Source organism: Ambystoma mexicanum, chromosome 14, assembly GCF_040938575.1.
Source record: "Ambystoma mexicanum isolate Mex_15411 chromosome 14, UKY_AmexF1_1, whole genome shotgun sequence".
Classification (NCBI taxonomy): Eukaryota; Metazoa; Chordata; class Amphibia; order Caudata; family Ambystomatidae; genus Ambystoma; species Ambystoma mexicanum.
Window position 1 is genome coordinate 669,544,529 of NC_090940.1, and position 144,179 is coordinate 669,688,707.

Consider the following 144,179-nt stretch of genomic DNA (forward strand, 5'->3'; position numbering starts at 1 on the left):
TCTATCTAAATGTGACGCATGGCTAGTCTTCACAAATCTACTATCTAGAACTGATGCATGGCTATTCTACACAAATCTATCTAAATGTGACGCATGGCTAGTCTTCACAAATCTACTATCTAGAACTGATGCATGGCTATTCTACACAAATCTATCTAAGTGTGACGCATGGCTAGTCTTCACAAATCCATCTAGATGTGATGTATGGCTAGTCTTTACAAATTAATCTAAATTTGAGGCATAGCTAGTCTTCAAAAATCTGCTATCTAGATGTGACGCATTTCTATTCTTCACAAATCTATCTAAATGTGACGCATGACTAGTCTTCACAAATCTACTATCTAGATGTGATGCATGGCTAGTCTTCACAAATCTACTATCTAGATGTGACGCATGGCTAGTCTTCACAAATGTATCTAAATGTGACATGACTAGTCTTCACAAATCTACTATCTAGATGTGACACAAGGCTAGTCTTCACAAATCTACTATGTAGATGTGATGCTTGGCTATTCTTCACAAATCTATCTAAATGTGAGGCATGGCTAGTCTTTACAAATCTACTATCTAGATGTGATGCATGGCTATTCTACACAAATCTATCTAAATGTGACGCATGGCTAGTCTTCACAAATGTATCTAAATGTGACACATGACTAGTCTTCACAAATCTACTATCTAGATGTGACGCATGGCTAGTCTTCACAAATCTACTATGTAGATGTGATGCATGGCTATTCTTCACAAATCTATCTACATGTGACACATGGCTAGTCTTCACAAATCTACTATCTAGCTATGATGCATGGCTATTCTTCACAAATCTACTATCTAGATGTGACGCATGACTAGTCTTCACAAATCTACTATCTAGATGTGATGTATGGCTAGTCTTTACAAATTAATCTAAATTTGAGGCATAGCTAGTCTTCACAAATCTACTATCTAGGTGTGACGCATGGCTAGTCTTCACAAATGTATCAAAATGTGACGCATGTACAGAAATGTCACTCGTAACGCATCCTGAATGTGACACAAATACTTTACCTTAACCTTTTCGTGCTAAAAACCTGAAAATATGATTACCTTAGATAAAGGCAATCAGCATTAAACTGTGTAGCCATTTTGTACCTGATTTGTATTGCATGGGGGGTGTGCATAGACCTTGATCTAGAGGATTACATATCCAGAAGTTAATGTATTTCTACTACACGCAACCATTTCTCCATCTATACCCGGACACTGTGCTTAGCAGCGAACGGCTATAAATACACACGCACACATGGCTAATATGTGAATACATTCACTGTACAAACACAACAAACTCCAGTTTATTTATTCAGGTGGCGCGGAGCTTTAACCCACTATGATGAAAACACAGAAAAGCTATGTGCAAAAATTGGGATTATTAAAACCATAATGGAAATAGCAGAGTGTGGTAAAGTCTCTTTAAAGACACAGCGGGGTGATGTAACCCTGCAGGGGTAAATAAATGGGGCGTCACACTGAGGGACAGTAGTGCACGAGCGGGTTCCGAACTGTGAATACGTCTCTGTGTCAGCTCCTTTCAGGCACTCTGGTTTCTGCTCCGTGTAGGCCGTGGAGCCTCAGAACAATGGCGACGAGGAAGTCACTGTGATGCACGATGGCCGTCTCGTATCCAGGAAACTGTGACGCCTCCTACATGCGTCTAGAAGACCGGGGCACGCAGCAGTGATTACTTTTGAGTAATCATACATGGGTGCACTCCGTACATCAGCGCAGGGGGCAATTTTTGGATGTGAGGCACATCCTGGACTGCCCCATTCAGGTTGTGGCTCCATTTTGGAGATCACGTGCGCCTCCACAATAATTGAAAAGGAATAAAAAGAAAAAAAGAAGAGACATAAAACCAAAGGACAATCATTCACATTGCCCTTTTAGACTAAAGAGACAAACTGGTAGAATTTGATGTCTCACATCCACTGCAACAAGGCACGACGAAGGCCCATAGCTGTGGGACACACATGGAGGGTCCCACATTTCTGAGTTGCGGCTCTCAATGGGAGTGCTCATGAACTCAGGGGGCACCGTGTGCTGTGTGTGTGACGGACGACGGAAAGCATCCGTAGCATGAATGCCAACGTAGGAGCTGCCCCAGTGGCGGCCCCACTGGTTGCCCAGACACAGCTAACGGTTTCACTTGCCCCTTTGGCAGAATTTGATGTGGCAGGGGGCCCCGTCCAGCCTAGGCTCGAGATGTAATCTATGGATGGAGAGATTGGAAATGTACTTTGATGCATGGGGTGAAGTTGATAATAATGCTATAGCTTTTATACTCTGCCGAGCCAGCAGTGCACAAGATTTTCAAGACATTGTGGCCTGCTGACAACTCCTAAGGGACCGCAAGTCCCGCCCTCAAGGAAAACTTTACACTAATGATAAATCTAAATTATGAACGGTTTGTAATGTGCTCAGCGAAACAGAAGGATGATAAATCTTTGAACGCATTTCACTGCACATTGAGAAATCTAGCAACATCATGTGGCTGGAATAATGAAGAGGAAGTAGCTCCTCAAAAACGTATTCAAGGTTGCTCCTCAGGTAAAATGAGGAGACAAATCTTGAAAGAACCGGGGATCACGTTGGCCCGTATCCTCGAACTGGGTCGATCTCATGAGTTGGCTGACACACGGGCATCGAAAAAGGACGCTGACATGAATACTTTAAAGTTTGAGGATGTTTGTGCCGTGGAAAGAAAAACCAGCGTTCAGACTGGTCCGGAAGGCCGCGTGGCCGAGGAAGGAAAAGGGGCGTTGAGGCAGCAACACCAAGTGTGTCAAGTATCATTCATGAGGGCAAGACAATCAGAGTGAGATTCTTAGTCACCAAAGTCAGCGAGGACACTTTGTTGAGTTGTGCCACAGCTGAAGCTCTGGAAATTGTAAGCTTTGTGTATGGAGTGTATTTGGAGGATGTCCATTCACTAATCACAAAATTCGCAGATGTATTCACCGGAATTGGAAAATTCAAAGGGGTACCTAAACGGCCATACATCAACGTGTCAATACAACCAGTGGGGTTAAAACACAGAAGGATCCGTTTCCATCTGAGGGAACAGGTGGAGAAAGAACTGGATTACCTTGTCCAATTGGACATCATAGAGCCGGTGGATGGACCCACCCCATGGGTGTCCCCAAACGTGGTGGTTCGTAAACCAAAGCAACCAGACTCAGTTTGCATATATGTTGACATGTGCCTCCCCAACAAGGCCATCAGAAGGGAGGGGCATATTACCCCAACCATAGACAACATCATTGCAGACCTACATAGTGCTGTATTTTTCTCAAAGCTGAACCTGAGAGCAGGCTACCATCAGCATATCCTGCATTCTGGGTCCAGGTATATTGCAACCTTTATGACGGACCAAGCACTCTACCGCTATAAGAGGGTCCGTTTGGGGGCCTCTTCGGCAGTGGAGGCGTTTCACAACACCTTAAGGGGTGTGTTGGCTGCCATCCCAGGGGCTATGAATGTCAGCAATGATATTTTGGTGTTCACAAATTCGGAGATAGAATATTTAAAGAGACTTGAACGTGTACTGGAGTGAATCTGCTCGCTGGGACTCACGCTGTACAAGAAGAAGTGCACGTTTCTGCAGAGGAAGATTGAGTTCTTTGGCTTTGTATTCCAGGAGGGTAGAATATCGGCTGAACCGGGACAAGGTGAAAGACATTAAAGAGGCGAAATCCCCTGAAAACATCTCAGACGTACGTTGTTTTTTAGGAATGATAACATACTGTGGGCATTTCATAAAACATCTCACCCCGATTTCAGAAACAGTATGCAATTTGACCAAGAAGGACTGCCTGTGGTGATGGACCGCACTAGAACAATCTGTGTTGGATGAGATTAAAGAAGCTCTTACTGCGGAGAGCACAATGGCGTTGTTCGATCCAGTGAGGGCATCCGAAGTGGTGGTAGGCGCAAGTCCGTTTGGATTGGGAGCTGTACTCACCCAGGTTGACTGTAATGAGACAGTAAGGCCAGTGGCATTTGCGAGCAGAGCATTGTCAGCGACAGAACAACAATATTTCCAGATAGAGCGGAAGGCGTTTGCCTTTCTATGGGGCTGCAGGTTTTTTCACCTGTACATCTATGGGCAACCAGCAATTGTGGTCACGGATCATAAACCCCTGATCCCGATCACGGCGGGATCCTCACCCAAACCACTGGCGAGGAATGAAAAAGGGATGCTGGCACTATTAGAATATGAAATTGTCCTGACTTATCGCCCTGGCACAGACAATGCTGCAGACTATCTGTCCAGAACACCCCAACCCCCATCAGAATCCACATTCACCTTACAAGAGGTTGATACAGAGGAATGTGTCCATCTCCTTACGGAGGCTGACATGCCTAATTCCATGTCGGTGCAGGAACTGTCACAAGCCTCAGGAATAGATGAGTGTTTCAAGCTACTGCAGGATGCAATGACGAAAGGTGACTGGAAATGGGCATTGACTGGTATCGATAAGCGCACATAGGAAGCCTGCATGCAGCTTGAGCAGCTTTGGAGTCAGGAGTGAGGTCACATTTACTGATGGCGGATTGCTACTGAGGGGATCAAAGGTCGTGATCCCTTCCTCATTTCGCAAGTGATCGCGCTGGCATACCAGGATCACCAAGTCTCAGCAAAGACAAAATCATGACTACGATTGAAGCTGTGGTTCCCATGGTTGGAAGACAGGGTGGATGATTTTGTAAAGAAATGCATCTGGTGCCAGGCTTCCGCCCTGCTGCAACGTGAATCGCAAATTGAATCTATGCCTCGAAGCTGTAGTCCGTGGGAAAAGGTTTGCATGGACTTTGGATCCACGAGCCGAGACAGGCACTTTCTGGTACTAGTGGACCAATTGTCAAGGTATCCGGAGGTCGAGTTTGTGGCCTCGACAGCTTTGGTGGACAGTTTTGGAAAAGATATTTGCATTGCATGGCTTCTCAGAGGAAGTGTGCTCTGACAGTGGGCCGCCCGTGCAAGGGGAGGGATTTGCAAGTTTCATGCAGGAATGCGGGATCAAGCACAGGAAAATATCTCCAGTCTGGCCAAGAGCGAATGGCGAGGGTGAGACGTTTATGAGAACATTGAATAAGGTTTTGTAGGTTTGCCAATGGAAAAGGTCAGTGCTTGAAACAGTTTTTGCAAGAGTATCGTACCACAGCCCAATGTTCGACGGGAGTGCCCCCTGCAGAGACTTTATAAAGAAGATGCCCGACAGGGGCTCCTGTCAGATGTGAGCCCACGTAGTCTGGACCAGATCGGTGCTCGAAGACAGCAGGGAGAGGAATGAGACGGAAGATATCAGGGAAGGCTTGCGTGATTGTGAGCTGTCCCTCAGGGATGCAATACTGGTGAGATCATGTCATCCCGAACGCAAGTTGGCACCAGCATATGAGCCCCGGCCAATGGAAGTGGCTGACGTCAAAGGGTCCATGATCATGGCATCGGATGGCTGTGACACGGTCACCAGTCCTTTCAAGAAACTGGATGCCTGTGGCCCCATGCAGGAAGAGGATACTTCCCACTAATCTCGGATGGGGCATGGTGAGGTGGCAATTAGTCAAGAGTTCCCTGAAAATGAAGCTGGGTGGTGTCCATATGCACCCGAGGACAGCGTCCCAGACCAGGTGGTAGCGAGAAGGTACCCCCAAATAGAATCAAGAAGCCGGTCACAAGACTGCAGGACTATTCAATGGATGGGTGAATTGGTATTTTACTCCTTTTAATAAATGAGGGGGTTGGTAACTGTTTGAAATGTTTATAGTTCAAAAATGTTGTTTCACCTTTATGAAAAAGGAGGAGTGTGGTGAGGACGCAGCAGGGGGACGTAAGCCTGCAGGGTTATTAAATGGGGCGTCACGCGGATGCATAGTAGTGAACGAGTGGGGCCCGAACGGTGAACACGTCTCTGTGTCAGCTCCTTTTGGGTGCTCTAGATTCCCGCTCCGTGGAGGCAACGCAGCCTCAGAACACAGAGGACACTTGGAGCAGTCATTTGCTAGCTTGTGTGTGCTCCGAAGCAAACACTATCCACTGAGATATATTTCAATGAAAATGGTATTATGCCGATAGATAAAGGGCAAACTATGAGCCCATCACCTAAATGCCAATTTATAATGCGCCTCAGTAAATTGGGACAACCATGTTGACAGACACTTGTTGGGAATGAAACAGTCACGTTTCACACTTTTCCGCTTGGCAATCATTTTATAGAGTGTATAATACTGGCCTACCGAGCAAAGACTGTAGTCAGTGACAACAGGGACTGGAGTTTGGGGTTTTACAGACGCTGCTTCATTGTCTGAACTGACTGAGAACACTTATCTTAGAAAATTGCTAAAACTTCCCCAGTCATCGTCTGTCTTTTTATTAAATGAGGAAGTGGCACTGAAGTGTACAGAAGATTATCTAAAAACAAAACCACTGCTCCTCTAGTGCTCACTTTGGTCTAATCCTTCCGCTATGCAGACTAGCAATACCTTATTAGATTTATTGCACAGCGATGACTAGCGTACAATTTCTCACATTTCAAGCACCCCTTCCTCTGAACCAAAAGTAGTTTCCTCCCATAACCTTTAGCAGGTCACTCGTAGCACTGTCTGGAGATTCAAGACGGCCCCCTTCCCTCATCCGCCAACTCGTAGATGCCTGTTTTTGTTCCTCATGGGATACAATGTCACTTCAAAGCCATAACAGCAGTAAAGCGCAATACATACATCAAGTAACATAAGACTCACATTCACAAGAAACTGGATAAGGGAGCATCACTGTATTGCAAACTAGATGTGGGATCTGGGGAGCATCACTGCAGCACAACCAGGATGAGGGATCCCAGGGTATCATCTTATGACCTGGACAGGGGATCTGGGGGGATAATTGCCACATTGGAAACTGCAGGAGGGATCCGAGGGGGGGGGATCACCATCATACTTCAAACTGGATGTGGGATCTGGGGGATTACCACCACCATACAAACTGGGGGAGGGATCTGGGGGGGATCACCTTCACACTGCAAACTGGATGTGGAATCTGGGGGACAATCATTGCAGTACAACTAGGATGAGAGATCCCAGGCATCATCTTATGACCTGGACAGGGGATTTGGGGGGATCATCACCACATTGCAACCGGGGGAAGGATCTGGGGATCACCAACACACTGACTACTGGATGGAGGAAATCACTGCCACATTGCTAACTTGATGAGGGATCTGGGAGTGATCCCCATCACACTGAAAACTGGATGTTGGATCTGGGGGCTCTTCACTGCAGTACAACCAGGATTAGGGATCCCAGGTATCATCCTATTAACTGGAGGGGGGATCTGGGGTGAATCAACGCCACATTGCAAACTGGAGGAGGGATCTGGGGGATCACCATCAGACTGCAAACTGGAGGAGGGATCTGGGGGCTCTTCACTGCAGTACACCAGAATAACGTATCCCAGGCTATCATCTTTTTAACTGGACAGGGTTCTGGGGGGATCATCGCCACATTGCAAACTGGAGGAAGGATCTGGGGGTTCACCATTACACTGCAAACTGGAGGAGGGGTCTGGGGGATCACCATCAGACTTCAAACAGGGTGTGTGTGTTCTGTGGGACCATCACTGCAGTACAACCAGGAGGAGGGATCTCATGTTATCTTATTAACTGGACAGGGGATTATCACCACATTTCAAACTGGGGGAGGGATCTGGAGGTGATCAACATCACACTGCAAACTGAATGTGGGATCTGGGGTATTACCACCACGTTGCTAACTTGATGAGGGATCTGGTGATCATAACTGCATTGCTAACTGGATGAGGGATCTCAGGCTATGATCACAGTAACTGGATGAATGATCTCAGGCGATCATAATATGAACTACGAGCATGGTGTCTCACGGCAACAATGTTTTTGACAATTACTAAAGCTACAAGGCCTTGGACGGGCCAAAATCAATCGGGCTATTATAATACTTTCTCGATTAATGATCTCGGGCTATCATCATACTAACTGGATGAATGATCTTGGGCTATCATCATACTGAATGGATGAACGATCTCTGGCTATCATCATACTGAGTGGATGAGGGGTCTCAGGCTATGATCACAGTTACTGGATGCACAATCTCGGGCCATCATCATACTAACTGGATGAATGATCTCAGGCTATCATCATACTAACGATGAGGGATCTCGGGCTATCATCATACTGAGTGGATGAACAATCTCAGGCTATCATCATACTAACTGGATGAACGATCTCAAGCTATCATCATACTAACGATGAGGGATCCCGAGCAATCATACTGAGTGGATGAGGGATCTCAGGCTATCATTATACTAAATGGACGAGGGGTCTCAGCGTATCCTCATACAAACTGGATGAGGGATCTCAGGCTATCATACTAACTGATTGAGGGATCTCAGGCTATCATCATACTAACTGGATGAGGGATCTCAGGCTATCATCATACTAACTGGATGAGGGATCTCAGGCTATCATCATACTAACTGGATGAGGGATCTCGGGCTATCATCATACTAACTGGATAAGGGGTCTCAGGCTATCATCATACTAACTGGATGAGGGATCTCGGGCTATCATAGTAACTGGATGAGGGGTCTCAGGCTATGATCATAGTAACTGGATGAGGGATCTGAGGCTATCATCATACTAAATGGATGAGGGATCTCGGGCTATCATCATACTAACTGGATAAGGGGTCTCAGGCTATCATCATACTAACTGGATGAGGGATCTCGGGCTATCATCATAGTAACAGGATGAACGATCTCGGGCTATCATCATACTAACTGGATGAGGGATCTCGGGCTATCATCATACTAAATGGATGAGGGATCTCGGGCAATCATACCGAGTGGATGAGGGATCTCAGGCTATCATCATACTAACTGGATAAGGGGTCTCAGGCTATCATCATACTAACTGGATGAGGGATCTTAGGCTATCATTATACTAAATGGATGAGGGATCTCGGGCTATCATCATACTAACTGGATGAGGGATCTCAGGCTATCATCATACTAAATGGATGAGGGATCTCGGGCTATCATCATACTAACTGGATGAGGGGTCTCAGGCTATCATCATACTAAATGGATGAGGGATCTCGGGCTATCATCATACTAAATGGATGTGGGATCTCAGGCTATCATACTAAATGGATGAGGGATCTCGGGCTATCATCATACTAACTAGATGAGGGATCTCAGGCTATCATCATACTAACTGGATGAGGGATCTCAGGCTATCATCATAGTAGCTGGATGAGGGATCTCAGGCTATCATCATAGTAGCTGGATGAGGGATCTCGGGCTATCATCATAGTAACAGGATGAACGATCTCGGGCCATCATCATACTAACTGGATGAGGGATCTCGGGCTATCATCATAGGAACTGGATGATGGATCTCGGGCTATCATCATACTAACTGGATGAGGGGTCTGGGGGATCATCACCACATTGCAAACTGGATACAGTGTACCATCACTACATAGGAAAAGTTGCCTGAATCAAGTCCATCACTGGGTGCAAATTATTCAGTTAGGTCTCCATGATCATAAAACTAAAGACCTCCTCATGGGCACAGTGGAGCCCTGTCTGCTAAAGTCCCCCTGGCATAATCCCTTAGTCCTGCCTTCAGTGCCCTACTAGTATGTTGGCCATCTGAAAGTGATATTGGACAATGATGTTTCATTTTCTCCTAAAGTTTGTATGATTGTCATGAATCAATTCTAACAGTTACACCTTCCCAAAAGGAGTCCTTCACAGTCTACATCTTCCTCGGTAAGTAACACACCCTCTGAGTGGTCACCTTGCTATTAAACTACTGCAGCTCCGAACTCCCAATATTATGCCTCTCATCCCATACTAGAACTGCAATGTCACGACCACTTCAGACAAGCACTGTTGACCCTGCACTAGCTCATATCAGGGGAAAGGGCTCTCTTCAAGACCCTTGTCGCAGTACACATAACCCACCATTACTGCATTCCACATTCCCTCTCTAGGACTTCCCAAGCCTGTGTCTACCACTGACACAGCTAAGATCTGACAACTGGTACTCACTCAGATACAAAAGAATTGGTGGCAGAAGTCTCTCAGCTCAGGGCTCTTCTGTCTGCAGCACCCATCCGCCACGCCTCTGTGCGAGAGGACTTATAATGACAGGTTTTTATGGAGCTCGTCATGCCAGATTCATCCCACTTTTAAGCGCTGTAAAAATAGCTACTATAAATTGCTGATTGTTTGCCGGGCACAAGTGATCCAAGTAAAAAGCATTTGGGAATGTGTGTTGAATTTTGGATTGGCTTCTAACGAACTCCTTTTGGGAAAGACGTATAGCAGGACATGAGAGACGTCTTTCTATTAAGTCTTTAAGATTCTTCGAATTTCGGGTTTTATCATTTTTTAAAGAAAGGTGATAAGTGTATGTTCTTAGATTCATTTTTTATATTTTATTGGATTACTTAATCGGAAGATGATTGTTCTATTGTTTTCCTTTTGCTTTTCGTCTTTTTCCTTTTTGTCAAAAGTTGTTGAATTGACTAAATCACAATACCATTTTTTTTTAAATAGCTATTACCCAATTTAATGGTACTCAATTTATCGACCTGGGACAAAGGGCTGAGTTGACTTTTCTGGGATTTAAATCTGTGACAGCACGGCTGGCCGCAGCCAGTAGAGCGTACTTAATGCAATTGCTTTCTTCCCAGTGGTGCAGCGCAGGCACTGGCAGGAACTTTACAAGAACTATCGGAATGCAGTCTAGGATGGGTATGCATAAGCAGCTCTATGTTGCCTCACCGTCTCTTTCTAATACATTCCACGTGTGCCCAGGTAAATGCCATCTGCCTATTGTTAAACGATTTGCCCCATTTCTACTCGAATTTGCACTAGTCCTGCCTGCTTCTGCACACCGTTTCTCACTCTCTTCCTGTCCAGCTTCTCTCCCTCTTCATTGTTTTTCCTTTTCATGTATCAAATCTGTTCATCTAGGGCACCCAAGTCACTAGTCCTAGATTTCCTTGATGGATTTGTTTTTTTTTAAATGATAAGTTATCAGTCCTTTGAACAATGGTCATCTTGGGAGATTCATATATCTTAATATATATATAAAAGTAGCAGTGATACTTTATGCATAGCGTTATCAACCCAAGACATACATTTTGCAAGATTGTCATAAAAACGACATACCTGGTTTTACCCTTATTAGAGATGATCAGTGCAGTATAATCCTGACAGCCTTGTGGTTGGATGTATAAAAAACACCCATTAAGTTGAGATGGGTTTAAAAAGGCTTGAGAAAAAAACCTTTCACCTGAAATGTGAAAGCAGGATAGTCCATTTGAGCCAAGTCACACATTTCACACCACCACCTAGTAGCCATCGCTTGAAGTTCACCTCCGGTTCTGAGCCACACCAGCTGATCCCTAATAAGAGTGAAGCCAGGTATGTAGTTGTCCTGACACCCTTGCAAAATGTCTGTCTTGGGTTGATTAAGCTATGTATAAAGCAGTACTGCCTTCCAAGATAAAGACAATTTCCTGGGGAAAAAGGCTTGCGTTTGGGCTAATTTGCATACCCAGAATGCTTTGCTGATGTGGCTCAGAACTTGAGGTGAAATTCCAGTGATGGCTACTAGGTGGCGCAGTGGAATGTGTGACTTGGTTCGAATGGACTATCCTGCTTTCACATTTCAGGTGAAACTTTGTTTCCCAGCCTTTTCAAGTACACCATAACTTTATTGGTATTTTGTATACATGCCCCAATTCTCCAACCACAAATCTGTCGGGGCTATATTGCACTGATGATCCCTAATAAGGGGGAAAGGAGGTATGTAGTTGTCCTGACAGCCTTGCAAAATGACTGTCTTGGATTGACTGAGCTATGTATGAAGTAGCACTGCACTCAAAGACAATTTCCTGATGACAACAGCTTGCATTTGGGCTTGTCTGCATACCCACAATGCCTTGCTGATATGGCTCAGAGGAATATATACTCCTTGCTCTTTTATGATTATTGAATGACTACTTTCCACTTATTTTGGGGGTCCGATTGGTGCTATGCTACCTTTTGCTGAAACCCCAAGAGTAACTCTGTCCAAGAGCATCAGGAGAGATAATTATTTTCTTTGCCAACATATGATAGCCATTTTCTAACATTATACCAGTTTTCTTTCTTAACAGCATGGTGAGACATGGCCCATACCACCTCTCACTTTTAAGTACCCACCCATCCTTATTTTACGCACCTCTGTTAGCTGCATGTCTCTCGCAGAGAGTCCGTTTTTCCCTAAGTGGACAATCCAGTAATAGCTGGCTTTAATTTGTGCAGTTTATTTAGCACTTTCATCTACATGAGACTTTCATGCAAGCACACAAATAAAAACATTTACAAACAGAGAATTACATTAAACAAATATACATATGAACTAAAGAATAAAGTTAAAAAGTTCCTCTGACTTAATTAATGAAGGCCCCTAATAAAACACCTGTTTGATAAGGATTTAGGGTCTCTGTGAAGCTTGGAATTTTCGTGGTCCTTATTGTTCCACTTAGCAGTAAACCATATGGTAGAATCACACGTCACACTTAATGGATCTATTCCTTTTGGTTCTGCTTTATCAAGTGCCATGTATGCTTGTATCGTTTGATATCCTGGGCTCTGCACATTCTAGCCTTTCATCTTATTGAAGTGCTAACAGCATGTCTGACATTGCGCTTCTGTTTCTTCTGACTTTGGAATACAAAGCACTACCCCAATCATTTTTGGCCCACTTGCCTTACGTGCACTGGAGCCAGGTTGTTTGGTTGATTTGTGTTCTTGGTTCTTCTTTCTTTCTTTGTTGTTGATGCCATCTGTTAAATCCTCTACGGTTATCCCTCTGATCACTGATCCATCAGTCCTGGTATTTTTAGTGTTGTTGTATTATATACTAAGGCTTTCATTACCTTCCCTGCTTGTTCGTGTATTTTCTTGATAGTGGTTGATTTTCAGCATGTTTTCTTTGATGAAGCTTTAAACTTTCTTTCCAAGTAAAGCTTTTGCCACATTCAGTACATTTATAGGGCCGCTCTCCGGTATGCATTCTCATGTGTCTTTTCAGATTGTCTTTCCTATTGAATCTTTTATGACAAAAAGTGCACGTACATGGTTTTTCACCTGTATGTGTAACATAATGCTTGATAAGATTTGCCTTATAAATGAAGCTTTTCTCACAATCAGTACATGCATAGGGCCTCTGTTTGGAATGTTCTCCAGAAAGCTCTCCCTGAAGAGCATAGTGTTCATCAAATTCAGGACAATCATATGTTTGGTACGGCTGTGTTTCCGAAAGACCATTAGAAAACATGGGATCTTCTGGATTACTCTCATAATTGTCATATTTCTGTGACATTCCTTCTCTGGGCCTTCCTTGGTATGACCCAAAAAGGTCAGAATTGCTCAAAACGTTTTCACATTGAAAAGAGTCTTCGGCCCTCTCTTGCCAGAAACATTCGGACTGCAGCTGGCTTCTCAAAGGAATTCCCACTTGAGAGATCTGAAGCTTCTTAGTGATCGCTTTCTTTGATGATGGTTTAAAGGGTGCTGCTGTTTTCTTACAATGTATATACTCAGTATGTTCTTTTTCTCTTCTCGTGTTTTCATTACCTGTTGGATTGAAATTATAGTTATTCGTTTTCTACTACTCAAGACATTTTCCATGAAAAAGCAGTTGTTTTATAAAATGTTCTATGTTCATATATATGTAAAAATGTAATATATTACCACCTATAAAAACAACTATGGTTGGTCTACAAAAATAACCTCCAATATAGTTCTGTTTTATCAAGGTATTGCAGATCACAGGTGTGTGTGTGTGGGTTGAAGGTGTTCATTCAAAATGTTGAAACCTTCTCTTGATAACAGCCATACTCCTAAAATAAAAGTATATTTAGAAAGAGGAGATAATTCACTACGTATACGCCATCAAACGGGCTACTGTAGGACTGGTAGAAGCTATTTCCAAGGCAATTGGCAATTTGGTTTTCCAAACATTAGTATTATGGCTCTGAACACAATGAACTGATGGCAGTAAACGTCCAATAAGTAACCCTCTTTTCTATTGTACATGACTTGCTATGTTAAATAAGTGATACTTCTTCCCAAACCTATACCTATGTATTGTACCCCTTGCAATGGCAGAATGACATGTGTCCATTGAGTTATTTTGCTTAAATATTTGAATTTATCTGCATTGAACAATAGGGATGACATTTCTAACAGTCATAGACACTCGTAGGGAACGATACAGAGAACAGAGGCAGTCCCCAATCACTGCAGCGCTCACTGGCTGGGCTTTCTACTCATCAGACAAACAACTGGACCTCAAATCCAGGAGGAAGACTGGTGGTTTCTAACAGGATCAATAAAATAGCTATGGCCAATTATTCTCATGACAATAATAGTATACAATTACTATAGTTATCCTTACTAAGCCTTAACTAATGACTTCAGAAAATCAGAAAGAACACAAAGTCAGAAGACAGAGAAAGCTTCTGACATGAGGAAACTCTGTGTGTTTCCTGTATGAGATGATGGTGTGCTCATACTAAGAAGCGAGAAAAATGAGCAAAGATGTTCCTACATTCAGGGCATATTTGATAGTACAAACCGAGTTAATTGACAATAAAACGCACTATGCAGAGGAGTGTGCATGAATGTACAAAAGAAACACCACGCATGTTACCATTGGGTTTTGAAGTGTATTCATGCAAACACGAGAATAGTGATTGCAAGAAGCTGCAAACTATTTGCTCACCGGTGGGTTTGCGGGGGCCTTCTACATCCGCGCCATCCTGGTCATCGATGCAATAGACCTCTTTTTCATCTTTTATGCAGATAGAAATGATCTCATGGCCTGTTACAAAAATAGAAACATACACATATATCCACAATTTCACTGTCACACCATATAGAGGTGCACATTCCTGAACATGAAACAGTTTCTGGTGCAAACATGTTTTGGGGTAGGGAATTGCTCTTTATAGATAGGCACTGAGGGGATGTCCGGGGATATGAGGGGACCTGTACCCGGGCAGAAGAGAGCTTTTCCTATCAGACCACCTTGACTGGCAGTCGAGCAGATAACTTCACCAGGCGATCACAGAGCTTTTCATGAGCTTACAGGCACTGGAAGAATTCAAGTCTACCCGCCTGCCTTGAATGATCTTCTCTCTCCACTGGTGAGGGACTGAGAGAGAAGTTAGTTTAGTAAGTGGTGGAGCCTTTAGTCCTGGACTATATTTGCAGTACTTAGGCCTCATTAGAGAATGCTTTTTAGACAATGCCTGCTGCCCATGGGTCCAGAGACTAAACTGGAGAGCAGGCCTCGCCTTGCCAGGTGCTCACATGCGTCGAGTACCCCTGTGCCTGCCTGTTGGATCACCTCCCACAGGAGAAGCGGAGGTATTCCGCTCCTCAGCCCCTGAAGTAAAAGCTACTCGGTGGGGATATATGCTCATATCGCCTCTCCGCAGGTGCTAGAAACTGAAGACACACTTGTATTCAGACATCTAGAATATATTGACTCTATGTATCGCTCACGCGTCCCTGGATTGGCCTACTCTCTTTGTGTCCTAGTTAAACAGCAGTGCACACTATGGCTCTGGATTTCTACTCATAATACATACTGCTGTACCACTGGTTACACAGAGAAGTGCAGGGCCGTCATCTCAAGGCAATGATGTCGTGCTTTTACACTATTCACCCTCACGTAACCCTTCCCTTTCATGCCACGGTGCACATGGGTGAGGTGCTCACTGGCATGAGAAGCAGGAGTGGGCAGTGTCCTGTGCATGTTTTATATTCTCGCATCACAGCCATGATTGATCCCTATAATGTTAATTATATATGTAATTGGTCCTGGTATGCCATAGTAGAGAGTGTCTCCTAATGTCCTTACCAACACACACTTTGGTTGGTGAGTGTTAGTGTATTTTAAGTATGTTAGTTTGGTGTTGGTTATTTTATTTTCTCTCAGTGCTGCACCATTACTTCATAGATATATAGTACAGGTAGCCAGTCGGCCACCGTCCAGACTCCCACCATCTCCAGCCAGTCTAGGTAATGGTAACATATCATGGGAGTTGCAGGTTAAACATCAGGAGGGTAAACGTGTGGCTACTGTAATGAATCTGATGGAGTCATCACGGATCCCCTGGCGGTGACCTCCTGCCATATGGCCAAGGGACGGCAGCCTCTACCTGATCCTGATCTTTGAGGCGGCTGTATGAGGGAGGATCACATGGGGGGAGAAAACCTCAGGGGAGATGTCATGCTTTCATTGGATGAGACGTGGTATCACCCATTTGCCCATGAGAAAGACTCCCTTGTAGCCAAAACTCTCATGGCCTATTGCCATGCGACTGTTCCCCCACCCACTTTAGGAAACATTAAAAAAAATCTTTTCCCAATACCCCTTGGGCCAAACTCCCATTAATTGTCTGAAAAGTAAAAGGTCCCAGAAAACCTTTTGCAGTTCTAATTTCCGTACATATAGAACTGATCCCTCATATGGAATCATTGAGAGAGGTTCTCCAAGTACTGTGCATAAGTTGATATCAGTGGACTCCAATTCCCACAACCACCGAAGTACTGGGACGAGGAGGATGAAGGAAATGATGCTGAGCAGCAGGAGCCTCAAGCTCAATGAGCCTGCTAGTTGTTTTGAGAAAGCACTGGTACGCGGGACATTTAAAAATGGAAAACAAACAGTGAGAAGAGGCTCAGGAGAAGATGTTGCATCTCCCTTGGAGGTGTGCGGAAGCTGGAGGCATGAGTCGGTGTGGCGGAGCCAAGGGGCTCGCCAGCAAAGAGGGGAAGAATCGGTGCAAGAGCAAGCAGGGCCGCGGAAACGCCAGGAATCACGAGACGATTTCTACAGCTGGATGCAACAGGATAAGGGGCCAGGGCATTCCTCCATTTAGGTTACATTTTATAGAACACATTGGATTGATTTGAAATATATGTCACTATGCAGAGGACATGGATGATACAAAAGACGCACAATGTGTGCTTCTATCGGGAATTGAAGTGTGATCATAGAAACATGTGGCACCTGATCCCACGCAGCTCTTTAACTACTGACTTACCTGTGGTGCTGTTGAGGTTTTCTGCTCGCGCGCTGTCCTGGTCATCAATGCAATAGATCTTTTTTTCATCTTTAATGTGGAATGAAATAATTTCATGCCCTGGTACCGAAATAAAACAAATATGTGTCTGTCATGTTGACATGGAGGCATGCACATTTCTTAAAATGAAATATTTTCAATGGAGAGGAAGTTATACTTTGCGGAAGTTTCAGAGTACCAAATAACAGACAGAGGTCAGGTGACGTGTAGCTGGTTATCAAAGGAACTCGCAAGGAGCTGGCAGGTGCTGAAGGATTTTATTCAATGCAGAGAACTTTCAAATTGACTTAGGGGAGAAAGGGTTACTGGCATCTGAGAGCCTTAACAGAAGCTGGCACGGATTGTAGTACTTTCTACCAACAAGGGAACCTTCTGGCTGACTCAGGGTGGAGGGGTGACTGGGGGCTGGAGGGGGGCAGGGTTACGTGTACCTGGCTGCCTGAGAGCCTTATCAGAAGCAGGCAGGCATTAGTGGCCCTATGATAAAGTTGCGATTAGGTTGGGAAATCCACAATAATGGTGCAGAAATGCATTGAAGGGACTTTTCAGGTGATGCAAAAATGGAAGCAATAGCTTGTTACTGTCTGAATTGTATCAGGGAACCCTATAAACTAACTAGTCAAGTTAATCTCCTGCGGCAAGGCCCACATGCAACTGGAAGCCATTACAAAGAGGTTGCTTCATTGACCCGCATATAAAAAAAGAGGTTAAAATCAACCAACAGCCAGCAGTGAAACAGCTCAAGACCAGAGCACTAGCCTCCCGGGTCTGAACCCTCTCTACCCAAAACCCGAGCCATGCAGATGCAGGGACTTCCCAGACTCTGTGTCCTCCACTAATGAGAGGCCTTTTATTATTAAACTACTTCTTAATGCAATAATGGTAGACCATCTGTTCTTAAAATTACCAACGATTAAATAAGCACAGACACATAAAAGCACAACAGTACATAGTGGGGAAAGGAGTTAGGATGTCATGTGTAGCCATTAAGACTATTAGTAACACACCTGGGCTTGAGGCCGTTTTGCTTTCACTAAATTCTTGACCAGGATGAGCGATGAAAACTGAATCTGGTTCTTCAAGCCGCAGCAAACAAAACAAATTATGCACAAGTTAATACCGCTACTGGTTTTACAAAGAAAACAAATTGTTCTAACCATTTCAAAAATGCAACACAACTAATCAATATTGTTCCCAATCGAAGGGGAAGGTGTGAAACCATTTGTGCGATGATGCATTCAATTCAGATTCAACCCTTTCAGGGTCACAGTTTTGGAACAGGTCAGAAGAGCCTTTCTGGACCACCAGGAGGATGCACAGCTGCACTGTACCAATGTTAGCCCTCTCACACCTTCCTATTTTGGTCTAAGACCCCACCTGTCCAAACAAGAAAATAGCATTGGTATTTAGTTTAATGTTCAGGACCTTGCAGGCACTTGTGGTGAAGTGGAAATAGAGCCCATTAGTTAGAGCATCATTAGGCTGTGTGGGTCTGAAGAGAAGCATCACCGCCACAGCTAAAGCCATTGTGGTGGTTGTTTGGACTGACGTGGCTGCAACATGACTTTCTGAAAGATGTGGACATATGGTTACAGAGCACATCTGTTTCACGGTAACAAGGGATAAAAGAAAGTTAAATACTTTGTATCTTGAGTGGAAAGACTTATTTTTAGATGTGAATTTGTGATGCAGCAGGAGATGAGCGTTCTTCACCTGTAATAAGACAATCATCCATGTCCTCCTCTTCTGTGTCCTGGGGGTTATTCAGATGCATGTGTGCCCCTCTCTTCATGCGAACTTGGCGATCAGGATGAGGAACCATTTCACCTGTCGTGGAAAGACAAACATCAGTGATGGTCACTTGCTGGCCAGGATTTCCCTTCTAATGTCCAGCTGATGTTTCACTGGTGCCACCACATCCTTCCTTTGGGATTATCCCGCCTTTTATTCTACCCAAGGGCGACCCCCACGCCCCAAAACATTATAGCAGTGAAACGCCTCAGGCATGCAATTACAAATCTATGCATTGGTTATGAGCAATTGGTGGATTGGGGCAAGTATGATGGGATGACAACATTTACACATGGAAATGCGGTTAGTTAGGCGGTGGTCATAAGCTTTTTGAGAGGGGGTTGCTTTACCTGCTCATATGGGGGAAGGTATGTGGCTCCATCCATCTGTTATTAAGATTGGGCACTAGGTTTGTCGGAGCCGGGGCTCCGAGATGTTGGCTCTAGTTCCTTTCTCACCCTGGTCACCAACTCTTAAATCTGATTACTGTGCTTTACGGAGGTTCCTGCATTCTATAAGCACCAGCACTGTCCTCTCACATGATGACTAACCTTAGTACTGGGGTTATTGTCCAGAGCCCTCACTTGGAGAGTGCAGAGAGGGAGAATTCTGGGGTTATTGTTCAGTTCCCTCACTTGGGGTTATTGTCCAGAGCCCTCACTTAGAGAGTGTGGCAAGGGGGAGTTCTGCGGTTAGTGTATGGACATTTCACTTGGAGAGTGTGGCCAGGAGGAGTTCAGGGGTTATTGTCCAGAGCCCTCACTTAGAGAATGTAGCGAGGGGGAGTACTGGGGTCATTGTCCGACCTCCTCACTTGGAGTGTGCTGCAAGGGGGAGTTCTAAGGTTATTGTCTGAACCCCTCACTTTGAGTGTGACACAAAGGGGGAGTTCTGGGGTTATTGTCCAGACCACTCACTTGGAGAGTGTGGATAGAGGTTTTACTCTCTCCCATGAGTCAAGTGAATTATTGCCCATCTCAACCCATGGATTTCTCAAACCCTTCAGTCTCTACTTCTTTAGTGTACGCTGAACCCCCACCTATAGCTCCTACCACAAGGATGTTGGGCTGCGAGGGTGCAGATGTAATCGTTCCTCTAGCCTGAAAGTGTCATCTTGAAACATAGCAGAATTGGTAAATAAAATATCCAGCTGTGCGTTTGCTTCTGAGACAGCCAAGTTATGTTTCGGGAGACATAGGCCACTTTTTATTTGCCATTGAGGCTTTTGTATGCTTCTCTGTGTGAATAAATCGTAGATCTAAGTGCAGGGGATGTGGGTGACGTTACGAGCAATAGGAAGAACGTAAGGTGGGAGATTTTACATAAGGATCTAAGTGTACATACTTATTCTATCACTTGAGGACATTGGAAACTCTTTAGATCCAAACACGTCCAAGATTTAGAAGTTTAAGGATCATGAGAACATTGTGGCCAACGGCAAGAGGTTTGTCACAGCAGCAGGCCACAATTTAAATCCCGTTCCTGGGGGCCGGTTCTATAAACATGCGACATGCGCTCCTGGTCGCTTTGAAAATATCCTGTAGGAATCCGTTATTGCCTCATGAAGGAGTAAATATTCCAATTGCTGTGTCACCTGGAAAGAAGCTGCTCAAGAAGACGGGGTTCCATGTATTAATATCCCCACAAAAATATCGCCATACAAAATATCGCCATATTTTTGCGATGATATTAAGCTATGAACCTGCGGGGGACACGCCCAAAACCCCCATATTTTCTAAAAGGGAGCGGGGGACAGCCCCCGCAACCCCCAGTCCCATTTAGCCCATAATTTATCCCCAGCAATAATATCACCTATGGCCTTACCCCCACGACCATATATATGACAATATTATTGGTGGGGATAATATTACCTGACACCGAAGACGGAGTGGGAGGAATTCCAACAAGCTTCTTGCTCACGGGATGATTTTAATTTCTGGAGAGTGTGGTGTGGCAGATCAGAAGGAGAACGCAGACGCTCTAAAGACATTTTTACCATATAGTTTATATAAAGTAAAATAAGGTCTACCTTTCCCAATGTCTATGGGGTGTTCCCTACATATTTTACTAACTACGGTGCTCATCAGTCAGCGTGGACATCGAAAACAAGTCTGTCCACTGTCCAAATCTAGCCTAGCTGACCCTGCCACTAGTATCACTAAGGCCAGCAAAATGACTCCCTTCTCCTGGCTGGTGTGTTTCTTCGCAGTGTTTTACTCAATAGACCATATATAAATAGTCTCTGCTTACGCGTTCAGCCAGGCCCGGCAGTTCTCGTAGGGAGCTGGTTGCAGCTCTTCCTGAGGTGCTCTTTCATGTATGGCATTTATCTTCCTCACCTCACGGGTCTTGACTCCCCAAATGTGTACTTTGGTTTCTGTTCTTTCTTATCTTCGGGATGTGCCTTGACCTTTCCATTTTCCCAAGGCAATAAGATTCCAACTCCACTCTTTTTCTCTTCTCTTCTGTGGGTTTCCTGTTCCTCTTTATCCCATTAGCACAGTTCTGAGGTATTACGCGTTCAATCCTATTTTTGTCCCATTCTGTGGGGTTTGGGTTTCTCTTCATCTCATTACACAGTTCAGGTGAAACAGGATTCCAATTCTATTTCTCTTCCCTTCTGTGGTTTTCCTGTTTCTCTTTATCTCATTATTACAGTCATGATTCATCTGCTTGTTTCCAAGTCTTTTCACATCAGTACTGGGATGAGTTTTGTTTAACTGATATTGAGTCCCTTTTAACTTTCAAGTATTCCTGTTCCCCGTTTACCTTCTGTCTTCAGGGGTAACTTTGCTGGCACCCGTAGGACTTTGGGCTCTCTCTCGGCTTCTTGTAGCTCCACGTTTACTGTCCGCAACATCCGTTTGATATGCGTCCCGCTCTCACCTTGTGGACAAAACTGTTGCCTGGATTTCCTTTGAGGGTTGCTCACTCCCGCTGGTGGTGTCAACATCGATGTGTGGGCCGACTGCCCACCACGATTGCTGCGTGGTCACACCACCACCAAACTCTTGGTTCCAACTTGTTTGCAATTCCTCTGTTCTCGCATGCCAGTCTTCCAGCGTTTCTCGTTCCAAGCTGGTGCCGCTCTGGCTTACACAGGCTCTGCATTCTGCGACAGCTCTGCCTCCTTTTGCTCTCTTACGTACATTGGCTACCCCTGGTATTCTCAGCTGTCCACCATCTCTCACTGGTTCTTTGGCTTTTCATCCCTTTTCATCATCCTTGGCACAGTCCATTGGAGACTCTTATTAAAAGGGATATCCTCAGTTTCTTGATGTTGATAATGCTGGTTCACTTGATCTTAATGAAACCGATAACGTTCTGGTGTATTAAGTAAGTCCATATAAGCCATCACTTGGAGGGCATCAGGGAGTTCCTCACTGGAACGGGAGTCCTTGTCTCCAAAAGAGGAGTCTTTCCTGGTGAGGTCCCACTTGCCTCGACCCCTAGGGAGGGTGTTGCAGAGCGAGCTCACCACCCTAGACTCACGGGGTCGCCCTGGTGAAAAGGGAGGAATTCCCTTGATTCATCACACAGTGGCTTCTTTTACGCCCTTTTTTAGCTCCATCTCGCTTGACTTGTTGCATTACTGTGGTGACTTGGATTGAACATTTCAATAAGGTTTATAACTCTGATAATAAAACAGTTCTTCCTCAAACGAAGGTTCCCACGCCTTTGGAAAAAAGAATCAGTGTTGGACTCTGGCACTGAAGCGTGCATGGTTCTTACACTCAAGGAAATATAGGCTGTTCTGATAAGTTTGGCGTCTCCTAAATCTCCTGGACTTGCCTTCGTCCTGCTAAAAATGATTTAAATAGGGATCATAACATGGGCATTATTGGTCACATCTCTTTTAAATATTGTGTTTACTTTGAAACATTGCCTGCTTAACAGAAATTTCCATTAATTCTTCAAGGTTTTGGGAAAGGCAACCAGACATGGGCCAAATGTTACCCGATAGACGATGCAAGAGTAGCCCATCATACACATCTGGCCTGAATGCAGCAGCGTGATGCCCTTAATGATGCCCAGTATCGTCTTGTGGAAGATCCTGGGGCAGCTGAACAGATATTAAAAGTTACTTCAATTTCATGCAGAAAAGTCTGTTCCTAGTCATCAATCCCCACCAAGCGTTATGGATCTCTCGATTCAGTGACTCGGTCTGAGCTTTGTGACATGCTTGTTTCAGCCCTGGTATGCATAGGGCTCGTCAGGCCAGGGGTAGGAATGGGCCTGGAGAAGTCCATCATGAGTTTCCATTAAACAAGGAGTTAGGCATGACTCGTATGGGTGCCCCTGACTTTCCACCTTTGTCAACGCGTTATCTCCAGCTTTTAATAAACTCGCAGCTAATAAAGGGAGAGTGGAAGACAGGAACACCTCTATAGTGGCTTATACATATGAACATGTTATTTTGGCGTCTGCTCAGTGAGTCTTACAAAATCTAAATTTGCAGTTGCACTGATTACATAGCCAAAAGCCATCTAAGTTTAAACATGGGGAAATCCCTCTAACCTGGACTACACATATGAATATCCGAGCATGCAAACTTGAACAGATCAACAGTGCTTTGGCTTGATAAAAGAAAAAACTGTGGGTTTGCCCATAGACTCCACCCTACAGAATTATATTACTGAGCCAAATGTGTTCTAAGAACTTGTTCTGGGTCTGGCACAGCATGTCTCATTGGTCCCTCACCCCTTTGGAGCTGAGAGAATATTTTGTTGCCTGTTCTCTCTTCCCCACTATGTGGCCTGAGATACGGCATGAACTCTTAATTTATCTGCCAATTTGTTTATTTTTCTAAATTTTTCGTTTATTGTCAAATATATTCTGAACGCATTTTTTCAGTTATAAATCCAAAACAGATTAAAACCAATCATTACAATTCATGATATTTAACAAGACTTCATAAGAACACTGATAAATACATAATTTCACAGTATGAATACAAAAGAAAAAACACTCAGACACAGTTGGGCGCCCATTCCGTAAACAATCTTTCAAGAAACTTAAAGCTGCCAGTCCCCAATGATTATTTTTGGATGTCATGATTTGTTGCCATACAACCCCACTTGATAAACTTTTAAAATCTTGAAAAAGGTGCTCAAAGTTCAAAATACAACAATCATGTAAAGACTCACATTACAGTAACACATGAATAATGGTTTCAATGGTACTCTCCGACTTACAGAACCTGCAGGTTCTTAGGTTGCGCTCAACCCCCTCTTGTGCCCCAGAACGTCTCTCGACGGGAGCAGGTTGAGCTGCAAGCACAAAAATTGGGATCTCCAGTGAGAACACAGAAATCTGAGCATTTAGTTTGGTAAAATGCCCAAAGATCTCACGTTGAGGAGCACTCAACAAAAGGACTTAAAGCCACAAACTTCCTGAATAGTAAACATCTAGTCCCACTCCCACATTTTCTTCTTAACATGGAGGGGAGTAGCCTGCAATGTTGACAAGTTTACTTCTCATTTAGTCATGATGTCATTACAATTCAGGATCCATTTATTAAAAGAGGCACGCACTTTCTCTCATTAACCAGTATCAATTCCAACCACAACGAGGGCATTTCACCAGACATGATTTTAGACATATGGCATAGTGGTTTCCAAGCAACATGGGCAGCAATTGACAAGAGCCGCAGCCCGCATCGTAGCACTGCTGCTGGAACTCGCGGTAGCAAAGTTAAATCTCTTCTCCAAAAGCGGCCCTCTAGTTTGCCACAGTAGGTCATTGGTTAGAAGAGTAGCGTTTCAGCCCCATATGTATTTACTGGGAGTAGTTTATTATTGTAAAACTCCACCAACTGGTACTATTGAAAAATACCCACATTTCTTATTGATGAGGCAAGCCTTAGCTGCCAAGTATGTAATCTTAAACTTTTGTTGGGAAGAGGATTAATTGTGGCTGTGACCTTCAAACAGATAAAATCCCAGATAAACAAACTTCGGTACTTGCTCAATCATAGAGTTTCCCAAGAACCACCAGTAATTACTATAATGTCTTCTCTTACCAGCCCTGAATTGAAAGACATTAATCATTCATTTATTACACCTCGTATATTCTGCCAAGCCTGTAAGTTGTCTTTGTAGGCCGATCGGGTGAGATCCAACAAGACTAGGTCATCAGCATACAGAAGATAATTTGTCCTACTGTCTGCTAAATAGGGCGGGAAGCATTGTCTCTCTGTGAAGGCACCTGCAGTATCAGAGATAAAGAGATTAAATAGGAGGGGAGCTAGGACGCAGCCTTGCTTGAGGCCGTGCCTACTTTGAATCATACTGACAAAGCTCCCCTTCAATTTAGTCTCACCCTAACAGATGTGTTAGAATGCAAGGCAATGATCATACTCAAGAGTCCCTTTGGGCAAACCCAATTCAAAAGCTTTTGCCACAACACACCCCAGTCGACACTATCAAATGCCATTGAAAAGTCAATGAACGAAATAAACACAAGTGACGGCTTCAAATTTTAGGAGACTCAAGACAAGCCTGTTTGCATTTGTCCCCATTCCTTTTCATAAAGCACGTTTGATGGGGATAGAGCCTCCCTGCCCCCTTAACCAATGCGAGCAAATGACGAAGCAATATGGAAGCAAATGATTTTAATGGAACATCTAAAAGTGGGATGGTGCGGTAGTTAGCAGTGTTAGACCGGGACCACTTTTTTTAAAAATCGGGACCAAGATAGAGTTCAACCATGAGTCAGGCAACTTATGGTTAGTAAAGACCCTCCTAAAGATTTTAATAAGAGGTCTGCCCAGAAAATCGGATTACCTTTCAATACCATCATGGACATCCCCTCAGGGCCTGGCGCCCTTGAGTTGGAGCTACCAGTGATCAAACCAGTCAGGGTTTCCAGGTCCATGTTCAACCTCCAGGGCGCGTCCAAGGCGGTCTCCTGAGGGGCTTTGTCTTCGCTCACACCACCATAGATGTTAGAAAAGTGCCTCACCCATTTTGACTCATGTATAGGGTTTACCTGGAACTTAGATTGGCATTAAAGATCTGAATTTAGGAGGCTCCAGAAAGAACGAGTATCTTTGGAGACCATTACCTGGAGCATTCTCAGAGTACTGTAGCAGCTGGGTGGGCCCATAGTTTTGAATACAGTTCCTATGCACAGTTTTGAGACATCTACGGTGGATCAGATTTGTTGAAGGAATATCACGCAGCCTTCTAAGCAAATCCTTTATACTGACTTGAAGCACGGGCTTGAATATGTGCTTATAAATAACCAAGGCTTTGTTGCGAGGCCGCATTCTACTGAAGACAGTATTGAGCAATACTACATAGGACACTTTACTCAACAGTTCATAGATGAAATGAAATGAAATATTTTATTTATATCGCGCTCGTACACAAGTGTTTTAGAGCGCGACCAGGCAAAAAGGGAGGGAAACAAGGGAGAGAAAAAACAGAAAAAACAGCGATCTTACTAGGCCCAGTGACATTTAAGAAAGCGCAAGTGCATGGGAAAGGAAAATGGGGGAAAAGTGCAAGGAGGGGGGCGGGGGGAGTGGAAAGTGCGAAGCAGAGGAGAGAAAACATAAATAAATATTAAATAGAATACATAATAAATAAGGGCTTTAAACCATGGTAATGCAGCCAGCAAGTGGCAGGTGAAAGTTAGTCAGAAAGGTATATCTGATAAGTGCAGATGAAACGTGGGAGGGGGACTGTATGGATACAGATGCAGAACCCTAGTGCAGATGGTGGCCTGGAGGCAGTGCAGGAGGGTGGCATGGTGAGCAGATACCTGGGCCCGAAAGAACAGAGGGTGTCCAGGTGCACAATGCCATGAGAAGAAACGGATCAACAGGGGAGAAGGGGGGCAAAGGCAAAGGCAAAGAGGAAGGTCTTGAAAAGTTTCCGGAACCGAAGATGTTTATCCTCAAGTTTCAAGGTGACCGGAAGGCTGTTCCAAAGGGAGGCACCAGCCGAAGACAGGGATCTACCCCCAGCTCGTTTTTTGCTAAACTACTAACCCTGAGGGAGTTAGATGTAGAGGAGCGAAGGGCTCGAAAGGGGAGGTATTTACGGAGGGATAGTTGAAGGTACATTGGACCCAGGCCCCAGAAAGCCTTGTGGACAATGCAGAGGTTTTTAAATGTAATCCTTGCATCCACTGGGAGCCAATGAAGGGCTTTCAAGGCTGGAGAGATACGATCCCAGGGCTTGAGGCCAAGGACAAGTCTCGCAGTCCTGTTCTGCATTAGTTGTAGAGGGCGGAGAGTGGAGGCAGGTAGATTAAGGAAGAGGCTGTTACAGTAATCCAGTCTGGAAAGAACCAGAGCTTGGGAGACAGTGAGCTTTTGAGGGAAGGAGAGGAAAGGTAGAGTACCTCTAAGGAGTTGAAGTAAAAAGTTAGATTTTTTGGAGACATCAGAGATGTGTGCGGAGAAGGAAAGTGTAGAGTCAAAGATAACCCCGAGGTTCTTAGCCGCGCAAGTGGGGGTGGGAGGAGGGCCAAGGGAGGCCGGCCAGAGAGTGAGAGGAAAGGATGGAGATGGTGTACCAATAAGGAGGATCTCAGTCTTGTTGGCATTTAGACATAGATCATTGGCGGCACACCAATTTTGATTGGCGATTAGACAATCAGAGATGAGGGAAGGAGAGGAGGAGGCTGAAGGAAGCCTGAAAATGAGTTGGGTGTCGTCAGCATAGCACTGGACAGTTGAGCAGAACATTGAGATGCACTAAGCGAGAGTTGCCAGGTATTGGTTGAAAAGCCAGGGCGAGAGGATAGACCCCTGGGGAACACCACATGTGGAGAGGGAGATAGAAAATAGGAAGGACCCAAGTTGTACCTGGGACCTGGGAGGGTCGATCAGAGAGAAAAGAGGTCAGCCAGGCCAGAGCCTGATCAGTGATACCGAGGTTGTCACGAAGACAATTGAGCAGGGTGGTATGGTTGACCGTGTCAAACGCAGAGGAGAGGTCAAGTAGGATGAGGACAGAGGGAATGTTAGAATCGAGGTTGGAGAGCAGGTTTTCACAGATGTTCAGGAGAGCAGTTTCCGTACTTCTGGCAGCTCTGAAGCCAGATTGGTGGTCATGGAGGGAGCCAACAGAGTCAGAATGGAGATTAAGCTGAGAGATGGCCAGCTTTTCCAGGAGCTTGCCCAAAAAGGGAGTAATGGAAATTGGGCGGTAGTTTGACGGACATGACGGATCAGCAGTGGATTTCTTGAGGAGAGGATGCACAAGGGAGAGTTTAAGAGGGGTGGGGAAAGAGCCAGAGGCAAATGAGCGGTTGCATAAATCATCAAGGGCGGGCGCACGGGTGTCAATGTGGTCCTTAATGGTTTTAGAGGAACAGGGATGGACCTGTTTTGATGAGGTTTTCATAGATCGGACTTGTCTAGATATCTCATCAGGGGAGAAAAGAGGAAAGGAGGAGAAAGGGGTATTAGGGGTAGCTGAAGGAGGGTCAGCAGGCTGAGAAGGAGAGGGAGGAGGAGGGGGAGCAGAGGAGAGGGTGGACAGGATGTCATGGGGTTTAGAGATAAAGTGAGCGGCAAGGGCATTGCAAAGATCCTGGGAGGAGAGAGGAGGGGCGGAGACTGCGTCAGGGTTGGCCAGCTCCTTGCAGATTTCGAAAAGTTCGGCCGAGTTGTTAGATGCCGCAGACTTGTATGTGGACTCTCTTCTTAGTGTGGACAGCAAGTCGGTATTGCCTTTGGAGCAGGCGGCAGGCCAGTTTGTCAGAGGATGAACAAGAAGCTCTCCATTTCCTTTCTGCCGCCCTACACTTCCGTTTAAGTGTAGCAAGGTCAGAGTCATACCAAGAATTGCACTTGGCTTTGGACTTCAAACGGATCCTCATGACGGGGGTAACAGTATCAAGAGTAGCAGAAATAGAGGAGTAGAGAAGAGAGAGGGCTGTGTCAGGGTGTGAGTCAGCCTGGGGTGGAGGAGGGGGGGAGAAGGTTGCAGCAAAGGCCTCGACTGACACACGCTTCGTGGGCCGGATATCTGAGAAGGTGGGTGGCAATCTAGGAGTGGACTTGGCTTGGGGGGAGGAGATGGAGAGATGAGAGGAAAGGAGGCAATGATCACTCCAGGAGAGAGGAGTGGTAAGGGGGGTAGAGAGGGCAAGGCCAGATGAGATGAAGACATCAAGTGTGTGGCCAGCCAAGTGAGTCAGGCCAGAGGGAAGGATGGAGAGGGAGAGTGTATCGCAGAGGTAGCGAAAGAGTGAAGATGAGGGACAGGTAGAATCAAGATGAATGTTGAGGTCACCAAGGAGGAGAAGATGAGTGGTGGAGGCCAAGAGAGAAGAGGAGAGGTCAGCCCACTCAGAGAGAAAAGAGGTGTTTTGACCAGGGGGCCAGAAGAGAGTAGCAACAGTAAGAGAGTGGCTAGGAGAGAGAGAGAGCCTGCAGACTAGGCATTCAAATGAGGAGTAAGCTTGAGTGGGAATGAGAGAGGCAGGGATCCACTCAGGGATGATAAGGGCTACATCACCTCCAGGCCGATTGGATCTGGGAGCTGAGAGGATCTTGTAGCCGTCGGGGAGTAGAGTGTCAAAACTCGTGATAGAGCAGGCTGTGAACCATGTCTCGGTGAGACCGAGGACATCAAGGTCGAGTTCTTCTAGGAGGTGACAGATGTTAGACGAGTGTTTAACGGCTGAGCGAGAATTTAGTGTGGCGAGATGGAGAAGGTTGCCAGACTTAAAGACCTTCCGGGGCGGGGTACAGATCGTAGGTACGCCCTGCGGAGGTGTGGAATGAGTTTGAGATTCGGCAAAGGAGGAGGCGGAAGTGGGCAAGGTAGCCAAAGGAAGAGAGTAGGGGACAGCTGGAGATGAGAGGAAGTTGATGAGGCGAGGTAACTGCCTATCAAAGAGGAGGAGGTTAGCCTAAGGGCCTTGCACCATGACAGTACCATTTAGATAGATGTTAATAAAGACTCTAGAGGAGTCAAAGAGATCCATATGTACTTCCCAGCGGGTGCCACCATTAATGGAAGAGGAGGAGACAGGACAGAGCACAGAGCATATGAAGGGTCCAGAGATCTTGTGAAGGAACAAAAAAGAGGATGTCAGTGAGGGTTTGCCTGGCAGAGGCGCTGGAATAGGTATCAGCGATGGGGAGACTAGGGTTAGAAACCAAGATCTCCTTTTTGAATTTCTTCTTACCAGACTTAGTGAGAAGGGACGGAAAGTTGATAGAGAAACAGTTGCAATAAATAGGAGAAACAGATAATGCCATGGGCAGGTAGAGAGATTAGGCAGTAGGGGAAATATACAAGATCAGAGGTAAGGAGCGATCACTGGGCTAGCAGGTAGCAATGTAGGTGAACAAAACACACCCAAAATTGACTTTCCCAAGACATGGATGTCTTTGCCTTTAAGTAGAGCCTCCAGGATGTTATTAAATATCTTTTTATTATAATAGTTCCACGCCAGACGGTTACCCCCAGGATTTACCTGTAAAACCAACAGCAACGCGCCAGGTGCAGATCCTGTGTCTTGGATTTGCCAATGCTAATAGAGGGGGAGATGGTCACTTAGTTTTATTGGCTTAACCATAAAGGATGTAACTGGCGTGAAAATCCCTTCAGAAATGAAGAAGTAATCCAGCACATTGCTCAGGGCATCTCTTTCCCATGTGTGGTGGGGAGGGTCATCAAATGAGACGCAGCCATTCACAATACAGAGGCCCCATGCATCCATCAGGGAAAGAAATGCCACCCCCCTCTTAACTACAGCATGATCGATTTTTCAGTCACAACCTCTATAAGGAGGTTGAACGCATAATGTGTTCAGATCACCGCAAATGAGAATCATATTTGAATTTCTAAGGGTTAGCCAACTAAACATAACCTCTTCGATGGCTTCAAATAATTCTTTCTGACTTATTTTAATCAGATTCCAATAGATATTCAACACCAAAGTGTAGCTGAGTTCCGAATAGACCTGGGGATCCCACTCCAAATCAACAGCCTGGGGAAATTCATTAGGTTGAGCAAAAAGTGTAGGGACAACAGACATATACGCTCTGATTCTGCAAAGTAAACCGGAGGTGGGCTGACCTTTAACCCCCCTTGTAAACTGGGTTTAAAAAAAGTACAAACCCATCCACAACAGGGGGTTCCAGGAGCCACGTATCCTGTAAACAAAAGACGTCCACTGCCACAAGGTCCATACTACCATCATGAAACAAGTGAGCGGATCCCCTAGTATTCCAAGATATAGTTTTAAAGTCTCTGCTAAACATACACTTCTTTTGCTATACCGTTAGGCTTGGATGTGGGACCAGAGAGGCCACCAATCTGCTCCAATCGGTGTTATCAATAGGATTAGCCAAACCGACAACCGAGGCAGAGATTGCCCTCCTTCGATCGTTACCCTTGAAGCACTTAATTTGAAAAACAGGCTGAGCAGCTAGGTTAAATCCTTCACTTGCATCTCTGGGAGCATATGTTTTAGGTAAAGGCAGAGGTTTGGGTTCAAAGATACTGATTTCATACCCCCATGTTCTAATATAATGAGAAGCAGCCGTGATCTGGTTTAAAGTGAAGGATTACCTTATCCAAACTCTGGGCATTCCAAAACTCAAACTGGGTAATATCCCTTGAGCTAATGTGGGATAGAGATGGAACACTCCTCAATTGCCTCAAAACATTAGCTCTGTTGAGGACCGTAGTGTCCTGGTCCACAATGAATTTTTCCAGTAGAACCTGGTTTGTAATTTGTTTATTGATAGACAGTCCCACTCCATCGACCAGGTTGGCATGAGTTTGGCAAGACAGAACGTACGTCTCCTCCCCTCCAGAGTTCTGAAGGCTGGAGTCACAGAGTCGGTCTGAGACCGAGCTGGTTCACAAAGCAAACCAGGTTCATATGGTGCCCTCCCCTCCCCCGGCACATCCTGGCTAGCCCTTAGCATTACCATTCTAGATCCCAAGCCCACTTGATCCAAAGGGGCCGGTCTGAAAGGCACTGCAATAGGACAAAGGCCGACAGATCTCTCAAAAGTGGAGGCAGCACACAAACAGAAATAGGTATGACATCCGTGTCAGCAGTCGTTTCCTATCTTAACCCCATTTCATCCTGTACGCTTTCTAATAGGACAGTCTACCGACCCTAAAACCAGGTTGGTCAGAGGTGCAGGACTGATGTGCTCCACTCTACTCTCTTACTTGATTTGTTTGAGTCGCATCGTGAGCCAACAATGGCACATTTGGAGGGGTGGGCATGGCAGCGGGAGCCCGGGGAGTAATACATTTCGCAAATATTTCCGGGACCCCCTTGAGCTGTTGGTCTTTACCATCTTTTTGTTTTTCGATTTTGTATTCTCAAGAACAACTTCACACTTGTAGCTCCTTTTCTTGTTTTTCTTCCTCTGAAAAATTGGGAAGGCCCCCCTTTCATCACTCTCCTGGGCCACCCCCTCCCACAGCAACATCTAGAGCAGCAACAACCTTCACCTTCCCTCCACCAACATGTTCTCAGTCTCCTGCATCACATTTCACTTAAGGAGGAAGCAATTGATCACTGAAAAACACAGTGAAAAACCTCTGGTCAACCTGTGGTAATAAACCCAACATAGATAGATCCTCCGCATTCTAACCTCGATTATTTCAGAAGAGGGAGAAATACCATTGTTCTCACAAATGGGCCCCACACTGAGTCACACCCAACATAACACTCATGTAGTGGCTGAGCTTGATCACGTCCCTTAAGAAACCCTTCATATAGGCAAATCTATCAGACCGGTTGTTCAGTAGAAACACTTGTTCAGTCAATGCACATCCAACATTTTCCTGCGAAACAGTTAAGGCCTTTAGAGCCAAAGTTAAATTAGCATCCAGAGTTGGAATTAGGGACATCATGAAGTCAACCTGGACGGCAAAGCCATGCTTGCTGGCTAATGGCAAGGACACCACCGGTGGTGCTGAAGGGGCCTCTTCAAACCGTAGGGAGGACAGAGAGAATTAGCTTGACCCTCTATCAGGCGAGGTCTCCAGCCAGGAGCTGCCCCTGCATGTTAAGACAGTAGACTGCCCCTTGTTGATTGCCAGTGTAGTAGGACGCAAAGGACCTCTCTTGGCCACCTCCAAGGCCTGACAAGAGGCAGCACGATCACATGAAACAAGTGAGCCCGCTACGAGGGAATCTAAAAGAACAGCCCCAGCCCAGACTGGCTCTGCAACCAGAGACCATGTATTAGGACAGTCTAGTTGCTTTGTGGGTGATGAAACCGGGCACAGTGGTGGAACAAGCATAGTCAAGTTAGCTGGAGATTTGGCACGAATAGCTGATGTTTTCAAATCACCAAAGCCGAAGACAGAGGCCAGGGGGTAGATGCATTGAATCGTACCAATTTGTGGGTAGCAAGCACGCGGGAGTAGGCCGAGTATTTGAGGCTGCCGCTGCGACTAAATCACCCGCAGCCTCATACCATGAAACCACACCTGAAAGTGGTAAAGGAGGGTGCTTGCATGTATCCTTAGTTTTAAAAACACTGCGCGATGCAGAGGCCTCGCACACATCAGCCGCAGACGTGACATTCTCCCCTGGCATCTTAATTTGGGTGATGGACAAGGTGCTTATCTTACCTTGGGGGCCACTCCTCAGATTGTAGATAGAGGAGGGCATCCTGGGTCCCATTCACTGGTTACCCTGGGGTTCAGGCGAGAAGCTCTGTCTGTGGCACGTGTAAATCCTTTTACGTTCTCTGTCACCAAGGGTGCAGTACAGCGCGAGGTACATGGAATAAGGCACCTCACATATCGAACTGCTAAAAACAACTACTCACACTGCGCACGCTCCATGCTGTTCAGAAGGTTTTAGGGTGGAGCCAGTTAGAGCAGTCAATAACACTGTAGTAAGACTCACTTCGTCCACAGGCAGGAATATGCAGCCTCTCCGGCCAAACTGGCAATCACACTGCTCACACCACCCAAATTAGGTACTCCTGTTGGTGCATGTATGGAAAATGTCCATCTTAGCACAATTACAGTCCCAAGAGGAATATAAAAAGTAGGCAAAAAACAGGGAAGTGTGGGAGTTAGGAGACTGTTAGTGAGAGGGGAATGTGTAGGAGAGTGCAGGGAAAGGACAAAGTGGTGCAAGGGTGAAAGAGGAGAGGACGGGAAGGAGGAACATCAGAAAAGGGAGGAAGGCAAGGAGGGAAGAAAACAGGTCTATAGAGAGAGGAAAGAGATGAGGAGAAACATGTAGTGTGAAAGGTAGAAGAGGGAACCAGCAAGGGTGGAGAGTCAGAAGAGGAGGCAGGACATCACTGTTCATAGAAGGCGAAGGATGGAGCTGGGAAAAGGAAACCAAGAGAAGAAACAATACTAGACGTACTATAAGAGGGTAAGAGGTCAAAGAGGAGGAAAGAGATTATAGAGGGAAAGGTGGGCTATTTAAACAGTTGGGCCAGAGCTGGAATAGCAGGTGGTTGCCCAGGGATCTGAGGACATGGTACCCCAGGATTAGCTGTTCATACTACTTGCGAGTGAAGCGACCTATGCCAGTCGGCCCAACGAAAGTAACAGAAGTGAACACTGCCCCAGGCTTGAGTGTAAGAAGCAACACCTTGAGGAGGGAGAATACTAAAGTACCCCGAGGTTTGACTTTTCCAGGAGGTCTGATGGCTGACCCCTGTGAGAAACCTGAGGGTATTCTCCCAGTAAAGCCTCCGGAATCCCTTATTCAGGTGGCCAGGACACGGCCATCGCTGTTTGATCCGAGTTCCTAGCGTTGGACCAGTGGGGGAGGATCACCTGGTTAGGGGAACTCAGGGTTATGCTTGGGGGAATGCCCCAGGTGAGACGCGGTATTATGACAGAGAAGGGCAAGGAATCTGAGGCTATCATAGGCTGTATTGCATCAGCCTCCCTTCCTCCTGTTAGACCTCTCCGGCACAGATCCAACAGCCCCTCCGTAAGTAATCAATCCTCTAAGGCCGCAAACACAAAAAGCATAACTCCCAGAATCCTTGTTTCACTGGTCTTCATTTGAATACTCCCTATCCTTCTTTCCGTTCCTCTGATTATCATTTTCTGCTTTCCCAACCTACTATGAAAGAACACTATTGTTCCCACTATCCCCTATGTTCTATTCTTCATCCCGGTCATTCTCGTCCATTTGACAAACTTCACACACTTTGTCCTTTTCGGTCTATCAACCGACTCCCATCTGATAATCACATCACTTCGCCATCATTGCCGATCCTGTTTAACATCTATATTCTCCCCCTTCTCCTTCTCATTATGTCACACGGATTTTGCTTTTACTCCTACGCGGACGACAAGCAGATCCTGGTTCGCCTGGATCTCTCTCGCCCTGATACTACGTCCCGGGTCAGGAGCTGTCTTGAGGATCTTGGTGCCTGGATGGTGCAAAAACTCAGTGAAACTTAATGGGATTAAAACTGAGGTCCTTGTAGTTGCACGACCTGTCCTCACTCTTTCTGGACTCCAGATTTCTGGCCTGTCTCTCTTGGCCCTTTCCCTGCTCCGTCCCCCTCGGTGAGAAACCTGGGGGTGAGGTTTTCATCCTCTCTTTCTATGGCGTTTGGTGCCGTTTGTAAATCCGGTCATTTTAAACTGCGCACTCTCCGCAAGGTTCTTCCCTTCATACCCTGTCACTTCCATGCCCCTGTGGTAGCAGGCATTGTACTTAGTACAGCCGATTATTGTAACTCGCTGTACTATGGCCAACCTCGCTATCTGATTCACTGCATTCAATTGCTCCAGAATGCAGCTGCCAGAGCAGTTCTGCGCCCCCCGGCACGAACACATATCTCACCACTCTTGGAACAGCTGCACTGGCTCCTGATTGAAACACGGGTTCGGTTTAAATCATTGTGCCTGGTACACCAAGCCTTTTACAAGGGAGGAGCAGAATATCTTCAGGAAAGATTTTCTCACTATGTTCCTGCTCGCCCCCTCCATTCCCAGACTGCCCTCCGACTATCTGTACCCCGTATTAGACGGGCACGGACTGGATGTAGGGCTTTTTCGGTGGTAGCCGCTAAGGCGTGGAATCAGCTACCTTTGGCACTTTGTGTGACCTCCAACCATTTGGCCTTTCGGCGGTCTCTAAAGACTTTCCCTCTTTTAAATGCGGGTCTGCTCTAGTATTCCTCTTTCTACTGCTCAGAGCCAAGATGCCTTTAGGCGTATGGACACTTTATAAATTCACATAACATCATATCCCAACATAAACACTGTTTTCCGAACTTGCAATAAAATTGTTTACATGACATGTCCCGACACGAAGGTAAGGCAAAGTCATGCAATTAATTTGAACCACACACACCGGACGGCCCTTCCTTTTCCCGAAAGAGATAAAAGGTAGAGCAAGAATGCGCAGTACGAGCAAGGCAAGTACAGCAGACAGCACGGCGGGGCGGCTACCACGCAGCAGTTCAAAAGAAGGAGAAAGGTGGCAGGAATCGAGAGGATGGCGAGGAGAGAAGTGACCTTGCCCTTTTCGTCCCAGTCCCGCAGAACCTTAATAAAGGTAAGCCTAAGACCGCGAACAATAGCACAAGTGTCCTGCAGCAGATGTCAATGGTACATGGGGCAAGCTTATGCTGATAAGCAGGAGCAAGGGAAGCTCCCACCAGCCCGTGGTAACAGCCTTGACTCCAGAGAAGCCAAAAGCCAAGCGGTTCATCACAACCGGTGAGTCGAGGGGAAAACTGATAAGAATCGCAGGAGTGGCAAGCTTGAAACCAAAGCTATTGAACTTTGAATGAACTGTTAAAAGTGTGAAGGAGAGACCAGCGGCAGAGGGGAAGCTGCAGCACGTGGGTGGTAATTTGAGAGACTCTGCTCGAGCACCATGTGAGAGAAAAAACACATACCAGAGGGCTGTGGGAAGGCTAGCGAAATTGGCCAAAGTGGTCATACAGAGGGTCAAGCAAAATCCCTGTACAATCGAAAGACTTTGATCTACAAGCACTTTCAAAGAAAGGGAAGTGAATCCTGAAACCTTTGAACTGTATAAAAGATAAAAGAAGTTGAACATTGAAAGTACAGAGGGGCGAGCCACTATCATCCTGAACGAGAGCCACAGTAAATCCGGTGAAGGGAGGCTAAGAATCGAGAGGGGCCAGAGCACGGCAGAGGGGGATCCAAGGGAGAAAGGTTGTCACCCTGAGAAGAGAAGTAGAAGTTAAAGAAACGGCAAGGGTGAACCCGAAGGAGGGATGCCGGAGATGAAGTTGTCGCCCACGTACTAGCAGTCAAGAGGGGTCCGAGCCCGGCAGAGGGAGATCCAGGGGTGAAGCCATCACCCAAGCTTCAAGAGGAAACTGAAATATACATTTGTAGATAAAAATTGAAAGGGGTCAGCCCGGAAGAGGGGTACCCAGGGGTGAAACCATCTCCCTATCTGAATTTTGGAATACAATTGAGAAGGGTCAGCACCCAGAAGAGGGGGACCCAGGGGTGAATTGTCACCCAGTGAACATTGGAAAAGAGCTTTCATTTGTCAAAGAAACTTTTGCTTTTGTTGTTTGAACATGTCAGGTCCTTGAAGGCAAGAGACTTTAAAGTGAAATGAGACTTGGCCATCGATGGCCAGGATTACGAAAAGCTTGAGGGTTAAAGCTGAACTGTCATCTCGTGCTAGATAAACCCGAGAGTATGTTGCAAGAGCTGTCATTGGAACTGTCGTCTCGTACTGGATGGGCCCGAGACTGTACTGTGCTCCAAGCTCCCATCTTACCCCGTGTCCAAAACGTGGGGAAGGGAGACCCCAAGCTCCCCCATCCTGACATGTTATTTCAGAACACTTCTTTCTTCTCTTGAGAACCATCCCACAGCCCTTTTTATATTAGTTGAGAGGTTTGGCAATAGGTGTCTTAGTATAGGCCCCTTTTGATTTGACACAACATTACTAGGACTGCCTTATTTTTCATTTGATGGTTGGCGCTTGCTTCCATCTTAGATTTAGTTTTAATTCAGCATTTTTCTAACCTGCATACAGCATTCATTATTTAATAAACACCCTTGAACTGTGATCACTTGTGTCTTTCTTACTTGTTGTTACCGTGGATTTCTCACACCCCATCAGATGATCTAACGGTACCAGTGGTAGTAGTTGTACCCAAGAAGCAAGTCCAGAAGGAGCAACAAGATACTCCGACTAATCTGGCAGCAGCCAAGAAAGACCCCTGACCCAGAAAGAAGTGCTTGGGATCTCAGGGACTGAGAGTGACTGTTTAGACTATGCAGGTTGATGGTCCTTATTTAGAAATTGAGGGAAGGACTGTGGACCATAGCCTTCAAGAGCCATGTGTGTGAAACTAAAGGGTGTCTCACTTACTAGTCCCCAGGGATCTCTCTCTCAGGTGACCAGGGCACAGCCATCGCTTTTGGATCCAGACCCTGGGGGTGGACTAGTGCAGGGGGATCACTTTGGAGAGGGTTCTTCAGGGAGTGGGGTGAGGTAACCAATGGTGAGACGCAGTATCCCCACCCCATTTCCCATGCCCATACCCCATCCTATTTTATAGGATTCACTGACGTTCCAACTCCCCCCCACCCTTTCTACACAAACACTGGGTCGAAGAAGAGTAGGACTCAGAGTAAAAAGGCCAACACTTGCATATCTCATTGGACAAGTCCTGTTAATAAGATCAGGTAAAGTCAGGCCGTTGACCTTAATCACATGGATCTGATACCCATTAGCTCCCCCACATGGATAAGTCAGAACATTGAGAGACACTCTGAGCAAGGTGAGACACGAAAAGCAGCAGATGTTTTCCGGGCGAAGGTGAACCCACTGGAGCAGGACTACCGATCGAGGGACCAGAACAAGGGATAGAGAAACCCTGAAGATACCTGCAGGAGGTCGTTGTCTCCGGGAAACCGTGAGCGATATGCGTAGAAAGCCAAATCCCAGCCAAGAAGGAGCCTGTGTTATGTTTCAAGGATGCCAGCGACCCTCCCGGGTGAACGGCAGAGTTGGGGAGGCGAGGCCAAGCCTGTGGTATTAACCTTGACTCGTGAATCAAAGCTGCATAGAAAAAAAAGGAATGCACAAAACCGGTGAGTTAGCGAAAGATATGAGGTGCCGGTTTGTGTCCAGGAAAGATTGAAGCTGCAAGAGTGTATCTTAAAATTGAAGGTTGTGCACCTGCTGATGAGAAGTGAAAGAAAGCAAATCAGTAGTGAACTTTAAAGTTACCGATAACTGTGAAGCCAGTGATACAGAGTAGCGGAGTGGTTCGGCAAAAGGAATGCAGCCCACTTGAAAGTCTCAGCGAAATGTTTGATGTCTTATTAAAAGCGAAAAAGTGAAAAAACTCTGAAATGCGCAATGGTCAAAATTAATCCAGTTGAAAGAGGAAGATAAAAGGGGATTGCTCTAAGAGAAAGATTTCTTTAAACGTTGCTATTTGTGTTGTGCAACTACCAAGACCAACAAACACTGGGGCAAATACCATAAGGGAGAGAGAAAGTGAAAGTCGAAGTGGTCCTCCGGAGGTCTATGGAAAAAGCCTTGCACACTCGAAAGTCTTCAACATCAGTGAAAGGTCTGAGCCCAACCGAGGGGGACCTGGAATGTGAAGTAAGTTAGGGTAAGGGAACCCTAACAAACATGAATAAAGCTCAGGCAAGGGAACCCCTGCAAGTGCTATCATTATGAGGTCTGAGCCAGACTGAGACCTACGAGACATTGAATCAGGTACTTTTTGTTAAGAGGCCCGAGTCTGACAGAGGGAGACCTATGCAAACTTTTGTTGAACTGTGAAATAAATGTTGTTGAACTGTGAAAGAACATTTGGTGAACTGAAAACACGTGACTTTAACGTGGAAGGCCAAGTGGGCCTTGACCCACATTTGGAACTGCCTTTTTTTTGATAACCTGAGCCACAATGTGTCATCCTGTCTACGGGGGCCACCTTACTCCGTGCTGTCCAACGTGGGGAGGAGAGCAGACCCAGCCACTTTCATCCTTTATGTTATAACACTGACTGTCCTTTGCATACACATTCCCCTTTACACACTTTCTTTATAAGAGATAGGGCAGGCCTTAGGTTTTGTTAGTATAGGCCATCTTTGATTTGACAGACTCGACTAGGACTGTGTTTTCTTTCATATTTGATGGTAGAGACTACTCCCATCATAGCTATAGGGCAAAGTAGGAGTTTTTCCAAACCCCAAGAATTTAATAAAGCTTTTGAAACTTGTAGCTGTAGTGTCAGTGTCATACTTGTGATACCATGCCTCCTTACACATGTTAGATTATCACACTACTTGTTGTTTGAGCCAAAACCCTACCATCATTTGTTGAGTTAACCCCAACACTCTCATATAACCAGAATCAAGGTTATTGTAGAGCCTAACCAAGCTTTGAGTTGCCTGTGGATATCACTTTCATTTCACTGGACAGGGCTGTCTTTCTTGTTCCTACTCTCCGCCCACCTCAGGTTCTCACACTCTTTCTCTGCATTTCATCCACTTTTTTTATTTACTATCGCTCCTTTTGTATAAATGATTAGATGGAAATACATCTTGTGAGAAGATGAGCCACCGTTGACAGGTGCAATGAATGCACTGCCCACTTACCTGCGGAATAATGATTGCTTTGCCTTCTCTCGGGCCCCCGGGGGTCCATGATCCTACCCAGATCCTTCTGGTCTTTAGCTCTTAATGAAAAGACAGTGGTGGCAATCAGAGGACCTGGTAATAAAACAAAACACATGTGAATATTTCTTGTACAGGGCATTGTGTACTTGGGAGAATTTCAAAAGAAGCCTTGAATAAAAGCCTTCATCAATAGTATGTCGATTAATAGCAACATTTCTATAGACCTCTGTGGTAAAAACTCCCCTTTCAAAGCCCATCAAACAAGCAGCACCTCAAATGGTCAAATAATGCAGATCTCCCATCAGCATCCAAAAGCATTCTGTCAGTTGCACAAGTAAAATATCAGCCATGCCCTGAGGCTCTGCCACTTCCCTGCAAAATCCTGTGCAGCAGTGAACATATGTTAAATGCTCTAGAAGCCGATGAGCCGGGATTAGCAGACATTGAATTACTCTCCACACCAGGGGTACCAAAGAGTTCTGCGGAGGCCACCAGCACGACAGACCCACATAAGAAAAGATCTGCAGAAGCAAAGGTGCAGTGAGGAAGGGCTGCAGAACCATTCCTGTGACTGAGGGATAGCTTGTTCGACTCCTGGCGAGCTTACGTGAGAGACAGCTGAAGAGGTGGGATGAGGAAGGCTGTAAAGTCGGGCCCGTGAATAAGGTCCATCGTTAGTGCACACCTTTGGTTGCATACATGATATGATATATGTCATTTATAACACCCCTGTACACAAGTGTTTCTAGGTGCACCAAGACAAGGGGGGACAGAGGGAGGACAAGACAAACAATCTTACTAGGCCTTGTGTCACTCAGATCATGCAAGGGTGAAAAGTGCAAAAGTGAAGGGTGAAGGGGGAATGGAGAGGGGGAAGTGCCAGGGAGAGGGGAAGGAGAAGTGCAAGCAGGGGCGGCCATGCTCTGAGTGAGTGCAACCAGGGTAGCATGGCTCTGGGTAAGTGCAAGGAGGCAGGGGGCTGTAGAGGTTTGCAGTTAAAGCCCCCAAGTGCGTGGAAGGAGCGGAGGCAGTGAAGGGGAGACTGCTCATTGAGGAGCCTGGTACCCAGTGTGAATCTGGCAGTAGCCAAGTAACAGTTAGCGCAAGTTTGAGAGGGTCAGGGAGGCCATTCCAGAGGGGGGGCACCTGCGGAGGAGAGAGAGGTCTACCCTCCACTCTCTGCCTGGAGAAGCGTCTGACCCTCAGAGTGTTGGCGATAGCTGAGTGAAGGGCTTGAGAAGAAAGCCTTGTAAACGATGCAGAAGGGTTTGAACTTGATCCTTCCAGCCACTCGGATCCAGTCGACAGATTTCAGGGCTGGGAGATACAGTGCCTGGGCTTGAGACTAAGGATAAGTCTTGCAGTTCTGTTCTGGATTAGTTGCAGAGGGCAGAGAGCAGAGGAAGGCAGATGAGAAAAAGGCAGTTGCAGCAGTCCAGCCGAGAGAGAACCAGGGCTCTGGAGATGGTGAGCTTCTGGGGGAAAGTAAAAAAAGGAAGAGTACCTCTTTGGAGGTGCAGCTGGTAGTTGGCCTTCTTGGCAAGGTCTGTGAAGTGAGGCGAGAAGGAGAGAGTGGAATCGAAGAGGACACCGTTTTTTGCCTAACAGGAAGGCGAAGAAAGAGGGCCCAAGGATGGTGGCCAGAGTGAGAGAGGGAAATCGGGAGTCCCAGTGAGAAGCATCTCCGTCTTATTGCCATTAAGGCAGAGATCGTTGAATGTGCACCAATCCTAAATCGCGGATAGACAGTCAGGAATGATCGAGAGAGAAGATGAGGCTGAGGGAAGCCTGAAAGAGAGCTGAGAGTCATCCGCATAGCACTGAAAGTTAGGGGAGAAGGTAGAGATCAGGTGGGCCAAAGGGGCCAAGGAGACATTAAAGGAGTGCTTGAGGAGAGAGGGAAGAGATCCAGTGGCGAAAGAGTGACTTCAGAAATCGGCCAAGGCTGGAGCGAGGGTGTCACTGTGATCCTTGATGGTTCTTGAGGAGTAGGGAAGAACCTGTTTGGATGACACTTTTATAGATCGGACTTGTCTAGAAACATCATCAGGTGTTGTTGGAGAGAAAGAGGAGAAAGGAGGAAGAGCGGGAGAAGCGGTCAGAGGGGGGCAGAGAGAGGTAGAGGAGAGAGTGAGGACAGGATATCCTGAGTTTTAGTGGTGAAGTGAGAAGCCAGAGCCGTACACAGGGCCTGGGAGGGGACAGAAGAGGTAGAGACTGCAGAAGGATTGGCCAGCTCCTAGCAGATTTTAAAGAGTTTGGCCGTGTTGTTAGAGGCTGCAGAGACACGGGCTTGGATGTGGACTCTGTTTTTGGACAGGACAGAGACTGTGTATTGCCTTTGGAGCAGGCACAGGCCAGTTTGTCAGAGGATGCACACAAAGCCCTCCACTTCCTCTCCGCCACCCTGCACTTGCGTTCCATGGCGGCGAGGTCTAAGCCATACCGAGGTCGGATATCATGAATAAAATATCTCTGTCAAGATAAACAACACCCTTAACTGTTCTTTTTGTTGCACACTGACAGAGTTCTAATACAGTCACTGGTCCCATATCTACGTCTAGATTTACTTCATTAGTTATGTCAGGTGTGATTACAACAAGGAGTCACATGAACTAGCCAACCACATTTAGGCAGGATTTATTCATTAAAAAATTGACAAAATAAAAAGTTAATGTGTAAAACGCCAAGGCTCTGCAACATATAAATGCAAAAGCAACATCAATCACATGAATGCATTTAAACACAAAAAAATATACATTAAAGACTAAAATTCAACAAATAAATTAGAACACTGTATAGATTACACAGTCTGCACTCTTCAATCCAGACTTGTTTCAGCCCCTTATACATGGTTTAAGACCTTCTTTAAGGGAAAACGTGGCAGTGAGTTTGAAGGACATGCCTGGCAATTGAGCTATGCAGGTCATCTGCCACTAACAGTTGGCTGCAGGAAGAATGACATCCGACAGCTGCCTTTGACCCTCAAGAGACCTCAATGAAAAAGGCCTGGGATAATATGTAAGGATGTATGCCAAGAAGGCCAGCATGAGTTCACCTCCTCATAGTGAAATGTCTCAATTCCTGTTTTCACACAAGGAAACAGCAAGGGCACTGCATAATTACAACGACTGACTGAGGGAAGGGAGAACACACTTGCATGGTGCTGTGACCCAAAACAAATGAGTGTTAGCTCTCACCATTCCCTCAACACTTTACCAAGGAACCTCACAGTCAACCCAGTCAAATACCTATTTAGTATCAAGCAACATTATGACAAGCTTGGAAACCCCTCTAGTCATAATACAATACATGCATCGCTTTGCAGACATTTTCAACATCCTGGTGGCCTCTCATGAGCCCAGTCTAGTCAGGGTGCTCAAGACTAGGCTGGACCTTCTCCATGTAAATGGTTTACACTTTAGCTAAAAGTATTGTCAGTGTTGATAAAGGCAATTATGAGAAATGGTAGACTTTTAGGCTTTAAAAATTAACCCTACAGTGCCAGGACTAAAGCCCTGGAGGTATTGTAGTTGGGAGGACTTCTATTCAAGAGGTGTCATGGACAAAAGGTGAACAAGGCCAAGTAAAAGCTTACAAGTAAGTCTATTTTGCTCACACGAAGCATGGTTTGGGCCACGATATGCCAGCATCCACGACAGCTTCTTACTTCTTAAGACAATGCTACTTTGCTTTTCTCCTCCCCTTGCTCAAGGACGCCCTCATTGACAGTGAACACACACTCGCAGTCTCTGGTATTTATAGTACCCCACATCTCTGTGTAGAGTTGTTTCCCCCAGCTAACCCCGCTGGCCTCCCCCTCCGCCATGTCAAGAATCAAAATAAATCTCTCTCTCTCTCTCTCTCTCTCTCTCTCTCCCTCTCCCTCTCCCTCTCCCTCTCCCTCTCCCTCTCCCTCTCCCTCTCTCCCTCCTTCCTCACTGCGCTATCACTCCATACTCTACACCTGCAGCTCAGTCTACTGACTCCCCACTCTCACACTACTCATTTGCTGTTGGATTCCCTGTTACTCAGAGCTGCTGTGGAACTGGGACAGGTCTAAACATTTGTATAATGGGTGTCAGATGTATGAAGGGTGCAAGTGCATCCTCTTATTTCCTAAGGCCTACACAAACTATTAACAGACAAGGTGTCTTTTTTTGCAGTGCAGACTGCTTGCTGCACTGCTAGCCAGACTTAGAAAGGGTGTGCCTGCTATTCTGAAACCAGTATAACAGCCGCTGTTAGGTACAATTTCACATACTGCTATTTGACCTCTATATTTGTGTACCCACCCAACGTTTTGGTTTTGTTTTAGCCTCCTGACCTGACTTTCTGCCAGTGAAGCACAGCCTTCAGCTGCACTCCACTCAGCTTTCGCTCATCGTTACGGGGGAAACTGACTTGTCCTTCAGGCTGTCAGTACTGAGAAACTCTGCTTCTCTTAGTCTTATGACTGTGTTTCCACTTTTGGCAACTGTATTCCAGTGTGCAAAGTACATTACTGTACACTGGGGACCTTATGTTTTTGGCCCTGAGACATCCCTTACAGATTGTTTGGTAACTGGACATGTGCCCTGGAGTAGACAGATGGCGGCAGAAGCTTTTTCATGTGTTTTTACATTTCTTTACCGAGCCATACTGCGCTTGCCTCATGATTGTGGCTAGTGTCCGTCATGGCCGTGCCACAAGGTCTATTGTCTTCTCCTTTGGCCATTTTGTCTGTTGGACTTCCTCCTGGCCTTTGTGACTCGGAGAGTCCTTATTTGGGCATGCATTCACCCAAGAAAACTGGTGCTTTTCCCGGGCTAATGCATGTAACGTATGTGGGTACTGTAAGGAACTCATGGTGGCAACAGTAAAGACAGACACAAGTGCTCACAGTTCAAGGGTGTTTATTAAACTGTAAATGCAGTGTGGAAAAATGCCTAAGCTAAACCTAAATCTAAGATGGAAGCAAGCATCGACCATCAAATGAAAAATAAGGCAGTCCTATTCACGTTGTGTCAAAATAAAAGGCCTATACTAAAAAAAAGATATTGCCAAATTCTTACAACTAATTACAGAAGGAGTGTGGGATATAGTTTTCAATAATGAAAGAAGTGTTCACAAATAATAAGTCAGGATGTTCTCCCTTCTACACATTTTGAGCACGGGACAAAGTGGATCTCCTGAGCACAGCACATGCTCAAGCTATCCCAGCACAAGCCGACAGTTCTGTATCAGCTATCAGGTTCCTCAATGGTTAAGTCTCTTTTCAATAAAAAGTCTGTTGCTTTCGAGGCCTGATATATCCAACAAACAAACACAAAGTTCTGCTCCAAGTATACCTTGGGTGATGGCTTCACCCCAGGGTGCCCCTCTTCTGGACGCAGACCCCTCGCAAATCGCATTTAACAAAAAAACTAACAGTTCCTTTTTCCAATAAACTTCGAGTGATAACTTTTCACCCCTGGATCTCCATCTTTTCAGCCCAGACCACTTTCAAACGTCAGCCTCCCTCCTCGAGGTTCACTATGGCCAACTTTTACAAAACATTTTTCATGCGCTCATTTCACCAAGCAGGATTATTTCCCCTAGCTTTGCAATTATCTTTCGGTCAAAGACTTTCGACGGTACAGAGGATTTTACGAGACCCTTGTATGACCACTTTGACCTCTTTCGCCTCTTCCCAAGGGCTTCTTGTTACAGTAGTTTCTACCAGCAGGTAATCGCCCAGAGTCTCCTGCTTTAGCACCCACGTGGTGCCGTACTCCTCTATTTCTGATTTTCCCCCTCTTTCCTCAATTGTATCTTTAAGCCTTGCAAAGTTCATATTAGCCCTTAGCTACTTTTCGTTCAACCCAGTTCGGTTTCTTATCGATTCTCCCGTCGACTCATTGGCTGTGATGAACCACTTGCTTTTCTTTATCCTTGGAGTCAAGGTTGGTACCACCGAGACCAGCGTCCTTCCCCGGCTTGGTAATCAGCGAAGGAGGGTCTTGCGTATGTACCATAGATATCTGCTGCAACACACGCTGGCTATTGTTTGCGGTCTTATGATTCCTTCTGTGGAGGATTCACAGGCTTTGGTCGGAAAGGGCAAGGGCACGTCTCTCCTTGTCACCTCCTCGGCAAGTGCCGCCTTTCTCCTCCTCTTGAACTGCCATGCTGAGTTTGCTCTCACAGAGTGCAGTCTGCCTTGAACTTCCTGTGCCCTTGTGCTCCACCTTTAATCCCTGTGGGGAATGGAAAGTGCTGTCGGGTGTGTATGATTCTGGTCAATCGCCTGAACCTTGTGTTGGGACATGTCATGTAAATGGCTCTGGTGTAAATCCGTTGTCTTTCGTGTTGTGCGAAAGTGTTTGTGTGGGAAGCCGGGGGCCAATTGTTTGGAATATCCTACGTGGTAGGATGGGGAAAAGGTGTTGAAAGAAGAGGGATACCACATCTCACCCGTCAGTGTTCCACTCCCACTCCCCAAGGACCCCCCATCCAGGTGATCCTCCCTCACGGGTCCATCTGCAGGAACTGGATCCAATAGCGATGGCCGTGTCCTGGCCACCTGGATGACAGATCCCCGGGCACTAGCTAGGGAGACACCTTCAGGTTCCTAACAGTATCCAGGAAGTGGGCTGGGACTGTCTGGTCCCAACAAACACTACTGGTGCCAGGATGTTTGGTGTGCACAAGAGCATGGGAGCCGCAGTGGTCCCTGATTGGACCACTGCTGGCGTGCATGAGTGGGCAGATCTCCTCATTGGCAAGCTGGGTGCGAGAACTCACTGGACTTTGGGATATGGGGAGGGGGCCTGAGTGAGATCCGAAGATCACCCATAGGTCCGAAATGACCTAAAAATAGAGCCGAGTATCCAGAGAAGGGAAGCAGATCGGAGGACTATCCGGAACTGCGCAGAGAAGGTTTGGCATCCTGAGCCCGCTGCTGTCCTGGTAGAGCCCTGCTTTGCATTCCATCTCCAAAGACCTGTAAAGGTGCTTCAACCCCTTGGAGTGGTGCAACCAATAACTCTCAACGCCTCCTTGGTGCCCTGCAAACGAGTATTCTCTGGGTCCTCCAGTGGAGTGACCAGCTTGTACATTGGCACCTGCACTGGAGCATTGATACATCAAGTTTTGCCTCGAGCTTTGGGGAAATCTTAGTTTGCAATGCAAAGCATCTCCTTGCCAAATGTCATTGACTCAGCTGCATTGGGCTGTGAGAGAGGAGCATGCGTCAGACAGTGAGACTTAGGTTCTCCTGCGTCATTGTGTGACAGCGGCGGTCACTGCTGGCGACTTTCCCGCCTTTCTTCAAGTGTCCTGAGACCAGCTGCATCAGTGCTTTCTTTGTCCTGTATTTGTGACGAGAGATCCACCTCCAGTTGTAAACCGGACCCACATCTGCACCCACAGCGCCTGTGCACTCTGAAACTTAAGCATAGAGGGGATTTCGTACTCCAGGCGACCATCTCCAGCCCTGCCAAGTTTGGACCCGGAGTGAGCTAAGGGTGATGAGTAATTATACCACTTACCGGTGGCCCCTAGTTCATCCAACTCGTTTTTATGCACAAAGGATCCCTTGTGGTCCTTGCCTTGGCTTGGGTGGCTCTTGCTTCCTAAAGCCACCCGAAAGATGGTGACAGCTCTGTACTCCACAGCAGATCCTCCTCTGACTCCCAGTATCGAATTTCCACGCTCCAGAATCCTCTTGCAAACTTTTCCTTCCCATTGAATATTATCCTTTGTAAGCTTTGCACATCACCGAGCGATTTTACGCACAAACCTGTCACTGAGCAAAAGGCGCCAATCTTCGTAGGGCTGGACTTTTTAAGTTAGGGACATTCATCTCTGGAGGTGGCCAATATATTAAAGTTTGTCTGCTTTCCCTCCCGACAGGTTTTGGCGCGAAACCGCTCTTTACTGCATTGACCAAAAAGTGAGTGTACATATATTTTGCATAGTGTGTGTTTAAGTAGTGATATCTGTTACGCTCACCTGGCTCCCACAGAGGCATCGATCGGAACTGGACAGCTGCGGTCTCCACCAATGTGACGCGTAGGGCCGAGATGACGGACTGGCCCACCTAGCTTCGTTTGCTTGGCCTGTAGGAATATTCTTCTGCAAATGGAGAAAGGGAATTAACCACCCGTGGAGTTGAGCGTAAATCCCCCCACCCCCACTGTTCTCCCCACAGATCACCTTTGATGTCCCCTCTTATAGTCTCACCTGATGGTTTGAAAAGATGAGCTCTCCATCCTGCTTTGAGCGCAGGGGCGCGTTGATAACCAGTTGCTTCACTGGCTCGAAGGAATTGGTGAGTTCCAGAACAATATTGACTCAGAGATTCCCGGCAAGACGCCGTAAGTATAAAGTTCGTAAGAGTTCAAATACCTGACTTTCACTCTTTTCCGATTCCTTGCAGGTTGCAGCTTGACCCTAATGAAGAGTTCCTCGTGGCAGCCGGTAGTATTCTGGTAAGGATTTGTATTTTCCAACACAGTTCGATAAAATAAAGTCAATATGTAACCTGTTACTTTCTCCCTTATTCAGGCGCTGAGAGAAAGTATGAAGTCTCAGGGAATAATACCTCCGGCGGTAAAATCAGGTAAGTCTATTGTGGTGAGGAGGGTTCCCCTTGTTAGTCCCTTTGTTTCACCTTGCTGTCCTTTTGTTTCCCCTTAGGAGCCGGGGTTCGGCGAAGATGTAGTGGAAGCTGCGCCGACCCGTGAAGAGGAATAGTACCCCCGGTGGTAAAATCAGGTAAGTCTATGGGGGGGGTAACTAATATTCCTCTGTGTATTCCCTTGGCTCACCTTGCTGTTCTTGTCTTCTCCTTAGGTGCCGGAGTGCGGCGGGAACATGCAGGAGGATGCGGTGGAATGTGAAGATGCTGCGAAGGCCGGTGAGATCAGCGCGGCGCTGCAGCAGGCGAGGCGACGCGCATAAAATAACGTCTTTCTTCCAGCTCGAAGGTGCGATGGATCGGGAATTCAGGTAAGGATCAAATGTATTGCTCTTGTTCTAACCTTTTCTCCTTCTTTCTCCCTTTTTGTAGGAGCTCCAAACTCGAGGTGGGCATGGCAGAAGGCTGGATGCAGACTTGCAGGCACGGTGAGCGTTACGCTGCTGGATGCAGAATAACGCGAAGCGTGTGCTGCTCTTCGGGCGTGGTTTAAATAGCCTCCAAAGTAGTCCCAGGTAAGTATTCCTCCCCAGCCCCGCCCGAGTAAAAAAAAATAGTCCCTAAGTAAAGTAGTCCCTTCCAAGCCTCCTTTGGCTTGGAGCTCTTGCAGCATGGTCTGCATCAGGTAAGTTTGCAGCATGGTCTGCATCAGGTAAGTTTTAATCTATGAGCCTGGCGCCTATGGCACCAGGACTGACTCTCCATATGAGCCTGGCGCCATAGGCACCAGGACTGGACCCAAATAGCCCCTAGCAGGGGTTGTTGGGCTTGCTTAGGATAACTTGATGCCTGCTTCCGGGGTTGCTGGACTTGGTCTGGGTCCCCGGGGGTAGGCATCATGACAGCATCCGCCCTGCCCCCCAAGGCCCCTCCTAAAGTCATTCTTCCCTGTGGTTTCGGTTTGTCTGGGAAATTTCGGTGGAATTTTTTCACCAATCGGGGTGCATGAACATGGTCACTAGGTTCCCATGACCTTTCCTGTGGTCCGTAACCTTTCCAGTCGATTAAATAAAAGAGTTTTGACTTTATCAGCTTGGAGTCCAGGATGTTCTTAACTTCAAATTCGGGTTCTCCGTCTACAAGGATATGGTCTGGTGGCTTGGTTAGTCTTGTCCCTGGTTGCACTGGCTTCAAAAGTGACACATGAAAGACGGGGTGAATTTGCATATTAGCAGGTAAGTCCAACTTGACAGCCATCGGGTTGATAATGGCCTTAATAGAGTAAGGTCCCAAATAGCTGGGGTTAAAGGTCCGTGTTCCCTTTAGAGGTATATGTTTTGTGGCTAACCATACTTGGTCCCCTATCTGGTATTGTGGAGTATCACTTCTATGCCTATCAGCATCTTTCTTGTATTTTTCTTTTGCCTGTTTTAAATGTGTAGTTGCTTCCTTAAAGGCTTGTGTAATCGTAGTGTGCAGATGGTCCACTGCGGGCATTTCTAAGTGTTGGGGTGAGTCAAGGTCTGAGGTTCGAGGATGGTGCCCATATAAGGTATAAAAGGGGCTTTGTCCAGTTCCAGAGTGTACTGAATTATTGTATGCATATTCGGCGATCCAAAGAATGTCTTTCCAATTACTCTCAGTCTGATGTAACATGCAATGCAGGTATTGTTCGAGAGTCTGGTTGGTCCTCTCCGTTTGACCATCGGTCTGGGGGTGGTGACTGTTCGATAACCTCACATCGATCTGCGCCAATTGAGAGCATTTTTTCCAAAATGGGAAATGAATTGACTGCCCCGGTCAGGGACCAATATGGACGGAAATCCGTGTATGCGAACAATGTTTTCGAGGAACTCCTTGGCCAGGATTGAAGCTGAAGGTAATCCCTTTAAAGGAATAAAGTGGGCCATCTTGGAAAAAAGATCCACAATAACTAGAATGGTGTTAAATCCATTGCATGGGGGTAGATCAGTAATAAAGTCTAACGATAAGATGTGCCATGGTGTAGGCGGAATGTCTAAAGGTTGTAAGAGTCCAGCTGTTTTTTTCTTTTGGCTTTTGTTTTGGGCGCAAATGCCACAAGACATCACAAATTATTTAATATCCTTTCGCCAGGTGGGCCACCAGAATTGTCTTTTAATTTTAGCTTCATTTTTTGCAATACCTGGGTGCCCCTCCATTAGGGTATCATGATAACGGGAAATGACTAGCTCTTGTAGTTCCTTGTGTGGCAGAAACAGCCTCCCTTGGTAATAAGGCAGATCATTGGTGACAGAGTAGTCCGGGCCTTTTTTAACCCAGTCCTGTAGGGCTGTAGGATCAAAGAGTTGCTGGATATTTACCTGACTGTCCTCTAGTGTCTGTAGAGTAGTCATGCCAAGAATTCTTTGTTTGGAAATTATAGGTACTGGTTCTGGGTTCGCTTCTGCCTCTTCCATCCCTATTCGGGATAAGGCGTCTGCTTTACCATTCTTACAACCTGGTCGATAGGCTATTACGAAATCAAACTCGGCAAAGAACAATGCCCATCGGAGTTGACGTGATGATTGGGCCTTGGCTGTCTTTAAATACTGTAAGTTCCGGTGATCGGTGATCACAGTAATGGTATGCCTGGCACAGAGAAGATAGTGCCGCCAAGCCTTGAAGGCGGATTTAATGGCTAATAACTCCTTGTCGGTAACCGCATAGTTTAACTCGGGTGCCGAGAACTTTCTGGACCAAAATGCTACTGGATGAAGCTGGCCAGTTTCAGGGTCCTTTTGAGTCAGGACAGCTCCCATGGCTAGACTGGATGCATCAGTTTCCACTATGTATGGAAGTTCAGGGCGCAGGTGCTTTAATACAGGTGCAGACGTGAATTTCGCTTTCAGCTCTTGGAAGGCATTTTCAGCTTCTTCAGTCCAAATAAAGCGTTTATTTTTTCCCAAGAGTGCTGTGATGGGATGTACAACATGTGAAAAATCCGGGATGAATCTGCGGTAGAAATTGGCAAAGCCGAGCATGCTTTGTACTCCTTTAACTGAACTTGGTAATGGCCACTTAAGGATTGCGTCCACCTTTCGTGAGTCCATTCGGACTCCCTTTGGGGTCAGGATAAACCCAAGGAATTCAACTTCTGTGGCATGAAAAACGCATTTTTCCAGTTTTGCATATAGTTTGTGCTGGCGCAATTTCTCAAGGACTGCTCGGACGTGCTTCACATGGTCAGATTCTGAAGAGGAGTATACTAGAATATCATCAATATATACAACAACACAAACGTCAATGAGTTCACGAAGGACATCGTTCATGAAGTATTGGAAGGCTGTTGGTGCATTGCACAACCCGAAAGGCATCACCTGGTATTCGAATAACCCATACTTAGTGCGGAAAGCAGTCTTCCATTCTTTTACACGTACCAGATGGTATGCCCCCCAGAGATCTAATTTAGTGTATATACAAGCGTCCTTCACTTGGTCTAGTAGTTCAGGGATCAGAGGCAATGGGTATCGGTTCTTAACAGTTATCTGGTTCAATGCGCGGTAGTCTATGCACGTTCTGAGGTCACCTTCCTTTTTGGGAACAAAGAACAAAGCTGAAGATGCAGGGGTCCTGGATGGGCGAATAAAGCCATTGGCAAGGTACTGGTCTAAGTATTGTCGTAGGTGAAGGTTCTCAGGTTCCGTAAGGGCACAGATCCTGCTACAAGGGGGTTGTGCACCTGGTATGAGATCGATTTGACAATTGTACGATCTGTGAGGAGGTAAGGTGTTTGCGTGTTCTTTTTGGAAGACATCCTGGAATTCTTGGTATTCTGGAGGTAGTTGCATTATTGCTGTGGTTACTGTGGCCAGGCCTGCGTTCTGACTTTTCTTTGGGTAACAGGTTTGTGCACAATCCGGGAAGGTTATTCTCTTCTCTCACCAATCAATACAAGGATTATGTGTTTCCAACCAAGGTATCCCCAGTATTATTTGGAATTGTGGGGCTTTGATTAGATCAAACACAATAGTCTCTCGATGCCCATCCTGACCCAATAGTGTCATCTCTGCGGTGGAATGAGTTACAGGCCCAGAGGCAATTTCAGTTCGTTCCATCGACTGTGGTGATGACATCTGAGGTGGTTTTTCGTCAGAGAGGTAGATTCTTCCTGGAAGCCAATTCATAGTCCACATAGTTTCCTATGGCCCCGCTATCAATGTATGCCCTTACTGCGTGCATACGCGATGGCTGCCCTGGATCTACGAGGACCATTGGTATGATGAAATGCGAGGTCTGAGTATCCTTCTTCAAGCTCGGCAAGCGGACCTCTATGCTTATCGGGCGTGGTTGTTTCCTGAGTTTGACTCCATATGGCTTTAATCAGCAGCTCCTACCACCTTCTTGGGTGGTTTTACAGGGCAATCCCGTAGAAAATGCCCAGAAGTTCCACAATATAGACACAATTGCATTCGCCGTCTCCTTTCTCTTTCCTTATGGGTTAAGGATCCTTTAACCCCTCCGATTTGCATGGGTTCTGAAGCATCTGCTCCTTTGGGGTTAGTGTGGGTTTTGACCAACACCCGATTCTCAAACTTGGCTCGATCAGCCTTTCTGTTCTGAAGTCTGTGATCTAACTGGACCACTAAGTCTATATATTCAGCGCAGTCTTGTGGTGGGTTCACGACTTGAGCCAAGACATCCTTGAGTTCTCCTCGAAGCCCTCGATGAAATAACGTGATTCGTTTTACCTTAGGACATCCAGTTTCCACTATCAACCTATTAAAGGTTGCGATGTAGGATAGAAGGTCCTGGTTACCCTGTCGTAGGGACAAAAGTTCGTTTTCCAGGGCCTGTCCTTGGGAGTGCCGGGCAAATAGTCTTTCCATGCTAGTTTGAAAGCCCTGAAAATCCCGAAGAATTGGGTCATCCTGAGTAACTAGCGGAATTGACCAATCAGCTGCACTGCCACTGAGATATGACAATACAAAGGCTACCTTGGCTTGATCGTTTGGGAAGGCTCCAGGTCTGCATAAAAAGTGCAAGCGGCATTGGTTCATAAACACGGCAAACCTTTTTGGATCTCCGGCAAAGCGTTCGGGTGGAGCTAATGGAACATTTCCTGGTAGGTTTATTTGCACAGGGTTACTCAATAACACAGGAGCTGGATTTCCCCCGGAACCAGGTAGGGGTGCTTGTCCAGCCTGGCTTTGCAATAGTTGCCTAGCAAGGTCATCAGTTCGCTCCTTTGACAAAATCAGTTCTCTCCTGAGAGCATTGGTTTCTTGACGGGCGGAATGCACTTCAGCCCTCAGTTACCCTAGTAATTGGGCCAATTGGTCAGTCTCTGAAGTACCATAACGCCCGGGTGGGAATTTGTGGGTAGGCTTCGCGTTCTGTTACGCTCACCTGGCTCCCACAGAGGCATCGATCGGAACTGGACAGCTGCGGTCTCCACCAATGTGACGCGTAGGGCCGAGATGACAGACTGGACTGGCCCACCTAGCTTCGTTTGCTGGGCCCGTAGGAATATTCTTCTGCAAATGGAGAAAGGGAATTAACTACCCGTGGAGTTGAGCGTAAATCCCCAGACCCCCGCTGAAGAACCCCGCAGATCACCTTTGATGTCCCCTCTTATAGTCTCACCTGATGGTTTGAAAAGATGAGCTCTCCATCCTGCTTTGAGCGCAGGGGCGCGTTGATAACTAGTTGCTTCACTGGTTCAAAGGAATTGGTGAGTTCCAGAACAATATTGACTCTGAGATTCCCGGCAAGACGGCATAAGTATAAAGTTTGTAAGGATTCAAATGCCTGACTTTCACTCTTGTCCGATTCCTTGCAGGTTGCAGCTTGACCCTAATGAAGAGTTCCTCGTGGCAACCAGTAGTATTCTGGTAAGGATTTGTATTTTCCAACACAGTTAGATAAAATAATGTCAATATGTAACCTGTTGCTTTCTCCCTTATTCAGGCGCTGAGAGAAAGTATGAAGTCTCGGGGAATAATACCTCCAGCGGTAAAATCAGGTAAGTCTATTGTGGTGAGGAGGATTCCCCTTGTTAGTCCCTTTGTTTCACCTTGCTGTCCTTTTGTTTCCCCTTAGGGGCCGGGTTCGGCGAAGATGCAGTGGAAGCTGCGCCGACCCGTGAAGAGGAATAGTACCCCCGGTGGTAAAATCAGGTAAGTCTATGGGGGGTAACTAATATTCCTCTGTGTATTCCCTTGGCTCACCTTGCTGTTCTTGTCTTCTCCTTAGGTGCCGGAGTGCGGCGGGAACATGCAGGAGGATGCGGTGGAATGTGAAGATGCTGCGAAGGCCGGTGAGTTCAGCGCAGCACTGCAGCAGGCGAGATGACGCGCATAAAATAACTTCTTTCTTCCAGCTCGAAGGCGCGATGGATCGGGAATTCAGGTAAGGATCAAAGGTATTGCTCTTGTCCTAACCTTTTCTCCTTCTTTCTTCCTTTTTCTAGGAGCTCCAAACTCGAGGCGGGCGTGGCAGAAGGCTGGATGCAGACTTGCAGGCACGGTGAGCGTTATGCTGCTGGATGCAGAATAATGCGAAGCATGTGCTGCTCTTCGGCGTGGTTTAAATAGCCTCCAAAAGAGTCCCTAAGTAAAGTAGTCCCTTCCAAGCCTCCTTTGGCTTCGAGCTCTTGCAGCATGGTCTGCATCAGGTAAATTTTAATCTATGAGCCTGGCGCCTATGGCGCCAGGACTGACTCTCCATATGAGCCTGGCGCCATAGGCACCAGGACTGGACCCAAATAGCCCCTAGTAGGTGTTGTTGGGCTTGCTCGGGGTAACTTGATGCCTGCTTCCGGGGTTGCTGGACGTGGTCTGGGTCCCCGGGGGTAGGCATCATGACAATATTACTGTGTTTGCCATTATTCACTTGTGTTTGTTCTGGGCCTAATAAATCGTATATTTTTTATATACGTCTGTCTATGGGTAATTCTTGTCATCCTACTGTGTGTGCTCATATAAGACCTCAGATCACCCCCACTACTCCTGAGACTTAGTCTTGGCGCTCTCCAAGCTGCCTTGAATTGTCCTGGCTAACTTCACAAAAGTGTTCCCCATTTCACTAACAAGGGTGGTCTCCTGACCATCTGTTCACCAGAGAAGAGTTCAGAAATCCATTTGAAGGGCCGCTCATACTTTGGGAACTCCTCCCTAACGCACGCTGCCTCTCCTATTGAACTTTTTCAGTGGGATGATTTCTCCTGTCCTCGTGGGCACGCTGCCACTCCTATTAAACTCTTTCAGTGGGATGATTTCTCCTGCCTCGTGGGCACGCTGCCACTCCTATTGAACTCTTTCAGTGGGATGTTTTCTCCTGCCTCCAGGGCACGCTGCCACTCCTATTGAACTCTTTCAGTGGGATGATTTCTCCTGCCTCCTGGGCTCTGTGGGTTGCTGTGAATTGTTGTACGTGGGACCTGGTGCATTCTACTTGAGCGAGGCTCATAAACTCCTCTGTTTTAGGCAAAAATAATTCCCGGCCTGCACAGTGTGCTTTGGGGGCTAAGGCAAAGGTGGACGTGCACGTGGCTGGCTTCTGGTACAGATCTTTTGTCATTTTAGCATTGTGCACTTGATGTCTAGACACTGAGAATGTTACCAGGGCAGCAGAAGTCCTAGTACATACAAGGTCACGGCTGAGTTTGAAAACTTGGGAGATCCCCGGTATATCACCTGCATCATGGTGCAGGTGACTTCTCTGAACCCCAGCATCCCTTCAATTGCATCCTCTAGACACACGTATGTGATTTTTGTCACAAAGGCTCTACTTGAGTTGTATGGCCATACCTTCAAACCTTCATGGGTTCACATAAAAAAAAGAATTTGGGCAAATGAGTGGGGGAAAGCACATTTTAGTGACTGGGCATACTCCATGCCATCAAAAGGAACATTCTGCCAAGAATGCTGCTCCTCTTTAGAATGTGTAATTTTGTGGTCCCACGCCGCTTCTTCAAGGAGGGAAGGACTGTAAGCAGCATTATTGGCACACCAAGTTAAGTCCATGCAGTGCCTATATCAGGTTGATCTTTACTGAAAATATGGATTAAGCAGCCTTTATATATTAAGGCAGCGCAACTCATGTCCTTGACTGATTATCTCTGGATTGCAAAGGGAAAGCTGTGGATGGCTCCAGAAAACAGTGCTCTGGCCTCTAGGATGGTGGATAATAGAATCCAGGCATCTTGGAAATGTTTGCTGCAGACATTTTGGAATGTGTAGCAGAATACCAGTGACCACTTAAAGCTTCCTATGTATCTCTCTCTGTGACGGAAGGCCATCTGATGAGGATGACGTATCCATTGATTGGTGTGATCTTTATTAACATAAAATGATGTAGTTAATTATGTTTCTGAAAGAGAGGTCAGCTAATGGGATACTCTTTCATAAGTGATCCATGCCAAAACTATAGTGCACAGATATGCCTTTGCTGTACCCATTGTAAGCGGTCAGTAATGAGAGGCAGACAACTGCTTGTGATTTCCTCAGAGATAAACATGTTATAAAAGGCAAAAGTTTCAAATAAATCCTCGCTAGTCCTACTCTATCAGGGAATTCCCTACCTACACTAAAGGCTAAGGGAATAACTCCTAACATAAACAAACTGGCCCACACACTAAACAACAAAACATTCAAAGTGAATTATAAACAACATAAAAGGGGGAATAACAAGCAACCAGTAATTTGGATGGCCTTTGCCTGCCCTGGGTAAATCCCTTGCCCAGGATTATTCAAAGTCAATTTGCCCAAATGTTCAAAAAGAAAAATAAATCCTTTAACCAGTTCTTGTAAATTCCAAATCAAACAAAAGTTCACCAAATAAAAATCCACTGGTAGCAGTTCTGTAGCTTTATGTTGAAAAGATCCCCTTACAATTCCAGCCAAACAAATAGCACCAATGGTAATCCTGGATGTCTTCCTTCCAAGATTGTTTTGCCACAGTTCAAAGACTAGATTAGCAACTTCTCCTTCTACAACTTCACAAGTAGTTATGCCTTCTGCAGTGTATTTGGTATAATTGTCAGGATACTTCTTTTTGGGTGGTTGCTTTCCTCTTGACAACCACCCACTTACTACTGTTACCGTGGGAACAGACTCCCTGGTTCCACAGTATGACATTACTTCAACCAACTTCAATGTGACATCCACTGACAGTATTATACACAACCATAGTTCTGATATTTCTGCTTCAACTTTATACTTGAGAATAGTTAGGCATTTTAAAGGCAGGCAAGGCACTCTTCTTTCCTATGGTCCAAGAAAGGGGCAGCCTCTTTGTCTCTTCGGTCTGCCTCACTGCCACAAGTATAACCTGCCTCTGCCTCAAGACTGACTTTCTCTCCACTTCAACAGTCTCAGCATTACAGATTATTTGTTCAATCGTTTTACAGGCACCCAGCTCCCTTCCCAAGCTTTATTGACACCTTCCTGGTTCCAGTAGCTACCCTGAAGCTGTACTGCCACACTTCCAGCTTCAGATAGCAATGTATCACTTGTATCAGAGGACAATGGACCTTTAACAACTTTGCCAGTTAGGCGGATAGGTTTAAACAGGGTTTGCTTCAATATAAAAAGGGTTCACCTCTTGGCTTGGGTAATGCTTTGTCTTCTCATTAATACAACAACTTTTGGGGTTAAAAAATACTTGGCCTTAATGTTACAAGTTTCAATCTTCAAAGGACAAAACAGATTTAGGCATGTGCGACCACTCTTTAAGGTAGATCTTAAACCTTAAGTATCTGTGAGTGTTTGTAAATTGGCCACACACGACATTCCTTTGATGCCGTAAGATCTTGTAACAATCATGAAAGTCAAGATTAGGGTTTTCAGAGAACTTTAGAAAGTGTTCCCCCTTTTATTAGCGACACGCGACCACTCCAGCAACATTAAGTGTTCAACAATGGAAATTAAATGCTTTTCTTCGAACGTGAGCACTATAACTTTTACTAGGAGTGTGCGTGATACATTTCCATTGTAAAGAATAGCTTTCACAATGACAAACAGTATATACTCACTTCTACTCTTACGCAAGCCACTTTAAAAGCTGGTGACAGCAACTGGCAGGGGCTTCTGAGTGAACCTGAACATCAAGCCTCACTCACCGGCTCCAGGAACACTGCGGTTGCGGGCTGCTTCCACTTCCTCTTCTACTATGGCTTTGGGCACACTTGGCATCCAAACCCCTCTGCAGCACAGGTTTCTTAGGTTCGGCCACACTAACCGGGAGTCTCCTTCTCTCCTCTGTCCCTCATCATGCTTCTTGCTATGGGCCGCGGCATCAGCACAGTCGCGACTCTGCAATTACAGCCACTAGGCGCACCGGGAAGACTTTCACTTTCAGCACGTCTCTCTCAGTACAACTACGGCAAAACAGGGTTTGTGAACACAGGATCCTCTCAGAACTTGTAGGTGAAATCTGCTTTCTCCACATACGGGTGTCCCTCAAGTGATCACACTTTCTCACAAACTGCCAGCCTCATCCTCTTCTGCTCCTACAGACAGCCTTCCAGCTCCTGCTCCAGCCTTTTATGCCTCTTAGGTGGGGCAATTGATTTCAGATGCAGGCCATAACTGTCAATTGCCTGTCCCTTGAAAGGCTGTTAGGACTAATTTCCTCTCCTCCACCTCTACATGCCTCTTCAGTCCTCTTCTTTGTCTCGGTTCCTATGGAACTCTGGGGCATGTTTACTTTATCAAAGTTAGGTTGTTGTACTTCTTCTATATTATTAAGGGATGATTTAATTCCCTTAGTCATTTTAACACAGGGGCTGTAGGTGTTAACTTTATTAGAGGAAGAAAGTGTAGAGAGGCAACATTTCTGCCATTCCTTGTAGTGTACCTTTGGAATTGAGGAGGGCATTTGATTTTAGTGATAAAAAAGGTGTGTTCTTTTTGTATAATATGTTGTGGGGTTATAACCTTAGGGTTTATCACCTCCGTTTTACCAAGAGGTTGAGAGATATCAAAATGACAATTAGCCACAACTTCTTCTGGCATAGTGCTAAGAATATCCCCTTCAGGGGAAAAATACGGTGTCTCATCCCACGGAATCGCCTCACTCCCCTGGGCCCTGTCTCCTCCCTGGTGATCCTCCTGCAGTACACCAGCCCCAGGGTTGGGATCAGGAAGCGTCTGCCCTCCCCTGGCCACCTGGGAGGAGACTTTAGGCAGGGGTTCAGTGAGGGATCTGCAGGATTCGTCAAACCTCTCTCCTGACAGGATTATAACAATTGTATGCCTTAGTCAGACTGGTGGGACATACATTTGTAAAATTAAACCATGCCTGGATGCGGCATGATGACTACCAAGTATATACAATTATTCAGCCACAGCAATTTGGCATCACACTAGTGTCAACTCTGTGAGAAGTTCCCAGCTATGCCAGGACTGATGTGTATTGGTGTCATGTCTGGGGGTCTCCACCGTTGCTATGTGGAACAATAGCCAAGATGATACCTGTCCTGTAGAAAGGGTAATGCCGTCCCCCAAGGTATAGGAACTTCCCCAGGAAGTCTCCTGTGAACCTGTGCTTCAAGGACAGCACAGGCTATCAAGAGCAGAAGTATAATACGTTTAGACCTCTGTTTGGAGTGCAGTCCATTCCAAGATCCTCTGCCACAAAGGTGAAGGCAAAAGGCATCCAAAGCAGAGGAGAGCTCTATCCCTAACCATCTCCTATAAACAGTGGGGTGACTGCTGCTGAGCCATGACCTCTCTTCTGGCTGCGCTGGAACCAGGCTCCTGTTCTCTGGAGGTGAAGGATTGCCCTACAAGTGCCAGGCAAGCTACCTGTAGTGGGAGTACAGAACAGAAGCACTCACCTTTTCATGAAACCGCTTGATTTGACTGCCAGCAACCCAATAGCCCAGAAGCAGTTGGAATCCTGTTTTGCCATCTCAAGATGCCATTGAGCCAGTAAATTCATATTTGATGGCTTTGAGATGCCACAGGACCTGTGATACTGCTTCTGGCACTCAAAGCAAACTTCAAGCCGCTTGCTGCATCTTGAGCCATCCATATGCTGGCTTGACCCAATACTGTCTCAAGGAAACCGACAGAAGGCTCGGCCTTCGTGGGAGCAACCGATTCACCCGGAAGCCATTGAACTAACCACTGTGAATGCAGACTCAACTCATCAGAAGTTATTGTCTCGCTGCTCGAACAGTTAGAAGACACATCTTGCCGTCTCGAACACAGACTGAACCCTTCGGGAGTCTTCACTATCAAACCGACGCAATGCTGACTGCTAGTGGGACTGCATCAACTCGAAATGTCTCAACCTCAGCACAATCACAGCTCAATCACCAAGAAGCCTGGTTCAATGCTGTCCAGCCACCAAAGACAGGAATATGGTACTGTGAAGAAAACCCTGTCCTTCATGGACTTTGGCGACCATAGTCACTTTAATGCTCCCCTCTTCTCCACCTTTTTCCTTCCAGGAACCTTGAACCTTGGCATTGTTGCACAATCTGATTGCATGAACACCCCTGTTCATCTACCCAGAGTGCCCTTTCTCAAAGGTCTGCATTCTCTGCGTTTTCTTTCACCGGTAGGATTTTTCTAGTGTTTTCTCATTATCTGATTGATTAATTCCATTTGTATCATTTGATTAACTGTCTCTATTTGTACAGAACCTTGGTTGGACAATCATTTTTTTTGGAAACACTGTACTTAAGTTATTAGGTCGTTACATCAGCTCACACCCATAGCCTGCCATTGGCCCACGTTACCAAAAGAGGCAAAGCCTCTGCCTTCTTAACCTTTATGATGGGGATCACTTCTGGTTTCGTAGATGTGTGGTGCTGAGTAGGCGGTGGAATCCCAGAACCTTATGTGCATGATCAGGAAGTCTTTTCTGCTCCACAATATTCTGTACTACCCCCTCATCGCAGGGATGAATGTGTAATCAATCGTCAACCAAACCAACCCATCCAGTTCTGTAGGATGTACATCTTGTCAGAGAAGGAAAAGGCGGTACTCAAGGAGTATCTTCAGTATAACCTTCAGAACGAGCTGATAACCAAATCCACCTCCCCTACAGGAGCCTCTCTTTTTTTATCCCCAAGATAAACACAGATGAATTACACCCATGTATAGATTTACGAGGACTAAACAAGAGCACGATACCGGACCGATATCCCATGCCCCTGATTCTGGACATTCTAGAGGCCGTCAAAGGGGCCACTATATATACGAAACTAGATTTTAGAGGGGTATATCAACTGGCTCGTATTAGAGCAGGGGATGAGTGGAAGATGGCATTCCGCATGCCCTTCTGCCATTTTGAGTACTGTGTAATGCCCTTCGGGCTATCCAATGCCGCAGCCATATTCCAGAGGTTTATGGATCACATCTTTGCAGATTTCCGGTTGCATTTTGTTATCATTTATTTGGATGATATTCTGGTGTTTTCCCCCACAATTACAGATTACGTCTGGCACGTCCATCTGGTGTTGGCTTGACTCAAAGAGAACCATCTGTTTGTAAGTTAGAAAAGTGCAAGTTTAACCAGTCTCAGGTTACCTGCCTTGGTTATATATTGTCTGCTCAAGGTATTTCGATGGATTCTGGCAAAGTCACAGCAGTCATAGAATGGCCTTCACCTTCCACAGTAAAGGACATTCAACGCTTTCTAGGCTTTGCAAATTTTTATAGGAAGTTCATCCCTACTTTTTCTTCTATCATTCAGCCTCTTAACAATTTGTTGAAGAGTGCCTTTCTTATGGAATACCCAAGCCCAACAGTCCTTTGATCAATTCAAGCAATTGTTTTTGACTGCTCCTATTCTGGTTAACCCGGATCAACAGAAAAGATTTATCTTGGAAACTGATGCCTCCCATCATGCCCTCGGAGCTGTACTTTTACAGGAATCCGATCAAGGAGACGAATGCCCAGTCACATATATGTCCAAAACCTTGTCGCCTTCAGAACTAAATTACTCGGTCCACAAAAAAGAACTCTTGGTGATCAAAAGAGCATTCGAGGAATGGAGGCAATTGTTGTTGGGCGCTACATTTCCCATAAAAGTTAGAACAGATAACCAGAACCTGAAGGCCCTGCAATATGCTCAAACCCAGAATAGCAGGCAAGCACGTTGGGCTAATTTCTTCTCCCCATATAATATCACTTTCACATTTATCCCGGGAGAAGCAATCTTCGCGCTGATGCCTTGTCGAGGAACTCTCGGTTTCATTCAGAATGCCTTTTCCCCCCAAGGTCCTGTTTATACATGTCATCATGGATTTCCTTCAGATGATCAAATTGGCCGCCAGGGACCATGAAGAATTGTGCCAACAAATGGTTCACAAGCACAATCTCCGTAAGGAAAAAGGACACTATTTCCGAGATCTCAAGGTGCTTCTCCCAACAGCCTCCTTCCAAAAAGAGGTCCTTCGTATGTGTCATGATTCACAGGCTGCCGGACATCGAGGCGTAGCCAATACTACAGAGCTGATACAAAGACATTTTTGGTGGCCTACATTAACCACCGACGTACAGGACTATGTGTCCTCTTCTACCATCTGTCTCCAGACAAAGATACCCCGACATTCCCTCTGGGTCACTTGGTAAGAATGCCTTTGCCAGACAAACCATGGCAGGTTATTTCCATGGACTTCATACTGGATTTGCCCCCATTGCAGGGATGCACCGCAGTGATGGTGACAATCGATGACTTTACCAAACTCGCCCATTTTGTATCTTTGCCAGGAGTCCCGGCTGCTGCCCGCATGACTAGGATCTTCATTGAGACCATTTTTTCTCGCCACAGATTGCCGGACACTATTCTGTCTGACAGGGGTTCCCAATATACCTCTCGCTACTGGCAACAAATTTGTTCCTGCCTCAACATTAAGCAGGCGTTAAGTTCAGGATTTCACCCCCAAACCAACGGTCAGACTGAAAGACTGAATCAGACCCTTGAGGATTATCTACAGTGTTTCATCTCCGCCGCACAGGACAATTGGGTAGAACTTCTTCCATTAGCAGAATTTTCTTACAACAATGACGCCCATACAGCTTTGAAAACGAGCCGATTTTTCTGTACTTACTTATGGATACCATCCGTCCTGTTTCCCGACTGTCATACCAACTTCCACCCAGTTCCCGGATATTGACACCCTGGTGAACAACATCCAGCAGGGACGCAAGACTGCCCGTACAGCGCTTCAGGAGGCACAGGACCACGTTAAAGGCTTCATGGACCGATATTTGTCTCCCGCATCAGTGCTACCTCCAGAGGATTCGGTCTGGCTGGCATCCTGTTTCCTTCCACGCCATTTGGTGCCTGCGAAGCTGTCTCTGTGATATTTTGGCCCCTTTGTTATTATGGAATGGATAGGATCAGTGGTCTTTTTCCTTTGGCTTCCTTCTTCCTGGTCCAGCATTCACCAGGTGTTTCACATTTTGCAACTCAAACCTGATGTTTTGGATAGTTTCCATAGGTGTACCGTTCCTCGTCCTCCCCCTTTGTCCACCGTTACGGGGCCAGAGTTCGAGGTCTTTGGAATTTGCGATTCCCATTATTTCCAAGGTCAGCTTCAGTACCTGGTGGACTGGAAAGGCTATTCTCAGGCTGATCGGACCTAGGAGCCGGCAACCGCAGTTCACGCCTCCCGCTTGGTGTGCCAATTTCACCGCCTGCACCCCAGGAAACCGGGATGCTCTCCCCTTGGGAGGGGGCATACAGTCACATCCCATATGCAGCGTTGGCCATTATGGATTAAATAGAGAAGGGTCTGCTCCGCTATTCAGTCTTCCGCCAAGATGGTGCCCGAAGGGCCATGCGACGTTCCACCTGTCACGCACTCACGCCTTCCCTTCCTGTCTCCGACCATGGCAGTCCCTGGCATGGGATATCTGCAGCTACAAGCAGAGATGCAGCGCATCGCTATTCTCCCAGGCATACGCTCCATGAGTTTGCAGATTTACTATTCCCAGTTTCGATATTTTCCTTAGCTACATGTTCATTTACTCTGTCTCTAGTCCATCAGGGACCCACTGCTCTCGCTCTCCCGTATTTCCCATCTGCAATCATTCCTGCCGCGAACACGCTTCAGACCAAACCGGTGTGTACAGCCTTTAGCCTCCCGCATTACATCCAACCTTTACTCCCAGGGACCCGCTTACTATCTTCATTTATCTCGGCAGCATGGAAACTTCCATCCTCTGATATTAGAGCCCTGTAAGCCGTTCCTAGCTACGAACGCCTTAGCAGTAAGACTACTTCGGTCCAATCAGGTGTGTTAACCTTCGCCCTCAACACATTCAAACCTCTCTTTCCGGACCCTCAGAAATCTCTTCTGGTATTTGCCTTCTTGCTCCAAGTCTTTAACCCTCGGATTCCCGTTACCTTCATTTAACTTTGTGCTTTACTTCCCTGCAGCACAGCTGTATCTCCTCATTTGACATTGACAGTCACTACGAAGTTGAGACTCCACAGCTGAACTATCGGAAGAGCCTGTAGACCAGACAGAAGCCAATCCAGTCGTCAGGGTTTTAGTCAACAGAGGGATTCCCTCGTGATCTTGTCCTTCCAAATCTTGTCTTGCAGGACAGGTGGGCAGAGTTTTCAGGGGGACTTCTCAAGCTCTTCCAACCGTTGCATCTGGAACAGGTTAGTGCTTGCATATTTTGTACTACTTTCACTGGCTAGACTCACATATCCATGATATCCCCAGTCTTTTTGTCCAGAGCTTATGGGTTAAGCTCCTTCCCTCTGGCTCCAGGGAAGGGCAGATTGCATCAGTTTTGCAGACTTTTATGAAAAGTGCTTCCTTTTATTCCATTGCAGTTTTGTGCTACTGTAGTCATGGCCTCTATAATCGGCTTGAAGGACGACTGCAATGGTATATACTCGGGTCAACCTGATTTCTTGGTCCAACGGCTCCAAGTTCTGCAAAATTCTGCAGCACGATTGGCAATGAATGCTCTGAGACGATCTTCCGCCTCTTCTTTACTGGCTAAACTTCACTGGCTTCCGGTGGGAAGCCTTATAACATTTAAGGCACTCTGTTCTGTTGCAAGTCCTGCATTTTTCTAAAACACGAGCAGGAGGATGCTCTTTTTTCAGTCCTACCCCCTATGTTGTGGAAACTCGCTTCCTACCCACTTGCAGGAGATTTTGTATTGTCTATGCTTCCATAGAGCACTCAAGACTTTTTTTTTTGAGGAGGGATTTTTGTTTTGCAGTTCATTCTTTTGCCGCTAGCACCCATATGCCTTTTAGCCGTGGTCGGTGCTCAATACATGTATTTACATTACATTATATATGTGTTCAAAGGCTGGATACATATGTATTCAAAGCCTGGAATAGGAGAACTCGAGTGATTAGCGTAGCTCTGTGATTTAAAGCATTATGTACACTCTCTATAAGTATAAGGCAACCAAGCACGTCTGCAAATATAAGATTATCCTCATATCTAATTGTATCCTTCCTGTTCAGCTTATTAAAATGACATTTTGCCTTAACCTTATAATGTTGACTGTGACCAATATATCTGTGCATGAAATCAAGGTGATCTGTAGAAGACTGGCTACACGATTTATCAATTCTTTCATGTAGAGAAAGAGTGACTAACCAGGTCAAGAAAAAAGAAGATTTATACTCTGACATTTGGGATCTTTTCGATGAGTTTTACACTTGAGGTATACCCCCCTTTTTTATTCCTTCTTCCCCATCGCTCCTCTCCCCCTTCCCTTCTTTGCTTATGGATAGTGGTTACTGTTACACTGTTTATGTAATTGATATACCTTTGTTTACTTGCTTGTTCTTACTTTGTTGTGGATTGTATCAACTTGAACATTTCAATAAAGTATATTTGAATTGTGAAGCTATCTGAAACAAATTGATGTTATGAAAACTGTCTTTTTATGTATCCAAGATTGTTTTAAATGTTGATGATTACTGTGCTTTTATGGGTTGGTACCCGATATAAAGTTTGTTCGTATCATATCGGAAACAGTTGTGTTAAACTCTACATCTAATGAGTAGCGCAGTTTGAACACTAGTGGGAACCTATTGGGACGATTCACTACATTTCGTCACTTCTTCCCGAGAGGGAGCCCTTTCCCATGAGGCCAGGGAGGTGAGGCCGCTATCCGATAGCGCACCTGCGTGTGGTATAATGAGGTAGGATCTCATGGGGAGGGAGAAGGACAACTACCAGTCGCATCACACCTCTAACCTCCTTTAGCCCCTTTGTCTGATTCCGATCTTTACCTTAACTCTAAGACTGTCTATTGCTGTAAAGCAGAACCTCTTAAGGCAATGGTCAGTACTGAGATGAAGAAGAACAACTGGAGTACTAACCATGTCGGTACTGAGACAAGGAGGCCCTGTGAAGATTCAAGGATTAGCCAGTGGAAACCAATGAAGGACTATGATTGTTACGAATGGCAACAAAGTATAAAAATAGAGATGGGATTGTCTCCATTTTTGAATCCAGCCCCGATTGGCTGCAGCCTTCGTGCATGCAAGAAGCGGGAGCTTCGAACGGGTCTGCAAGACTCTGGAGAGAGTGTCTAGAAGATGCAGTGGACGGTCCAGCGGGGTCTTCAGTGGGCACGCAGGAGTGGTCCCACGCACGGAAGCAACCAAAAAGGCAAGCAAGTCGAGGCTATCGGTGGGAAGACCATCCCACAAAGCCGGTGAGAGCCAGACACTGGGGAGCCAGGCCGTCCCTCCGCAGTCCCTGGAAGTCCCAGAGACATGCTACGACCCAGAGAGAGGTAAGGTGAAGCACAGGAGACCCGGATGACACGCAGGAGAGAACCACATGCCAGCAAGAGCAATTGCCCCACAGTCTGTCTGCTGCCACTGGGCAGGAGAGACGTACCAGAGTTGTGAGTGCCCCGAACCTCACTCCAGAGGCAGGAATAACCCCCCTCCCAGCATGTACAGGTCGGAGACCCTACTAGCAAATGAGAAACCCCTGAGGGGACACTGCTCATTACAGCGGCAGGCCCAAGCCCACTGGCTATCAGGGAAGGGTTGAGGGCCCAAATCAAGACAGTCATATGAGTCATCTTCTTCATGGCAGTACAGGGCTGGGGAGTGAACCAAGTGGGCCAAACCAAAGAAGAAGAGAAACAAGGGTTGCAGACCCAAACAAGTGTCATATGAGTCATCTTCCTCGTGGCAGTACTTGGCAGGGAAGTGGAACAAGTGGACCAGACCAAAGAAGAAGAAAGGAGCCAGTGTCGCGGACCCTCATAACACTTAGAGAAGCTGGGTGTTTTAAGTGTGAAAACTTAATGAGGAGAAGACCTGGGTAAGAGAGTTATTCCGCCTGGTTGAAAGAGATTGTTTTTGCAAATACCGGGAGAAGGGAGGCATTCTCCTGGTAACGTGGACCAGCAAGAAGGTCCAACATGCCTGGGACAGGGAGTCCTTTCCCTGCGTCTTTTTGAGACGGAGAACAAATGCCAGGAGAAGGGAGACATTCTCCTGGCCCCTTGAAAAGATAACATTATTTGATAGTGTTTTTGAACTTTGTGACCTAGGGAAGGGAGTCATTCCCCCCAGGCTCTTTGTGACTGACTGTCAGGAGGATGGAGACCTTCTCCTGGCTCACCAAGGAAACATGGTATGGAGACTTGAACCATAAGCCAGGAGACGGGTGACATTCTCCTGGTATCAGAAAATGCCTATCTTATTCTTTAGGTTATAGTGTAATGGCCAGAAGTAAGATTTTCTTGACACAGGAGGGTGGACACTTTTACTTTGACAGACATCCTGACAGTCACCTTAGATCTTTGGTTGAGGCAAGGAAACTCCTCTTAGGAATAGGGAAAGATAGGTTTTCTCTTGCGTTTCTACCTAAGACGTCTTTAGCCCCAAACCTGCCACCTTTGTGTCAGAGTCCTTCTTCTACACCCCTACACTACCCAGAGAACAGGTTATTTGGCTGTGTTCATTCTCGATAGAGGGGCTCCCAGACCTCTTGGTATAAATGTTTAGGGATTTGGTGTTTCACCCTAAATTAAACAGGGTAATCCAGACGTGGACCCCTAGCTCACTGTGCTTAGAGAGGAACAGCTTCTCCTCACTGAGGAGGCCCGCCTAGGCCGAAACACATGTATGGGGATTCTGGTGGTACTCTTGTTCAGAGGAGAATTGCCTAGCATTGTGGTGCTGCACTTCCCGGTGGGTGGGACCAGACTGATATCCAAATTCCTCCTCTGCGAAAGTTACAGTGAGCTAAAACATGATTGTAGACCCTCCCGAATGGGCACCTTCCCATAGAACAGGTCATTTGACAGTGTGAAGTAATGGGGGCTACAATTGGGAGTAATTATGTATGTTTATTTTCCATACAATAGGTATATTAACTAGTAACTATTAACTGGTAAAGTACATACAATAGGGGACATGAAATGAAACGTCTCTTTCCTCCTTCGCGTTTCCAACTGTCTTTTCTCCATGTTCCACACTGGAATCACCTCGCTCTCATCCCTCGTGCATTCTTCACGTGCTGGGCACATCTACACTACACAACACACGTGCCGTGCAATGTAGATGAGGACACTACACAGTGTTCGTTCTCGGTAGAGGAACTTCCAGACCTTTGCATCTGATTCTAAATCGTATCTGCATTCCATCCAGGCTTTTCATTTTGCTAGCAAATGCGGCTGAAGACAATCTGATATTGTCGTCACATTTTAAAATACAACACTTGATCCACAAAGTAATACATGGATTTGCAAAAGAACTGTGTCACTAGAATGAATAAATAAGAGTTGTACATTTGGTGCAGGTTTACCCTTAATGTTATTAGCTTATTTAGTACACTTATAAAGGTTTTCAGGTTATTATCTGCGACAAGTTAATAAGACTAGCCCAATTTCTTCCACAGCTGTTGTTGGATCCTCGATTGTTACAGCTATACGTTGAGAGGGAAAATGTTGTTCGTTTATGGACTATCACACCTTATATCGGACATTTGAATCATCTATGAAGCTTTATACAAGCCCTAGTGTTTATTATTTTTCTTTTCATTTCAGTGGTAATTTATAGGGCAATCCCCACCTATGGGACAGTGCTTTCGGAGGCTCTCAAGGGCACTAGGTGAAGGCCACCTGGATGCCATTTTTGGATTGTGCCAGTTTATACAAGTTAAGACAATGGGGCCCTACTCCCTACAGGAGGCACATCGGGAGGCGATGGCTCATAGCCCCTTGCCTGAGGAGGTGGACAATGGATGTCGTCATATCGATGCGGATGACCGAGAACAAGAACGTCGCGTGATTCGTTGTCAGGGCATGCACATGGAGAAGGGACTCAGGTGAGATACCAGTATGTCTGTAGTTTAATAACGGGTGCGCCGTAGGTCAAGCAGAGTGACCTTTTGTAGAGGAGGTCCGACTATGAGGGTAATAAAGGCCGGGTGAGTTGGAGGAAAGTGGGGTTGGCTCGGGTGGTTGGGCATGGCGGGATGCTGTCCCTTTGTTGACTTTCAAGTCTGAATAAATGTTCATCTCTACCTGGCTTCTTAGTGTTGTTTTCTCTTCACTTCGATACAACAGACTGGAATATTTACTAATTCCAATATTTTTATTTGTAGATATTGTGGATTTCAAGCTGCAATGACCCCAATTTAACTGATAATTACACAATGATCTCTTTCTTGATTATAATATACTTCCAGGAATAAGTCCTGATTAAAAGATCTTGTAAGTAGGATCAACATATCCAAAATAGATTTGGCATTCTTTTTAATACAGGTGAATTTGGATGTTATCTTTCTCCATGCGCTCATTCACAATAAGAAAATTAAGATAACTGCATATGCTATAAAAGGTACGTACACCTTATGCTACTTGTAAAACATGGGCCAGTATACCCTCGGAATATTCCATATTTCTCTCTGCCAAAAAGTAAAATGCCAAAGGAGAGGTTTTAAAGCCAGAGGGGAAGCCATTTGGAGTATATGGTACTCAAAATGACATTCAGCAAAAAGGACGATGTGCACTACCGCACCTACAAAGTTACAAAACTCAGTTCACTTCCACCAGCATATCCTAGGCACATCATAAAGGCATACAAAGCTTTGCAAGAACAATGGCAAAAAGACATACAAAGTACCCCCAAAACACGCCACATAAATTGGAGAAAGTCTCCATTCAATTGTAGGCTGACAGAAGCTACCAAAATGAATGAGTTCAGCAGGTAAGTGAAGCTAAAAAGGCTTTACTTAGCTTCAAAGTAATCCAGGATTTCAGACATAGAGAAATATGCCGGGCGACCCACTGAAATCATTTGGGGAAAGCTGCAAAAAGAAACATTCTGTGACCAGCCTCCCTCTGTAATTCTGCTCTCCGCTTGCCAAGGTTCTCAACGTTGCCACCACTCACCTCCCACCTCCAAAACACCAACTTCATACTGGTTGGCTCTCAAAGAGAATCAAGCACTCCTTAAAATCCTACTGCTCGTCTTCATATCCTGCTGCCGACTTGCTCCCCCCACCTACCACACACAATATCTTGCTACAATATCACAGGCACCCCCTGTTCATCCTCACTCCCTAACCTCTCTGTACCATATCCTACCTGGGTGTCCCCTCGCTTATTCTCCTTCTCTCTCCAGTCCCCTTCAGTGGAACTCCAATGCACCCATATCAAAGAATATACCACTATCAGGTCCTTCAGATCATGACTGAAGCTCCACCTCCTCAACCTTGAGGGGACGCCCCTTCTGCAACCCTCCTTCTGGTACATGATTACCTAGTCTGACCTGTCTTGTTATGTGCTCATCTTACTGTACAGCACCTGACTACGATTACCCTACTATCTGTGATCACTTATGTACATGCGTGTTCTCATAAATAAATACATGCCAATGCATTGTAACATCTCATGGTGATGGTGTGCAGAGTCACATTACCTAGTGAGACCAGAGCTTGATGAATTTCTTTCATGACATTTCCATAAAGTTCTTTCTGCCATTCTTGCAAAAGCTTCCACTCCTCCTCTGAGAAACAGGCAGGGGCAACGTGGAAGAGAACCTGCGCCTTGGACAGAAAACGTTGCATCAGTTAGACCCAATACAATGCTGTGAATTATAGTTTAAATTGACAGTGACAGTGAATTTGTTTATAAAAGGATTGTTCCACAGCCAGTACCACCACATCCGTCTTTGCATCAAATCAAAAATTAGATCGGGGATCGTAGTGAACTGGCAGGCGGCACAAAGCACCCACCTGTGCATAAGATACCTAGTGTGTGGCTTACCCACTCTGCCAAGGAGGAAATAGAGGCAAGGACAATAATCTCTCAATTCAAAGGATTCCCTCATTGCTATCTGGTCTAGAATACTGAGACTTTAAGCAAGTCCGTTCACCTTCCCCTGATGAGACTTTCACATCTGGAGCAGGAGCAATTCCCCAGTGGGCCCGAGCAGCTGTCAATGCTGTAATCTGTGAGAGGCATGCATTACAGGGGACCATACACGTGTCTAGGGAATTAGTGGTGTTCCATTTCATTATACATCAGCCAGGTGTTTTGTGTCTCTATTACTTGCTAATAAAGTCTTTATTGAGATTGATCATTGGGAAAGCTCTGTGTTATGGGTCTTGTATCAGGTGAGAGCTTTCTACTGTTTTGCGTTCATGGGACGGGCAGACATGGAAAGACTACGCTGGTCCATCTATCCCCTTTCCTGCTGGTCTGCCACCGGCAGGTAAAGAAACCAGGCATAGGCAATAGTGCCTCATGCACCAGAAAGGAACACATGTCAGTGCTCCCCAAGCTGAGAAGATCAAAATCAGGTGTTTGGAGGGAGATGGGGAGTTGAACGTCATAAGGAAGTGCACCCCCAGAGTTGTATGTGGAGGTCAGACCTGAGGTAGCACAGGATGCCGTGGTTCAGACCTGGGCTTCATCAGTCTACTGAAGGAATGCAGTGTTTGGGGTCAATATGAGAGTATATGAGTAGAGCTACATGACGTCCCCCGGCCGGATTATTTCCACGTAGGAAAGCCCTGCAACAAGGACCTAAAACTATTGCCCAGGAAACACAAAAGAACAGCTTAATGACCCAAACCGAGCCTGGGATTGCACCCCTGCTACAATCCTGATGCCTGCGGGCCTTCGGCACCTTATAAATCCAAAATCAAATAAAAAAATCAAACCCTTCTGCTTACCCCAACTGAGGTACCCCAAACATTGGGGATTTCACTGGAAAAGGAGCCCCCAAAATGCATGACAATATGTAGGGGAGACATCCCTCCTGCAACCTAGACTCACAAACAAGGTTTTTATCTCAGCTTTGTTGAAAGAGCCTCATGTCACCTATTTGAAGGTAAAGTCCAGGCGATGTAACAAAATAAAAAGGTACTATCAATGCCTACACAGGATGCCAAATCATAGAAAGCAGATCCCAGCCGTCCATGAATTCCAGATTCACAACAGCTAGCCTTTAACCTTGAGGACCATTTGCTCATGTGCTGAGGTCTGACCACAGGAGTAAGAGGGACTCATAGTGCCGGGGATGGCCAAAGGCTTAGTGACTAGGTGTATGTGGGATCTTTTGGCATCCCTTCACATCTTCCAGCCTCTCCAGAACAAGCATAGGTTTCCATAGCCAGGCAACCCCCAGCCCCTTACCACCCAGGGAAGTAGTGGGATGAAGGGGAGGGACCCTGTATGATCCAAATTACAAATCAATGCCCACTTAACACAGATCCTTAGCCTACAAACATGCATGTGAGCTACATGTCCACAGGTTTAGAGCATTCTCCACTAAGATCAGCACCCTATCTCCATGAGCAAGGGCTGCCCCAATCCACTCCCTACAGAGAATAGAAACTAGGAGCAGCACAAGCATAGCAGACTGTTTTCTCCCAAGCAAGCTCTTTTCATGATCAAGGCAAGTCGGCCATCGCCTCAGGCCGCCATTGCTTACCAAAGTAGAACAGAGCCCCAGATTGCGGGAGACTCACCGTCCAGGTCAGGCATTTCTAAGTGGAGCCACAAAGCTCCAATATCACGTCCTTCTGACTCTAAAATGGCAGTTTGGGCTCCTTTACATGAGTCTAATAATGCCAGTTACGGTTAAAGTGGAAATAATCTATCACAGCTGGAAAACGCAAGCATCAAACACAGCATAAACACTTATACAGGAGTGGACCTTGGCTAATAATCGCTCATGAATAGAGAGAGGAGAAAGTGAAGCTTCAATCAAGGCCAAAACTGAATAATCTGGATAATCAGATGTTCTATGGAAGAATTCAGCTTGAGGCAGGAAGGCCAGCATGGAGAGAGGAGCAGAGGAGAGGCCAGAGAAAGAGGGCTGCAATCCTGCTGAGGTCTATATCCCAGAGAGTGGATAGTAACAGAGTGATGCAAGTCTGCTGAGGGACATATCCCAGAGAATGGATAAGATCAGAGCTGAAGGAGAACAGAGCAATGCAAGCCTGCTGAGGTCTATATCCCAGAGAGTGGATAAGATCAGAGCTGAGGGAGAACAGAGTGATGCAAACCTGCTGAGGAACATATCCAAGAGAGTGGATAAGATCACGGCTGAAGGAGAACAGAGTGATGCAAGCCTGAGGAGGTCTATAACTCAGAGAGTGGATAAGATCAGAGCTGAGGGAGAACAGAGTAATGCAAGCCTGCTGAGGTCTATATCTCAGAGAGTGGATAAGATCAGAGCTGAGGGAGAACAGAGTAATGCAAGCCTGCTAAGGTCTATATCCTAGAGTGTGGATAAGATTAGGGCTGACGTAGAACAGAGTAATGCAAACCTGCTGAGGTCTATATCTCAGAGAGTGGATAAAATCAGGGCTGATGCAGAACAGAGTAATGCAAGCCTGCTGAGGTCTATATCTCAAAGAGTGGATAAGATCAGTACTGCAGGAGAATAGAGTGATGCAAACCTGCTGAGGGACATATCCCAGAGAGTGGATAAGATCACGGCTGAAGGAGAACAGAGTAATGCAAGCCTGCTGAGGTCTATATCTCAGAGAGTGGATAAGATCAGGGCTGAAGGAGAACAGAGTAATGCAAGCCTGCTGAGGTCTATATCTCAGAGAATGGATAAGATCAGTACTGCGGGAGAATAGAGTGATGCAAACCTGCTGAGGGACATATCCCAGAGAGTGGATAAGATCACGGCTGAAGGAGAACAGAGTAATGCAAGCCTGCTGAGGTCTATATCTCAGAGAGTGGATAAGATCACGGCTGAAGGAGAACAGAGTAATGCAAGCCTGCTGAGGTCTATATCTCAGAGAGTGGATAAGATCACGGCTGAAGGAGAACAGAGTAATGCAAGCCTGCTGAGGTCTATATCTCAGAGAGTGGATAAGATCAGAGCTGAAGGAGACCAGAGTGATGCAAACCTGCTGAGGTCTATATCCTAGAGAGTGGATAAGATCAGAGCTGAAGGAGAACAGAGTGATGCAAACCTGCTGAGGTCTATATCTCAGAGAGTGGATAAGATCAGGGCTGAAGGAGAACAGAGTGATACAAACCTGCTGAGGGATATATAACATGTGAAGGCATCATTAAGTATTACACAGACAATAGATTCAAGATTTAAAATAAAGTAATTTACTAACTCAAATGTCTGGATGTTAAAAGTTCTAACTTTCCCTATGCTAAAGTGGGATTTCCCTACCTGAACGCAACCAAAGAATGCTTGAGTCGAAGAGTTCAACTTAAAAGTTTGTCTGTTTCCAAAACCTATGCTTTCCCTCACAACTAAAGCTAAACAATGGGAAGGGATGTCAATAATCAAATAAATGGTGATCAATACAAGGCTTGTTCTTCAGCTCCCCTTGCCCAAGTTCGAGAAAGTTCCCAAAGTCTCGGAGTTACCTCTCTCCCACTCAAGGTAACAGTTCCACACAATCATCGGGGTTCTCTTCCCCAAGTTCCAAATAGCACAGTTCAAAGAAAAAGACGGTCTCAAGGTTTCTTCTTGGGACAACAGTTATACCTCCTTCTGTCTGAGGTCTCCCTTCCCCAAGACTTTAGCTCTGCCAAGTAAACCTCTTTCAGTCTTTTAAAAAAGGGTTATCACAGTTCGAAGCTCACTGGTCTAGGCGCAGTTGTCAGACCACACGATCCACCCATCACAGGTCATGCAACCAGGATCCCTCTCCTTGTTGACCTCTTGGCTTTGGTGGACAATATTTACCCTTCTCTGGCCTCTCCTTGCTAGCCTCCTGGCATTACCAGAGAAAAGTCACACACCTCCCGCCAGCCTTTGGCCTTGCCGCACTGTATTGATATGATATGATATGATATGGCATTTGTAACGCGCCTATACACAAGTGTTTCAAGGCGCGACGAGGCAGGGAGGGGGGGAACAAGGGGAAGACAGACAACGACCCTACTAGGCCAGGTGTCATTCATTTACAAAGTTCACTGTTTGGCTTTCTTCTGCCCGTAATGTGCTTGGCTATAAGATTTGAGAATTGTTGTGCAATTTATATACAATAAATCTTCATAACGTGCCTTTCATTGGGAAAATCCAGTAATATTTTTCTTGAAAGGTTTTCCAACATTTCTTTAGTTTATTTAGCAAACACTCATACCATTTCTACGGCTTGCACAACGTTTCTTTTCCCTTTTCAGGTTCATAACACTTTCTGTGTAAAGACTTAATTGACTCACAATGGGAAAGTGTGTCTGTGGATATTATTTCGCTTCTTAAACCTTCTATTCGCTTTAACAACGGCTTCTCAGTTTGTATAAACTTGCGTTTGCAGTTTAAAGGCACAGACAATACGTTCGCTGATACTGGTGCTTTAAGTTATCGCGCTCGCGTGCAGAGCTGCGCAGTGATTCCTGTGTCTCTGAAACTCATCACCTCTTGAGCTCTTGGATGCACAAGCTGCGTCTCTGGAGGATTTCTCTGCTTCCACTGCTACCACGATAGTTAGGGGGTCGTAAGTCTACCCCTAAGATGCTCCGGTGTGGCTCTCACACCCAGAGTCAACGAGCACCAGTCTTCAGGATGACGGGATCGGCCCAGCACACAGGCTTAGGAATTTTAAAGCCAGTCACAAGACACTTTGTTTCGGGGCACTCTGCTCCCCACAGTTCGCCACAGCTCCTGCTGGTCTTCTTGTTCTGCTGCTCCTCAGACAGGTGTCTCAGTTTTCCCCGTCACTCTCTCTCGCTGGGCTGCTCTCTTTTTATACACATGCAGCCCCTTGACATGCGGCAGGTGTGCTTGCTTCATTAGCCCTGACAGACTATAATTAAAGGGACATGCCTGACCCTCACAGTTCCTTGCAGGCATCTTCCTCTTCCCAGTATCAGAGTGGTGAGAGAGTGTAGTCTTCATTTGTCTTAGTTGCCTCTTCTTCATCCCAGTACTGTCCAGAGTCAATTGTGGGGAAATGAGGGGAGCTGGCGTATAATACCCCATAAAGGTTGGGGAAGCTTAGGTTGGTTGCCAATAGAGAAAGGGGGATACCATATCTTGTCCCACTTACTTTTAACCCTTTTTGCCCTCTTTCTGATACGTCTGGACTGGTGGTATCCCATATCCTTTTCTTGGTTAATGGGACACAGATAACAATATCCCATAACTGTACTTGCAATAGAGGATTCTTCTTGGAATGGAAATGGGGAATACAGCGTCTCGCTTCAGTATACCTTATTCCCAATCCCCAAGGACCCTCCGCTCAGGTGATCCTACCTCGATTCACCACCCTAAGGGTCAAGATCCAATAGCGATGGAATTTCCCTGGCCACCTGCGCAGAGGATCCCAGAGGAGTAGAAGTGAGAATACCCTCAGGTTTCACACACATAGAGTGGTTAAGGCCAGACCTAAAGGAGAACAGAGTGATGCAAGCCTGCTGGAAGTCCATATCTCAGACAGTGGCTAAGACCAGAGCTACAGAATAATGCCTGCTGAAGGCTATATCCCAGAGATTGGCTACAGCCAAAACTGAAGGAGAACCACATGATTCAAGCCTGCTGAGGGATATATCTCAGAGCAAGAGGCTAAGGCCAGAACTAAAGGAGAACAGAGAAATACATGTCCGCTGGGGGCAGGGTTCGACAGTGAGGGGAGCTGGGTGCTCATTAGGTCCTGCTTGTAACCTAGCAGAGCCTGATTAGCTTGACATCAACAGCTACTTGGAGTTATATTTGCCCTCCTCCCCCCCCCCCCCCAGGCCAACTGATGCTGAACACACAAACACACCTATATGAATTCACCTCTATTCCTTTGGGACAATATATAAATAAACATTAGGACGCATCTATATGACATTTACAGCATAAGGGGTCATGTCATTTTGCTTCCATCTGGAAGTTCAACATGTAGAACACTATGTACTAGCTCCTTTTTCCCCTGGGGTAGCTCCTGGTCACTGGTTAAGGCTGGATACCCAGGAGCTCCTTTTAGCTCCTGCGTAGCCAATCCTAATTTTGATCCGTGTGTGAGGGCTATATCTCAGAGAGTGGATAAGGCCAGAGCTATATCTCAGACCCTGGCAGAAGCTATAGACCAAGTAAAGAACAAAGGGCAGAATGCTTTGCCCCAAGAGGGTGATCCATGCCTGGTGGGTGAGGATATAGCAGCCAGACAAAAGCCCTAAACAAAAGGAAGAAATACTTCCTAGTAGGAGGGTTTCAAGGCAGGCATGGCAGGGATGAAATCATTGGACGGTTGGCCCTAATGGGCTATAGTCCCTTTGTATCTTCAACCAACCCCACCCATTGTGCTAATACAGGTGTTGAACCTTATATTTGATCATGTTTTCTGTTAACCCTTTGTCGCAGTAGGGGCAGTGGCATCATTTCATGCCATTCTTTAAATGCCCAGTCCCATTTTGTACCATGTGAACTTAACCTTTAGCATGCTTCTAGCTATGCAGATCCTTATCGCTGGAAGGGAAAGGGAATTTCTTAAATCATGTTATTATATTTTTCATTTCAAGCCTGCGGATTACAGCATAATCAGTGCCACCTGTTAAATGATATGATATGATAGGTTATTTATAACGTGCTTAATATCCATAGGTTTCTAAGCGCGGACCCGGAGATCGACCCTGTGCTGCTCCGTGTCGTCTTGCTTCCAAGGCGAGCACATTGCCCCTGAGCTATCCTCCCAAGACTGAAATGAAACAACCAATTCTCTCTTCTTTGAAACACAAGCAAATGAATTACCAGTTTATAAATCCTGGATTAAGACAAGTATTTGGTGTCTCATCTGGGCATTCAGCATTAAATATACAAGTATAGCTGAGCGGAATAATGGACCTGCAGCAGCACTCTGTGCGGTACTTGTGAGAGTAAAAGGACTAGCCTCTTATGACACATAGATGCACGACTATGGCAGCAAGTGCTCTATGTTAAAAGTTCATAACACTGCAACAGTCACCACCTTAGTAGTGGAAAAAAATGGATGGAGTTTGTGATAGTTTGTAGGCCTGGAGAGTCAGTGGAGAACAACCAAAGTATAGCACTGATCATAAAAGGGGAAATATGCAATGCTCCTGAAAACGAGAGTATAACCATGTGGGCAGTTTCTAGCACTGACAGGGAATTACTGAAACGAGCCAGTGAGTAGTTGGGCGACGGGCTTGAGATGTGCTCCAGCGTATCCATGGAGTAAAGAGGCTTTTTAGTCTGGCAGGTGTTACCATAACAAGAAAGACACCAATGAGTTACATCCGTGATCGCCCAGCCGACTGTGGCAAGTGAAAGAGCCCAAAAAGGACTGTGTGAAAGGCGCATGATGCGGAGACACAAGAGGAAGTGACATTAGATGTGTGTTCCCTTCCTCAGAGAGTCATGCCTGTATGGCCACATACTAAGGGATGGGGGTAGTGAGTGCGAACAGTAAAGTATTCAGAAAATATTGTACAATGTTGTCTGAAAGTGCTGTTACTTTACAGCTGTGGGTTGCAATACAGTGGCTATGTGTGTTGCGTGGCTGCCACGCAATAAGGCTAGGACACACATGTTGCAAGTATAGTGTTCTATGCCTACTGTATGGCCACCTCACAGCACTAATGGTGAAGAGCAGGAAGGGAGCCCTAGTTTACCCAAAGGTCTGCACTAGAGAGTCTGATTGCCCAGTTATATAGTAGGCATACATGGTGACCCTGAAGACATTTCTATGTTAGGGTGAATTTTGTTAGGTAGCTTTCCTGATAAGAATACACCCCCGATCTGCTGAACGAGCAATCAAGGGGTCCTTCCAGGAAGCCTCAATCAAGGGGCCCTTCCAGGAAGCCCATGAGGATTCCTGGGGTGGAGGATGATGCAAGGACATGTATGGAGTGTTGGACAGCCCAAAATAAGCATGCCAAACTAACCTGGCCACGTTTTGAAAATAGGCAGTCCCTGGAGAAGGTTTGGATATATTTAATTGCATCATTAAGAAACAAATACTTTGTATGTGGAGGGTTCGAATTAGGCTCGATATGGGTGAGAAGCAGAACAATCGTCATGCCCAACGTGGAAAAAATGGGATTGAACTATAAATGACTTTGCTCCAAGTTGGATTTACTGGCCAGATAGGTTTCCTGAAGGTAAGAGAAATGGTGATCTGAACAGCTGATGAACTTGGAAACCTGCAGAAACACAAATATATTTGCATCAGAAATGGCCATTTTCCATCAGCAGGAGAAATGTATGTTAGTTAATTCAACATATTTCCTTGAAGGGATTTCCAGTGAATGCCACCGGGAGCAAGCAGGCCTCTGGATTTTTGGTGGAGGGTGAAAGCTGACAAAGTTTTAAATGCCCCCCATCTGCCCCTCCTGTAAAAGAAACAGTGGTATCCTCTAGGATGGCTCACACTGCCAAAATGTTTGAGTCTGGTACTCCATGCAGTGTCTTTCATATCATCTTGCCATTAATGGTTTGTGTGATGAATCCAGTGGAGTCATCATAGGTTCCCTGTCGGTGACCTCTCCTCATGTGGCCAGGGGATGGCAGCCCTACCTGATCCTGACCCTGGGGGATCGCATGGGAGGAGACAACTGCCGGGGAGAGGTTATGACTTCTTTGGATGAGGTACAGCATCCCCCCCACCCTTTTCCCTAAGTAAGACTGTGAAAACTCACCAGAAGGTGTCTCACACGCTAGTCCCCGGGGATCTGTCATCCAGGTGGCCAGGACACGGCCATCGCTTTGGTTCCAGTTCCTGGGGGTGGACCAATGTGGGAGGATCACCTGGATGAGTGGTCTTCGGCGATTGGGAGTGGGACACCGGATGGTGAGATGCAGTATCCCCTTCCCTGTAAAACCTTTTAGGAACTCAACCCCACCTTTCCCCGACACAAACACTCTCTCACAGACAGCTCACTGGGATAGAAAATGGACTAATACGAAAACCATATATCTAACATGCCACAACACAGGGGTCAGGCAGAGTCAGGGAATTACTGATTATTACACACACCTCACTTCCATCACACTTCCCCACGCGGATAAAAGGCGGAGCACGAAAGCACACTCTGAGCAAGGCAAAGCACACGAGGAAATGGCAGCTCCAAGATGGCAGTTTCATACGTGGAGAAAGACGGCAAGACAGAGCGGGTTGGAAGGAGGGAAATGCCTTTGACCTCTTTGGAGAAAAAACGCTACTTTCACGATCCCCCGAGAATAAGAAACATAAGACCTGGAATTAAAGCTGAAGAAAGGTGCATTGTGTGTCGAAGGTACCCATGGCTCTCCCGCGTCGATAACCGAGGCGGGGAGGAGCTGTTGCTGTCATGCTACTGTCCTTGGCTCCTACAACAAAGCAGCGCCAGAAAAGTCAGCACAGCCAGTGAGTCAGGGACACTGATAGCAGACCAGTCTGTGTTAGAATCAAGGTTGCAAGCCGCAACATTGTATAGAGGAATTTGAAGAGGACAGTGTATGAAGCATATGAGCTACGCAAATACAATTGAACATCGAAGGAATGACTGAACTTGTGAAGCCAAGATAGATGCCACATACAGAGTGGTCCAGCACCACGTGGGCGCTCATTCGAAGGTCTCTATTAGGTATCCAACTGAGAGGTGGCAAATGTAAATTGTGAAATCGAAGTGGTCCTGCAACGGGTCACGCTAAACCCTGTGCACATTCGGAAGTCTTCAATAGCTAATGTGAACTGTAATTGGTCTGAGTCTGGCGAAGGGAGACTAATTGTGTAAGAGGAAGGATCTGAGCCGAGATGAGGGGGATACGGGGTGAACCGTGAATCACCTGAGAAAGAATATTCTCTGAACATTGGAGAAGGGGATCTGAGCCTGGAAGAGAGGGCTCCAAAGTACCCATTGTGGTATAAAAAAGGGACCTGAGCCTAGCTGAGGGGGGTCCAGGGTGAAGAGTGAATCCCCTGACTTGAGTACTTGTAAGCAGAATAGAACATTTTGTTTGGTTTGGTACATCACCCCCTCTGAATCAACGTAAAACTTGGGCACAGAAGGCCCTGATGATGGTAATGGAACTGTATCCTCGTGCCGAAGAAGCCCAAGAGTGTGCTATGCTCGAGTGAACCGCTTTGTCCCATGTTGAAATCTTGAGGAAGAGAGACCAACGGCCTGAACATGCTGACATATCATTTTTGTGAACACATTTCTTTTTCATGAACACTACCACACAGTATTCTGTATTTAAAGATACAGATTGGCAATAGGTTTTTATTTAGTATAGGCCCTTTTATTTTGACAACACTCCAACAGGACTGCATTATTATTATTTGAAAGTCGTAGCTTGCTCCCATCTGTAGATTTAGGATTAGATCGGCACTTTTCACACCCTTGTTGAAATTCAATAAACACCCTTGAACTATGGTCACCTGTGTCTGTTTTACTATTGATACTACTTCCTTACAAGACCCTCTGACACCCAACACATTAATGCATATTGTCATTTAACGGTTCCCCTTTTAGATGATATCAAGAAACCTTGTCTTTACAGTATTCAAGTCAGGCCCAAACCTTTAACCCAAACACCCACAACTCATACATACCACCTTCTGTTTCCAATGTGCCTTATTGTAAACACGATTACAATGGAGTTACATAGCTAACACATTCTTTATTATCCAAGAATAGCAAAGACTAGTCTTGGATAATAAAGAATTCAGATTACAATGGAGTTACGCAGCTAACAAAATGCGGACGGGATTGGATAATTTTAATCATCGACACAGCCAAAGGAATGGTACATAAAATTGTGATTTAACTAACTAAACTAGAAGAAGAAATTAGTACCATTGGAAGTGTTCAAAAAATTATTGCATGAAATTAAAATAGAAATGGTAGAGTTTAAAGACTGCACTACAAAAGAAAGAATTAGAAGGATGACAACTAATTTGGCAAATTTCAATCATGAAAAGGCATTAACATACTCAAGAGAAGACTATAAATATCACGAAGGTGACAAATTCCAAAGATACAGACCAAGAAACTTGTGAGATTTGGTAATACTTCATAGAGCTCAACAGATGAGAGTTCGGGGGATGATGTTAGATTCCAAGATCAAACCATAGATACAGAGGAAGACACCCAACAGGACCCTTCAATCAAAGATCTAGGGGGCGTAAAGGGAGAGGTAGAAGAGAACAAGATGGAAGATCTTTTTTGGACCAGGACCAAAGAACATGGGCATTAGAACCAAGGATAACGAGGAGCCACCAAACCTTATTGGCAATCTATCCTCCCATATCCTATCTCCTACAGAGAAAACCATATTAAATAGAGGTTTGGGTTTCGTGACTACGAATAAACATGACAACTTCAAATTTAGAATAGAATTCAAACAATTTATGTGCAAAATACATCTGTGCCAATTCTTCCGAGATACAGAATATGACTCGACAGTTAATTAATTGAGTCTAAAGCCCCTTCAGAAGGTACACCCCTGACACACAGCCACAGTGCTGAAGCTATCGTATTTGAGCAAAGAGTCCTGTCAGACCTCAAAGCAATGGAGAACACTAACAAGAAACAATTCCAAAATATTTCGGAAAAAAAGAGATGCAATCAATGATTTAGCAAAAATGAAAACATTGTAATAAGAAAAGCTGACGAAGGCGGTGGAATTGTGATACAAGACATAGAGAATTACATTAGTGAATGTTTAAGACAACTGGAGGATGAGGTATGCTATTTGAATTAGGCATCAATCCCACACAAAGATTACAAAGAACCATTAGAATCAAGGTAGAAAAGGTCTTAGAAAGAGAGTGGTTATGCAAATAAGAGGCTGTGTTTCTCATAAACGAAAACACCTATAGTTCTGCTTTTTTATACTCTGCCAAAGATACACAAGAACCTAAACACACCACCAGGAAGACTGATTGTGTCTGGCATTAACTCGGTATTGGAACCTTTATCGAAATTTGTAGATGTATATCTGAGACCACTTGTTAAACAAATGAAATTATATATACACAAGATATGACTGCAGTCATAAAATTGGTGGAAGGGATGAATTTCAACTCTACAGAAGATATTTTAATTAGTCTGGACATTGTATGCCTTTACTCCATGATCCCAGAAGACATCGCACTGACGATGTTAGAGAAAGTACTACACACCAAACGGATTACAAACAACACCACTAATTAGTTTATACTGTGGTGCCTGGAGATGACCCTAACGGAGAACTACTTCATGTTCGTTGACACATTTTATAAACAAGTGCATGGCACCGCAATGGGTGCAACAGTAGCCCCAAGTGTGGCAAATTTATATGTGGAAATGCTGGAGGAAGCAATCTACGGAGACCTCAACCCCTACATGAACAACATAACCCTTTGGAAAAGATACATCGATGATGTTATAATCGTGTGGAAGGGTAAGAACGTGGAAGATATAACCAAATGTATGGAATGGCTTAGCACTCAAGAGAGAAGCCTGCAATTCACTATGGAATGGAACGATTCTGAAATTAATTTCTTGGACATGACCATTTCTGAGGCTAAACAAAAGATGACATTAGCAGTAAAACCTTATCACAAAAAAAACGTAAGAATGCACTTCTCAATTTTGAGTGCTTTCATCCAAAACACACAAGAGAAAACATTCAGTTGGGTAAATGTCTCCATTTAAGGAGGAATAGCTCTTTAAAAACAGATAAGACGTAGGCTAAGGAGCTTAAAAAGAAATTTCATAAGAGAGGATACCCTAAAACACTGATTAAAAAAGCATACAAAGGAGCCGGGAATAATAATAGGGATGCCATCCTGGAATAGAACACCAGAAATGTGTTTGTGAGCACTTCTTCTGACCACCCTAACAGGATCACTAAGTTGATTAGAAGAAATTGGAATATTATGGAGAAAGGTAAGAAACCGCTGGGACTGTCATTAATGGCTTTCAAGAGGAGTGAAAACCTGAGGGACCAGGTGATGAGGAGTGACATTCTGCCTAAAGTACAAAAACAACTAAGCCTTACGACTATAGTGGGGTATGGATAGCATCAAAGGTCATACACCATGTGGCAAATACAAATGTTGCAACTCCACGAGTCATTCTAAAGAAGTTGACGTAGGCTTGCATACAATGTGGCAGCAGAAAATACTCACCAAATGCAACTCGGAGATGGTGGCATATGCTATATGGTGCCCATGCCTATTGCTATACATTGGCAAAACCATAAGGAAAATCAGAACGAGGATCAGTGAACACAAAAGCTGCATTCGCAATAAAATAATGGAAGCTCCAATGTTTCAGCACTATATAGAACAAGGACATACCTGTGATCAATTAAAGTAGACAATGCTATATAAACTCCCTAGAAGTAAGGACAAAGTGGATAAAGCACGCCTTTTGAGAAAAGAACAGGAACTGAATTTTTCTAATAAAATGTGATCAGGTAGGACTTAATGACAGTGTCAAGTGGCACAAGATCAGACACTTCATGTAAATCAGCCGGTTTGCGAATATGGCGCTGTAGTATCATGTATATTTGCAACACATCTGTGTCTCAGCAAAAACTGAAAATAGGTTATGACAGAGATGTGGCACACGGCTGGGGAGCTGCAATGGATGGCAGTAGGTGTTTCTACAGGATGACTAATATGTTGGAGTCCATTTGAGTGACGAGCTCAGTACTCTACTGACAGAGGAAATATAATGTTTTGTCAGTGCATTTAACCATTAAAAGATGGCACGCTTGATTTAGTCTGTCATACTGGATAAAGGTAACGTCAAACGTGGTGTTGGTTGCTTGGCAAAGCTCGAACAGAAACTAGACACGAGTAGCAGCAGTATTCTCTGTGCTCGATTTTGGAGTTTGCGACCGTGTGGTGGAAGTGAAGAGGTAAAGAGACACATGAGTTTAAATCTACCTTTACTTTAGAACAGAGCTATGCGTTACGTTCGAAAGAGGGAACAGATAGTAATTGAAATGCTATATTGCTTCTCTAGGCCAGGCAGGTGGAGCCCATTCTGCAATGAAGACACAGCAGTGAGATATCCACGCCAAACAATTCTTAAAGTAAGTGGGTGAACATATGTCTTTTTGTTAGTGGTACTAAACCCGAAGGGCAAACTTTGAGGATATATGTGTGATTTCTTTGTCTGCAAGGACCGGGGATAGTATGTAGCAATTCCGGACCAAAGATTTTCCTACAACCAGTAATAACACCACTCGCACCTCCATAGAAACAAACAGAAGTCTATGCATGGGTGTACAACAACACCTATTAGATTACACAGGCAATTTAATAGATAACCAATACAATGATGGTCTGTATAAATACAGTGTACATATACGTGAGATAGGTAATGCCTGTTTTGTATATTTTTTTCCACAGTAAACGGAGGGAGACGTGTAGTTTGAAGCAAGACGTCACCTAAAAGTTGCACGGCTGAATTAAAGAGCCCAAGAGAGTAACAAGTATACAAGTACTAAAGTATTAGAGACTATGGGCCTCATTACGACAATTGCGGAATGGGTTAACGGGCGCCGCTAATGGAGGCAACCCCGTTAAAACCATTCCGCAATATTACGAGGTTCCCGAGCGGGACACGATGTGGACGTCTGGTTTTACCAGACGTCCAGAGCAGGTCCCGCAAGGGGACCAGGGAGCTAACAACGGGCCGATCGCAATCGGCCCGTTGTTAGCTCCCACACCCATTCCCATTCCCATTGAGCCCTATGGGGGCTCAAATGGGAATGGGGAAGGTCCGGGCCCGGGTTCCCTGAAGGAGGAATTACCGGGCCTTCCATACTCGGAATGGCCTGGTAATTCCCCATTCAGGGAACCCGGACCCGGACCCGATTTTGGAGGCATCCATGCCCTTATTAAGGGCATGGCTACCTCCAAAGTCGTAATGAGGCCCTATGGGTCTATTATGAATTCAATATAATGCGGAAACAAAGAGCCCTTTAGAAGTTGGGATATGTTAAATGTTAAAGGTATTTGTACCGCGCACCATCACCAACGGAGTTGGTCCCCAGGCGCTCTGGTGGATCTGCAAACGAGAAGGTGGGACGGGTTAGTAGGTGAAGCGGGAGTAGGATAGCGAGAGGAGTGGTGTTCTGTTGGCAGCTTCAACTCGGTATACACCGGGTGCTGAGCTTTGGTGCGAGTATCAGATCGATGTCAGTCCTCGTGTGCTGTTGGTGCAGTTTATGTGTTGTTGCGGTGTTGTGAAGTGCGTGCGGGTAGTTGTGTGAGATTTTTGAGTGAGATAAGTCTGCAGAAATGCTGAGTTTTTTGTTAGTGGGTTATATGAAGTTTAACATGCTAACATTTAAACTCTTGCCGAGTGTGGCACTCGCTAATCCTCCCAATCTCATCAGGATGGGCGAAGGGGTTACACCTGGCAGGGTTTTAGGTTTGTGTGAGGCACTCCCTGTGCTGTTCTAACGTGCTCTGTAAGTGTCCTAATTCTGATGGAGTTAGTGTTGTTACTTGGGTTTTAGTTGGTGCGATGCGCTCGCCGTTCTATTCTAGCGAGCTCTGTAGGTGTTCTAATGCTGATGGATTGATTAATGTGGGTTGGGTGTCTATTCTCCTACTTGGGTGTTGGAGCAGGTGTTGTGGTCTCCTCTTACAAACTTTCTATCTAAATGTGTCTGCTGGGAGTTTGGATATGGTATGGCCGGGAGGCAGTGGATGAGTCATTCAAGGGCTTTCGTCTCGGTCTGAGTATGTGATCAGTCTATAGTGACCTCCTTTTGTGGCTATTTCCCATAATATGTTATGGTCTGTCATGGGGTCCATTCTTTAGGTTCTGTGTATGTCCATTTTGGGATTGACCAAGGTTGGTGCTTTTTTTCATCGTTGTTTAACGGGGTGGGCATTCTAGTGTGTCGCTGTTGTAGTTGCACTGTGAAGAGCCATGCTTTGAGGAGTTTCCTGAATGCTAGGTGGTTTGTTGTGTTACGTATATTCTTAGGTAGGTCATTCCAGGTTTTCGGCGGTGCCTGGTGAGAGATGGAGGATCCTCCGAGTTTTCTTCTGTTATAGGATGATTGTTTCAAAAAAGGGAGGAGACATCAGCTACATCCCCTGGCCAAGAGAGCTCGGCGCCACACCAGCACCATCATCAACTATAAAAAACCTAGGGGTACTGATGGATAACAACCTCACTCTAGAGCCACAAGTAAACACTCTACTCAAGAAATGTTTCGTCCTCCTGCGAGCAGCAAAAAGGATCCTACTGTTACTGTTGTTCGCCAACAAAACACTTAGCATCATCACTCTGATCATGTCCAGAGTAGATTACGCCAATAGCCTATACCTGGGCATGCCCGCACGACTTCTAAAAAAAACTACAACGCATACAAAATGCAGCATCCACACTCCTCCTCAGGCTACCCAGAAGAGAAAACATCACACCCGCTCTAAAAATACTACACTGGCTACCATTAAAACAGCAAATAAAGTTCAAGTCCATGTGCATCACGCACGGAGCAATACACAAACAAGGCGCAGAATTCCTAAGCGATAAACTACGCCTACATCAACCGACAAGAACACTGAGATCAAGCACCGACATCCGCCTGGAACCAAAACCCTATAACAGAAGAAAACTCTGAGGATCCTCTTTCTCTCACCAGGCACCAAAAACCTGGAATGACCTACCTAAGAATATACGGAACACAAGATACCAACTAGTATTTAGGAAACTCCTCAAATCATGGCTCTTCACAGCGTAACTACAACAGCGACGCACTAGAATGCCCACCCATGTTGGGCTAGCATATGGATCAATTAGATTCACATGGGTGACTTGAATGAGTTGTGAATTATGTTTTAAGACTGATGGTACATAGGTACGAGGATGTATTAGGAGTTAGCACTTTAAAGATTACAGCACTTGGAATTTTAGGATGGTTTTTAGGATGTGTATTGTATTAGATGTATTGTATATTTTGTCTAAATGGTTTCATTACTGTTTCTTTGCCATACTTTGTGGTACAATGGTGTTCGAATATCTGTTGAATCAATTAAACAAATTAAATGTTTTTTCTAAATTAAAGCAATATGAGCAAAACGAATGGTTAAAGTATCCTAACTCTAGCAGTCCAGCCAGGTTTCAGGTATTTCAAAGGTTTCAGTGACCATCGGTAACCTATCTGCCGTATAAACAAAAGTACATGGGATCCCCAAGTCTTTTGGTTCTCAGGTGTATGTTGTCAATTAGTATTGCCTTACAATAATGAATCCAATTGTGGGGACATGCCTGACCTTCAGTAGAAGATGTCTGTATACAACTGTTCTTCATCCCAGTAATATAGTGGTGCTTTACATAGGAAGTGTGGATTACTAATAGCCTCTCTTCTTCTTAGTCTCAGTACCAGATAGGGGTGAATGGGGAGTTGTGGGTTGAGATTGCATATAACCCATAAAGGCTGAGAAGTAGTCAGATAGGTCAGTGTTAGGAAAGGGTGGATACCAGGGCTCACCCTCAGGCACTCTCTCCCCAATCCCCAAAGACACTCCACCCAGCTGATCCTCCCTCGCTTGCCCACCCTAGGGTCGGGATGCAAAAGCGCTGGTCCTTCCGTGGCCACATGAACAGAAGATCCCTGGAGAGTAGATGTAAGAGTACTTTCAGGTTTCTCACACTTCCCCAAGAGTTTTGGCACTCAATAATACCATTTGTGGTACATGCCAAATTCACCAACTTTCTTTCCCTCCACTCAATATTCACGAGTGCTCAAAACTTGCTTTCACTCTGTTCGGTATTCAAAAGTACTTTTATTGCCTCTACTTTCATTAGGCATTTAAAAGTACTTGTTATGCTTTTCGTTTCGTTTTGGTATTCAAAAGTACTTTGTTCATTATTCAGAACAATGTGCATTAACTCAGTTTGCATATTCACCTGCCAACCCAGAGGTTTCTCTTCCTTGCACACTCACTGGTCGAAGCTTCTGGCGTTGCAAGGTCCTCTGTCCTCTGCCACCACGGGATCTCGTCTTCCCATGGGGTACCTCTATACTTTCACCCAGCAGCTCGCTGTGGCTTTGCTCCCTGGCGATTTTCAACTACAGGTTAAGACTCTTGCGGCCGCTTCGGTGGGTCACGCAGGACTTCTTCTCACATTCTGCTACCGGCCTCCGGTGTCCCTCAGCTTTGCTTCCTGCTGCACAAACTGCATTGTTGCATGGGTCTCGAGCGTTCCTCCTGCCACACTGCTGAACCAGAGTTCCTTTCCCAGCTGCTGCTTCTGCCTCCATTTCTGTAAGGATTCTACCTTTTAAAGGTCCCGCCATCATAATTTGACCAAAAAGGACTAGACCGCTCACTGCTGTTCTGCCTCAATCTTGCTGTCTTCTTCCTCGTCTCAGTGCCCAGTTGAGGTCTGTATGTGTGTGCATTACTAAAATGAAGATGTGCTGCTCTAGTTGGTCTCTTCCTCGTCTCAGTAGAGTATTGTTGTTCCTTGGGAAATGTTTTAGGATAAGAACAGGGAGAGGACTGACAATAACCTATAAAGGCTTGTGTGATGGAGGGTTCATTATGAAAAGGAAATGGGGGATACCATGTCTCACCTAAGGACGTCCTCTCTCCACTCCACATGTTCCCTTCACCCAGATGATTCTCCCTCGCACATTCGCCCCCAGGGTCAGGATCCAAAAGAGATGTCCTTCTTGGCCACCTGAGAACAGGATCCAAGGGGAGTAGGAGTGATGACGCCCTCAGGTTCCTCATAGCTGTTCCAGGTAAATGCCATTTTGAAGAAAAACAATCTGGACCCCTCCATACCTAAACATTATCAGCCAATAACCAACGTCCCTTTTATGCTAAAAATCATGGATCGCATGGCATATCTGCAACTACAAGAGTTCCTAGAATTTAATAACATCCTCAATCCTTGGCAGTCCGGCTTTAGAGCCAAGCACGGCACGGAAACCGCCATGATGGATCTTAAAGCCAATCTGGCCAGCATAATCGACAAAAGTCAGCGTGCACTTCTTAAGCTTTTGGACCTCTCAGAGGCCTTTGACCTGGTGGAACATTCCCTACTTGTGACCAGGCTACATGAACATGCTCATTGCATGGACTCTGCCACCCAATGGATATCATCCTTTCTCGGACCTCGGTCTGCCAAAGTGGCAGTGGATGGCATTAGCTCTCTACCCTCGGAAATCACTGGTGGTGTTCTGCAGTGGTCCTGCATCCCCCCACTTTGTTTAATATCTATGTCATGCCCCTTCCCTCTCTCCTAGATGACCTGGGTGTTCAGTACACCAACTATGCTGATGACACTCAGGTCATCCTGGAGTTGTCAGGCATTTATGCCCAGGATGCTCTTGCCATCAACTCAATCTATGAGTCAATTCAGATATGGATGACAACCAACTCACTTGCCCTTAATACAGGAAAAACAGAGCTCCTGATCCTGGCCTCTGCCCAACGACTCAAAAAAACTGCACACTGAGTGCAAGTCCTTTATCATCTCAGGTAGTAGAATTACAGTTGCCAATAGTGTAAAAACCCTGGGTGTTATTCTTCACATGGAGCTTAACATGAAGCCGCATTTTGCCCACATTCGAGCAACCTGCGGCTATATTACTTAACTACATCCGTCCATACATCTCTTTCAGTAACAGCTCCCTGCTGACCACTGCCCTAGTGAACTCCCGCCTGGATTATTGCAACAGTCTACTGTTGGGTACATCACAAGCTAACATGAAGGCACTTCAGACTACCCAAAGTTGGAGCTGTACGGTCGATTCATGGTCCATCCCGGAGAGATCGTGTCTCCAAGGCAAGGAGAGGGCTTCACTGGCTCCCCGTTATACACTGTGTGACATATAAACTACTCACCCTTACTCACAAATTCCAGGACCACAAGGCTCCAAAATATCTTATGGATCGCCATAATGTCACCCTTCCTTGTCGCATCCTCCAGTCTCAAGACCAGGCACAGCTGGTGCAACCCAGGTTCAAGCTCTCTAAATTTGGCAGAAGCATCTTTGATGTCCTGGCACCCTCTGCCTGGAATAAGCTTCCTCTAGGCCTCAGATCAGCAAAAAATCTCAAAGATTTTAAGAAACTGACCAAGACTCACTTGTTCAATCTTAAACTAGGTTAAGTAAGCTGGCAACTCGGTCTGTCTCGCGCCCTACCAGGTTCTCACCCTCACATCTGCTGTCTGTCTTGTCTATGTTTTATGTGCGCCATGAGGCCTACGAGCGAGAAACGCTATGCGTACAGACTGGTCTCCGGTAATAACAAAGGATTAATTAATTCATTCATTTATTTATTCCAAGATAGAACAGGTCAGGACAAGACTACAACACGTGCCACTCTCACAAGGGCTTCCTTTCAGTTGCAAATATAGCAATGCTCAAACCATATATACATACAAAAGGCACTGTTTGTTTCTGTGACTCTCCTTTGGTCACGTGATGGCAGTGGCAATACATGGTGTCATGTTTAAATGTAATTGTCCTTCAAAGTAACCCACGTCTTGACATGCATCTTATACAATTTTCAATTCAAACGGCCTACAAAAATGGCATATACATGTAGAATACTAACATAAGTGGTAACAAAGCCATACATTCAACATATAAAATATCTATTAGTCATTGGATTACAAAAAGGGGATTACTAATAGGCATAGCAACATGGGCCTTGAACTAAACCCTCTTCCACATTATAAAGTACATGTGCTGATATTAAGTGATAGACTTATAAAGTGCTTAAATGTATTCAAATGAGGTCGCTTTCATGTCGCAACTCCTATTTCTATGAAGCACTGTTCATAAAGTGCAAATACACAATTATATCCCATAGTAAAAATGTGCATCCGAAAAGAATTATAAATTGTGAATGCTTGTGTAAACCATACCACATGTATCAGATTTAGAAGACCCAACAACAGCGGACATAAATATTTAGCATTAAAGATTTAATATCATATTTGATGTACAGACTGCAGTAAATTCCACTTTAGCTCTAAGGCCATGCAGCACTTAGTATCCTATTATACACAAATATTTACAAATGGACCAGATATCACAGGAGAAAAAATCAATCAAACAATAAAGATGTACACACTTAAACACACAACAAAATGCCAGTCCAAAATTAACAATGTTCTCCAGGTCATGAAAGCTAGTCAATATTACGACATATTAAAGGTGGACTTCTCATAAATATGTGTATATATCATATTTCTTACCCACAGGCACATGCAGTTATTTGTGGTTTTTGTGTCAAGATCAGTTATATACCTAGATCGTTCTGTCTGATCTCCTTTTCACTATCCCCACCCTGTGCTTATCCATAATGCAATCAATGGCAAACATTTGGGGCAGGAAAGATCACCTGTATGAATTTCAGCAAAACGCTTGACAATCTTTGTTTTTAATGACCCTGATACATTGTGAAATCCGAATGTTCGCTTTCTGAATGTTACTGTCCACATACACAAGACACCACACTCCTGTTTAATTTGTAAAACTTGGGATTTCACCCTAAGTAACGAGGGGTAACCCAGGCGTGGATCCCTTGCTCACTGTGCCTTAGAGAGGCTCAGCTTCACCTCACCGAGGAGGCCACAAACTGTGAAAGGTGCTGTGAGCTAAAACGTGGTTGTAGACCCTGCTGAGCGGAAGAAATTCCAATGAACAAGTAATTTCAATCATGCTCGTCCTCACTAGAGGGGCTCCCACACTCCTGTTTAATATGCCACATATTTGCTTTTGCATTTAATACCTGTGTGAATTTTCACATGTGTACTTACCTCTTTGTGGATTCATATATCCCACCACATTTATCCCAAAGTGATGTGCGTTGCATTTCGACCATCGCACAAACTCGTTTCATTGTCAAACACCAAGTGCCCGCATGATTTAGCTTTTCATTTTAAAAAACAAAGTGCTAATAAAGATGGAGATTTTCTGCAACTCAACGATACATAATCGTTCATCATAGGCTTCAAATCTTTGTCTTGTGCCAATAGGCGCCAGTATGTTTTTAGAATGTCTCTAATCGTGCAGGCTGTATATCGTGCATATGTTGTAAGACATCTCATAATCCTAGAGTCATCCTTCTACCATTTCTTAGTAATTAGCAACTCAACCCTTTTTTCCTTTGCAGTCATTTCATACTGTGAGAAACCAAAGGGTGTCTCACCTACTAGTCCCCAGGGATCTCTCAGGTGGCCATGGCATCGCCTTTGGATTCAGACCATGGGGGTGGACCAGTGCGGGAGGATCACCTGAGTGAGGGGTCTTCGGGGTATGGAGGTGAGGCAACTGATGGTGAGATGCGATATTCCCCCCCCTTTCCCGTACCCATGCTCCATCCTATTTTATAGGATTCTCCAATGTCCCAGTCCCCCCCTTTCTGCATAAACACTGGTCTGAGGAAGAGGGCGACTGAGAGTAAAGAGGCTAACCCTTACATATCTAATTGGACTTGTCCCTGTAATTGGGTCAGGCAAAGTCAGGCACTTGACTTTAATCACATACATCTGGTACCAATTAGCTCTCCTCGCATGGATAAAAGACAGAACATAGACACACACTCTGAGCAAGGTGGAACACGAGAAGGAGCAGAACTTCCAAGGCGAAGGTGAACCTACTGGAGCGGGACGACCGATCAAGGGACTAGAGTAAAGGGTAGGGACACCCTGAAGATCCCTACAGAAGGTTGTTGCTTCCAGAGAACCGTGAAGGAGACGCAGAGAAAGCCAAATCACAGACAAGAAGAAACCTGCATTGTGTTTCAAAGATGCCAGCAACCCTCCCAGTGAACGACATAGTTGGTGAGGTGAGGCCAAGCCTGTGGTAGTAACCTTCACTCATGAATCAAAGCCGCAGAGACAAGAAAGGAACGCGCACAACCGATGAGATAGTGACAGACATGAACGGCCAAGGACATGTGTCAAGTAAAGATTGAAGCTGCAAACATAGTGCCTCACAAGTAAAGGTTGAGTACTGGTTGTTGAGAAGCAAAAGAAAGCTAACCAGTGATGAACATTTAAGTGGCTGAAAACTGTGAGTGGTCCGGCAAAAGAAAGTAGTCCACTTGAAACGAGAAATGTTTTCTTATAAAGCAGAAAAGTGAGCGATCTATGAAATGTGTTTGATGGTCTATATCCACACCGGCAAAAGGGGAAGTGAAAATGTGAATGCTTTAAGAGAAAGATTTCTTTGAATGTTTGTGCTTATGGTATTGAACTACCAAGACCAAGAGACACTGAGGCAAATAACATAAGAGTGTGAGCTGAAGAGAAAGTCGAAGTGGTCCTGCAGAGGTCTATGGTAAAAGCCTCGCACATTCGAAAGTCTTTGACATCAGAAAAAGGTCTGAGCCTGACTGTCGGAGGCTGGAAGTGTGATAAGTTAGGGAAGGGAACCCCTAAAGGATGTGAATTAAGCTTGGGGAAGGGAACCCCTACAAGTGCTGTGTTTGAAAGGTCTGAGCCCGACTGAGGGAGACTGGCGTGAACTTTTTGTTGAAACTGTGTTTTGAAAGATGGAAAGAGAGACTTTAATGTGGAAGGCCAGGCGGGATTCCATCCACATTTTGAACTGCCTTTGTTTTGAGAACCTGAGCCAAAGTGTGTCATCCTGTCTAACGGGACCGCCTTACTCCATGCTGCTCACTACTCTTAGAGAGGCACAGCTCCTCCCTACTGATGAGGTCCAACCAGACTTAGACACGTGTCTGGGGATGCTGTTGGTACTCTTGTTCAGAGGAGAATTGCCTAGCATTTCGGTGCTGGACTGCCTCAGGGCAGGACAAAGACTGATATGTTTGGGATATTTCTTTTCTGTGAAAGACAGTGAGCTTAAGACTCTGGTTAAGTCTATTGTAACCAGGACTAGTGTCTGGCAGAGGGACTCCCAGGACCCCCCTTGTTAATGAACGTGGGGAGGAGAGCTGACTCAGCCACATTTATTCTTTATATTCCAACACTGATTTTCCTTTGCATACATATTCCCCTGTATACACTTTTTGTACAAGGGATAGGGCAGGCATTAGGTTTTGTTAGTATAAGCCATTTTGATTTGACGGACTCAACTAGGACTGTTTTTTTTATTATTTGATGGTAGAGCCTATTTCCATCTTAGTTATAGGGCAAAGTAGGAGTTTTTCCAAACCCTGAAAATTGAATAAAGGTTTTACAAGTTGTGCCTTTTGTGTTAGTGTCATACTTGTGATGCCATGTATCCCTTAAAATCCCTGGTTTGTCTTGTACAGTAATTAAAACACTCTGTGGAGGCCATCTACTGCCAATCAATCTTTAATAATGTGCTTCATGATATGCTCTGTTCCAACCTTTTCGAAGTCACACATTTACAGATACAATGAGTTCAATGCACAATGTTCAAGATTCATGAGCCAGATTTTTTAATGTGTGCAGATTTTTTAATATCTTTTTGGATTCTATTAGAGTATTAGAATATTTGGGCATGGATGACTTGGGTCCCAAATGCTTACATTTTGTTGGCATACCCCTTATAGATTACACTCCATTGGCCCAATATGCGCTGAAGAACCCGTCGTGGGGTGCACTGCCTCATGTTCAGTAGACGCGTCCATGCTTTAATTCTGAGCACTCATTTACTACCATACAATTATTTGATGTTAATTTACTAAGATTTTGTACTTCGTCAAATCAGCACTGTAGTAGTTTCAAAGTGCTGAATCCTCTTCCGTGGCGTATTGTACATCCACCCAGGGTAACCAGACCTTAGTCTGCTAGGAAGAACCGTATGGGCATGGGTGAAGTAGGAGGGAGGGAAAGTGGAAAAGAAGTTTTGTTAATTATATATGGACTATCTTCTAGGGAGAGGTGACACAGAAGAGTATGTGTTGAGCCAATATACTATTGGAGTCCAAGGCAGTTTTGGAGTATTATACAATACAGATTGAGTAGTGAGGGGCTTGAGAGTGTGCTTGGGCAACTCTAGTTACAAAGGCTTAAAATACCTGCCATGTCTATTTGTAGTACCAAGGGTAAATTCCTGAATAAGAATTCTGGATCTTCCAAGCCAACTCAGACATTGGTGTGATCCAAGAGTAGAATGTGTGAGAAGTGGCAAAAGGCAAGCAAGTGAGATGGACAGAAATAATTAAGTAAATATGCTATGTCTCGCCCAAGATGTGAAGTAAACAATGTTTGTGTTCCGTATGGAGCCTCATGCCACAATAGGGGCAACTCATAGCCCTGAGGAACATGAAGGAAATGCGTTCAGAGTGCAAGCCGAAAATGTAAGCAACCCTCAAAATCTGTGCTCACCGCTAGCCATTGGGTAGTGATAATTAACTAATACAAATATTTGTGCTTTGTTTATGAGGAAATTTGAGGGAGCAAGTTACCTTTTTTGGTTGGATAGTAGCTTGCAACATGACATTTTTACACCGAATATAAGCACAAGTGTTCCCAAAGAACAGCAATGAAGAGCCCCTGAGCCCAACAGACAGTCCTATAATGGGGATAAGTAGGTGACCCTTAAGACACTTCCAGGTTAGTATGTGTAACGATTTACTGGATGTCGTCCCTTCTCCCGAGATGGACCTCCTTCCCTTGCGGCCAGGGAGGTGAGGGTGCTAACCGATAATCTCCCTGGGGTAGTATAATGTGGGAGGATCTCACACCTCCCTCAAAGGCACTCTCCTAAAGGCACAAGCCTGTCCGTGCCTGGCACTACCGCAGAGGGATCATCTGGAGGGCAGGAGCCCAGCCCGCCATACCGCCGCCACGTTCGCTTCAGGAGAAGCATACTTCCTATCCAGACCGCCACCTGCATGGTAAGGCGATCCAAGGCAGCAGCCTGCTTTTTATCTCTGCTTTCACATCTAAGAAGGCATCCAGAGCCTCTTCTGGGGAAACCTAAGCATAATAGCAGCATTTTCGTCCATTAGCACCGGCAAGCCACACGAGGAGCAGCTAAAATGGGGGCCGCAATGTTGTTTATTGGTTGCATAGCAACCGCTTCTAATGCTCTTCACCCCCATAGGCCTGGCGCTACTACTTACTGGCGTGGACCTCGCCGGAAGGAGCAAGCCGGCACCTCCCTCAAAGGCACTCTCCTAAAGGAACAAGCCTGTCCGTGCCTGTCAGTGCCGACAGGCCATGGCCCACTCAACCTGCCCAAATTACTGCCTCCTGCCTCCTTCCTAACCCAATCACGTTTTGCCAGCAGGCGAGAGCTGGCCTACGAAGTAAGGCCCTAGAAAGAAGGCTCCCTTTCTGATGGAGCTGACAGAGTGGCACAGGCGCTAGGCGCCGGCAGGCTGCCCGCTTTCACACTCGCCATCCTGGACACTAAGGTGAGTCCACTCCACCCACAGACTTAAACAAAGAACTATCATGCAAGCCCCGCTATGCCTACTGTATATGGTCATGCTGTTTATAAATATATATACACTGCACCTATCATCAATTCAGTGTACCCTGCCTTGTAGTTAAACACTCCAATGTAACCATTACTGTCGCTGATAAACTGATTTCTGCATGCCTGATTGAGTACATTTTAATTGATTTTTGCCTCTACTATATACATTGAGATAGGAGAGTATTCGCATACTAACAGTATCAAATATAGTCAGCCTACACTACACAGTAGCAATCCATTACTTGTCGACCTGAATAGGAATGTCTGCCACCCTGCATATATGTACACCACGCTCGATAAAACTGTATTTCTCATACTCATGCCAATGTCTGCTATTGCATATCTTTAACACTGCCAGCCTATTGATCCTACATAGGGGCCGGTACTGTTTTAGAAGAAACCCAAAGCTAACCTCTCGCTGCCAACTTAGAGATTTTCTAACTGAACTACAGCTAGCCATGGTACTGCCTATTGTTACAATGTTGGAAACTTTGGCAAGTTAAATTTGCCTAGGAACCTATCTATTTAGCATTGCGGCTTGCTTCCAGAAATAGCCACACAATCATAGGCTAGAATGCTAGTCATCCTCCTTTATTTGACCATTCCTTGGTCTTTAAAGGTGCTAACAAGCCTTCCTTTGCAAGACATATCTACAAAAGATGCTGTACTGTAACACCAGACTGTCCATAACCACTCTAGACTTTGAACAGTCTTTAGAAAAGGTACCCACTCCTAACCTTATTAATACTAAGATCCCATGTGTCCTTATACTTAGAAATTCCAAATTACGCTCAGGACTTCCTAAAATATATGAACCGCCTACTAGATATCATACTCCATATGCCAACAGTAGAAACTGTCAGAAGGATGCTACTAAACAAAACCATTCCTTAACAAGTGCCGATACCAATCATAACCTCAATACAGACAAATATTGCAAACAACGCACTAGCCTAGTCAAAAACAACAGACCTGCCTGTCCTTCGCTACCAACACCAAACACTCTCCTTAAAAGAGCATTTATTAATGCTAGATCATCCATAGCCCATGCCACAGAAATTGCAGATATTATACAAACAGGTAACTATGGGCCTCATTACACGGTAGGCAGTGAGCCATGGCGCTATTAGCGCCATGGCTCATGCCGGTAAAATACCGGCACCGCCTTGGTGGAAAGGGGATTTACCGCCCCATTCCAAGGTTGGAGGGGCGGTAAATCCCCCTTCCACCATTGCCCTTCCCCATTCCCATTTCTGCCCCATAGGGCTCTATGGGAATGGGGAAGGCGCTAATTACGGCACCGCAATTTTGCGGTGCCGTAATTAGCTCCGAGGTCCCTTTGCGGGTTGAATTTTAACGCCTGCAAAAAGCAGGCATTGAATCCCCCAACCCGCAAGGGACCTCGTAGTAAGGCGGTAAGGATTTACCGGTACCGGTATTTTACCGGTACCTGTAAATCCTTACCGCCATCCGTGTAATGAGGCCCTATGACTTCTTAGCTATTACCAAAACTTGGCTACACCAAGCGGCTGGCCCGGCCCTGATGCTCGCTATGCCCCCCAATTACACTATCTTTAGAGAAGATAGAACTAACTCCCCCAGAGGAGGCATAGCCATTATTGCTAAAACTAAACTAACAATAAAAGTAGAAACACCCCTGCACACCAAATTGTGAGAATCCTCAACTGTCAAACTTCTAACATCTAATTCTCAAACTATTAACATACACCTTATCTATAGACCACCAGGCCCCATTGGATCTTTCGAAGAGGACATATCCACAATCCTCTCAGGCAACCTAAAACATTTGTCACAAGCCCTCCTACTAGGAGATATGAACTTGGGCTTCAATGATCACAAAGATGTGCAAACGGCTAACATGGCCAATGTCCTCTCGGTTTTACCCAAAGAGTATCACAGCCTACCCAAGCCTACCCACAAGAAAGGTCGAACACTCGACTTGGTAGCTGACCACAATTGTAACATAACCATTACTTGTATCAGCCCACAAGTGTGGACAGATCATGCTCTTATAGCCTTCTTCATAGACGCTAAAACTATCCAACCTCAAGATAATACACTAGCACCACCCAGGCCAACAAGGAACAAACATAATACAACCACAGACAGGCTATTACCACTGATCCTCCCCACCCTAAACTCGCTACCTGACACACTAGATCCAACATCTCTAGTTAACGAATTCAACTCAGTCATGGCCAATGCCCTGGATACTATTGCCCTCTGAAAATGAGAAACATCAAGCCTAGAGCACTTCTAAACGCCTGGTTCACCCCATACCTCAAATCAGTAAGGAAATAAAAACATAGGTGTGAATCCTCTTGGAGATTAGTACCATCAGAGGTAAATAAAGCAGCCCTCGTTAACGCTAACCCAAAATACAAAACTGAAATACGGAAAGCCAAAAAAAAGAAAGTTTTGACAATAGAATAATGCAAGCAAAATCAGGTACTAAGGAGCTATTCACAATACTAAAGGAACTGGAGAACCCTATCCCGGTACCAGATAACTGTGTCAAAAATAAAACCTGGTGTTCCAACATTCAGAAGACCCTTAATGATAAAATGACTACCCTCCAACTCAAAATTGACAAGAGAAAACTAAACATACCTCCCGCTACTATTCAAAGTGACGAACCACTCATCACCTCCAAACCTGAGCAAAGATTTTACTTTACAAAAGTCTCCATATTAGAGGTTGAGAAAATAATACTTTTGCTTAAACCTTCAAACTGTCGAGGTGATAACTGCCCAGCACAAATAATAAAAGATGCTGCAAGAGATTTATCCCCATTCATCTCCAAACTGATCAATGCCTCATTCTCTTCAGGCATGATACTAAGTAATCTCAAGGAATCCTGGGTCCTCCCTCTCCTTAAAAAGCAAACACTGGACCCGGCCATACCCACAAATTACAGGCGGATCACCACGGTGCCATTCTTACTAAAAATATTAGATAGAGTGGCTTACCTACAGATCCAAAAATTCCTGGAGCTGCACCAACTCCTAGGCACCCGGCAATCAGGTTTCAGACCACAGAACGGTATCGAAACAGCACTTATTGATCTTAAAACCCAGGTTGACGAGCTTAGAGACCAGGGAAAAACTGCCTTGCTCCTCCTACTGGATCTCTCAGCAGTGTTTGACCTGGTGGATCACAAAGTGCTTTGTATCCACCTAGAATCAGCTGCACATTTCTCCTCACATGCTATAACTTGGATTAAATCATTTTTAAGTGAAAGAACTATAAGGGTCTTCTCTACTTCAGCAGCCGCAGACCCCATTTCTATTACATGTGGTGTACCCCAGGGATCATGCGTCTCCCCTACCATGTATAACATCTTCACTAAGCCCCTGTTTGATGATCTGGACCTTCTAGGTGTCACCTACACTAACTACGCGGATGACACCCAGATTCTCATCCCACTTTCTGGGGATTATAAACAGGATTTGGCCTTGATATGATATGATATGATATGATATATGATATGGCATTTATAACGCGCCTATACACATGTGTTTCAAGGCGCGACGAGGCAAGGGAGGGGGAACAAAGGGAAGACAGAAAAACAATCCTTCTAGGCCAGGTATCATTCAGATCGTGCAAGTGCATGGGGAGGGGGAGGGGGAAAAGTGTGCCGGGAAGGGTGAGGGGAAAAGTGCAGTACAAGGGATAGGATACAATAAGATTAATTTTAAAAAAAGAAAGAAAAAAGGCAGTTTGTGGCAAGTGCAAGGTAATTGCAGACGTAAGTGCAGACATAAGTGCTGGTAGGGGAACTGTAGGGATACAGAAAACAGTCCCCACGTGCAGGGGTAACAAGGGAGACAGTGCAGGTGGGCAATTGGCGGGGCCTGGGCCCGAGAATCAGAAAGGGAAACCGGTGCCGTATCTGCCAGGAGTTTAGCAGGGGAGAGGGGGAGAGAAAGCAGAGGGCAAGAGATCTGCCACCATCTCGTTGCTTGGAGAAGCGATTGACCCTGAGGGAGTTGAATGCGGATGAGCGAAGAGCTTGAGAAGGAAGATATTTAGGAAGAGAGAGTTGAAGGTATTTTGGCCCCAGGCCCCAGAAGGCCTTGTGGACAATGCAGAGGGTTTTTAACTTAATCCTCGCAGCCACTGGGAGCCATTGAAGGGATTTAAGTCCTGGAGAGATACGATCCCTGGGCTTGATGCCAAGGACAAGTCTCGCAGTCCTGTTCTGGATAAGTTGCAGAGGGCGGAGAATAGATGTCACGAGTGGGGCTCACCTGTGATTCGGTGTCTGATTCGCAGGAAGATATTTCAGCCTCAGCAGATGGTATAGTCCGGTCCGGAGTCTTTTTTTTAGAGAAGAGATACGGTCTGTTCCGGGAACTCGCCACAGTGATTGCGTAAGAAGGCAGACAGCAACCAAGGCGGAGGATTCCCTGCACAGCCTGTTAGGGGAAAAAGCCAGTGGCAGAAAAAAACCCTGAATTGTTTGAATGTGCACAGGGCTGAATGGAAGTCCAACGATCTTTCAGTTCCGGGAAGAAAACAATCACTGAGGTGCGCTCTTGTAAGTGCTGCGAGGAAATAAGGCCAAGAGGTTCTGCAGCTGGGAATCCGGTAAGTTCCAGGTGACAAATTCAGCGTATTACCGACAGAAGAAGGCGGGGAAACCAAGTTCATTCATCCATCAAATACAGGATCGGCAGCAGGTACAGAGTAATGAAAACTGGAGAGAGATAGAAGAAACTACCAACCCGAAACCGTGAAACTAGACGTGATACCGCAAAGACAAGAATAAATAGAAACCAAGGAGCGAACCCGATAATCCCGATGAAATCACCCAATTGTGTACGAGGAGAAAAAGAAAGTATGCACAGTGAAAAAACCCAGAAGCTGGAAGGAGCTGTGAAAATGGTAGGGTGAAAGTAACGATGCCCCGGAGGAAAAGCAATACGAAAAATGCCTAGAGAAGGAGGCGGAGTTACTTGAAAGTGAAAAGCCGAGTGGAGGCAGAGAAACGGAGGAATTACACATAAAGAGAAAAGGATACCGAGAGTGGTAACGTCAAAGGTGGAACAATAAGGCTAGGAAACCACAACGCTATGAAAGGGAAATGTCAGACGGGAGGTAAACACAGAGGGCACGGGAACCAAAGGCAACCGTGTAGCGAAGAACAGGAAACAGGTGCAACACAAGGAGGGGGCGTGGCTAACCCCAATATGAGGCGCACAGAACGTAACAGCTAGAACGCTGCACAGGGCGCCGTGAAGGGTAAATTAATGGCGCTTCCATCGTGTCCAACACTTCCATCGTCCTGCCCTCATGACAATAGAGGCAGGCAGATTTAGATAGAGGCTGTTACAATAATCCAGCCTAGAGAGAACCAGGGCTCTGGAGACAGTGAGCCTCTGGGGGAAGGAGAGGAAAGGAAGGATACCACTGAGGAGGCGCAGCTGGTAGTGAGACTTCTTAGAGACGTTGGTGAATAGGATATACCTCATCATCCAGGCATGGATGGCACGACACAGTCTATGCCTGAATGATGACAAAACGGAGCTCATCATACTAGGGACTGCACCGAACATTAATAAACTGAACCAAGACCACTCATCCTTTTTCATAGACGGCCATACAATTAAAGTAGCCAAGGAGGTAAAAACACTAGGTTTTTACCTTGGCTCCTGCCTTACCCTGGCAAAGCAAGTGAACACTACGGCATCTGCCACTTCCTACACTTGCAAGTTGATCAGATCAGCTAAACCATATCTCTCCACTATCAGTTGCATCACACTGGCAAGAGCACTTGTGATATCCAAACTGGATTACTGCAACTCTCTTTACTTGGGATCCAACAAAAATATTATTCAGAAAATCCAAATATTGCAAAACAATGCCCTTGGAGCAGCCCTAGGAATCCCCAAAAGAGAACACATATCAACGATTAGAAGACAATCCAACTGGCTTTCCACTGCTGACAAAATCAAGCTGAAAACAGCTTCCTTAAAATTCAAATGCCTCAATAACCTAGCACCAAGCTACCTGACATAAAGGTTCAAAAGAAGTCTCATCTAGACACACTAGAGAAGCCTACACAAACTGCCTATCTGTCCCCCCTTTCAAGATGACTACAACCAGAGGGAATAGTTTCCCTGTCAAAGAGGCCCAATTGGGGGCGAGTACGACCATCCAAGGTACAGGCCTTCTAACAACGCACACTCAAACCTCTCTTTCCTCGAATGACTTCTTCTTAGAGAGTAAACCTATGTATTGTTATCAGGTAGAGAACTATAGGGAACCTGAAAATACTATGAGGAAAAGTGTAGGAAACATGAAGATCGCTTGTCACACAAGCACTGGTACGAGGTGGCCCTCCGACCGTTTAAAGCTCAAAACCACAAACAAAAGAGATGAAGAACGTATACAACAAGCCGATTGGGAACCGGCTAAATTGTATAAAAACCAAAGAGGGACAAATATACTGGTCGACTCCAGGCGATACAGGCAGCACCTGTGGAAAGTATCAGGCACACAAGTTTCAAAGCCGCTTGAGGGGCCAGAGAAGTAGAAGCATGGAGGACGCTGCTCAGCCGCTGCAGCCTTTCTTCTCGAGCATCACAGTAGCGGTCCCGAATGCCAGAAGGAAGCTGAGCCATAAAACGAAGTACCGCGCTGATGTGAGAGATGCAGAGAGAAACCCAACGAAGCCGAGCTGCAGAAAGAGGCACGGCGCTGCTGACGCAGACGTGGAGAGAACCACTGAGAAGGTGAGCTGCTCAGAGGGAAGCCACACTGGCATCGCAGACATGGAGAGAAGCCCAAAGTAGCAGAGAGGCGAACCCTTGACACTGGAAGCCCCTGGAACATACCAACATCCCTGTGAAGGTAAAGTAAGGTATGGGAGACCCAGAGGTTAGGAGGGAGACAATCATTAAAGACTCTCTCTTGGCTTAATAGCTGGGACACCCAGATTGGCTCTCTTGTGTGTCAGACCTACCTGAAAGCTGTTCTTGTTCATGGGTGTGGATGGGGAATTCCCCTTACCACCAGAGAAGGGTCCTGGACCCATACCCAAGAAGAATAGGAGACACCAGGGTCAATAACCATAAGCAAGAGAATAATACAAGTCATTTTTCTAGTGGCAGTACTTTGCAGAGTAGCGAACCAAGTAGGCCGAGTCCAAGAAGAGAAACACAGGTCGAGGACCCAAGTCCAGAGACAGAGACTAGTCATATTCATTGTGGCAGTATTTTTCTTGTTCTAAACGCAACTAAAAACTGAAGTTCCCTTTTTTCCTCCTAACACTTTTCCTCCTCCTTCTCTGCCTTTTGTTTCTTTCTCGCCATCTCTTTTCCTATCTCTGGTTCTGCTCATAATCTTGTTCTTTACGTTGATACTGATTTATCTTTTTCTAATCATATTTCGACTATATCTCACTCCTGTCATCACCTTTTCAATATTCATAAAACTCATCCTTTTCTAAATTTTAATGCTACTAAACTCTTGATTTCCTATTATTTTTTACACCTATTTTATTGGTGTACTTTACTCTTTGATCTCACCATCTCTCGTTTGGCTCCATTAAAGTCTGGCTTTAATGCTTCCGTTCGTTTATTATATTTACTTTCCCCTCGTGATTCTATTTCACTATCACTATCCGCTCGTGGATGGTTATCTTTTCACTCTTTGTATTGTATTTAAATCTCCTTATGGTCTTGTGCCTCTGTTGTCATCTCTTGTCTCTTTTTATATTCCCCTCTCGTGCTTTACTTTGGTGTCAGACTCGATTATCAGTTCCTCACCTCCCCCCATGGGCACAGTCACGGTTTTGTTCTTTCTTGTTGCTTGCCCCATATCCGTTCTGTTACTTCTTATTCTTTATTTCGTACTTGTCTTAAAAACGATCTTCTCCAGTCTTAAGAAATTTTTTGTATAGCTTTTGCTTTTACATCTGTTTGTACTGTATGTGTATTTTGTCTAGCGCTTTGGCGTAAAGCGCTATATAAATCACAAATACATTTTAAAAATAAATATACGAATACTTGGCAGGTTAGTGAACCAGGTCTGCTGACTCAAAGAAGAAAAACCTGGGTTTGGGGCCCAATTACTTTTGGACCTCTACATGGTATTAAACAGACGAGGCAGTGGAGTGTCCAGGGGAAGGCAGTCATTCCCCCTGGGTCTAGTGTGACTGGCACGTTATAATGAGAAGCACCAGGAGGAGGGAGTCATCCTCCTGATAACAAGTGGTGAAAGTAGGAATGCGCTTCCAGCCAGGGCAAGGGAGACAGTCCCCGTGGTAAACATTCTTTGAACTTTGCTGTGTTAACATATGCTAAACAGGGGAACGGAGTAATTCCCCCTGGTGAGAACTACTGGCAATCCCGAACTGAACTGTGATCACAAAACCAGGAGAAGGGAGTTATTCTCCTGCGCAACAAACACTTAAGCTTTATCTACTTTCGTTACGAGTGTGAGGGACAGAACTAGGGATTTTGACACAAGACGGTGGACACTTAAGTTAAACAGACATTCTGACAGACCCATTTAGTCTTTAGTTGAGGCAGGGAAACAACCCCTCATAGAAATAGGGACAGATGCTCTTCCTTTTCGTGAAGAATACAATTTGTTACCAACCACCATGCCACATTTGTGTCAGTCTCCTTCTTTTGCACCCTTACACATGGCATTCAATATTGTAAGGAAGTCATGATATCAAACGGTTAAGACAGACACAAGTGAGCTCAGTTCAAGGGTGTTTATTGAACTTCAATGGGTTGAACGCCTATCTAACCTAAATCTAAGGATGGGAGCAAGCTACAACCATCAAATAATAACACAGTCCTAGGCGAGTCTCTGTCAAAATAAAAGGGCCTATACTAATAAACCTATTGCCAATTCTTACTTGTAAATGCAAAATGGTGTGGGACAATAATGGATGCAACAAAGAAAGGTGTTCAAGAAATAATATGTCTGGTCGATTGAGCAGTTGGCTTCTCTTCCCCACATTTTCAGCACGGGGCGAGGTGGCACGTTCGAGCTTCGCACACACTCTGACTTCTCTGCCATGAGAACACAGTTCAAAGCATATATATCAGGGCCTTCTGCCAAAGTCTCTTTTCCAATAAGTCTCTTACTGCAGAGGGCCTGTCATAACAAACATATATCAAAGTTAAATATCTATTAGGATCTTCACATGCACAAGTTCTCGCTTACTTATTTATCATGGGTCTCCCTTGTTAGGGCTCGGACATGGATCTCCCTCGTTCAGGCTCGGATCCTCTTGATATCAAAATCGAAGACTTTCGAATGTGCAATGGGTTTTGCTTACACCGTCGCAAGACCACTTCAATTCACTTCACACAATATTCTCATTCATCTTTTGGCTTTCATTTCTCTTGGTGGGATACCTTACAGAGACCTTCGATTGAGCACACAAACGGTACCGGACCACTCTGTTAACAGTATCATATCTTTCCTTTTCAAATTTAAACATTCATCAACAGTTTAACGTTACTCATGTTTTTCATCACACGCGCTTAACAATGTTCATTCCAGCGCTTGTTATAAAATGTTGCTGCATGCAACCTTGTCTTCAACACAGACCGGTCTTGCATTTGTCTCCCCAACTCACCGGCTGTGTTGAGCTCTCTAATGCTTCTTTGTTCTTGGAGCCAAGGACGATACCCCAGTTGCTGCTGCTCCACCCCACCTTGGTCGGTTATGCGGGAGGACCTTTGGTATCTCAGACACACAATGCAGGATTCGTGAGTCTGGTTTTTTGGCCTTATGCTTTCTGCTTCGAAGGTTTCTTGAAAGTAACGGTTTCTTGCCCCGAAAAGGTCAAGGGTATTTCCCTCCTTGCAAACCCTTCTTGATTTCCCACCTATCTCCCCTCTTTCAGGTGCCGACTTAAAACTGCTGTTCCTTTGTGTGCTTTGCCTCGCTCAGAGAGTGCTCTTGTGCTCCGCCTTTTATCGTTTTGGGGAAGTTTAATGGAAATCAGGTGTGAGTGATTGTCAATAATTGCCAGACTTCACCCGACCATAGTAGGGGGACATATCAGGTACACTGCTCGGGTGAGAGTCAGTTTTCTCCCATAGCGGGCGCTCTGTGTGGAAGTGTATGTGAAGGGAAAGGGGGCGGGGGTAAAGTTCCCACGTATCCTACCTTTTAGGATGGGGTAAAGGTGGTACAGGAGAGGGATACCGTGTCTCACCATCCGGTGTCCCACTCCCACTCCCCAAAGACCCCTCATCCAGGTGATCCTCCTGCACTGGTCCACACCCAGGGTCTGGATCCAAAGGCAATGGCCATGCCCTGGCCACCTGAGAGACAGATCCCTGGGGGCTATCGGGAAAGACACCTTCTGGTTTCTCACAGTATGCATGTTTCCTGCTGATGGCACAGCCATGAGTCTGTTGCCTGAGTAGTCATTGTGCCATGCCAGCAAACCTTTGAGGATTCCTGGGTTGTTGTGGAGCCTAGGCCCCATTGGGAAAAATCTACAACAACAAAAAACCCTTTCCAGCTGCTTCCCTGAGCTGCAGTTGCCTACTTAGACCAACGGGTGGCAGCAGGAAGAAACCGAGATAGTTTTGCGAAAGCAGGACAGTTACAACCTGTTCTATCAACAGCACCGAACAGTCTCTAGGCCCAGAATGGAGGAAAAAGAATAGAAACACAAACTAATTTTCTCCAAAACAGACATGGAGGCAAGAGAAATTGCAATCTGTGGAGCTTATGTACTTGGAATCCCTTTAAAATCAACAAGCAGTCTTGCATTAAAACCAGTCACAACACAAATTAATATTCTGGAAATCCGACCCCCAGAGGTAGACCCTATGCCAGCATCATTATAAATGGGGTGCAGCGAGGGAGGTATGTGCAGACATCAAAGAGTTTTGGAGGAATGTTTTGCCTTATATGCTTCTTTATGTAAAATAAGCCTGAGAACTAAAGAAGGTATAAAAAATACTCAGGGCATAAGTCGCTACACTGTCTGGTGAAGTACATTTAAAAATACAATTATTACAAAGGTCTATCAAATTTAACTTTCACTAATATATATATTCTTAAATGAACTACAACCTCTCACTTCAGAACCAGCTGAACGTACACCGATTTGTTGACGTAGAGAAAATAACATTTCAATTTGGTTTTGTTCATTTTTAAATCTTGAAAGTTAGAATATTCTGAGATTTGAAGACCTATAGGTGTTAAATCCATACAGATTGTGATGTATGCATACGATAAGAAGAAGAAATACCCCCTCAATGCTCAGTGATCTGACGTTTCCAGGATGGAAATTATAAATAGCAGAAGGGCTACGCCACATGTTTGCTTAAAGTTATTAGAGGGTTTAGATCTTGTTCGCGTTGTGTCCTGAACTGTCATGCTCTACCTTGACCCGTGTGTGGGGGTATAACTCGATGGCTACAAACAATATTCCTTTTGGAATACCTTAATTAACTACCTTCCTGCAGGGGAGGGTCCAGTTAACTAGATCAAACTCAACGCTGAAGTCAATGAATGCACAATACAAAGATAACTTTTTCTGAATTGTGTATTTTTCAGCTTGCCTTGTCAGAATGAGTTAGTTGTCTACAGCTGACCGATTAATCAGGAAATCGGTCTTCAACATTATACTTCTTAATATATTCAAAGAAACAGTGATTAACTGTCAGTATTATATTGTCTACGGTCATGAATCATGGTAATTCATCCCTTCTACCCAGGGAAGGACCCTCCCCCTGTGAGGCTAGCGAGGTGAGCCCGCTCCGCAATACCCTCCCTAGGGGTTGAGCTAGTGGGATCTCACCGCGAGAGACTCCCCCTGTGGGGACAAGGACTGTGAGGAACTATCTAAAGAACATCCCAATATCACCTCTTTAGGAATACCCTACAGAGACTTGTATGAAGAACGAACAACTAGTCGTTAATGTCAGCAAAAAACGGTGTGTGTCACTTTAAATGGAAAGCTCCAGTTAACTGAGATGAGGAGGATGGAGCAACGAAAGAGGCTGCAGCAGGCAGAGAGAGAGAGCAACTGAGGTATGCCGGGGAAGGCCACAGCAACCTAGTACCTGAGAGGGGAGGAGACGGTGAGGTCGAGAAAGCCCAAGAGTTGCAAAACAGTACACGTACTGAAAGCCGAGAGTTGGGCGTGCCGTGTCCTATAAGACGACGCAGCAAGAAACGGATGGTGGTGTGACCCAAAGAGCTTGTGGTGGACCTGTGGTCCCCAAAACGATGCCGAAACCACTACGCAGTTGGAACCACATAATGCCCAGATCCCAAAAACACTGGACGGCCGTCCAAAAGGAGGAATACGGAGTATGGGGTGTTAAAAGAATAAAAGAAGCTGTACAGGCGAAGAAGATAACCAATCTCGAACGAAGAGAGACTTTGGTGACGTTATCCATGAAAATACCAGGTAACGGGGAAAACAGGAGAATCAAGAGGCATACAGGGAATCGTTATGCGACTACTCACGCTCGTCCCAGTCAAGTTAACAAAAGCATAACGTTAAAAGCCAGAAAACTGAATGTGAAACGTTATGGGAGTACTTATACTCATCCCAGTCAAGTTAAAGTACAACGTTAAAAGCAAGGGAAATGGACGACGAAATTGGGAGAAATTGGCAAACCATAAAAAGTAATAAAGAAAACAAAACTACAAGGGAAAAGCCTAGAGGGGGGAGTAATGCATACATCCAAAGAGACACTATAGAAAAAGAATATTGTGAATTAATTAGAACAGAGGAGAATCTCAAGAGAGAATCCTAAAAGTGTGGATAACATTACCCTGCGAGAAGGGAAAAATACCACGTTAGAGAGAAAGTAAAGAGGGGAGTAACAAGCAAATGGAAACCACTAATAATGAAGAAGATACCAGTACAAGGTCAGAGAGACTTGGCTTCGAGGAGAAAAAAAAGTATAATAAAGCCCCGAAAGAACAGCACAGACTGATCAAAGAGGTCACAAGAGACTTTTTTTAAATTACTTATTGAGCCGAAGCAGGAAGAAGTTTGAACAATGCAAATTCCAGGAGAAGGGACTAATTGGGCCTCATTGCGAGGTTGGAGGTAGCCATGCCGTTCATACCGGCATGACTCCCCCAAACTCGAGTCCGGCTCCGGGTCCCACAAATGGGGCCATTCCGACCTTGGCGGGCCCGGTAATTCCACCTTCACGGGACTCGGAGCCGGTACGTCCCCATTCCATTTGAGCCCCCGTAGGGCTCAATGGGAATGGGGAGGATGGTAGCAGCTGTACCCTTCATGACAGTACCGTTGCTATCATCCAGTTCTGCTTGCGGATTCCACTCTGCACGCCGGGTGTGATCAGGCGTGCAGAGCGGCACCGGTGAGCAGAACTTGTAATGTGGCGGCATGGTAACAACGGCGCCGGTAGCACTACCGGTGCCGTTGTTGCCTTACCGCCACTATTGTAATGAGGCCCATTATCTTTAGTTGTTAGAATAGTGGTAGGGTTAGTTCGGACTGTGGACAGTTTCTCTGAGACATTCACTGATGAGCACCTTAGCTAGTTTATCAGTAGAGAAAGTTAGGCATTATTCTTATCATTTAATAAATACATACTTAAAAGGTCTTCTATGAGTCTGCACCCTTCTTCTGACCCACTGCACTACCAAGGGCCACATTATGACCCTGGCGTTAACCAATGGCGCTATTAGCGCCATGGTTAACGCTGGTAATTTACCGGATCTGCCATGGTGACATGGGGAATTACCGCCCCATTCCAAGGTTGGCGGGCCGGTAATTCCCCATTTACCATTGGCCCTTCCCCATTCCCATTTTTGCCCCACAGGGCTCAATTGGAATGGGGAAGGCTGTACCGTAATCACCTTCAAGGTCCCTTTGCGGGTCCTTACCTTAATGGCTGGTACAGACCAGCCGTTAATGTGGGAACCCGCAAAGGGAACTCGTAAACAGGCGCTACGGAATTACCGGTACCCTTACTGGTAATCCCTTAGCAACCCAACCCAGACTGCCCCTTTTGGGGTCGGAAAGATCATATGCAAATCAGACTGGATCCCCCCACAAAAAGGGGCTATGCAGCCCAGACTGTATCTTTTGGGGTGGGGCTAAGCCTGATTTGCATATGGTATTCTCCCTTTCTGTTATGGCTTAGCAGATGAAGAACAATGGTCTGGAGGGTTGCACAGAGCAATGCCAGAGATTAAGATTGATTCTAAGCCTACCAGCCATCACCTCTTTTGTGCTGCTACAGTCGCCCATACGTGGGACGGCTATGACCAGACGCATCACAGTGCCAGTTGAGCCCAGAGACCCAAGCTACACCTCAGTGATGATGCTGAAACATGTCATGGGTTGTTTGTGCTGAACTGCCCATTTAGCAGTGGGACCAAGCCTGATATGGATATGATCGGTCTCCTTTCTGTAATGGCTTGGCAGGCAAAGAATGATGGTCTGGGGGGTTGCCCAGAGCTGTGGCAGAGGTTAAGATTAATTCTAAACCTTGCAGTCATCAACCTCTTTTGTACTGCTATAGTCTCCCTGAGTGGGACTGGTATTCCAAGATGTCGGTCCCGTGCAAGCTGAGTTTACAGACATAAGCTACTGATGAGGCCAAAACTTGTCTGGGGATGCTTGTGGTCTTGTGCAGAAGCGATGTGATGCAGCAGTTCAGGATGGACTGCCACTTTTGAAGTGGGACTAAGCCTGATTTGCATATGGTCTTTCCCCTTTTGTAATGGCTTAGCAGTGAAGAACGATGGTCGGGGGGGGGGGGGGGCAGAGCAATACCAGAGGTTAAGATTAATTCTAAAAATTCCAGCCATCACCTCTTTTGTTTGGCTGTAGTCACCCCAAGTGGGACGGGTATGCCCAGATGTGGGTCCTGAGCCTACTGTGCCTAAAAATGCGAGCTGTCACTGATGATGCCCAATAAGACTGAAACATGTCTGAGGATGCTTCTCAGCCCTGCACTTATCTGATGGGCGTGGCCTCTTTGGCTTGGGATGTCTCCGCCCATGCACTTAACTGTTGCCTGCAACAGGCACCTCTGGCACTTCCTCCCCAAACCCCCTACCCTGGGGGCCCCTTTAGCCCTTATTCCCCCACCCCCTTCTTTTTCTCTGCACTTGCACATTCTGAATGTCACAAGGCCTAGTATGACCACTGTTTGTTTGCTTTATTTATTAATTGTCATTTCCATTGTTTATTTCTTCCCCTGCGTCTTTCCCTTTGGCCTTGTGGCGCTTTAAAACACTGGGGGTCATTACGACCTTAGAGGTAACCATGCTGCAATTTGCGGCATGGTTACCCCCTTACCGGGCACTGGGTTCCTTAAATGAGAAATTACCAGGCCATTCCAACCTTGGAGGACTCGGTAATTCCTCATTCGAGGAACCCAGACCAGGTACATCCCCATTCGAGCCCCCATAGGGCTCAATGGGAATGCGGAGGGAGCTAACAAGGTGTTAGCTCCCTGGCCTGCTAGCGGGACCCACTAATGACGCCTAGTTTTACCAGGCGCCCTTTGAGTGTCTCGCGAGCAGACTCGCAATGGGGCGGTAAGGGATTGACGGCTCCGGCACCATTACCGGCGCCATTAACCCCTTAGCGCAAGGTCGTAATGACCCCCCACTGTCTTGTTGTATAAGCGCCATATAAACAACCAATAAAATAAAATAAATAAAAAAGTTGCAAGTTGCATGCAGGAGAACAAACAGCACCTGAGCACTAACGTTGGGTACTTTAAGGAATTACGAGTGTTATATTTTTGCAATCTTGTGAGGGACACATTTGTGAAATCGCAAGCTGTTCCGTTATAAACAAAGCATTATGTGTCTTTTTGTTCATTTTGTTTATTGTCTTATTGTGATTTGCCGCTTCAAGGCACTTACATTGTGCAGAACAATACAGATACAAGGGGGGGCGGGTGAACAAAAAAAGTTCAAGGAAAACATAAAAATACAAAATACATTTACACGGATTTTTCAAACAAACGCCTACATGCAAAGAATTCAGTCTGACGTAATTGCACGCCCTTCACTGAAAGCAACTAAGATATATGTTTTAAACTAAACCCCTGAAAGGTGGTGTGTTAGCTAAACATTGCACAGGGTGAAGGCTCTGTGAGTATCTGAGCTGGGAGCAGTGCCTGGGCAGCAGCCGGCAGGTCTTCTAGGCGCTAGGCACTTGTGAGCACACGTCACTGCAGGGCTGCTCTGGGGTCCTCACCTCTTGGGGATCCCGCCGGGGCATCTCGCTGCGGTGACCCTGAACTGCTTCCTCTCCGGTGACCTCTCGCAGGGACCCAGTGCTGAGACCCCGGGCAGGAGGGAGACTGGCAACTGAGGACCCCGGAGAGACAACAAAGCCGAACCTATGGCAGAAGATGCGCGGAGCTGCTCCAGCGTTCCAGTGCGCAGGCGCAGGAGGCGCGACGCCGCCATGTGCGCATGCGTGGAGGGCAAGACACGTCTAACATGCGCAGAGAGGGAGCTACTAATCACCCAGACATAAGCAGAGCCTCGGGACCTGGTCACATGCGCATGCGCAGAACGCGATACGCTTAACCCGGATGTGTTCGGACAGTGCAAGGCAGCCTCCCGTAGCACATGCCTTGTTTATATGTTGTTTAATGTGATCACACAACATAACGGTATTAGAAAAATAAGCAAATATAAAGTGGTTGTTTCTCAGTAACAAGGCACGAGACCAATTCTGGACAGTCCCCGAAAAATACTGGGCACAGCTTCAAATTGACAGACAACTGTTAGGGACACAGCACACTACCTCAAAATGCAACTAATTGTGTGCAATGAACCAAATAAACATATGTTGTGGGTGTCCAATGACCCCATTTGCGATGCCCGTAAGCCCCCAAGCGCATACAGACACACACAGAGACGTCCGTACTGCTCGGGCTTCCTGGTCGCACTAACGCGGCCGGGAGCGCCCCCTTTATATTGCACGCAGCGGCGTGCAACGTCATGCTGCCGCGTGCGCATCCCTTAAAGGGGCAGCGCCACACTCCTCCTTTTTCCAGGAGGACAAAACACAATGCTTTAATACTAAACATCATAAACCAAACAACATGTCAAAACAACACTTCAAACAGTTTCCCCACACACCCCTTAATTACCCTTTCAGGCCCTCTGGCCATTCACGACATATGTCCCAACACGTAATCGTTGAGGTAAGCAGGTTTCTCTCGGCCAGCCCTCTAGGGGTACCTCCCGCTTACCTCCGGCACGGGCAGTCCATCCGATGGCACTCCCCAGGCGGGGGACGCGGGTATGGATGCTTGGCCTCCTCCGTCATCGGGCACCTCCGTTAAGTCCGGTTCAAGGGGCAGCTCAGTCCTAGGGTCCCCTAGCTTCTTAAAGAAGCTCACATTGCGGGTGACAGCCGACCTCCCATCCGAGGCTGTCACCATGGTCCCCTTGACAGCCACGAAGTCCAGTGGCTCCGGTTCGTAGGGGAGTGAAAGCTTTCCATTGGGGTGTCTGTTCCTGATGAGGACCTCGTCTCCCGGCTCTAGTCGCTGCGGGCGGAGCCCTCTCCTCGTGTTCTCCTGCTCAATTCTCAGCCGCCGGTCCATCTCCACCTGTTGATCATCAATCACCCCAGGCTCCTTCTCCTCTACCTCGGTCCACAAACCTCGGGGGCACCGCCTAAACAGCGCTTCAGCCGGTGCCACCCCTGTGGAGGCATGCGGGGTGGTGCGGTACACCAGCATGAACTGGTAGAGGGCCCTCTGCAGACACTGGCCCTGGCTTTGGGCAATCCTGAAGGTCTTGTTTAGTGTCCTCATCAGCCTCTCGGCCTCCCATTTGCCCGTCGCCATAAGGGGGTGATCATCCGGTGCTGTACCCTGTATCCCTCCATCAGTTCCGAGAACCGCTCGCTCTGGAACGGCGCCCCGTTGTCGGAGCACAACGTAAGGGGAAATCCATGGGCCGCAAACACCTTCTCCACGGCCACCACCACGTGCTCAAAAGCCACAGAGTCCACAAACTCAACCTCTGGATACCTCGAGTATTCATCCACGACCACTAGGAAGTGGGTACCCAGCGTCATAGATCCAAAGTCCGCGTGTACCACCTCCCAGGGCCGCGTCCCCCGAGGCATCGCCTCTATGGCCGGTTCTCTTTGCAAAGGGGACACCGCCTGACACCAGACACAGGCCGCCACAAAGTCGTCCACTTTCCGTTCTAACTCAGGGAACCACACCTTTAGCCTTAGCCAGGCCTTGGTCTTCGCAGCGCCCTGGTGTCCATGGTGGGCCAGAATGATGACTTCATTCACCTTTGACTGGGGGACGACTATCCGGACACCCCTGAGCAGCAGGCCTGACGCCGAAAATGACAGCTCTTCTCTGACCTTCCACAGCTGCTTTAACCCGGTCTTGGCCTCTTGAGTACGCCCGGCCAGGGACTCCAGCACTGACTTCCAGGAGCCCTGCTGCATGGAGTGTTTTAAGATTTGGAAGCACTCGTCCCTTGCTGCTGCTGCTTCCAGTTCCTCGAGGGGCATTGCGTTCGGGGTGGCCGCCTCCACCACCATGTGGACATGATCATCAGCCTCCTCGGCACACGTGTCTTGCACCTCCCCTCCCTGTACACCTGGATGTCTGGAGAGATAGTCATCCGCATTATTCGCCCCTGGTCGATACACCAGAGGGACCCCATACTCCAAGAGGGCAAGCATCCACTGCTCGATCCTCACCGGCGGCCTAGACGATGATCCTGCCATGATGGGAAGCAAGGGTTTGTGGTCTGTCACCACTATCACCAGGCGGATCAGGACATATAGCCTGAAGTATCTACAGCCCCAAAACACTGCCAGTGCCTCACGCTCAATTTATGAGTACCACTGCTCGGTCTCGGACAGCGCCTTACTGGCGTAGGCCACCGGGCGGACACCTCCATCCCGGTCTATTTCGTCAGGACGGCCCCCAGGCGGAACGGGCTGGCGTCGACAATGACTTCCGATGGTAAGGCAGGATCGAAGAACGCCATGGTATCTTCAGCTGCAAGTGCGCCCTTAATGTCCTCGAACGCCGCCTGCTTGAGGGGGCCCCAGTGCCAGGTGGACTCCTTCTTGGTCAGGGCCCTCAGTAGTTCAGATCTAGAGGCGAGGTTCTGGATGAAACGTCCGCAATAAGTAACCATGCCGAGGAAACTCATCACATCAGATACCGACTCGGGTGGTTGGGCCTTCTTGATGTCCTGGACCTTCCTCGGATCCGGCGACACACCTCCCTCCTTGAAAACAAAGCCAAAGAACTCAATGGATGGGTGCAGAAATTCACATTTCTCCCTGTGGAGGGTGAGGCCCAGCGACTGCAGTCTCTCAAATGTCTTTGCCAGCCTCTGCAGGTGGTCCACCTCAGTTCTGGTGAACACCAAGATATCATCACTAAAGTTCAAAACGCCCTCTAGGTCTGCAAGGGCGCCCCAGATAATATTCTGGAATACCTCCGCTGCCGAGGACACACCAAAACTAAGCCTCTTATAGCGATAGAGTCCACGGTGAGTGGTGAACGTCGTGATGTACCTTGATTCAGGGTGTAAGACCACCTGATGGTAGCCCCCCCCGAAGGTCCAGCTTGGAGAAAAACCCTTTTAATGGCTTTGTGGGCAGCCTCATATCGACACAGATGCGGACAGAGTCAGGTTGCTTAGGTTTCCTTGCCACGACGATCAGGGACACCCAGGCAGTTGGACCCTCCACCTTCTCGATGATGTCAAGATTAACAGGATTGTCCAGCTCTTTGTCCACCTGCTCTCGAAGATGAAAGGGTACCCTGCGATGTTTCAGGGCAATGGACTGCACAGATTCGTCTGTGTGCAGCCTCACCGGATCACCAGCCATCTGTCCAATCCCATTGAACAGAGCGGAGTACGTGTCAAGCTGATGTCCTCAAGATACACGGAATAGGCAAAACTGACGATGCCGAGGTCCTCGGCCACAGCGCAGCTCAGGAGAGTGTTCGTGCTTACCGGCGTCACATAGAAGCGTGCAGTGATCTGTGAGCCATCTTGCTCCACCTTTGCTACAAAGGCACCATCCAGCGGGATGGGTTCCAGACCTCCGAAGGCAAAGATACAGGCTTTCGCTGTAACCAGCTTGGGATGCATGTCCATGGCATCGTAGTGCCCCCGGGCCATCACATTGACTGACACACCTGTGTCCACGAGGACAGGGACTGGTGACTTGTTGACCTCCACCACACACCTCGGTTGTCGCCTGTTCTTTGACTTGAGGGCCCCCACACTGGAAACAAAGAAAATGTTCTCTTCCTCTTCTTCCTCCACTTCTTCCACCGGGGCACCCTCCTCGCCCTGGTCCACCTGAGCTACGTTTGGCGGGCGATTCTGGCGAAGGAATACAGACCGAACCGGGCCTCTTGGCACCATCACAGGCAGGGCTGCCTTGCACACCCAGGAAAAATTATCCGGCAGACCACACCTTCCGCATGTTTTCCCAGCGCAGGACACTCAGCCTGGTGAGGTAGGTCGTACCCACACTTCTGGCACGACTCACCAGCTCTTCCAGCTCTGTCACGGAGTCCAGGACCAGTTCTTCTGACGCCTCTTCCACCTCACCAAGGCACACACCTCCTCGGCCTTGACCGGACGTGATCCAGCCTCCATCCTGGACGCTCGAGCTTCGGACACTTCATGGCAGCGTCCCAGCTCAAGGATGCGAGCCAACGTGGTGCCCGGTTATCTTAGCACTTGCCGTCTCAGCTTGCCGGAGGAGCACGCCTGGATGAGCATAGTTCGTATCATGTCCTCCACATCGCCCCATGCACATGCCAGCGACAGGCACTTGAGGCGGCCATAAAAAGTGTCTAAAGTCTCATCTTCCTTCTGCCTTGCAGACAGCATCACAAACCTTTCGTAGTCCGCATTGGCGAGGGGCAGAAAATAAGCCTGGAGTGCTGACTTTGCCGCTGCAAAAGAGCCATCCGCTTTGTGTAGCGACTCAAAGATCTCCTGCACCGCAGGTCCTGCTGCATATAGCATGGTCGCCAACATGCTGTCATCATCCGTCACTATTGCGGCCCTGAAATACATGTCGAGGCGGTCCACCAACCTCTTCCATCTGGGCCCCAGGCTGGATGGTGGACCTGAGACATCGAACTCAGGAATGGGCTGTAGAGCCGCAGGGGCCCGTGCTTGGGCCATGACAGGAGGTGGTGGTTGAACAACTGGTTGCGCCGCTGGTGGCGCCTGAGGTAGTGGAGCCTGAACTCCTGCTAGGGCTTGAGGAGGCTGCTGTTGAGCTGCTGGCTGTCCACCGTCCTGAGGAGGCTGCTGTTGAACAGCTGGTTGCCCACCATCTTGACCGTCCTGAGGAGGCTGCTGTTGGGCCGCTGGTTGTCCACCGTCTTGATCACCAGGCCCGTTCATGGACTTGAGCGCACAGGCACCCCCAGCGTGGATCTTGAGGGCCGCAACTCACTCCCACCACCACAGCACAGTTCCGACACACACACAGCCAATGCAAAGTCCAACCTGGCAGTGAAGATGATGATGGCAGAGGATCCACCCCCACAGACTGTCTCAAGCACAGCAGCACAACCTGATGATGAAGAGGATGAAGAACACGGAAATCCCCAGCTACAGCAGCCTTTTATGATGATGGAGAGGATGATGAAGATGTGAATCCTCAGCTGCAGTAGAGCTGTGATCAGGCACAGGTGTTCCAAAAATTGAGCCAAGGAGATTTTGGGCTAAGCAGGCCCAGCTATTTTAGCCCTTCACCTCGCTTTCACTCAACGTAGGAATGCCAAAACTCCACAAAAATCCGAAATTCGGGCATGAATGTGCAGGTACAACTGCCTGCTAACAGTTTGTCCAAAAATTTGGCCTGGATGCCTTTCACAGTGCAAACTATAGCTCACGGCCGAAAATCTAAGATGGCCGCCTGCCGCGTGGTGAATGCACGGCCTACGGCATGAAACGAAAACCTCAACAATCTCCGCTTCCAGAAGAAAAATTGACGTGACTTTCACCGCCAGGCCCAGATATTCCACTGACTTCGTCGCCACTGTTGTGGGTGTCCCATGACCCCCACTCGCGATGCCCGTAAGCCCCCAAGCGCATACAGACACACACAGAGACGTCCATAGTGCTCGGGCTTCCGGGTCGCACTAACGTGGCCAGGAACGCCCCCTTTATTTATATTGCACGTGGCGCGTGCAACGTCACGCCGCCGCATGCTCGTCCCTTAAAGCGGCAGCGCCACAATCCATAGCTTCTAAAGGTTGAGACATTGGAGAAGCGGACATTTCATGGCCTAAACATCCAAGAACATACTTCGGGAGAGTTCTTTTGAATCTCCCTCCCACCCCACTGTGCATGCCAGATGCTCATCCAGTCCTGGATTTTATTTTTCCATTATTATCTACGCCAGGATGATTCCCACATATAGAATTGTGCTGCCCAGTGTGCCACAGGCTTTGAGCATTGCACAGTACTACACACTTAGGGCCTCATTGCACGGTAGGCGGTGAGTCATGGCGCTATTAGCGCCATGGCTCATGCTGGTAAAATACCGGCACAGCCTTGGCGGAAAGGGGATTTACCGCCCCATTCCAAGGTTGGAGGGGCGGTAAATCCCCCTTCCACCATTGCCCTTCCCCATTCCCATTTCTGCCTCATAGGGCTCTATGGGAATGGGGAAGGCGCTAATTACGGCACCGCAATTTTGTGGTGCCGTAATTAGCTCCGAGGTCCCTTAGCGGGTTGGATTTTAACACCTGCAAAAAGCAGGCGTTAAATCCCCCAACCCGCAAAGGGACCTCGTAGTAAGGCGGTAAGGATTTACCGGTACCGGTATTTTAAAGGTACCGGTATTTTACCGGTACCGGTAAATCCCTACCGCCATCCGTGTAATGAGGCCCTTAGTGTGTTGTGCCACCCCTTTAAGATAATATGAGTTAATGTTAAATGTTAAAGGTATTTGTACCACGCACCGTTGTTGTGGAGCACTGTGCGACTCTGCGATGTTTCCATGAGCCCCCTCCATCCACAGACTCACTCAGGGCACGTCTGCCTAGTTTGGACTCCCCAGACGCACTGCGCGGCTGGACCATGCCCCCTTTATTTAAAGGCATGCAGTGGAGCGCAACGTCACTCCGCCGCATGCTGATACCCTTAAAGGGGCAACACCACACTCCTCCTTTTTCATGAGGACAAACAATAAACAATACAACAATGCTAATACTATAACACAACACCCACAGCAAATCAGATCACAAATGTACCCCTTTAATCACAGCCACACGGGTCCCCTTACCACTAGAGCACCCCACTGGGGCCGCTCGGGCTCACTGTTCCAACAGATAGTCACTGAGGCAAACAGGTTTCCCTCGCCCTTTCCTCAGAGTGTACCTCCTGCCCGCCTCCTGAAGAGGGGATCATTCGTCGCCCGTCACGCTGACCGGAGAGCAGGGAAGAGGTGCCATACCCCTGCCCTCATCTGGAACCTCTGTGATGTCCTTGTCCGGGGGCAACTCTGCCTGAGGTTCCCCTAGTCTTTTAAAGAAACGTAAGTTTCGGGTGACAGATGCCTTGTCATCGGAGGCCGTCACCATGGACCCTTTGACAGCCATTACGTCCAATGGCTCAGGCTCGTAAGTTATTGATAACTTCCAGTGTGGGTGCCTGTTTCCGATAAGCACCTCATCGCCAGGCATGAGTTGCTGAGGTCTGAGACCTCTCCTCTGATTTTCCTGTTCAATCCTTACCCTGCGGTCACGTTCCACCTGTTGATCATCAATGACCGCAGGTTCCTTTTCCCTGACATCGGGTATCAGTCCTCTCAGGCATCGTTTGAGAGGGGCTTCTGCCGGGTCACATCCCGTGGATGTGTGTGGGGTGATCCGGTAAACACACAGAAACTGGTACAGCACCTTTTCCAGGCACCGCCCTTGCCCCTCCGTGATGCGGGACAATGTGTTGAGGGTTCGCATCAGTCTCTCCGCCTCCCCGTTCGCCCTGGGCCACAGCGGGGTAATCTTCCTGTGATGAACCCCATAGTCCTCCATCAGGGCCGCAAACCTCTCGCCCTGAAATGGCACCCCATTGTCTGAACACAGAGCCTTGGGGAGTCCATGTGCCGCGAAGATCTTTTCCATGGCCACCACCACATTCTCAAAGACCACTGACTCAATGAACTCCACTGCAGGGTATCTGGACCATTCGTCTACCATCACCAGGAAGTGGGTGTCCTGTGTCGTGGAGCCAAAGTCTGCATGCACCACTTCCCATGGTTGCGTGCCTTCGGGCATGGATTCTATGGAAGACTCTCTCTGCACTGGAGACGCCGCCTGGCACCATACACACGACGCCACAAACTCCTCCACATGTTTCTCCAGCTCGGGAAACCACACCTTTAGGCACAGACAGGCTTTCGTCTTGGCAGCCCATTGATGACCTTGGTGGCCCAACCCAATGACCTCCTGGACCTTCACCTGAGGGACTACGATCTGGTCACCCCTGAGTAGGAGACCAGACCCGGAAAATGCCAGTTCATCCCTCACCTTCCACAACTGTTCAAGCGCCACCTTTGCCTCCTGCGTTCGCATTACCAGAGAATCCAGCACCGCCTTCCAGGATCCCTGCTGCATCGCCGCCTTCAGGATGTGAAAACACTCGTCCTGGGCGCAGCCACCTCAAGGTCTTCCAAAGGCAAGGAGTTGGGTGTTGTCGCCTCCACCACCAACTGAATGTGAGCACCCGCTTCCTCTGCACAGTCATCCGCCCAGCCCTACGTGTCCCCTCTGGGGTGGCGAGACAGGTAGTCATCTGCATTGTTGGTGCCTGGCCGATAGACCAGCGAGACACGGTACTCGAGTAACGCCAGCATCCACGGTTCAATCCTCGCCAGTGGTTTCGAGGATGAGCCTGCCAAGATGGGCAGCAAAGGCTTGTGGTCGGTCACTACTGTTACAGCTCAACCCAGAATATACAACCGGAAGTGCCTGCAACCCCATAGAACAGCCAAGACCTCCCACTCGATCTGGGAGTAACGTTGCTCAGTCTTGGACAGCACCTTGCTGGCATACGCCACTGGCCTGACACTTGAATCGGCACTTACCTGTGTCAACACCGCCCACAGACCAAAAGGGCTGGGTCCACTACGATCTCTGACTGGAGGGTGGGATCGAAGAACGCCATGGTGTCCTCTGCCATGAGAGCGCTTTTGATGTTTTTTCAAAAGCTGCTTGTTTTAGCTGCCCCCATCGCCACACGGTCTTCTTCTTTGTGAGGGCTCGCAGGGGCTCTGACCGAGAGGCCAAGTTCTTTATTAAGCGGCCACAGTATGTCACCATGCCCAAGAAACTTCGTACCTCAAATACATTCTCCGGTGGACGAGCAACCTTGATGCCTTTAACCTTGCGGGGGTCAGGTGACACACCTCCCCCCTTGAACATGAACTCAAAGAATTCGATGGTAGGCTTCGGCAATTCACATTTTTCAAGGTGTAGTGGCAGGCCATGGGAAAGAAGCCATTCAAATGTCTTGGCGAGCTTGTGCAGATGTTCTGATTCTGGTTTTGCAAACACCAGGATGTTGTCACTTATGTTTAAAACACCATCTAGTTCCGCCAGGGCACCACAAATAATGTTTTGAAACACCTCCGCTGCAGAGGACACCCCAAAACTCAGTCTCTTGTACCGATACAGCCCTCTGTGAGTGGTGAATGCCGTGATGTATCGAGATTCAGGGTGCAACACGACCTGGTGGTACCCGGCCCTGAGGTCCAATTCTGAAAAGAACCAGGCCCCCTGCAGCTCAGTGATAATGTCATCTATGGTAGGTGTTAAATGACACTCTCTCTTGACCGGATCTCCTGCCATCTGCCCAATCCCTTCTCATAAACAGGAGTATTTTTCCAGCAATGTTTGAATGTCTTCCACGTACACTGAGTACGCTAAACTCACAATCCCTAGGGCTTCACCGCTGTACAGCTCAACAACGTGTTGGTGCTTACAGGTGTCACGTAGAAGCAGACCCTTATTTTAGAATCACCATGCCCCACGTCCGCCACAAAAGCACCATCCAGGGGAATTGGCTTGGACCCCCCAAATGTGAAGATGCATGCCTTGGGAGCAGCCAATTGCAGGCGGCACTCCATGGCATCGTAGTGTTCCCTAGCCATCACGTTGACAGGGGCCCCAATGTCCACCAGCACCAGGACAGATGATTCGTTGACTGTGACAATGCACCGCGGGTGCCGCCTGTTCTTCGATTTGAGGGCCTCAACGCTGGATACAAAGAAAATGTTCTCCTCTTCCTCCTTTTCCTCTTCTTCCTCCTCTTCTAGTTGTGCACCTTCATTACCCTGATCAACCTGGGTGACATTAGGCGGGGGTGATTGGCGAAAATAGCCAAACCGAACAGGACCCCTCGGCACTATCACCGGTAGGGAGGCCATGCACATTCTGGCGTAGTGGTCAGCTATAACACATTGACCACACGCTTTCCCTGCCGCTGGGCACTCAGTAGGGTGGGGCCGGTCATACTCACACTTTAGACACGCCTCCCCTGGCTTTCCACCCCTGCCACAGAAATTGCCTGCTGGCCTCCTGGCACCCTTGCCACCACGGCCCACAGCACAGACCTCTTCCGCCTTGACTGGGCACACTCCTGCTTTCGTTTTGGAAGCTTGCACCTCAGACACCTCTTGGCACGACCCAGTTCGAGGATATTAGGCAGGGTGGTCCCAGGCTACCTCAGCACCTGTCTGCGTAGCTTCCATGACAAGCATCCTTGGATCAGCTTATTCCTGACCATTGCATCAGGATTGTCCCAGGCACATGCCACTGACAGCCGCCGGAGACGGCCATAGAAGGTGTCAGGAATTTCATCATCTTTCTGACGGGTGGAAAGCATCACAAAGCGTTCATAGTACGCATTTTCCAAAGGCAGGAAGTAGTCATGAAGAGCCATCTTCGCTGTGCCGTAGGACCCATCTGTTGGTTGAAAAGACTGAAAAATTTCATGGACCGCAGTTCCCACAGAATACAATAGGGTCGTCAGCTTGCTGTCCTCATTGGTCTCCATGGTGGCCCAGAAGTACATGTTGAGGCAATCAATCCACTGCTCCACCTTGGCCCCAGGCTGGATGGGGGACCAGTGACGTCAAACTCAGGGATTGGCTGCAGCACCCCCGGTGGTCTCATCTGGGCCAAGGCTTGAGGGGCAGGTTGGGGCAGAGCCTGGGTCACAGGTGGGGGCGGAGTGGGGGCGGGATCTGGGGCAGTGGCTGGGCAACCGGCTGGCCTTCAGCTTCATCAGGCTGATCATTCATGGGTTAAGCGCACAAGCACCCCACTTTGGATGACGATGGAGCCGCAACGCACGCTGACAGTCTGTTTCAAGATGAAAATAGTTGCAGGCCTTCTTGACCTTGAAATTCACCACACCAGTCCGAATACAGTTCAGGATATACCCATCTTCCAGTCTCAAGTACACAGCCAGCATGAAGCAGTAGAGATCACAGGCAAAGCAGGAAAGTGTCCAAAAATTGAGCCAGGGAGGCCTAGGGGACCAACAAAGAAAACAGCAGGCCACCCCAGCACCTCACCTCCAAGCAAAATTCTATTGCTAATACATTTTGACTCGCAGAACAGATTTAGATGACATTCTCAGCCAGAAGAGTTTGGGTCCCCCAAATTGGACATTGTGGGAAGCATTCATTAAAAAATAAAAACGTTATTAAGAAAACAAGTCAATTTTCAGCCTTCTGTTGAGACTTGAGTGTCGTGTAGGCAGTAGAGGCCTCCGTCCCCAAATGCCGCACAGGGAGAACTTAAAGCAACTCTCTGTGCAGCCGTTGAGGTCACAGGCGAAGATGTTCAAATGTCCAAGTCCGGGAACGCGAACCTCTGGGACCCCACACTGCTGCAAGAAAATGCGGATTAAGTACCAAGCAAGAAACAGTAACTACAGTATTAGAATAACCGGAAAGGTCTTACCAATCAGGGTCAAGGAGGGGATAAGGAACCTAGTGGAGAGGTCCGGGACCCACGTGGACGGCAGTACCCCAAGAGGAGTAGGCTCAGTTGTTCGCCTGTCAGCAGGAGCTGTGGAGCTGTGGAACTGTGAGGCAAGGAGTTCAAAGAACCAGGGTGCAAAAGGGTGATCCAGGAGGCAGTCCAATAACAGTCCGTGGTCGAGAGCCGTGTATCACTGTGCAAACAAATCCGAAGGGGTAAATCCAAGAGGAGTCCAGTAAAGCAGGCCAGGTCGATTCCGTGAGTGATCCAAAGATGATTCAAAGTCCGTAGCGCCAAACAGAATGCAGAGCACAGCTGAGAAGCAACGAATACCCAGGTTTCCGGGTTTATGTACTCGCGCTTCTGGTCACGTGATGCGTGGCATGGTCACGTGATCGGGCAAGAGCATCACGTGACCTCACAGTCCCGCGATGCGGAAGCTCAGGGTTAGCCCTTCGCGATCCTATGCGCCAAGGCAATTGCCAATGTAGAAACGGCCGTAGTCTGACAGCCGTCCTATTACGGACCAGGCGCGGGTGTGCCCGCAAGACGTGTGTGAGTCCACGTGAGTCCCGGGGAAGGGGGGAAGTGAGAGAAGGGCGGGACTGGGGATGAGGGAGTGCCCTGGGGACCGCATGATGAGGGATCGTGACAGAACCCCCTCCCAAAGGCCCACGACCCCGTGGGCAGGAAGGGTGATCCCGGTGGAAGCGAGCCACCAACCGGGGAGCGTGGACATCAATAGCAGGAACCCAAGAGCGCTCCTCCGGACCATAACCGACCCAATCAACCAGGTATTGCAAGCGCCCCCTGCAGACCCGGGAGCCCAGAATGGAGGAAACCTCATACTCGTCTGGGGAAGCCAAGGACACCGGGGCAGCAGAGGCGCGCAAGCGGGACGGGGCCGGACACGGTTTGAGAAGGGAGACATGAAATACAGGGTGTACCCTCCAAGAACCCGGGAGAACCAGTCGGTATGTGACAGGGTTGATAACCCGGGAAACCACATAGGGACCCACAAAACGGGGCAACAACTTCCTACAACCCACTAGCCTCAAGTGACGAGTGGAAAGCCATACCCGGGAACCCACCGAGAAAGACGGAGCCAACAGCCGTTTCTTATCTGCCTGGACCTTCATGGAAGACTGAGCCTCACGGAGATGTAAAGCAGTCTGGTCGTGGATAGAGGACAAATCCCTAAGACAGGCGCTGGCGGCCGGATTGGTGGAGGCCGCAAGGTCAGGGATCGGTAATGTGCGGGGATGTTGGCCATAGAGAACATAGAAGGGGGAGAACCCAGTGGATGCATGAACCGCATTGTTATAAGCGAATTCAGCGTGTCTGAGGGCACGCAACCAAGAGCACTGTTGTTGCAGGATCAGACAGCGGAGATATTGTTCCATTGTTTGATTAGTCCTTTCGGTCTGACCATCCGTCTCCGGGTGGTAGGCCGAAGAGAACCGGACATCGATACCCAACAACCTAGTTAGAGCGCGCCAGAAGCGAGAAGTGAATTGCGATCCCCGGTCTGATATAAGGACAGAGGGTAACCCAAAAAGACAAAAGACGGTATCAAAGAACAGGGTGGCCAGGATGGAAGCAGAGGGGATACCCTTGCAGGGGATGAAGCGTGCCATCTTTGAGAAGGAATCCACCACCACCCAAATAGTGTCGTAACCCTGTACCCGAGGGAGTTCCGTGACAAAGTCCATGGTTACCGTATGCCATGGTTTCGGGGGCACTGGTAAAGGGAGAAGCAGGCCTAACGGGCGACCCCTACGGGTTTTGCATTGTGTACAAATGGTGCATGTATTGACGTAACAATCCACGTCCCTCTTCATGCCCGGCCACCAACACCAACGCTTCAGGAGGGATAACGTACGGCGTTGGCCAGGATGACCATTCACAGGGGCATCGTGCGACCATTCCATTGCCATGTTGCGTGTGTCGGCAGTGGGCAAGAATAGGCGGTTCAGCACAAACGGGAGGCCATCCTGGAACACCGGATCCCACTCAGTTAGTTGGTCGGGATGTAAGGACACCCACTTGCGTACTGCGTCCACTAAGGGCATCGAGGGAGTACATAGACAAACGACCTTAGTGTCGTCCAACATTGTGTTAGGGTATACGGGAAGAGAGACCCCCCCGGGAGAGCGGGACAGCGCATCGGCCTTGCCGTGTGCGGAACCAGCCCGATGCCGAATTTGGAAATCGAATGCTGCGAAGAAAAGGTGCCACCTCACCTGACGGCTGTTAAGGCACTTCAGGGAAGCCAAGTCCTGCAGGTTCTGGTGATCAGTAAACACCGTGACTCGATACTTGGCGCCCAAGAGATGGTGTCGCCACACGCGGAAAGCGTCCATAACCGCCAACAACTCCTTCTCGGTCACGGTGTAGTGTGACTCGGGGGTGGTAAACTTGCGGGAATGAAATGCAACAGGGTGCAGACGACCCGTGGCCTGACATGCTTGGGATAAGACAGCACCAAGAGCGAAGGAGGAGGCGTCAGCTTCCACGATAAAAGGGAGTTCAGAGTCGGGATGCTGAAGAACAGGGGCTGTGGTGAAAGCAGTCTTCAGTGAATCAAAGGCCTTCTGTTGTGTATCAGACCAAAGGAAGGGAACTCTAGGACTGGTTAATGCAGTGAGGGGAGACACGATAGAAGAAAACCCAGAGATGAATCTCCTGTAGAAATTCGCAAAACCCAAAAAGGACTGAAGGGCTTTCAGGTTCGCAGGAATAGGCCAGTCCAAAACCGCTTTAACCTTGGAGTGGTTCATGGACAACCCCCCGGGAGTGATACAGAACCCGAGGAAATCAACATTACCAACGTGGAACAGGCACTTTTCCGGTTTGGCATATAGTGAGTGTTTCTGTAAGCGTGTTAATACCTCACGAACGTGTCGCACATGCTCTTCCAGGGATTGAGAAAAGATTAAGATGTCATCGAGGTAAACCACGACGTAAACATCTAAGATATCGCTCAGGATATCATTCATAAACCTCTGGAAGGTTGCCGGGGCATTACACAGCCCAAAGGGCATGACTGTATATTCGTATAGGCCGTACCGGGTACAGAAAGCGGTTTTCCATTCGTCCCCGGAACGGACGCGGACCAGGTTGTAGGCTCCGCGGAGGTCCAGTTTTGTAAAAATGGTAGCGTGTGTGAGTCGGTCCAGCAAGGGCGTGATGAGGGGAATAGGGTACCGATCTTTCCTCGTGATAGCATTCAGGCGTCTATAATCAACACATGGGCGTAGATCGCCTTCCTTTTTCGGCACAAAAAAGATAGGGCTGGCTGCAGGTGAGGTGGATGGTCGTATGTGCCCTAAGCTCAAGGACTTCCTAATGTACTCCTTGAGAGTCATTTCCTCGGATGGCGAGAGGGAATAGATCCGCCCCGTGGGAACCACTGTATCAGGGAGTAGATCGATGGGGCAATCGTACAGGCGATGTGGAGGCAGTGTTTCAGAGGAGCCACGATCAAAGACAGCTGCGAAATCTTGATAGACCTGGGGAACGTCTAGTGCCACTAACCCAACTACGTGTTCTGATGGTGTATCTTGCGGATCCTGTACTGTAAGATGAGCTATAGCCTGGGCAGGATTGTCGCTGTGTGCGTCTGTGGGAAGACAGAAATGCTGGCAGACAGCCGACTCAAAATGAACCAAACCCAATTTCCAATCAATGAGGGGATTATGTTCCTGAAGCCAAGGGATTCCCAGGATGAGCCCAAACTGTGGCGTGGAGATAAGGTCAAAACTAATGGTCTCCCTATGTCTGGATTGTATTGTTAATAGCAAAGGGGCTGTTTGTTGTTTGACTGGGCCCGAAATCAAGGACGAGCCATCTACAGCCTGTACCGGTTCAGGCCTGGTCTTGGTCAAGAGGGGCAGGTTTAACAAACGGGCCAAGGAAATGTCGATAAAGTTTCCCGTGGCCCCAGAGTCAATTATCAGAGTAACAGGATGTGAAACGGACGCTGTGGGCTGTAGAGTGGCTTGTACATGAATGGGCCGGATACGTCCGAAAGAGGGTGTAGGGTTCGGGGTGTCTGTGGTATAGCTCGATCCCGTCCCCGGTACTATGATCGAGCTATCTGAAAACCCTGTGGCTTGTTTTTGGGACGACGTGGGCATTCCTTAACAAAATGACCTAGGGTGCCGCAGTAGTAGCAAGCGTTATCCGCCCTCCTGCGTTCCCTTTCCAAAGGAGATATCGGACTCCTGACCCCCCCGATCTGCATGGGTTCTTGGGAGGAGTCAGAAGAAGGAACTGTCATGGGAGAAGTGGAGGAGTGAGTGAAACCTGCTTCCGCTCTTCTTTCGGACCTACGTGTGTCCACCTGGAGTGACAAGTCAACCAGATCTTGGAATGCAGTGGGTAATGAGGGTACTACTGATAAGGCGTCCTTCATAGGGTTGCTGAGGCCCCTATAGAAGACGACTGCTTTCTTGCCCTCTGGCCAAGAGGTTTCAGCGGATAGCTGGTTAAAACGGGTTATGTATTCAATGAGAGAACCCCTACCCTGGCACAAATCCAGAAGTTCCAGATCTCGAGATTGGGCCTTGTGTCTAGTATCAAAAACCCTGGACATCTCGGTGACGAGGAGATCGAAATCATATAAGGCCGGGTTATCGTTCTCCAATAAGGGGTTGGCCCATGCAGCGGCAATCCCAGCCAAATGGGAAAGGGTAAATGCCGCTTTCGTGGTGGAATCTGGAAAAGCCTGAGGCCGGCACAGGAAATGCAACTTGCATTGGTTTAGGAAGGTCCTAAATTTCTTGGGATCCCTGTGGTATCTCTCAGGGGCCGCCAATGGGAATGGAGTAGGTAGCATCATGGGAACGGGATTCTGGGGAACAATCGGAGGTGGAACAAGTCGAGAAACAGAGGGTGTGTCTCCGAATTCTACATCTGGGGGTAAAGGGTGTCTGGCACTTTGTATGTGGTCGAGACGTTGATGGATAGCAGTGTTGGCTGCCGCCATATCGGCTCGTAGCACTGTAATGGCTTGGACTATAGCAGACATGGGGTCTTCAGCGTTCCCCTCCATTGCCTACACGACTATAGGCTTCTCAGTCTGTTGAGACTTGAGTGTCGTGCAGGCAGTAGAGGCCTCCGTCCCCAAATGCCGCACAGGGAGAACTTAAAGCAACTCTCTGTGCAGCCGTTGAGGTCACAGGCGAAGATGTTCAAATGTCCAAGTCCGGGAACGCGAACCTCTGGGACCCCACACTGCTGCAAGAAAATGCGGATTAAGTACCAAGCAAGAAACAGTAACTACAGTATTAGAATAACCGGAAAGGTCTTACCAATCAGGGTCAAGGAGGGGATGAGGAACCTAGTGGAGAGGTCCGGGACCCACGTGGACGGCAGTACCCCAAGAGGAGTAGGCTCAGTTGTTCGCCTGTCAGCAGGAGCTGTGGAGCTGTGGAACTGTGAGGCAAGGAGTTCAAAGAACCAGGGTGCAAAAGGGTGATCCAGGAGGCAGTCCAATAACAGTCCGTGGTCGAGAGCCGTGTATCACTGTGCAAACAAATCCGAAGGGGTAAATCCAAGAGGAGTCCAGTAAAGCAGGCCAGGTCGATTCCGTGAGTGATCCAAAGATGATTCAAAGTCCGTAGCGCCAAACAGAATGCAGAGCACAGCTGAGAAGCAACGAATACCCAGGTTTCCGGGTTTATGTACTCGCGCTTCTGGTCACGTGATGCGTGGCATGGTCACGTGATCGGGCAAGAGCATCACGTGACCTCACAGTCCCGCGATGCGGAAGCTCAGGGTTAGCCCTTCGCGATCCTATGCGCCAAGGCAATTGCCAATGTAGAAACGGCCGTAGTCTGACAGCCGTCCTATTACGGACCAGGCGCGGGTGTGCCCGCAAGACGTGTGTGAGTCCACGTGAGTCCCGGGGAAGGGGGGAAGTGAGAGAAGGGCGGGACTGGGGATGAGGGAGTGCCCTGGGGACCGCATGATGAGGGATCGTGACACCTACCCACATTCATTTTCCCATAGAGAAAAAGTGCCACTTTTGAACAGTCGTAGCACAAAAAACGCTGTGCAGATTTGGACCCAATAAGAAACAACTTGCACACAACTGTGTTGACTTAATTTTCTTGACTGGTTGTGGCAAATCTGTTCAGTAGTTTTTAAGATATTTGGCAAAGATGGGGGTGTGGCCTACTTCCAAAAACGTTGATATATCTCCACAGTCACAGCTCTCAACTCACACGCTTTTGGCGGGTGTCACCCGCCTTGTGAAGGGCTGACTCACCCGCCAAGCCTCCTACAAGCCCATTCATTCCAATGGGCGTCTCACCCGCCAAAAACAAAATCGGGTGATTACACCCGCCTTTGTGACACAAATGGTTGAGAGCTATGCCACAGTGGTTTGCAGCAAGGCGGCTTTTCAGAAATGAAAACTCACCATTTGAATTTTTTGGTCCAATGTGAGCCAGTCCTGCATTAGTACCAGTGGAAGTCAAAAATGAAAAGTGGCCAAAATGGTATTTGGAGGAGGAAAAGGGATGCAAACGCATCAGGCTAGAGGCGGGGGTTGGGGGGAAGAGGACACCATGTGGAATTGGGGAGGTGGGGGTGGTCTGGGAAGCCAGTAACAGGTAGAACTTTTACAGCTTATCTGGGGAATACCAGGGGAATCTCACATGATTACTGTGGCAATGCCACAAGACACGTCTGGGAAAACACGGACTGAACAGTGATAGAGGGTTATTGGAGAGTGTTAGGAAGGGAAAAAGCAATTGAAGGAGGTGGGGGGCCAAGAAAAGAGTTGGGGCACATGGTGAGTGCCTGCGGGAAGGGGGAAGACTTTTTAATTTTCTAGCGTTTTTCAGCATATCTGGGAAATACTGGGGTAATCTTGCAGGATTATTGTAGCAATGTCTGACTCCTTTTTCCATTATCAGAGGAATCAGCACAATGCTATGCTACCAAAGGGATCAGAAATTATTTCAGGGTGAAATTACTGTGGGAATAGAGAGATGGAAAAGAAAATGTACACCTGCAGAGATCACAACTACTAGGCAGGGGGCATTGGGTCTTTGGGAACAAATTATGGGTCCAGTAGCCGGAAAAACGATAGTATAACAAGACCCTTAAAATTCAGTGAACAAAAAAATCACATTCATATTCATTGAAATAACTTTAGATAAGAGAGACTTAAGGTGATCAGATTCAATACAACAAAACCATTGACCATTAAGGACATGTGGGAAGTGATGACCAGCTTACACCTGAAATGTGAACATAGGATAGTCCATTTGACAATTCCACAGTGCCTACCCAGTGCTTACCAGTCAGTAACCATCCATGGATGTTACCACATGACACATGAGCAAGGTATTGTAGGTATGAAAAGTTGCCTAAATGCATGCATTTTGCTCAAGAAATGGTGTTTGTCTAGCAGGGTGTGGTATTTTATACAGAGCTTAACCAACCCAAGACAGGCATTTATCCAAGCTGTGGAGGGCAGCATACATAGTTTCCGTCTTATGAGGGATCAATAGTACAATACAATAAGCCATCTGGTTGGAGCATTGGGGCATGAGTAGTAAACACCAGCAACCTAATGGTGGGTTTAAAAAGGCTTGAAAATAACCCTTCCACCTGAAATAAGAAAATGGAATAAACCATTTGAGGCAAGTCACACATGCCACCCAGTAACCACCCAGAAACCACCCCTGTAAGTTAATCTTCAGCTCAGAGCCACATGCTCAATGCACTATGCATCAGCAAACTAGCGCAAGTACATCGTGCCATGCATAATACCGGTGCTGAGTACTTTTGCTCAAAGCTTATTCTTTATAAGACCACCAAAACGCTTTGCTCCTCCTCCCAAACTTTGCTCCGAATTCCTAGTCACTGCAGGGCATGAGCGAGGGGACGACCCTTTTCAGTGATGGCTTCAACTTTGCAGAATTCTCTGCCGATGTACCTCCGAGACATTTGTGATCATCTTCAGTTTCGGAAGAACCTGAAAACGTATCTATTTTGATCCTACACTCTATGATCAGTTTCCCTAAACCCCTATCACTTGCTGTTAGCACCTAGATGCCTCTGGCCATTCGTTTGAGCTCTACCAGTCAACATGCAATAAGCAAACTAACCCAAATGCACTTGTATTACTATATAAAATTGAACTTTTCCAACAAGGAAACGCAATTTTATACATTTCAGAAACAAACCCAAAACAGACAATTGAAAATCCATTGTCACCCTTATTCAACATCACAAATACAGCAGCTTGGAGCATTGAGGTATGTGAATTAAACACCAGCAAACTTATGGTGGGTTTAAAAATGCCAGAAAAAAGCATTTCAAATGAAATGTAAAAGTAGAAAAAGCGTTTGAATCAAGTCACACATGCCACAGTGTCAGCTAGTAACCACTCCAAGATGTTCACCTCCAGTTCAGAGCAGCAGGAGCAAGGCATGATGGGTATGCAAATTAGACGAAATGCAAGAATTTTGTTCCTGAAAATGTCCTTTGTTTTAAGAGACAGTCCTTTTTTAAACATAGTTTAGCCAACCCAAGAAAGCCATTTCTCATGATTTCAGACAACTGCATACTTGGTGTTACCCTTATTAGGGACTAGCAGTACCCACCCGGTGTTGCCCGGGGTCTGTAGCTGACATGCACGTCGGGGTCTGCTATAGGCTTGTGTATGATATATTGGGCCTCATTACACGGTAGGCGGTGAGTCATGGCGCTATTAGCGCCATGGCTCATGCCGGTAAAATACCGGCACCGCCTTGGCGGAAAGGGGATTTACCGCCCCATTCCAAGGTTGGAGGGGCAGTAAATCCCCTTTCCGCCATTGCCCTTCCCCATTCCCATTTCTGCCCCATAGGGCTCTATGGGACTGGGGAAGGCGCTAATTACGCCACCGAAGCAGGCATTAAATCCTCCAACCCGCAAAGGGAACTCGTAGTACGGCGGGAAGGGTTAACGGTCACCGTTGCCATTAACGGTGACCGTTAACCCTTACCGCCGTCCGTGTAAATGAGGCCCATTGTGTCCTAACTTCCTATTTTTGAATAAATCGTAAAATCTGCAATCTCCCGAAATTGCCTATACTGATAGCACAGGGATGGGCCCCGCCCTGTGCAAGACGAATGGGTGGGGTTGATCAGATTTCGCTATCACCAGTACACCCCAGTCTGGTATGTCAACCTCAGCCCAAAACTTCAGCCCTCCAACTGTTTTGGGGCAGGAGCCAACAATCGCAAAATCGTCAATCTCCTGAAATCGCCCCAAACCAATAGAGCACAGGGCCGGACCCTGCCCTGTGCAGGGCGATTGAGCGGGGTTGGTCAGATTTCACTATCGCCAGTACACCCCAGGCTTGTATATTGACATTGGGCCAACATTTCAGCCCATCAACTGTTATGGGGCTGGAGTCAACCCCCAAACATACAAACAAACTTTCACAAATGTATATATAGATTATCAGTGGAGAATAGTCTGACATCCTTGCACTTGGAGCATTGGGACATAAAATACCAGCAAACTAATGGTGGGTTTCAAAATGCTTGAAAAAACCCTTTTAACTCAAATGTTGGTGTAGAATGAGCCATTTGAGCTGCGTCATCCATGCTACAGCACCACCCAGTGAGCATCCCAGGAAGTTCACCTCCAGTTCCGAACTACACGAGCAAGACATTGTGGGTATGAAAATGAGCCCATATGCAAGCCTTTTTTCTCCCCAAAATGCAGGCATGCAGTTGCCTGCAGCTTGAGTGATGTCTTTCTTGTGCTGTTTAAGCTATGTATAAAATAGAAATGCCCTGTAAGACAAGGATCATTTTAAGGAACAAAAGGCTTGCGTTTCGGCTAATTTACATACTCACAATGTCTTGCTCATGTGGCTCTGGCCCCCCGAGTTTGGGCCTCTCTCCTGCGCATCGCTTGTTGTTAAAAACGTAGGTGTCAAACTTTCTTCTTCGCTTTCCCTTCTTCCCCGGGGAGAGTGCGGTCTGTCAAACCGTTCACTTCAAAATGTGTGTCCTGCGTAAGGTCCTTCCCGTTCTCCCTGCCTCTTTACGCCCGATTGTCGTCTCCTCTCTTATCTCAGTTCTATTGACTATTGCAACTCTCTGTACCTGGCTCAACGTAATTATTTGCTTCACCGTCTTCAGATCCTTCAGAATTCTGCAGCCCGCCTAGTTCTGGGGGCTCCCCGGCCTTCTTCGGCTACTGCTGCTCCCAACGCTCTTCACTGGCACCCGATTGCTAGTAGGGTAAACTTTAAAGCCCTGTGCATTGTTCACCAGGCTTTTTACAAGGGTGGTCCAGCCTATCTGTCGGCAAAATTTGCTCAGTATGTCCCCTCACGCTCCCTGTGATCTGCTTCTACACTCTGCATTTCTGTTCCTTGTGTCCGGCGCTCACGCGTCGGTGGGCGTTCCTTTTCCGTGTGTGCATCTCGGCTGTGGAACTCCCTTCCTCTTCCTTTACGCTTGGTACAGGATCATATCACCTTCCGACACAGGCTAAAGACTCTGCCATGCTCCTCTTGATCTGTCTGTGGTCCTCTTTGTAGCTTTTTTCCACTTTCGCTGCCTAGCGCCCTGATGCCCTTGCTGGTGTATGTTGCGCTTTACAAATAAGAAAAATAAATAAATTAATATGTAGTTGTCTGCAGATTTAAGAAATTGATGTCTTGGCTTGATTAAGCTATGGATGGAGAGCACTGTCCTTTAAGTCAAAGACAATTTTCTTGAGCAAAAGGCATGCATTTGGGCTGAGCTGCATTACCCACAATGCCTTTCTCCTGCGTTTTCTTTTTTTTATTGTTTATAGCACGAGCATGTCCCGTAGGCAGCGGAGCACTTTACAGAGTTCAGGAGAAGCCTGAGGCTAGCGTCAAGCTAATGTTTTTAACAATAATGCAGTACTATGGGGGTTGTCAGGGTTTGTTTATTATTATTATTTGTTTATTATTTGTAATGCGCCGGAATACCCTAGGGTAACAGGGCGCAACAGATACAGGAATATGCGAAGCTTAGTTGCAGACAAGAAAATATATACAAGGCATAAGCACAATAATAAAGAAAGTAAGCAGGAGTATATACATATATACAGTTACCAGTTCTGTGTCCAGTATGTCCAAGTGACAAGAGGGGGAGGCGGAGCCTGGCTCAGTATGTTTAGACCATGGCTGTCTTCAGCCAAGACATCATCTTGGAGCGGAAGTTTTGGTAGGGTAAGTCCATTCTGAGGGTGGGTGGTAGGGAGTTCCACAGTTTAACCGCTTTCACTGGGAAGCTGTTACCTCCTATGGTAGAGCGTTTGTAGTTAGGGACGGAGAGGCAGTCTCTATATGCTGTCCTTGTCGGTCTCAAGGATGTCAGTCTGTGAAATCTGTTGATCAGGTAGATGGGGGCCGCGTTATTGAGGGACTTGTGGGTGAGTGAGGCAGTTCTTAGGGAGATTTTGTCTATGATAGGGGTCCAGTTGTTCTGCTGGCTGTGTGCTGTGATGTGGTCTCTTCTTGAGATGCCCATGGCCGCTCTGAGTGCATTGTTCTGCAGGGTTTGTAACTTGCTAGGAGTGGCTTTGGAGGACCCAAGATAAAGGGCGTTACAGTAGTCTAAACGGGATAGTATGAGGGCTCTGGCCAGGGTCAGGCAACTGGTGTCGGATAGAAAAGGTTTGGCTGTACAGATCAATTTGCACATGTAAGCCGTGGAGGAGGCTAGTGAGTTCACCTGTCTGTTAAAGGTGAAATTGGAGTCCAGGTAGAAGCCCAATGTTTTGACTTTGTGTCCCACTCTGATCGTATTGCCATCAATTATGAAGGATGAGTAAGCTGGGCTTAATTTCTTTAGGCTGGCAGTGGTACCCAAGGTGATGAGTTCAGTTTTATCATCATTCAGGCATAGACCGTGAGTGGCCATCCATGCCTGGATGATGATGTAAACCCTATTCACCAAGGCCAAATCCTTTCCATAATCTCCAGAAAGCGGAAGGAGGATCTGGGTATCATCTGCATAGTTAGTGTAGGTGATACCGAGATGATCCGGATCATCGAAAATGGGCTTGGTAAATATGTTATACAGTGTGGGGGAGACACAGGAGCCCTGGGGTACGCCAAAGGTGATGGGTATGGGGTCTGCAGCATCTGTAGGCGAAAAAACCCTCATGGTTCTGCCATCGAGGAAAGATCTAATCCATGTAATGGCCTCGGAGGAGAAGTGGGCGGCTGTGTGTAGGTGAGTGCAGAGGACCGAGTGGTCGACCAGGTCAAATGCTGCAGAGAGGTTGAGGAGGAGGAGTAATGCTGCTTGGCCACTGTCTTTGAGCAGATCGATCTGTGTTTTAAGGTCGATGAGAGCTGTCTCAGTCCCATGTTGGGGTCGGAAGCCTGATTGTCTGGCTCCTAACAGGTGGTGTTCTTCCAAGTGCTTCTGTATTTGTACATAGGCGACCTTGTCCAGGATTTTCAAGAGGAATGGTACCGTTGTTATGGGTCTGTAATTAGTGGGGGTAGCTGGGTCAAGAGTAGGTTTTTTTAGTAGAGGTAATAACCAGGATTGTTTTAGGTTGGTTGGGATGGACCCAGTGGAGAAGGAGGCATTGATAAGCTTTGTGATAAATGGGGAGAGGTCGCGGGCAGCGTCTTTTATGACCTGTGGTGGACATAGGTCTCCCTGGCAGTTAGAGGGCTTCAATGACAAGATGATTTTTTCGACTTCGAGTATGGTCACTTTGGTAAAATTGAATCGTGTATATTCACTTGTAGTCTGCTTCACGGGTGGCATGGACAAGGCAGGGTTGTTCAAGGATGCTTTTTTACAAGATATTTTATTTTGTAACGTAGCGATTTTGTTGGCTAAGGCATTTTGGATATCGGTACACCAATTCTTATCTTTAATGCAGGTGTCCGGTGGTGCTATGGGGGTTTCTACTTCTTTTAGAATAGAGAATAGTTCCTTCATGTTTGAACTGGCTTGGGAGATACGGGAGTCAAAGGAGGTACGTTTTGCTAGGATGATTTCTTTTTTGTACAGGACCGCTAGTTTGGTGAATTTGATTTTATTGGCTACTGATGGGTCTCTTTTCCAGATGATTTCACAATTTCTTTTTTGCTGTCTTAAGTTTCTGAGGAATGGTGTATACCAATTGTTCAGGTGTGTTTTGGGCTTGCTTGGCCTGAGTTTGAGAGGGGCGATTAGGTCCAGGGAAGTGGACATCATTTTATTGCATTCCTCAACCAGGGTCTCAGGATCTAAGTTGTCAGGGAGTGAGTTGAGTGTGGGGAGTAGGTTGGGGATAAGTCTCCCCACCGTGATACTCTTTTTGTTTCTCGTGAGTGTGGGTGGGGCCCTACTGGGCTGCATAGGAGGAGGTCTAGTGGTGTACAGCAAGAACGATACCAGGTGGTGGTCAGTCCAGGCTAGTGGTGAGATGTCAGTAATGTTAGCTAGGCAGTTGTAGTCAGCCACCCAGTGAAGAATTCTGCCCTTGTCATGGGTGGGTTTAAGGCTTCTTTGAGTAAATCCTAATTCGGTGAGGGTGTTAAGCGTGGTGATGGCAGCTTGGTCTTCGGGGTCGTTGAAACCCATGTTGAAGTCTCCAAGGGTGAGTACCTGTGTGGTGTTTTTTAGGTTAGTGGATAGGATAGTTTTAAGATCCTCATCGAATGTGCCGAATGGGCCTGGAGGGCGATAGATCACATTGATGTTAAGGGTTTGGGTATTGGTAATGGGAACTTTGGCTGAGGGTAGTTTGCAAGAAGGGACACTGATGGTGGTAGCTGCTCTTATTGGAAGGCTACATTTATGAATGATGGCAACACCGCCTCCTCTAGAGTTAGGTCGGTCTTGTCTCAGGATGGTGTAGTTATCAGGGACAGCTAACATAAGCATGGGGCTTGCTGCCGGATGGAGCCAGGTCTCTGTGATAGCAAGGAGGGCCAGGTCTTCATTGATAATTAGGTCTGCAATTTCAGTTGCGTGAGCTACTAATGATCTAGCGTTGATTAGAGCTCCCTTGATTTGGGGGCTCACTATAGGTGTAGTGGTAGTAGAGGCCGACAGTTTCTGTGTGGGTTTAGTACTTCTCTGGTTGGTGGGATGCGGTGGATATTTAGTAAGGTGGTTCAAAGATAGTTTAGGTTTGTGGTTGTTAGGGCTGGTGGGAGTGGAGCTGAGTCTCTTAGTGGGGGGCATGGAGCGGGCAAGTGGCTCGTAGATTTTGGCTAATCTAGCTCTGAGTTTTGTGTTCCTGTCTATAGTGGGGCAAGGGATGCTAGTCGGTAGCGCTGGAGGTGCCTCAATTATCAGTAGTGGTGAGCTGTTGGATGAAATAGAGTTGGGTAAGGTCGCGCACATGGTAGTTGGATGTTGAGGCGGCATGTTGTACAGTATTATGGTTATTAAGAGGAGCAGGGAGCAGGCAAGGCAATTACTGAGCAGGGGAGGCATGCTAGTTAGTTACCAGGATGCAAAATGCATATGCAGACAGGGTTCACCTAGATACAGGGTTCACACTAGGGCTAAAAATGCATGTGCAGACAGGGTTCACCTAGATACAGGGTTCACACTAGGGCTAAAAATGCATGTGCAGACAGGGTTCACCTAGATAGAGAATTCACACTAGGGCTAAAATGCATGTGCAGACAGGGTTCACCTAGATACAAGGTTCACACTAGGGCCCTTAAACCCTACCTAGCTTAGTAAGGCGGCAGTAGTGTAGAGATGCAGCGGGGGAAGAGAGCCCCGCACTCTATATACAACCTGAGGAACAACAAGCCGCAAGCTGCGAAAGAGCAAAAGGAGTCCAACAGAAAGGGGATCAAACGTAGGAAAAACGCCAAACACGTTCTCCCCGTAGTACAAGGTGCCATTACCAAGTTTTTTCCGGTGAACCCTCCTCCCGAGATTAACTCCACCATAATCGATGAAGGGTCAGAAGGATCAGTACAAGCGCCCAGGGATTGTCAATCCATCATTTCTTCCAACTATGAGGACATCGATAACAACTCCCTTCTGGACCTGTGCCTATCAATAAAGAGAGGAATGCAGCCGGATACCTTACTACCCACTGTAAGTGGTCTACCAATCCAGAAAGACAACAACCTGAATGATGTAGTAGAGGAGCATATTGCGGCAGGATACCGCGATCGTCTCTCTGCATCTCCAAATCTGGTAATGGTTTCGATGGAGGACGAGCCGGAACAGGAGATAAACGGGGGCACGGGATCAGTAGCTAGCTCCACTCAATTGGCAGAGTTACAAACATCTGTCGGAGCTTTACAATTTGCTTTAAAAATATTGCTTCAGATGACAGGGCGTATCCTGGCAAATTCCAATGCCATTGCACTAGCACTGGATATGAAGAACACACTGCAAGAGGAGACGGAAGAAAACCTATCAGATGCCCTCCTAATTGCCAAAGAGATGGAAGATAAGGCAGCCGAGAGGGAGGAGAGTGGGGCCCAAGAGGTACGGGAGACCAACATCTCGATTCTAGAGGCTCCCATTGAGGAAGTAGACCTTGAGCTGAATCTCAGCCCTCGGAGCCCCTGCACACGGAAGCAGAGGAGACGGGCGAAAAAGGCTCTTAAAAACATACCTCCAAAAACGGGCCCCCTACCGTCCTCTATAGGAAGTGGCCCCGCTATTGAAACCCGTTCAAAAAAAGCCCGGAAAAGGATGATGAGAGCAGCAGCCCGGGCGGCAGGAAAAAAAGGCTCTCTTACAGGATGGCTGATGCCCAAAGAAAAGGAAAGCGAGGTGGACCTGGACTCCAATAAGGGGGAGGTTTCGGAATCAGAGGGTGAATTAAGCCTGCTTATCCCGGCAGAGCCTGTATATGAGGGACACCCATTGAGCGACCCTTCGGAGCCGCTATTACCAGAGAAAACAATGGATGCACAGGAAAATCATACTAACCGTATCTGTTTCATAAAGAACCTATATACTAGGGATAACCATTCCTGGCTGGTAGGCTCAGAGCTATTGACCAGGCTCTATCATATCCCGCAACTCCGAGTGCTAAAATCAGATGACTTTCTGTTTCTTGAGCCACTATCGGGGCCTAACCCGAATGTATCTGCGTTACACTGTGTGTTTTTGAACACAGCACAATTACTAAGAGCCCATTAAGAAGAGCTGAGAGCAGTGGATATCGCCATTGATGTGGATTTGCAAGAAATTGACCTCTCAACAATCCCCGAGGCCCCAGAGATTACACCGGACTTGGAAATTGAAAATAAGTCAGTTTCAGGGGAGAATCCCCTACTGTGTGAAGTGCAACAGGCAATCAAATCCCTACTGGAGTCCCTTCCCCAGTTGATACAGAAGCATTGAAGCTTATCATTATTATCCTGGAATTGCAGAGGATTCTCCCATCTTATGAGAGAGGAGGGCTCGGCTGATCTTTTACTCCAGCAGAAGTGTTTCTGTCTACAAGAGACTTGGGCATTGGACCCTCTTTTTATGGATGGCTATGTTGTACACCAGTCTCCGGCACGACGTGGACCCAAAGGACGCCCATTTGGCGGCATTCTTACGGGGATCGACAATTCCTTGATGTCGCATAAAATTCAATGTGGAGCTGAGGACCTACTACTGGCAGTAGAAGTTGCTTACCCCCAAGATCAGGGAAATACTAAGTTTCTTCTTATTAACCTATATAACCCCCCGGAGCAATTGCAAGAGATTCTCTCCAAGAGGCTTTACAGAATTTATTATCTTCCTGGTCATTGGGATCTAGTAATACGGCAGCTGTGGTTGTTGGAGATTTTAACTGTCATATGACCGATGAAACTTCTATTTCCTCCAATCCGGGCCTCAGTACCAGTTGTACGATGACACATAAAAAGAGAGAGAAGGAAGGGCTGGGGTGGCTGCAACAGTTTGAATCATGGGACTTGGCAATGATCAACGGCCGAACTCTGGGTGATAGGCCGGGGAAACATACCTGGTCCAATGGATCGTCTCGGAGCACATTGGACTATATATTCATGTGCCCCTTGATGCGAACTAGAGTGAAGGACCTGTGGGTTAAGCCTAACAGTTGGAGTGACCATGCGGCAGTCATATGCTCACTCCTGACCTTATTACCTGACATTCCGAAGTTGAACATTGGAAATATTTCAACTAATTGCCCAGGAACTAGAATAGTTTGGTCGGAGAAGAATGTTAGAGCTGCCGCAGAAGCTCTTAAACTGGACACAGAAGAGGGTGGTAATGATTTTCTGGCTATGACTGCTAATGAAATAGAAGAGTGGATATT

At 46.7% G+C, this 144,179-nt stretch overlaps 1 protein-coding gene across 2 annotated transcripts; it reads right to left on the reverse strand.

Annotated features, from left to right (window-relative positions):
- Window positions 1–12,374: 12,374 nt before the first annotated feature.
- On the reverse strand, window positions 12,375–115,386 carry LOC138527140 (zinc finger protein 282-like). Of its 2 annotated transcripts, none has more exons than XM_069638235.1 (8): window positions 115,133–115,386; window positions 72,058–72,184; window positions 40,575–40,688; window positions 18,940–19,053; window positions 18,234–18,302; window positions 17,188–17,286; window positions 14,856–14,954; window positions 12,375–13,705 (listed from the first exon to the last, which is right to left on the reverse strand). In XM_069638235.1, exons 1-8 carry the CDS (start codon window positions 115,154–115,156, stop codon window positions 13,002–13,004), a joined length of 1,350 nt encoding a protein of 449 aa, XP_069494336.1. In that variant the 5' UTR covers window positions 115,157–115,386; the 3' UTR covers window positions 12,375–13,001. The 2 variants fall into 2 exon arrangements, with proteins under 2 accessions (XP_069494336.1, XP_069494337.1); XM_069638236.1 differs by having other exon boundaries at window positions 12,857–13,705; window positions 72,058–72,178; window positions 115,133–115,302.
- Window positions 115,387–144,179: the final 28,793 nt, after the last annotated feature.

Bases quoted from the DNA above. Each gene is read 5' to 3' on its own strand.
- LOC138527140 (XM_069638235.1), bottom strand. From the start codon at position 115,156: ATGCCCCGGCGGGATCCCCAAGAG. The intron at 40,689-72,057 runs GTAATGTGACTC...TTTTATTACCAG, and splicing joins TCAAGCTCTGGTCTCACTAG to GTCCTCTGATTGCCACCACT. The intron at 14,955-17,187 runs GTAAGTCAGTAG...TTTTTGTAACAG, and splicing joins AAACCTCAACAGCACCACAG to GCCATGAGATCATTTCTATC.